Raw genomic sequence first — 144,179 nt, 5'->3', positions numbered from 1 at the left:
CCACCACTACTCCTCTAAGTGAATAGGTGACAGTCTACACCACACACTTGGTGACCCCAAATCAGATTCTACTCAAGAATAGTGAATAGACTCTTAGGCTTATATATCTGGTAACAGCCCAAACCAGCTGGTAATAGAACATAAGTGATTCAAAGGCTATAATAATCAAGACAGCACAATCTAGTAGTCCATCTACATATATTGAAAGAAAACAAAAAAAGATAAGACTCAGTGAGCAAATATAAAATAAAACATTACAATATCTGATAGATGGCTTACGGACACCAGTAGATATCAAGCCACATAAAGAAGCAGAAAATGATTGCTTCTAAAAAATAAAAAACAACCCCCCAATTAAAGAATCAAAATCTTTCCCAAATGAAGATAAAAGAAAAATGAAGATACAGGCCTGGAATTGCCAGATGCAGAATATAAAAAACTAATTTACACAATGCTTCAAGACGTCAGTGATGACCTCAACAATGAAATAAGGCAATCTACAGAAAAAGCCAAGGAACACACTGATAAAGCAGTTGAGGAAATCAAAAAGATTATTTAATATACCCTAGAGAAATAAGAGCCTTCACACTAACAGATATATGCACACCCATGTTTATTGCAGCTCTGTTTACAATAGCAAAAAGCTGGAAGCAACCAAGGTGTCCATCAATGGACGAATGGTTAAATAAATCATGGTATATTCACACAATGGAATACTACGCATCGATAAAGAACAGTGACCAATCTGTGAAACATTTCATAACATGGAGGAACATGCAAGGAATTACACTGAGTGAAATTAGTCAGAAGCAAAAGGACAAATATTGTATTAGACCACTATTATAAGAGCTTGAGAAATAGTACAAACTGAGAAGAACACATACTTTTGTGGTTACGAGGGGGGGAGGGGGAGGGTGGGAGAGGGTTATTTAGTAATTAGTTAGTAGATAAGAACTACCTTAGGTGAAGGGAAGGACAATAGTCAACACAGGGAAGGTCAGCTCAACTGGACAAGATCAAAAGCAAAGAATTTTCTGGGATAAAATGAATGCTTTAAAGGTCAGCGGAGCAAGGGAGGGGTTTGGGGACTATGGCTTAAGGGGACTTCTAAGTCAATCGGCAAAATAATTCTATTATGAAAACATTCCGTATCCCACTTTGAAATGCGGTGTCTGGGGTCTTAAATGCTAACAAGCGGCCATCTGAGATGCATCAATTGGTCTCAACCCACCTGGATCAAAGGAGAATGAAAAAACAAAGGTCACACGATAACTATGAGCCCAAGAGACAGAAAGGGGCACAGGAACCAGAGACTTACATCATCCTGAGACCAGAAGAACCAGATGGTGCCCAGCCACAACCGATGAATGCCCTGACGGGGAGCACAACAGAGAACCCCTGAGGGAACAGAAGATCAGTGGGATTCAGACCCCAAATTCTCATGAAAAGACCAGACTTAATGGTCTGACTGAGACTAGAGGAATCCCGGTGCTCATGGTCCCCAAACCTTCTGTTGGCCCAGGACAGGAACCATTCCCGAAGACAACTCATCAGACATGGAAGTGACTGGATAATGGGTTGGAGAACAATGCTGATGAAGAGTGAGCTACTCGTATCAGGTGGACACATGAGACTGTGTTGGCATCTCCCGTCCAGAGGGGAGATAGAAGGGTAGAGAGGGTTAGAAACTGGCAAAATTGTCATGAAAGGAGAGACTGGAAGGGCTGAATCATTAGGGGGAGAGTAAGTGGGAGTATGGAGTAAGGTGTATATAAGCTTATATGTGACAGACTGACTTGATTTGTAAACGTTCACTTAAAGCTCAATAAAAATTATTAAAACAAAAAAGGACAAAAAAAGATTATTCAAGAAAATAGTAGAAAAATGAAAAAGCTGCAAGATTCCATAGAGAGACAGCATTCAGAAATCCAAAAGATTAACAATAAAATTACAGAATTAGACAACTCAATAGGAAGTCAGAGGAGCAGAATCGAGCAATTGGAATGCAGAGTGGGGGAGCTGGAGGATAAGGGAATTGACACCAATAAAGTTGAAGAAAAATCAGATAAAAGAATTTTTAAAAAATGAAGAAACCCTAAGAATCATGTGGGACTCTATCAAGAAGAATAACTTGCGTGCAATTGGAGTTCCAGAACAGGGAGGGATAACAAAAAATGCATAGAGAATAGTTGAAGATCTGTTGGCAGAAAACTTCCCTGACATCGTGAAAGAAGAAAAGATATCTATCCAAGATGCTCATCGAACCCCGTAAAGACTGATCCAAAAAGAAAATCACCAAGACATATTATCATCAAACTAGCCAAAATCAAAGATAAAGAGAAAACTTTAAAAGCAACCAGGGATAAAAGAAAGTTTTCCTACCAAGGAGAATCAATAAGAGTAAGTTCAGACTACTCAGCAGAAACCATGCAGTCAAGAAGGCAATGGGATGACATATATAGAGCACTGAAGGAGAAAAACTGGCAGCCAAGGATCATATATCCAGCAAAACTCTCTCTCAGATATAAAGGTGAAATTAAAACATTTACAGATAAACACAAGCTTAGAGAATTTGCAAAAACCAAACCAAAGCTACAAGAAATACTAAAGGAAATTGTTGGGTCAGAAAATCAACAATATCAGATACCAACACAACACAAGGTCACAGAACAGAACATCCTGATATCAACTCAAATAGGGAAATCACAAAAACAAATTAAGATTTATTTTAAAAAGAAAAAAATTCTCAAAACAGGGAATCATTGAAGTCATTATGTAAAAGATCACAATAATCAAAAAGGGAGACTAAATACAGAAGGCATAGAACTGCCATATGTAGAGGCAAACAAGGCAATATAGGACCATACAAGTTAGGTTTTTACTTAGAAAAATAGGGGTAAATATTAAGGTAACCACAAAGAGGTCTAACAATTCCATAACTCAAAATAAAAACCAAGAAAAACATAAAGACTCACCAAACATGAAGTCAACTACTATGAAAATGAGGAACACACAACTTACAAAGAAAAACGTCTCAGCACAAAAAAGTATGTGGAAAAATGAAATTGTCAGCAACACACACAAAAAGGCATCAAAATGAGAACACTAAACATATACTTATGTATAATCACTCTGAATGTAAATGGACTACATGCACCAATAAAGAGACAGAGAGTCTCAGACTGGATATTGAAACACGATCCACGTATACGCTGCCTACAAAAGACACATCTTAGACTTAGAGATAGAAAACAAACTAAAACTCAAAGGATGGAAAAAAATATGTCAAGCAAACACCAAGCAAAAAAGAGGAGGAGTAGCAGTATTAATTTCTGGCAAAATAGACTTTAAAATTAAATTCACCACAAAGGAGAAAGAAGGACACTACATAATGATTAAAGGAACAATTGACCAGGAAGATATAACCATGTAAATATTTATGCACCCAATAACAGGGCTGCAAGATACATAAAACAAACTTTAACAGAACTGAAAACTGAGATAGACACCTCCACAATTATAGTAGGAGACTTCAACACACCACTTTTGGAGAAGGATAGGGCTTCCAGGAAGAAGCTCAATAGAGACTTGGAAGACCTGATTGCTACAACCAACCAACTTGACCTCATAGACTTATACTGAACACTCCACCCCATAGCTGCAAAGTATACTTTTTTTCTAGTGCACATGGAAGATTCTGTAGAATAGATCACATATTAGGTCATAAAAACAAACCTTTGCAGAATCCAAAACATCGAAATATTACAAAGCATCTTCTCAGACCACAAGGCCATAAAAGTAGAAATCAATAACAGAAAAATCAGGGAAAAGAAATCAAATACTTGGAAACTGAACAATACCCTGCTGAAAATAGACTGGGTTATAGAAGACATTAAGGAGGGAATAAAGAAATTCATAGGATGCAACAAGAATGAAAACACTTCCTATCAAAACCTCTGGGACACAGCAAAAGCAGTGCTCAGGGGTCAATTTATATCAATAAATGCACACATACAAAAAGAAGAAAGAGCCAAAATCAGAGAACTGTCCCTATAACTTGAACAAATAGAAAGCGAGCAACAAAAGAATCCATCAGGCACCAGAAGAGAACAAATAATAAAAATTAGAGCTGAGCTAAATGAATTAGACAACAGAAAAACAATTGAAAGAATTAACAAAGCCAAAAGCTGGTTCTTTGAAAAAATTAACAAAATTGATAAACCGTTGACTAGACTGACTAAAGAAATACAGGAAATGAAACAACCCAAATAAGAAACAAGATGGGTCATAGCACAACAGAACCAAGTGAAATTAAAAGAATCATATCAGATTATTATGAAAAATTGTACTCTAACAAATTGGAAAACCTAGAAGAAATGGATGAATTCCTGGAAAAACACTACCTACCTAAACTAACACAATCAGAAGTAGAACAACTAAATAGACCCACAACAAAAAACGAGATTGAAAAGGTAATCAAAAAACTCCCAACAAAAAAAAAAAGCCCTGGCCTGAACAGCTTCACTGCAGAGTTCTACCAACTTTCAGAGAAGAGTTAACACCAGTACTACTGAAGGTATTTCAAAGCATAGAAAATGATGGAATACTACCTAACTCATTCTATAAAGCCACCATATCCCTGATACCAAAACCAGGTAAACACATCACAAAAAAAGAAAATTATAGACCTATATCCCTCATGAACATAGATGCAAAAATCTTCAACAAAATTCTAGCCAATAGAATTCAACAACATATCAAAAAAATAATCCACCACGACCAAGTGGGATTTTTTTTTTCTTTATGCAAGGTTGGTTTAATATTAGAAAAACCGTTAATGTAATCCATCGTATAAATAAAACAAAAGACAAAACCCACATGATCTTATCAATTGATGCAGAAAAACCATTTGAGAAAGTCCAACACCCATTCATGGTAAAAACTCTCAGCAAAATAGAACCTGAAGGAAAATTCCTCAACATAATAAAGGACATGTATACAAAGCCAACAACCAACATCATTCTAAATGGAGAGAGCCTGAAAGCATTTCCCTTGAGAACGGGAACCAGACAAGGATGCCCTTTATCACTGCTCTTATTCAACATTGTGCTAGAGGTCCTAGGCAGAGCAATTAGGCTAGACAAAGAAATAAAGGGCATCCAGATTGGCAAGGAAGAAGTAAAATTATCTCTATTTGCAGATGACATGACCATATACACAGAAAACCCTAAGGTATCCTCCAGAATGCTACTGAAACTAATAGAAGAGTTCGGCAGAGTCTCAGGTAACAAGATAAACATACAAAAATCACTTGGATTCCTCTAGATCAACAAAAAGAACATCGAAGAGGAAATCACCAACTCAATACCATTCACAGTAACCCCCAAGAAGATAAAATACTTAGGAATAAATCTTACCAAAGATGTAAAAGACCTATACAAACAAAACTACAAAGTACTAGTGCAAGAAACTAAAAAGGACCTACATAAGTGGAAAAACATACCTTGCTCATGGATAGGAAGACTTAACATAGTAAAAAGGTCTATTCTACCAAAACCCATCTATACATACAATGCACTTCCGATCCAAATTCCAATGACATTTTTTAATGTGATGGAGAAACAAATCACCAACTTCATATGGAAGGGAAAGAAGCCTCGGATAAGTAAAGCATTACTGAAAAAGAAGAAGAATGTGGGAGGCTTACTCTGCCTGATTTTAGAACCTATTATACAAGCGCAGTAGAGAAAACAGCCAGGTACTGGTACAACAACAGGCACATAGACCAATGGAACAGAATTGAGAACCCAGATATAAATCCATCCACATATGAGCAGCTGATATTTGACAAAGGCCCAGTGTCAGTTAATTGGGGGAAAGATAGCATTTTTAACAAATGGTGCTGTCATAACTGGCTATACATTTGCAAAAAAATGAAACAGGACCCATACCTCACACCATGCACAAAAACTAACTCCCAGTGGATCAAAGACCTAAACATCAAGACTAAAACGATAAAGATCATGGAAGAAAAACGAGGGACTACATTAGGAGTCCTAATACCAGGCATAAAGAGAATACAAAACATTGCAAAAAATGACGAAGAGAAACCAGATAACTGGGAGCTCCTAAAAATCTAACACCTATGGTCATCTAAAGACTTCACCAGAAGAGTAAAGAGACCACCTACAGATTGGGAAAAATTTTCAGCTATAACATCTCCGACCAGCGCCTGATCTCTAAAATCTATATAATTCTGTTAAAACTCAACCACAAAAAGACAAACAACCCAATCAAGAAGTGGGCAAAGGATATGAACACGCAATTCACTAAAGAAGATGTTCAAGCAGCTAACAGATACATGAGAAAATGCTCTCGATCATTAGCCATTAGAGAGATGCAAATTAAAACTACAATGAGATTCCATCTCAGTCCAACAAGGCTGGCATTAATCCAAAAAACACAAAATAATAAATGTTGGAGAGGCTGCGGAGAGATTGGAACTCTTATACACTGCTGGTGGGAATGTAAAATGGTACAACCACTTTGGAAATCTATCTGGAGTTTTTTAAAAAAAGTTAGAAATAGAACTACCATATTACTCAGAGATCCCACTCCTCGGAATATACCCTAGAGAAATAAGAGCCTTTACACAAACAGATATATGCACACCCATGTTTATTGCAGCTCTGTTTACAATAGCAAAAAGCTGGAAGCAAGCAAGGTGTCCATCAGCGGATGAATGGTTAAATAAATTGTGCTATATTCACACAATGGAATACTATGCATCGATAAAGAACAGTGTCAAATCTGTGGAATATATCATAACATGAGGCAACCTGGAAGGAATTATGCTGAGTGAAATTAGATGCAAAAGGACAAATATTGTATATGACCACAATTACAAGATCTTGAGAAATAGGATAATCTGCGAAGAACACATTCTTTTGCGGTAATGGGGGGGGAGGGAGGGAGGGTGCGAGAGGGTTATTTCCTGATTAATTAGTAGACAGGAGCTACTTTAGGTGAAGGGAAGGACAATAGTCAATACAGGGAAGGTCACCTCAACTGGTCTGGACCAAAAACAAAGAAGTTTCCGGCATAAACTGAATGCTTCGAAGGTCAGTGGAGCAAGGGAGGGGGTTTGGGGACTATGGCTTAAGGGAACTTCTAAGTCGATTGGCAAAATATATTCTATTATGAAAACATTCTGCATCCCACTTTGAAGTGTGGCGTCTGGGGTCTTAAATGCTAACAAACGGCCATCTAAGATGCATCAATTGGTCTCAACCCACCTGGATGAAAGGAGAATGTAGAACACCAAGGTCACAAGAGAATTATGAGCCCAATAGACAGAAAGGGCCACATGAACTAGAGACTTACATCATCCTGAGACTAGAAGAACCAGATGGTGCCTGGCCAGAACCGATGACTGCCCTGACAGGGAGCACAACAGAGAACCCCTGAGGCAGCTGGAGAACAGTGGGATGCAGATCCCAAATTCTCATAAAAACACCAGACTTAATGGTCTGACTGAGACTAGAAGAATCCGGGCGTTCATGGTCCCCAAACCTTCTGTTGGCCCAGGACAGGAACCATTTCCAAAGGCACCTCATCAGACATGGAAGGGACTGGACAATGGGTTGGAGAGAGATGCTGATGAAGAGTGAGCTCCTTGAATCAGGTGGACACTTGAGACTGTGTTGGCATCTCCTGTCTGGAGGCGAGATGGGAGGGTAGAAAGGGTTAGAAACTGGCAGAACAGTCACGAAAGGAGAGACTGGAGGGAGGCAGTGAGCTGACTCATCAGGGGGAGAGTAAATGGGAGTATGTAGTAAGATGTATAGAGGCTTATGTTGACCGACTGACTTGATTTGTAAACTTTCACTTAAAGCACAATAAAAATTATTAAAAAAAAAAGAAGCACTTTATGGAGGCAGAGCCAAGGTGGTGGAATAGACAGAGGCTTCCAGCGAGCCCTGTTTACAACAAAGACCAAAAAAAAATTAATCAAAATGAGTATATTTATGACAAGCTAGGAGCCCTGAGCATCAAAAGCAAGCTTAGAAGACGAACTGAGAGGCAGGGGGAGGAAGAGATGGCTCAGAAGCAGAGAGGAGTTTCCGGACCTGAATCGCAGGGAACCTTTAGGCACCATTCCTGGGAGCTGCGGTGGTGGGCTGACACTAGCGTTTGGCTGCAGTTTTCTCGGGGTGAAGCCCCCAGCCACACAGCCTACTCACACCTCCAGAACCAGAGAAGAACAGCTCTCTCAGCAAAAGCTAAGTACTTGCATACATTTTACCATACCGCCCCGCTCCAACGCCAGTTTCAGTGACTGAATTCCCTGGGCCTGAGATAGGCCCTGTTGAGTGCCTATAGCCATCCTCCCAGCCTTGGAGAAGGAATAAATTTGCAGCTGGGGGAAAAAGATAATTTGCCAGTTCCGCTAACCAGGGGAGCTCAGGAAAGAAGCGGCTCCTGTCCAGGCATAAACAGTCCCTGGAATTTGAGTACCTTTCCCCTGTGCATGGACTTGTGAGGACCTATTTCAGGAGATTAGTCACTTGTTGGCATACTACAACTGTTTCAGCTTTGCGGTGGAAAAGTGGGTGTTTGAAGTTTGACGTTGCTTTGCCTATTAAACAGGGTCCTCACCTACCCATATTAGGGACCTAAGGACTGGTAGCTCCAGTCAGGTCACCCAGCCACCCACCACAGGGGTCCAAGGATAACTGGCACCTCCCAGTCCTTACAATCAAAAATATTGGGTGCCCATGGACAGCCTACAGGACCCATCCACTGGTATGCTTTAGGGAACAAGGATGTGCTTTCCTCAGAGGCACGTGGGGGATGATTCTCAGCCCTCAGCCTTGTTTGGAGTGTGACCCCCTGATGCAACCAGATACTGGTACCTACACCAATCACCCCTGCCCTTCTAAGACTGTAGGACATCGCCTGTACCACACACTTGACGATCAGCTACCTGGACACCTGAGCTGAATTCAAAAAGAAAAGTGAATGGACTCCTAGACTGATATACCTGATAACAGTTCTAGCCATCTGGGGATAGGACATCAGGCTCCAAAGGCAAAAAAAAATCAAACTAGCTCACTCAAACAATCCATATGTGCATATCGAAACAAAAAAAAGCAAGAAGCTATGACACAGTAAGCAAACATAAATGAAACTAATAGAATAACTTATAGATGGCTCAGAGACTAGTCAATATCAAGTCACATAAAGAAACAGACCACGATCACTTCAACAAGCTTTCAAAACAAAGATTCCATGGATCTTCTGGATGAAAGTGCATTCCTGGAATTACCAGGGGCAGAATACAAAATATTAATATACAGAACTCTTGAATACATCAGGAAGGAAAGGAGTCAATACACAGAAAAAGCCAAAGAACACACAAGTAAAACAATTGAAGGAATTGAAAAGATTATTCAGGAACATAATGAAAAATTTAATAAGCTGGAAAAATTTATAGACAGATGGCAATCAGAAATTTGGAAGATTAACAATAAAATTACAGAGTTAGATAACAGAAACTCAGAGGAGCAGAAATGAGCAAGTGGAAGGCAGAATTTCTAACCTTGAAGATAAAGCACTTGGCACTAATATAGTTGAAGAAAAATCAGATAAAGAACTTAAAAAAATTAAGAAACCTTAAAAATCATGTGGGACTCTATCAAGAGAAATAACCTATGAGTAATTGGAGTACAGAAGACAGAGGGATAACAGAAAATAGAGAGAATTGTTGAAGATTTGTTGGCAGAAAACTTCCCTGATATCGTGAAAGAGAAGACATCTATCCAAGATGCTCACTGAACTCCACATAAGGTATGTGTTAAAAGAATTTCACCAAGACATATTATAATCACACTTGCCAAAATTAAAGATAGAGAATTTTAAGAGCAACTAAGGATAAACAAAAAGTCATTTACAAAGGAGAGCCAATAAGAATAAACTCGGACTACTCTGAAGAAACCATGCAAGCAAGAAGGCAATGGGATGACTTACATAAAAAACTGAATGAAAAAAAATTCCCAGCCATGAATCTCATATCCAGCAAAACTCTCCCTCAAATATGAAGGTGAAATTAGGACATTTCCAGATAAACAGGCATTTAGGGAATTTGTAAAAACCAAACCAAAACTACAAGAAATACTAAAGGGAGTTCTTTTGTTAGAAAATCAATAATATCAGGTATCAACTAAAGGTTTGAACACTGTGCAGAGCAATCAGAAGTCAACCCACACAGGAAATCTCAAAAATAAATCAAGGTTAAAAAAAAAAAAAATACTCAGAACAGGGTAACAGTGATGTTAACATGTAAAAGAAGACAGCATTAAAACAATAAACAGAGACTAAGAAATGTAGTCATAGATCTTCCATATGGAGAGGAAGACAAAGTGATACAAAGAAATAAAAGTTACGTTTAAATTTAGAAAAATAGGGGTAAATAAAAAAGTAACCACAAAGGAGGCAAACTATCCTAAACATCAAAATAAAATACAAGAAAACTTAGAGACTCAACAGAAACAAAATCAACAACAACAAATATGAGGAAAGGACAATATGTAAAGAGAATCAACTCAGCACAAAAAATTAAGTGGGAAAAAGAAACTGTCAACAACACATAAAAAAAGACATCAAAACGGTAGCACTAATTCATACCTATCCATAATTAATGCTGAATGGAAGTGGAATAAATGCACCAGTAAAGAGACAGAGAGTAGCAGAATGGATCTGTCTATAAGTTGCCTACAAGTCACAGGCCTTAGAGACAAAAACAAGTGAAAACTCAAAATATGGAAAAAATATATCAACAAAACAACAATCAAAAAAGAGCACAGGTAGCAATATTTATTTCTGACAAAATAGTCTTTAAATTTAAATCTATCATAAAGGCTAATCAAGGACACTATATACTGATTTAAGGGACAGAAGACTGAATGGCAGTGGTGGGAGTGGGATACCAAGAAGATATAACCATATTAAATATTTATGCACCCAATCACAGGGCTGCAAGATACTAAAACAAACTCAATCAGCATTGAAAAGTGAGATAGACAGCTCCACAATAATAGTAGGAGACTTCAACTCGCCACTTTCGGAGGACAGGACATCTAGAAAGAAGCTCAATAAAGACACAGAAGATCTAAATGCCACAATCAACCAACTTGACCTCATAGACTTATACAGATCACTCCACCCAACAGCAACCAAGTGTACTTTCTTTTCTAGTGCACATGGAACATTCTCTAGAATAGACCACATATTAGGTCCTAAAGCAAGCCTTAGGAGAATACAAAACATCAAAATATTACAAACCATCTTCTCTGACGATAAGGCAATAAAAGTGGAAATCAATAACAGAAAAAAGCAGGGAAAAGAAATCAAACACTTGGAAACTGAACAATATCCTACTCAAAAAAGACTGGATTATAAAAGACATTAAGGATGGAATAATGAAATTCATAGAATCCAAAGAGAATGGAAACACTTCCTATCAGAACCTCTGGGACACAGTGAAAGCTGTGCTCAGAGGTCAATTTATATCAATAAATGCACACATACGAAAAGAAGAAAGGGCCAAAATTAAAGAATTATCCCTACAACTTGAACAAACAGAAAAAGAGCAACAAAAGAAACTCTCAGTCACCAGAAAAAAACAAATAATAAAAACTAGAGCAGACCTGAATAAAATAGAAAACAGAAAAACAATTGAAAGAATTAACAACCAAAGGCCAGGTTTTGAGAAAACCAACAAAAAGATAAACCATAGGCCCAACTGAAAAAAGAAAAACAGGAGAGGAAGGAAATAACCAGATTAAGAAATGAGATGGGCAATATTACAACAGACCCAACTGAAATTAAAAGAATTATATCAGATTACTATGAATATTGTACTCTAACAAATTTGAAAACCTAGAAGAAATGGATGAATTCCTAGAAACACAATACCTACCTAAACTAACACAAACAGAGGTACAACAACTAAATAGACCCATAACAAAAAAAAGAGATTGAAAAGGTAATCAAAAAACTCCCAAGAAAAAAAAGCCCTGGCCCAATGGCTTCACTGCAGAGTTCTACTAAACTTTCAAAGAGTTAATACCACTACTACTAAAAGTATTTCAGAGCATAGAAAAGGACAGAATACTCCCAAACTAGTTTTATGAAGCCACCATATCCCTGATACCAAAACCAGGTTAGACGCCACAAAAAAAAGAAAATTACACACCTGCATCCCTCATGAACTTAGATGCAAAAATCCTCAACAAAATTTTAGCCAATAGAATTCTACAACATATCAAAACAGTAATTCACCATGACCAAGTAGGATTTATACCAAGTATGCACGGATGGTTCAACATTAGAAAAACCATTACTGTAATCCATCATATAAATAAAACAAAAGGCAAGAATCACATGGTTTTATCAGTTTGTGCAGAAAAGGCACTTGAGAAAGTTCAACACCCATTCATGATAAAAACTTTCAGCAAAATAGGAATGGAAGGAAAATTCCTCAGCATAATAAAGGGCATTTATACAAAGCCAATAGCCAACATCATCCTAAATGGAGAGAGTCTGAAAACATTTCCCTTGAGATTGGGAACCAGACAAGGATGCCCTTTATCACCGCTCTTTTTCAACATTCTGCTGGAAGTCCTAGCCAGAGCAATTAGGCTAGATAAAGAAATAAAAGGCACTGAGATTGGCTAGAGAGAAGTAAAAGTATCTCTATTTGCAGATGACCATGATCTTGTACACAGAAAACCCTAAGGAATCCTCCGGAAAACCACTGAAACTAATAGAAGAGTTCAGCAGAGTATCAGGATACAAGACAAACATACAAAATTACTTGGATTCCTCTGCACCAACAAAAAGAACATCAAAGAGGAAATCACCAAATCAATACCATTTACAGTAGCCCTTTTTTACCTTGAAGATAAAACGCTTAGGAATAAATCTTACCAGAAATGTAAAAGACTTATACAAAGAAAACTGCAAAACACTTCTGCAAGAAACTAAAAGAGACCTACATAAGTGGAAAAGCATACCTTGCCCATGAATAAGAAGACTTAACATTATAAAAATGTCTATTCTACGAAAAAAACAAAAGCCATGTATAAATACAATGCAATTCTGATCCAAATTCCAGTGACGTCTTTAATGAGACGGAGAAACAAATCACCAACTTCATATGGAAGAGAAAGAGCCCCCGGATAAGTAAATCATTACTGACAAAGGAGAACGAAGTGGGAGGCCTTACTCTACCTGATTTTGAAACCTATTATACCACCACAGTAGTCAAAACAGCCTGGTACTGGTACAACAACAGATACATAGGCCAATGGAACAGAACTGAGAATCCAGACATAAATCCATCCACATATGAGCAGTTGACATTTGACAAAAGTCCCAAAACAGTTAAAGGGGGAAAAGACAGTCTTTTTTAAGAAATGGTGCTGGTATAACTGGATATACATCAGCAAAAAAATGAAACAAGACCCATAACTCACTCCATGCACAAAAAAGAGCTCAAAATGAATTGAAGACCTAAATATAAAATCTAAACTGATAAATATCATGGAAGAAAAAATAGGGGCAAAGTTAGGAGCCCTCACACATGGCAAAAACAGTATTCAAAACATTATTAACAATGCAGAAGAAACCTAGATAACTGGGAGCTCCTGAAAATCAAACACCTATGCTCATCCAAAGACTTTACCAAAAGAGTAAAAAGATTACTTACAGAGCGGGAAATTGTTTTTAGCTATGACATTTCCCATCAGCGTCTGATCTCTAAAATCTACATGATACTGGAAAAACTCAACTACAAAAAGACGAACAACCCAATTAAAAAATGGGCAAAAGATATGAATAGACACTTCACTAAAAGAGACATTCAGGTAGCTAACAGATACATGACGAAATGTTCATGATCGTTAGCCACTAGAGAAATGCAAATTAAAACTGCGATGAGATTCCATCTCACTCCAACAAGGCTGGCATTTATCCAAAAAACACAAAATAATAAATGTTGGAGAGGCTGCAGAGAGATTGGAACTCTTTTACACTGCTGGTGGGAATGTCAAATGGTACAACCACTTTGGAAATCTATCTGGCATTATCTTAAACAGAAATAGAACTACCATACAACCCAGAAATCCCACTCCTCAGAATATATCCTAGAGAAATAAGACCCTTTACACGAACAGATATATGCACACCCATGTTCACTGCAGCATTGTTTACAATAGCAAAAACATGGAAGCAACCAAGATGCCCATCAAAGGATGAATGGATAAATAAATTATGGTATATTCACACAATAGAATACTACGTACGCATCGATAAGAAACAGTGATGAATCTGTGAAACGTTTCATAACATGGAGGAACCTGGGAGGCATTATACTGAGTGAAATTAAACCCAGAAAAGTGAAATTAGTCAGTTGCAAAAGGACAAATATTGTATAAGACCACTATTATTAGAGCTTGAGAAATAGTTTAAACACAGAAGAAAATATGCTTTGATGGTTACGAGAGCGGGGAGGGAGGGTGGGAGAGGGTGACGGGAAAGACATCACACAATACAGGCGAGGTCAGCACAACTGGAGTAAACCTAAAGCAAAGAAGTTTCCTCAATAAACATTATGCTTTGAAGGCCAGTGTAGCAGGGGTGGGGGTTTGGGGACCTTCGTTTCAGGGAACATCTAAGTTAATCAGGATAATAAAATCTATTAAGAAAACATTCTGCATCTCACTTTGGAGATCTTAAACCCTAGCAAGCGACCTTCCCAGATGCATCATTTGGGCTCAACCCACCTGGATCAAAGGAGAATGAAGAACACCAAGGACACAAAGTAATTACGAGCCCAAGAGGCAGAAAGGGCCACATAAACCAGAGACTACATCAGCCCAAGGCCAGAAGAACTAGATGGTGCCAGCTACAACCGATGACTGCCCTGACAGGGAACACAACAGAGAACCCCTGAGGGAGCAGGAGAGCAGTGGGATAAAAAAAAAAAAAAATTCATTCTCATAAAAAGACCAGACTTAACGGTCTGACTGAGACTAGAAGGACCCCGGCAATCATAGCCCCCAGAACTTCTGTTGGCCTTAGGACAGGAACCATGTGAAAGCCAAGTCTTCAGCAGAGATTGGACTGGACAATGGATTGGAGAGTGATTCTGGTGAGGAGTGAACTTCTTGGATCAGGTGGACACCGGAGACTATGGTGGCATATCCTGCCTGGAGGGAAGAAGAGAGGGTAAAAGGGGTTAGAAGCTGATGAAATGGACATAAAAAGAGAGAGTGGAGGGAGAGAGCAGGCTGTCTTATTAGGGGGAGAGCAATTGGGAGTATGCAGCAAGTTGTGTATAAGTTTTTGTGTGAGAGATTGACTTGATTTGTAAACTTTCACTTAAAGCACAATAAAAATTAAAAAAAAAAAAGAAGCGTGTTATGACTTTTTTTTTTTTTTTTTTATAGACCTGTCTAATCTTTGCCAGAAACATGGGCTTTGGAAATTGTTTTAGTTCTGTGTTAGCAGAGTGTCTGGGGGCCATAGTCTTGGGGTTTGTCATTTATCAAACTAAAGAATTCCCAGGGGTGGGGAGGTTACCCCTGGCTGGGAGGAGGTCATCTCTGAACAGTGATCATGTGGATAGTTGTGGCTGGACACCCAGACAGAGAAAATGGCTATAACTAAAAGGTTTATTTAAGTTACTCTGTATGAGGATAGTTTGTTCTGTTTTTGTTTGTTGAGTTTTTAGTAGAACCATGTCACACTGAGATGTGGATGACTATTGAATGTGTTTGTGGCCACAGTTGAGCAAAGTCTGAGCCCACTTGATGGCAATGTTTTTTATTATTATTATTTATTTATTTATTTTTTGAGAGGATATGATACCTGTATTCCTGAATCCATCTTTGGTTATAGAGAAAGATAATCAAAAAGGCAGCAAACACGGCAGCAACAATAATAAAATTGCTGCTCCCGTGCCTTGGAGTCAGATCCGACTCATAACACTCCCATGTACAACAGAACAAAATGTTGCCCAATGCTGCACCATTCTCACAATCTTTCCATGTTTGAGCCCATTGTTGCAGACTCTGTCAATCCATTTCCCTGAGGGTCTTTTCATTTTCGCTGATTGTCTACTTTACCAAGCATGATGTACTTGTCCCTCCTGATGACATGTACAAAGTCAGTAAGAAGAAATTTTGCTATCCTCTCTTGTTTCAAGACAGATTTATTCATTTTTCTGGCAGTCCATGGTATATTCAATATTCTTTGCCAACACCATTATTCAAAGGCATCAATTTTTTTTTTTTCGGTCTTAGTTATTCATCATTCAGCTTTCAAGTGAAATTGAAGGTATCAAAAATATCGTGCTTGGGTCAGGCACACCCTAGTCCTCAATGTTTTTTCACACTTTAAAGAGGGCTTTTGCAGCAGATTTGCCCGATGCAATAGGTTGTTTGATTTACTGATTGCTGGTTCTATGGGCACTGATTGTGGATACAAGTAAAATGAAATTCTTGACAACTTCAATATTTCTCCATTTATTATGATGTTGCTGATTGGTCCAGTTGTGAGGATTTTCATTTTTTTTTTTTAATGTTGAGATGTAGTCCACACTGAAGGCTGTAGTCTTTGATGTTTATCTGTAAGTACTACAATTTCTCTTCACATTCAACAAGCAATGTTGTGTCATCTGCATATAGACGGTTGTTAGTGAGTCTTCCTCCAATTCTAAATCTGCACTCTTCTTCTTATAGTCCAACTTCTTGGATTATTTGCACACCACATAGATTTGATAAGAATGGTGAATGGATAAAACCCTAACACACACCTTTTCGTATTTTAAACCACACTGTATGCCCTTTTTCTGTTTGAACTCCTGCCTCTTGATCTATGTACAGTTTCCACATGTGCACAATTAGTGTTCTGGAATGTTCATTCTTCAAAATTCTATCCATAACTTGTTATGTTGCACACACTCGCATGCCTTTGTGTAGTCAATAAAACACAAGTAAACATATTTCTGGCATTCTCTGCTTTCAGCCAAGATCCATTTCAAGTCAGCAGTGATAACCCTGTTCTGCATCCTCTATTGAATCCAGTTTGAGTTTCTAGCAGTTTCCTTTTGATGTTCTGCTGCAACAGTTTTTGAAATATCTTTAGCAAAATTATACCTGCATGTGATATTAATGATATTATTCCATAATTTCTGCATTCCATTGCATCATTTTTCTTTGAAATGGGCACGTTATGCACCTTTTCCAGTTGGTTGGTCAGGTAGCTCTCTTCAAAATGTCATGGCAGAGACAAGTGAGCACTTCCAGAGTTGTGTCTGTTTGTTGAAGTACCTTAATAGGTATTCTTCCAATTCCTGGAGTCTTGTTTTTCACCAGTGCCTTTGGTGCAGCTTGGACATCATCCTTCAGTATCATAGGTTGTAAATCACATGCTATCTCCTGAAATAGTTGAATGTCAACCAATTCTTTTTGGTACAGTGATTCTATGTTACCTCCATCTTCTATTGATGCTTCATTCATCATTCAATATTTTGGTCATAGGACCCTTCAGTATTGCAACTCAAGGCCTGAATTTTTCTTTCAGTTCTTTCAGGCTGAGAAATAATGAATGTGTTCTTCCCTTTTGGTTTTCTAACTTCAAATCTTTGCACAAGTAATTATAATTTCCTTTGTCTTCTTGAGCTGCCCTTTGAAATCTTCTGTTCAGCTCTTTTACTTCTTTATTTCTTCCATCTATTTTAGCTATTCTACATTCTAGAGCAAATTTCAGAATCTCTTCTGACATCCATTTTGGATTTTTCTTTCTTTCCTGTCTTTTTAATGATCTCTTGCTTTCTTCATGTATGATGCCCTCATGTCATTTTAGAACTTGTCTGGTCTTCGGTCATAAGTGTGCCATGTATCTAATCTATTCTTGAGATGATCTCTAAATGCAGGTGGGATATGCTCAAGGTTGTGCTTTGGCTCTCACGGACTTGTTTGAATTTTCTTCAGGTTCAACTTGAACTTGCATATAAGCAATTGATGGTCTGTTCCTCTGTCAGCCCCTGGCCTTGCTCTGACTAATATTTTGAGCTTCTCCACCATCTCTTTCCACAGACATAGTTCCTGTATATTCTATCTGGTGGGATCCATGCTTATGTTGTCAATAAAAAAAGGTATTTCAATGAGTAAGTCATCAGTCTTGCAAAATTCTATCATGTGATCCCTGGCATAATTTCTATCACGAAGGCAATATTTTCCAACTACTGATCCTTCCTCTCCATTTCCAACTTTCATATTCTAATCATGACTAATAATCAATGTATCTTAATTGCATGTTTGATCAATTTATGACTGCAGAAGTTGGCAAAAATCTTCAATTTCCTCATCTTTAGTATCAGTGGTTTCTATAAATTTGAATAATAGCCCTATTAACTGGTCTTCCTTGTAGGCGTATGGATATTATCCTATCACTAACAGTGCTGTACTTCAGGATAGATCTTGAAATGTTCTTTTTAACAATGAATGCGACACAATTAACCTTCAATTTGTCATTTCCGGCATAGTAGACTACATGACTCTCTGGTTCAAAAAGGCCAATACCACTCCATTTCAGGTCACTGATGCCTAGGATATAGAAATTTATGCATTCCTTTTCATTTTTTTATTTTAAATAATTTTTATTGTGCTTTAAGTGAAAGTTTACAAATCAAGTCAGTCTGTCACATATAAACTTCTATACACCTTACTACATACTCCCATTTACTCTCTGCCTAATGAGTCAGCCCACTCCCTCCTTCCAGTCTCTTCTTTCATGACCGTTTTGCCAGTTGCTAACCCTCTCTACCCTCCCATCTCCCCTCCAGACAAGATATGCCAACACAGTCTCAAGTGTACACCTGATACAAGTAGATCACTCCTCATCAGCATCTCTCCCCAACCCATTGTCCAGTCCCTTCCATGTCTGATGAGTTGTCTTCTGGAACGGTTCCTATCCTGGGCCAACAGAAGACTTGGGGACCATGACAGCAGGGATTCTTCCAGTCTCAGTAAGACCATTAAATCTGGTCTTTTTATGAGAATTTGGGGTCTGCATCCCACTGTTTTCCAGCTGCCTCAGGGGGTCTCTGTTGTGCTTCCTGTCAGGGCAGTCATCGTTTGTGGCCAGGCACCATCTGGTTCTTCTAGTCTCAGGATGATGTAAGTCTCTAGTTCATGTGGCCCTTTCTGTCTATTGGGCTCATAATTCTCTTGTGACCTTGGTGTTCTTCATTCTTCTTTGATCCAGGTGGGTTGAGACCAATTGATGCATCTTAGACAGCCGCTTGTTAGCATTTAAAACCCCAGTCGCAACAGTTCAAAGTGGGATGCAGAATGTTTTCTTAATGCAATTTATTTTGCCAATTGACTTTGATGTCCCCTGGAGCCATAGTCCCCAAAACCCGCCCTTGCTCCTCTGACCTTTGAAGCATTCAGTTTATCCCGGAAACTTCTTTTGGTCCAGTCCAGTTGAGCTGACCTTCCCTGTATTGAGTATTGTCCTTCCCTTCACCTAAAGTAGTTCTTATCTACTATATAATCAGTAAATAACCCTCTCCCACCCTCCCTCTCTCCCCCTTCTTTTAATCACAAAAGAATGTGTTCTTTTCAGTTTAAACTATTTCTGAAGTTCTTATAATACTGGTCTTAAACAATATTTGTCCTTTTGCATCTGACTAATTTCACTCAGCATAATGCCTTCCAGGTTCCTTAATGTTATGAAATCTTTCACAGATTCATCACTGTTCTTTTTCGATGCCCAGTATTCCATTGTGTGAATATACCATAATTTATTTATCCATTCATCCGTTGATGGACACCTTGGTTGCTTCCAGCTTTTTGCTGTTGTAAACAGTGCTGCAATAAACATGGGTGTGCATATATCTGTTTGTGTAAAGGCTCTTATTTCTCTAGGGTGTATTCCGAGGAGTGGGATTTCTGGGTTGTATGGTAGTTTTATTTCTAACTTTTTAAGGAAACGCCAGATACATTTCCAAAGTGGTTGTACCATTTTACATTCCCACCAGCAGTGTATAAGAATTCCAGTCTCTCCTCAGCTTCTCCAACATTTATTATTTTGTGTTTTTTAGATTAATGCCAGCCTTGTTGGAGTGAGATGGAATCTCGTCGTAGTTTAATTTGCATTTTTCTAATGGCTAATGATCGAGAGCATTTTCTCATGTGTCTGTTAGCTGCCTGAATATCTACTTTAGTGATATGCATGTTGGTATCTTTTGCCCAATTTTAAATTAGGTTGTTTGCCTTTTCTGTGGTTGAGTTTTAGCAGAATCATATGGATTTCAGAGATCAGGCGCCAGTCAGAGATGTCATAGCTGAAATTTTTTTTTTTTTAATTTTTATTGAGCTTCAAGTGAATGTTCACAAATCAAGTCAGTCTGTCACATATAAGCTTATATACACCTTGCTCCATACTCCCACTTGCTCTCCCCCTAATGAGTCAGCCCTTCCAGTCTCTCCTTTCGTGACGATTTTGTCAGCTTCCAACCCTCTCTACCCTCCCATCCCCCCTCCAGACAGGAGATGCCAACACAGTCTCAAGTGTCCACCTGATACAAGTAGCTCACTCTTCATCAGCATCTCTCTCCTATCCACTGTCCAGTCCCTTCCACGTCTGATGAGTTGTCTTCGGGAATGGTTCCTGTCCTGGGCCAACAGAAGGTTTGGGGACCATGAGCACCGGGATTCCTCTAGTCTCAGTCAGACCATTAAGTCTGGTCTTTTTATGAGAATATGGGGTCTACATCCCACTGCTCTCCTGCTCCCTCAGGGGTTCTCTGTTATGCTCCCTGTCAGGGCAGTCATCGATTGTGGCCGGGCACCAACTAGTTCTTCTGGTCTCAGGACGATGTAAGTCTCTGGTTCATGTGGCCCTTTCTGTCTCTCGGGCTCATAGTTTCGTGTGACCTTGGTGTTGTTCTTTCTCCTTTGATCCAGGTGGGTTGAGACCAATTGATGCATCTTAGATGGCCGCTTGTTAGCATTTAAAACCCCAGACGCCACGCTTCAAAGTGGGATGCAGAATGTTTTCATAATAGAATTATTTTACCAATTGCGTTAGAAGTCCCCTTAAACCATAGTCCCCAAACCCCTCCCTTGTTCCACTGACCGTTGAAGCATTCAGTTTATCCCGGAATCTTCTTTCCTTTTGGTCCAGTCCAGCTGAGCTGACCTTCCATGTACTGACTATTGTCCTTCCCTTCACCTAAAGTAGCTCTTATCTACTAACTAATCAGTAAAAAACCCTCTGCCCCCTCCCTCCCTCCCCCCCTCGTAACCACAAAATAATGTGTTCTTCTCAGTTTATACTATTTCTCAACATCTTATAATAGTGGTCTTATACAATATTTGACCTTTTGACTCTGACTCATTTCGCTTAGCATAATGCCTTCCAAGTTCCTCCATAATATGAAATGTTTCACAGATTCGTCATTGTTCTTTATCGATGTGTAGTATTCCATTGTGTGAATATACCACAATTTATTTAACCTTTCCTCCATTGATGGACACCTTGGTTGCTTCCAGCTTTTTGCTATTGTAAACAGAGCTGCAATAAACATGGGTGTGCATATATCTGTTCGTGTGAAGGCTCTTATTTCTCTAGGGTATATTTCGAGGAGTGGGATTTCTGGGTTGTATGGTAGTTCTATTTCTAACTGTTTAAGAAAACGCCAGATAGATTTCCAAAGTGGTTGTACCATTTTACATTCCCACCAGCAGTGTATAAGAGTTTCAATCTCTCTGCAGCCTCTCCAACATTTATTATTTTGTGTTTTTTGGATTAATGCCAGCCTTGTTGGAGTGAGATGGAATCTCATCGTAGTTTTAATTTGCATTTCTCTAATGGCTAATGATCGAGAGAGCATTTTCTCATGTATCTGTTAGCTGCCTGAATATCTTCTTTAGTGAAGTGTGTGTTCATATCCTTTGCCCACTTCTTGATTGGGCTGTTTGTCTTTTTGTGGTTGAGTTTTGACAGAATCATATAGATTTTAGAGATCAGGCGCTGGTCTGAGATGTCATACCTGAAAATTCTTTCACAGTCTGTAGGTGGTCTTTTTACTCTTTTGGTGAAGTCTTTAGGTGAGCATAGGTGTTTGATTTTTAGGAGCTCCCAGTTATCTGGTTTCTCTTCATCATTTTTGGTAATGTTTTGTATTCTGTTTAAGCCTTGTATTAGGGCTCCTAATGTTGTCCCTATTTTTTGTTCCATGATCTTTATCGTTTTATTCTTTATGTTTAGGTCTTTGATCCACTGGGACTTAGTTTTTGTGCATGGTGTGAGGTATGGGTCCTGTTTCATTTTTTTTGCAAATGGATATCCAGTTATGCCAGCACCATTTGTTAAAAAGAGTATCTTTTCCCCAATTAACTGACACTGGGCCTTTGTCAAATATCAGCTGCTCATATATGGATGGATTTATATCTGGGTTCTCAATTCTGTTCCATTGGTCTATGTGCCTGTTGTTGTACCAGTACCAGGCTGTTTTGACTACTGTGACTGTATAATATGTTCTAAAATCAGATAGAATGAGGCCTCCCACTTTCTTCTTCTTTTTCAGTAATCCTTTACTTACCCGGGACTTCTTTCCCTTCCATATGAAGTTGGTGATTTGTTTCTACATCACATTAAGAAATATCATTGGAATTTGGATCGGAATTGCATTGTATATATAGATGGGTTTTGGTAGAATAGACATTTTTACTATGTTAAGTCTTCCTATCCATGAGCAAGGTATGTTCTTCCACTTATGTAGGTCCCTTTTAGTTTCTTGCACTAGTACTTCGTATGTTTCTTTGTATAGGTCTTTTACATCTTTGGTAAGATTTATTCCTAAGTATTTTATCTTCTTGGGGGCTACTGTGAATGGCATTGATTTGGTGATTTTCTCTTTGATATTCTTTTTGTTGATGTAGAGGAATCCAAGAGATTTTTGTTTATCTTGTAACCTAAGACTCTGCTGAACTCTTCTATTAGTTTCAGTAGTTTTCTGCAGGATTCCTTAGGGTTTTCGGTGTATAAGATCATGTGATATGCAAATAGAGATAATTTTACTTCTTCCTTGCCAATCTGGATGCCCTTTATTTCTTTGTCTAGCCTAATTGCTCTGGCTAGGACCTCTAGCACAATGTTGAAAAAGAGCGGTGATAAAGGGCATCCTTGTTTGGTTCCCGTTCTCAAGGGAAATGCTTTCAGGCTCTCTCCATTTAGAATGATGTTGGCTGTTGGCTTTGTATAGATGCCCTTTATTATGTTGAAGAATTTTCCTTCAATTCCTATTTTGGTGAGAGTTTTTATCATGAATGAGTGTTGAACTTTGTCAAATCCCATTTCTGCATGTATCGATAAGATCATGTGTTTTTTGTTTTTGTTTTATTTATATGGTGGATTACATTAATGGTTTTTCTAATTTTGAACCAACCTTGCATACCTGGTATAAATCCCACTTGGTTGTGGTGGATTATTTATTTATTTTTTTTGATGCTTTGTTGAATTCTGTTGGCTAGAATTTTTGTTGAGAATTTTTGCATCTATGTTCATGAGGGATATAGGTCTGTAATTTTCTTTTTTTGTGGTGTCTAACCTGGTTTTGGTATCAGGGATATGTTGGCTTCACAGAATGAGTTAGGTAGTATTCCAACATTTTCTATGCTTTGAAATACCTTTAGTAGTGGTAGTGTTAACTCTTCTCTGAAAGTTTGGTAGAACTCTGCAGTGAAGCCGTCCGGGCCAGGGTTTTTTTCGTTGGGAGTTTTTTGTTTACTTTTTCAATCTCTTTTTTGTTATGGGTCTGTTTAATTGTTCTACTTCTGATTGTGTTAGCTTAGGTAGGTGGTGTTTTTCTAGGAATTCATCCATTTCTTCTAGGATTGCAAATTTTTTAGAGTACAATTTTTCGTAATAATCTGATATGATTGTTTTAATTTCAGTTGGGTCTGTTGTGATATGGCCTATCTCATTTCTTATTCTTGTTATTTGTTTCCTTTCCTGTATTTCTTTTGTCAGTCTGGTCAATGGTTTATCAATTTTGTTAATTTTTTCAAAGAACCAGCTTTTGGCTTTGTTAATTCTTTCAACTGTTTTTCTGTTCTCTAATTCATTTAGTGCAGCTCTAATTTTTATTATTTGTTTACTTCTGCTACCTGATGGATTCTTTTGTTGCTCGCTTTCTATTTGTTCAAGTTGTAGGGACAGTTTTCTGATTTTGGCTCTTTCTTCTTTTTGTATGTGTGCATTTATTGATATAAATTGGCCTCTGAGTACTGCTTTTGCTGTGTCCCAGAGGTTTTGATAGGAAGTGTTTTCATTCTTGTTGCGTTCTATGAATTTCTTTATTCCCTCCTTAATGTCTTCTATAACCCAGTCTTTTTTTTACCAGGGTATTGTTCAGTTTCCAAGTATTTGATTTCTTTTCCCTGATTTTTCCGTTATTGATTTCTGCTTTTATGGCCTTGTGGTCTGAGAAGATGCTTTGTAATATTTCGATGTTTTGGATTCTGCAAAGGTTTGTTTTATGACCTAATATGTGATCTAATCTACAGAATGTTCCATGTGCACTAGAAAAAAAAGTATACTCTGAAGCTGTTGGGTGGAGCGTTCTGTATAAGTCTATGAGGTCAAGTTGGTTGATTGTAGCAATTAGGTCTTCAGTGTCTCTATTGAGCATCATACTGGAAGTCCTATCCTTCTCCGAAAAATGTGTGTTGAAGTCTCCTACCATAACTGTGGAGGTGTCTAACTCACTTTTCAGTTCTGTTAGAGTTAGTTTTATATATCTTGCAGCCCTGTCATTGGGTGCATAAATATTTAATATGGTTATATCTTCCTGGTGAATTTTCCCTCTAATCATTATGTAGTGTTCTTCTTTATCCTTTGTGGTGCATTTAACTTTAGAGTGTATTTTGTCGGAAATTAACATTGCCACTCCTGCTCTTTTTTGATTGTTGTTTGATATATTTTTTTCCATCCTTTGAATTTTAGTTTGTTTGTGTCTCTAAGTCTAAGGTGTGTCTCTTAGGCAGCATATAGATGCATCGTGTTTCTTTATCCAGTCCGAGACTCTCTGTCTCTTTATTGGTGCATTTAGTGCATTTACAATCACCGTAATTATAGATAAGTATGAGTTTAGTGTTGTCGTTTTGATGGCTTTTTGTGTGTGTTGTTGACAATTTCATTTTTCCACTTTTTTGTGCTGAGACATTTTTCTTTGTAAACTGTGTGTTCCTCATTTTCATAGTAATTGACTTTATGTTTGCTGAGTCTTTATGTTTTTCTTGGTTTTTTTTTTTGAATTATGGAATTGTTAGACCTCTTTGTTGGTATCTGATATTATTGATTTCCTGACCCAACAATTTCCTTTAGTAATTCTTGCAGCTTCGGTTTGGTTTTTGCAAATTCTCTAAGCTTGTGCTTATCTGTAAATGTTTTAATTTTGCCTTCATATTTGAGAGAGAGTTTTGCTGGATATATGATCTTTGGCTGGCAGTTTTTCTCCTTCAGTGCACTTTATATGTCATCCCATTGCCTTCTTGACTGCATGGTTTCTGCTGAGTAGTCTGAACTTATTCTTATTGATTCTCCATTGTAGGAGACTTTTCTTTTATCACTGGCTGCTTTTAAAATTTTCTCTTTATCTTTAGTTTTGGCAAGTTTGATGACAATATGTCCTGGTGATTTTATTTTTGGATCAATCTTATATGGGATTCGATGAGCATCTGGATAGATATCCTTTCATCTTTCATGATGCCAGGGAAGTTTTCTGCCAACAGATCTTCAACTATTCTCTCTGTATTTTCTGTTATCCTTCCCTGTTCTGGAACTCCCATCACATGCAAGTTATTCTTCTTGATAGAGTCCCACATGATTCTTAGGGTTTCTTCATTTTTTAAATTCTTTTATCTGATTTTTATTCAACTATATTGGTGTCAATTCCCTTATCCTCCAGCTCCCCCACTCTGCATTCCAATTGCTCAATTCTGCTCCTCTGACTTCCTATTGCGTTGTCTAATTCCGTAATTTTACTGTTAATCTTTTGGATTTCTGAATGCTGTCTCTGTATGGATTCTTGCAGCTTATTAATTTTTCCACTATGTTCTTGAATAATGTTTTTGAGTTCTTCAACTGCTTTATCAGTGTGTTCCTTGGCTTTTTCTGTAGATTGCCTTATTTCATTTCTGAGGTCATCCCTGATGTCTTGAAGCATTCTGTAAATTAATTTTTTTTATATTCTGCACCTGGCAATTCCAGGATTGTATCTTCATTTGGGAAAGATTTTGATTCTTTAGTTTGGGGAGTTGTAGAAGCAATCATGGTCTGCTTCTTTATGTGGTTTGATATCGACTGCTGTCTCCAAGCCATCTATAAGATATTGTAATGATTTATTTAATATTTACTCACTGAGTCTTATCTTGTTTTGTTTTCTTTCAATATATGTAGATGGGCTACTAGATTGTGCTGTCTTGATTACTGTAGCCTTTGAATCACTTATGTTCTATTACCAGCTGGTTTGTGCTGTTACCAGATATATAAGCCTAAGAGTCTATTCACTATTCTTGAGTAGAATCTGATTTGGGGTCACCAAGTGTGTGGTGTAGACTGTCACCTATTAACTTAGAGGAGTAGTGGTGATAGTTGTGTGCACCAGATTCTAGTAGCAGCAGAGGGTCACACTCCAGGGGGGGCAGGATGCTGACAGGCTTCCCCCAAGTGCCAGTGAGGTAGGTGTGTCTCTATTCCTAAGCACTTTGGTGGATGGGCTCTGCAGCTGTACCTTAGGCACTCAATGCATGTACCTCTACAGATTGGTCAGTTTCGGTATCCTCAGACCTCTTTGGCAGGTGGTTAGGTGGTTTGGGTGGAGCTACAGCCCTCAGTTCCCTGTTGTGGGTTAGTGAGAGTTCTTTTTAATAGGTAGAGATATCAGACTTGGGAAACTTGTCTTTCCAGTAATCTGCTAAAACAATTACAGTCAGATCCCTATCAGAATTGCCTTTGCATTATAATAGCAACTTTGTTCCCTGTAGGGATAAAAGCCCAAGACTGTGGATCTCATATGCTTGGCTGGAGCTGGTTCTGTATTTTTAGTCCAATTTGGGGAAGTCAGGGAAGGATTTTTGGTCCCTTGGTTTTTATTAGCTGTTTCTCTCAGGCCAGGAGAATGGGTTAGGAAAAAAAAAACCACAGATCACTTCACTCCCTGGCCCACAAAATTCCAAAGTTAATGAAGCCACGTGGGGCAGGGAGGGGAGGGATCAGATTGATAGGAGAGAGTAACACCCAGCAATATAGGCAAAGTTATTTTTCTTGCCTGGTGATGACTGTTTTATCTGAGATTCCCAAGGGGCGTGTAGACTGTGTGTGCTGGCTACTTTAAGGAATGTATGGAACATCAAATGAAATAAAATGATTTAAAAGACTTAAATATTTTCCACATTGATTACTTCCAAATTTATACCTGTAACAAAATAACATCCAGAAATAGATGACTTTATGACCAATTTCTATCTTCAACTTTCAGGTAATTTTTTTTTCTTTTTCTTTTTTTAACATTTTGCCTTGTGTTTCATACATTAATGATGTTGTATTGTCATTTAAAAAAAGTTTCAGCACTTGATGTTATCTATAAGTTTCAAAAGAATTTCTAATCTGCTTTCATTTAACTGGCATCTACATCTATACAGTTAACAATTTTTAGAAATAAATATTTGCTCCAAAGATGAATTATATAAAGTTCAAAAAGGGATTTATAAGAGGCGGGACCAAGATTGCAGGGTAGTCAGAGGCTTCCTGTGGTCCCTCTTACAACAAACATCCCCCCCAAAATAGAGAATTGATTATATATGACAATCCAGGAGCCCTGAACATTAAAGGCAAAGTTGAGGAATCAGACTGAGCAGCAAGGGGAGGGAGAGATGGTTTAGAAGCAGTGAGGAGTTACCAGAACTGACCCAGCAGGAACTGGCACCCTGCAGGCCAGATCCCCTGTCATGAGAGAGGTGAGAGAAGCAGTGGCATTTCGGGCATGTTTCCCACATTGAAAGAGGCAGAGAAGTGGAAAGTCCACTCACACCTCCAGAATCAGTGAAAAGCTGTGCTCATGGCAAAAGATAAGTACATTCTTCCAATCTACCCCATGGACAAAAACACAGCTTTGGGGGGGGGAAGCTCTATCTTTCCATGCTGCCTTCCCACTCTGCACCAGGTCCCAAGCCAGCTTCAGTGATAGCCACTTTCCCTGGGGTGGAAGTAGGACCTGTAGTGTGTCCTGAGCCACTCTCCCAGCCTCGGAGAAGGAACAAATTAACAAACAAAGAAAAGATCATCTGCCAGCTCCCCTAAGCTGGGAACTCAGGGCAGGCACAGCTCCTTTGCCTAAGCACAGGAATAAGGGGTCCACAGATTTTTGAATGCCTTTCACCCCCACGTAGACCTGTGTGGACTCTTTTCAACAGTGTACACCCTCATTTGCACAGTACAACAGGGTATGTACCTAAAATCTAACTTCATCTGTTTGAGCTCTATGGTGGAGAGGCAGGTTTGTGATGTTTGACACCACTCTACGTGTTAAGCAGGGTCCCCACCTACCCACATCAGGGGCCTGGGGAATGGTGGCTCCACCCATGCCACCTAGCCACCCATGACAAGGGTACAAGGGTAAGTGGCGTCTCCCAGTCCTGACAGCCAACAGCATTGAATGTCCATAGTCTAGTTGCAAAACCCATCCACCTACATGCTGTAGGGAACAGGGACATGATTTCCTCACAGACACTTATCAGCCCCCTGCCTTGCTCAGCATGTAATCCCTACTGCAACAAGATACCTGTGCCTACACCAATCTCCTCTGCTTGTCTAAGACTGTAGGTAAGAGCCTGCACCACATACTTGGTGACTGACTATCTGGACACATGAGCTGAATCCATACAGGAAAAGTAAAGGGACTCCTGGACTCATATACCTAATAACAGCTCCAACCGACTGATAACAGAACATTAGAGCTTCACAATCACTGATAATCAAATTAGATCACTCAAACAGCCTATTTGGGCATATCAAAACAAAACAAGAAGCCAGGACACAGTAAGCAACCATAAAATAAATACAATAACTTATTGCTGGCTCGGCAACAACAGTCGTATCAAATCACATAAAGACAAACAAATGATGGCTTCAACAAGCTCCCAAAACAAAGATCAAGAAATCTTCCAGATGAAGATAATTTCCTGGAATTACCGAGGTAGGACACAAAAAATTAACATACTGGAGGTGGGACCAAGATGGCAGAGTAGTAAGATGTTTCTGGTGTTCCCTTTTACAACAAAGACCTGAAAAAACAAGTGAATCAATTATATATATGACAAGCTAGGAGCCCTGAACATAAAAGGCAAAGTTAAGAAATCAGACTGAGCTACAGGCAAAGGAGCCATGGTTCAGAAGCAGTGAGGAGTTGCTGGACCTGACTCGACAGGCAGTGGTGCCCCTCAGGCCTAATCCCCTTGCATGACCATGGCAGGGCTGGTGGTAGCATTTGGGACACATTTTCCACAGGGAGAGAGAGCAAGTGGCACAGAGTCTACTCATGCCTCCCGAATCAGCAAAGAACAGAGCTCTTGCCAAAAGATAAGTACTTGCAAATAATTTACGATGTGGACCAAAAAGTACCCTTTTGAAAGAACTATCTCCCATATGTTTGATCTCTTCTCCCTCTTCCCCATCCCCTGAGCTGGCTTCAGTGGCAGTCGATTTGCCTGGGCTGAGATATGTCCTCCGGTATGACTTGAGCCATTCTCCTGGCCTTGGAGAAGGAAGAAATTAAGAAATGGGGAAAAAATAATCTGCTAACTCCTCTAAGCTGGGAACTCAGGACAGAAGCAGCTCTTGCTCAGGCACAAGTGGCCCATAGATTTTGAATGCCTTTCACCCCTGCATGGACCTGTGTGGGCCCATTTCAGCACCTTAGGCCCTTGTTGGGACAATGCAATGGTGTATGTGCCTGATGTCTGACTTCAAGTTTTAGCTCTGTGGTGGAGAGTTAGGTTTTTTATATTGGACACAGCTGTGCCTATTAAGCAGGGTCCGAAAGCTACCCAAACTAGGGGTCTGAGGATTGGTGTCTCCACCAATGCAACACAACCGTCCAGGACAAGGGTCCCATGAAAAGTGGTGCCTCCCAGTCCTTACAACCAAAAACACTGGGTGTCTATCATCTGGCTGCAGAGCCCACCCACTTGAGCACTCTAGAGAACAGGGATGCACTTTCCTTAAGACACACGGGGGACGGTTGTCAGCTCCCAGCCTTCCTCAAAGTGTGAACCCCTACTGCAACCAGATACCTTTGCCTACACCAATCACCCCTGCTCCTTTAAGACTGTAGGTGAGAGCCTACACCACACACTTGGTGACTGACTACATGAGCTGAATCCATACAAGACAAGGGAATGGAATCTTAGGCTCATATACCTGGTAACAGCTCTAGCCATCTGGTGACAGGACACTAGAGCTTCGAGGGTGCCAATAATCAAGCTAGTTTACTCGAGCAGCCTATTTAAAGTGTATCAAAACAAAACAAAGCAAGAAACGAGGACACAGTAAGAAAACATAAAATAATACAATAGCGTAGATGGCTCGGAGATGAGTCAATAAAATAAACAAGCAGGCCATGATCACATCGAAACTTCCCAAAACAAAGATTTAAGGAATCTTCCAGATGAAGATGTATTTCTGGAATTATCTGAGGTAGAACACAAAAGATTAATACACAGAACACTTAAAGAAATCAGGAAGGAGATCAGGCAAAATGCAAAACAAGCCAAGGAACACACAGATAAAGCAGTTGAGGAAATTAAGGAAGTTATTCAAGAGGATAATGAAAAATTTAATAGGCTACAAGAATTCATAGAGAGAAAACAATCAGAAAATCCTAAGATTAAATATAAAATTTTAGGATTAGACAACTCAATAGAAAGTCAGAGGAGCTGAACTGAGGAACTGGAAGTAAAAATTAGTGAGATTGAAGTTAAAACACTTGGCACCAATATACTCAAAGAAAAATGAGATAAAAGCATTTAAAAAAAAATGAAGAAACCCTAAGAATCATTTTGGATCCTATCAAGAGAAATAACCTACAAAAGTTTGGCATACTGGAACATGGAGGGTGAACAGAAAATACAGAGAGAATTGTTGAAGATTTTCTGACAGAAAACTTCCCTGATATCATGAAAGATGAGAAGATATCTATCCAAGATGTTCATCAACCCTAATAGGAGGAGACTGCAACACACCACTTTTGGTGAAGGGCAGATCATCCAGAAGGAAGATCAATAAAGATATGGAGGATCAAAGTGCCACAATCAACCAACTTGACCTCATAGACATATACAGGACACTCCACCCAACAGCAACCAAGTATAATTTCTTTTCCAATGCACATGAAACATTCTCCAGAATAGACCACATATTATGTCATAAAACAATCCTTAACAGAATCCAAGACATCAAAATTTTACAAGGCATCTTCTCTGACTATAAAGCAATAAACCTAGAAACTAATAACTGAAAAAACAGGGAAAAGAAATAAAGCACATGGAAACTGAACAACACCTTGCTCAAAAACTACTGAGCTATAGAAGAAATTAAGGATGAAATACAGAGCTTCGTAGAATCCAGAGAGAATGAAAACACTTCTTACCAGAACATTTGAGATACAGCTAAAGCAGTGCTCAGAGGTCAATTTATAGTAATAAATGCACATATCCAAACAGGAAAAAGGACCAAAATCAAAGAATTACCCCTACAACTTGAACAAATAGAATGAGAGCAACAAAAGAAACCCTCAGACACCAGCAAATTACAAAGAAAGCAAATAATAAAAAATTAGAAGAGAATTAAATGAAATTGAGAACAAAAAAGCAACTGAAAAAGTTAACAATACCAAAAGCTGGTTCTTTGAAAAACATAACAAAATAGATAAACCATTGGCAAAACTGACAAAACAGAAGAGTGAGCAAATAACTTGAATAAGAAATGAGATGGGTGATATCACAACAGATCCAACTGATATTAAAAGAATCATATTAAGTTACTCTGAAAAACTGTACTCTAACAAACTTGAAAAACTAGAAGAAATGGACAATTTCTAGGAATACACTACCTACCTAAACTAACACAAGCAGAGGTAGAACCACTAAATAAACCCATAACAAAAGAAGAGATTGAAAAGGTAATTAAAAGTCTCTCAACAAAAAAAGCCCTGGCCTGACGGCTACACTGGAAAATTTTACAGAACTTTCAGAGAAACATTAACACTACTACTACTGAGGATATTTCAGAGCATAGAAAAGGATGGAATAGTTCCAAACTCATTCTATGAAGCCGGTATATCCCTGATACAAAAATGAGGTAAAGACACCACAAAAAAAGAAAATTACAGATCAATATCTCTTATGAACTTAGATGCAAACATCCTCAACAAAAGTCTAGCCAGTAGACGTCAACAACATATTAAAAAATTAATTCACCATGACCAAGTGAGATTTATACCAGGTACGCAGGGATGGTTCAACATTAGAAAAACAATCAATGTAATCCATCATATAAACAAAAGACAAGAACCATATGATCTTATCGATTGATGGAGAAAAAGCATTTGACAAAGTCCAACACCCATTCATGGTAAAAACTCTCAGCAAAATAAGAATAGAAAGAAAATTCCTCAGCATAACAAAGGGCATTTATACAAAATCAACAGCCAACATCATTCTAAATGGAGGGAGTCAGAAAGCATTTTGAGAACAGGAACCAGACAAGGATGCCCTTTATGACCACTCTTATTCAACATTGTGCTGGAGGTCCTAGCCAGAGCAATTAGGCTAGATAAAGATATAAAGTGTATCCAGGTTGGTAAGGAAGAAGTAAAAGTATCTCTATTTGCAGATGACATGATTTTATACACAGAAAACCCTAATGAATTCTCAAAAAAACTACTGAAACTAATAGGAGAGTTCAACAGAGTTTCAGCATACAACATAAACATACAAAATTCAGTTGGGCTCCTCTACACCGACAAAGAGAACGTCAAAAAAGTAATCACCAAATCACTATCATTTACAATAGCCCCCAAGAAGATAAAGTACTTAGGAATAAATCTTACCAGGGATGTAAAAGAGCTATACAAAGAGAACTAAAAGACACTACTGCAAAAAACCAAAAGAGACCTACAAGAGTGGAAAAACATATATTGCTGATGGATAGGAAGATTAACATTGTAAAAATGTCTATTCTATCCAAAGCATTCTATAGATACAATCAATCCTGATCCAAAAACCAATGACATTTTTTTAAAAATTGTACTTTAGATGAAGGTTTACAGAACAAATTACTTTCTCATTAAACAGTACACACATTGTTTTATGACATTGGTTAACAACCACACGACATGTCAACACTCTCCCTTCTCAACTCTGGGTTCCCTATTGCCAGCTTTCATGTTCCCTCCTGTCTTCCAGTCCCTGCCCCCGGGTTGGTGCACCCCTTTAGTCTTGTTTTGTTCCATGGGCCTGTTCAATCTTCGGCTAAAGGGTGAACTTCAGGAGTGGACTCATTACTGAGCTGAAAGAGTGTCCGGGAGCCGTACTCTCAGGGTTTCTCAAGTCTCTGTCAGGCCAGAAATCCTGGTCTTTCTTTTTGAGTTAGAATTTTGTTCTACATTTTTCTCCAGCTCTGTCCAGGACCCTCTACTGTGATCCCTGTCAGAGCAGTCAGTGGTGGTAGCAAGGCACAATCTAGTTTTACTTGACTCAATCTGGTGGAGGCTGTGGTAGAAGTGGTCCATTAGTCCTTTGGCCTAACCTGTCCCTTGTATCTTTAGTTGCCTTCATTCTTCTTTGCTCCAGAAGGGGTAAGACCAGTGGAGTATCTTAGATGGCCACTCAAAGACTTCTAAAACCCCAGATACTACTCACCAAAGTAGAATGTAGAACATGTTCTTTATAAACTATGTTATGCTAATTGAGCTAGATGTTCCCTGAAATCCTTGTCACCATGGTCCTCAGCCCAGCAATTTGGTCCCTCAGGGAGTTTGGATGTGTCTGTGGAGCTACCATAACCTTTCCTTGTACAGGCTATTCTGGCTTCCCCAGTACTGTCCCATGACATTTTTAAATGAGCTGGAGAAACAAATCACCAACTTCATATGGAAGGGAAAGAGGCCCCAAATAAGTAAAGCATTACTGAAAAAGAAGAACAAAGTGGGAGGCCACACACTACCTGATTTTATACCTATTATACTGCCAGAGTAATCAAAATAGCTTGGTATTGGTACAAAAACAGATACATAGACCAAGGAACAGAACTGAGAATTCTGATATAAATCCATCCACATATGAGCAGCTAATATTTGACAAAGCCCCACAGTTCATTAAATGGGGAAAAGACAGTCTCTTTAACAAATGGTACTGGCATAACTGGATATCCATCTGAATAAAAATGAAACAAGACCCATACCTTATACCATGCTCAAAACGAACTCAAAATGGATCAAAGACCTAAATATAAAATCTAAAATGATAAAGATCATGGAAGAAAAACTAGGGACAACACTAGGAGCCCTAATACATGGCATAAACAGTATATAAAACATTACTAACAATGCACAGACACCAGAAGAGAAAATAGATAGCTGGGAGCTCCTAAAAATCAAACACTTTGCTCATCCAAAGACTTCACAAAAAGAGTAAAAAAAATTATGTTTAGACTGGGAAAAATTTTTGGCTATGAAAAATCTGATCAGTGTCTGATCTCTAAAATCTACATGATACTGTAAAAACTCAGGAACACAAAGACAAATAACCCAATTAAAAGATGGGCAAAGGATATGAAGAGACACTTCACCAAAGGAGACTTTCGGGTGGCTAACAGATACATGAGGAAATGCTCACGATCATGAGCCATTAAAAAAAAAACAGCAAATCAAAACTACAATGTGATACCATCTCACCCCAATAAGGCTGTCATTAATCCAAAAAACACAAAATAATAAATATTGGAGTGGTCGTAGAGAGACTAGAACACTTATGTACTGCTGGACTGAATGTAAAGTGGTATAATCACTTTGGAAATCAATTTGGTGCTTACATAAAAAGCTAAAAATAGAGGTACCATAGCAATCCTACTTCTTGGAATATATCCTAGAGGAATAAGAACCTTCACATGGACAGATATGTGCACACCCATGTTTATTGCAGCTCTGTTTACAATAGCAAAAAGATGGAAGCAACCAAGGTGCCTGCCCATCAACAGATGGATGGATAAATAAATTATGGTATATTCATATAATGGAATAATATACAAGGATAAAGAACAATGATGAATCCGTGAAACATCTCATAACATGAAGGAATCTGGGAGGCATTATGCCGAGTGAAATTAGTCTGTTACAAAACAACAAATATTTTATGTGGCCACTAGCATAAGAACTCAAGAAAAAGTTTAAACACAGAAGAAGATATTCTTTGATGCGAAGGAGGGTGGGGAGGGAGGGTGAGAGCTATTTTAGGTGAAGTGAAAGACAACACACAATACAGGGCAACTAAGCACAACTGGACTAAACCAAAAGCAAAGAAGTTTCCTGAATACAAACAAACTCTTCAAAGGCCAGAGTAGCAGGGACAGGGGTCTGGGAACCATGGTTTCAGGCAACATCTAGGTCAATTGGCATAACAAAATGTATTAAGAAAACGTTCTGCATCCCACTTTGTTGAGTGGTCTTAAATCTAGCAAGCGGCCATCTAAGATGCACCGATTGGTCTCAACCTACCTGGAACAAGGAAGAATGAAGAACACCAAAGACACTAGGTAAATATGAGCCCAAGAGATGGAAAGGGCCACTTAAACCAGAGACTATATCACAGCCTGTGACCAGAAGAACTAGATGGTGCCTGGCTACCACCACCGAGTACCCTGACAGTGAACAAAACAGAGACTTCCAGAGGGAGCAGGAGTACAGTGGAATGCAGATCTCAAATTCTTGTAAAAAAAAAAAAAAAAAACCAAGCTTAGAATTGTCTGAATGAGACTAGAGGGACCCCAAAGGTCATGGGCCCCAACCCTCTGTTAGCACAAGACTGGAACCATTCTGGAAGCCAACCTTTCAGTTAGGGATTGGACAGGAGTATAAGACAGAAAATGATACTATTTAGGAGTGAGCTTCCTGGCTCAAGTAGACACACGAGACAATGTGGGCAGCTGCTGTATGGAGGCAAGATGAGAAGGCAGAAGGAGACAGGAGTTGGTTGAATGGGCATGAGGAATACAGGGTGAGAGGAGGAGTACGCTGTCTCGTTAGGAGGAGGGAGCAGCTAGGATTACATAGCAAGGTTCATGTAAGTTTTTGTATGAGAGACTGACTTGATTTGTAAACTTTCACATAAAGCGCAATAAATATAAATAAATAAATAAGGTTAATATACAAAAACTCTTCAACAGACCAGGAAGGAGATCAGGCATAATGCAGAACAAGTCAAGCAGCACATAGTCAAAGCATTAGAGGATCTTAAGAAGATTAGGCAAGAGCATAATGACAAATTTAATAGGCTGCAAGAATCCATACAGAGACAGAAAACAGAAATCCCGTATATTAAAAATAAAATTTCAGAATTAGATGACTCAATAGACAGAGGAGAGGAACTGAGTCAATGAAAGTCAGAATTAGTGAGACTGAATATAAAGCACTTGACACCAACATATTTGAGAAAAAATCAGATAACAGAATTAAAAAAAAAAAAGAATCCCTAAAAATCATATGGGACTCTATCAAGAGGAATAACTGAGCAGGGCCAAGATGGCGGAGTAGTCAGATGCTTCCAGTGATCCCTCTTACAACAAAGATCTGAAAAAACAAGTGAAACAATTATATTTATGACAAACTAAGAGCCCTGAACATCAAAGGCAAAGTTAGAAAACAGACTAAGTGGCAGGCTGAGGGAGAGACAGTTCAGAAGTGGAGAGGAGCTGCTGGACCTGAATCCCCAGGATCCCTCAGGCACCATTCCTGGGAGCGGCTGCATTTGGCTGGATGGTAGCCTTCAGCCACAGTTTTCTCAGGGAGAGACAGCCAGCTACACAGTTTACTCACACCCCCAGAACCAGAGGTGTGAGTGCTCTCAGCAAAAGCTAAGTATTTGCAAATATTTTACCCTGCCCCCAGTCCCCAAGTCAGCTTCAGTGGCTGCTGATATCCCTGGGCCTGAGATAGGTTCTGCGGAGTGTTATGAGCCATTCTCCCAGCCTTGGAGAAGGAATAAATTCACAACAGAGGGAAAAGATAATCTGCCAGTTCCACTAACCTGGGAAGCTTAGGACAGAAGTGGCTCCTGTGTAGATATAAACAGTCTGTGGACTTTGAATACCTTTCCCCCATGCATGGACCTGTGTGGGTCTATTTCAGGAGAACAGACCCTTGTCGGCAGACTGCAACTGTTTCAGCTGTGAGGTAAAGAGGTGGGTGTTTGATGTTTGACATCGCTTTGCATATTAAACAGGGTCCTCAACTACCCACATCAGGGGCCTAAGGACTCGTGGCTCCACTCAGGTCACCCAGGCACCGGAGACAGGGGTCCAGGGATAACTGGTACCTCCCAGTCCTTACAACCAAAAGCATTCGGTGCTCATGGTCTGTCTGCAGAACCCACCCACCGGTACACTCTAGGGAGCAGAGATGCCCTTTCTTCACACTCGGGGGACAGTTGTCAGCCCCCTGCCTTGTTCAGAGTGTGACCCCCTGCTGCAACCAGGTACCGGTACCTACACCAGTAGCCCCTGCCCCCTGAGACTGTAGGACAGAGCCCATACCACACATTTTATGACCAACTACCTGGACGCCTGAACTGAATCCATACAAGAAAAGTGAAAGGACCCCTAGGCTGATATACCTGATAACGGCTCTAGCCACCTGGTGACAGGACGTTAAAGCTTCAAAGGCAAAAATAATCAATCTAGCTTACTCAATCTATCTGGGCATATCAAAACAAAACAAAGCTAGAAGCTAAGATACAGTAAGCAAACATAAAATAAACTAATGCAATAACATAAATGTCGCAGAGACAACAGTCTATATCAAATCACATAAAGAAGCAGATCATGATCACTTCAACAAGCTCTCAAAACAGTGAATCAGGGGATCTTCTGGTTGAAGGTGGCTTTCTGGAATTGCCAGATGTGGAATACAAAATATTAATATACAGAACTCTTCAAGACATCAGGAAAAAATTAGGAAGGAGGTCAGGCAATACACAAAGCAAGCCAAGGAACACACAGATAAAGCAGTTGAAGAAATTAAAAAGGTTATTCAAGAGCATAATGAAAAATTTAATAAGCTGCAGGACTCCATAGGGAGACAGCAATCAGAAATTCAGAAGGTTAACAATAAAATTACAGAAGTAGACAATAGAAAGCCAGAGGAGCAGAATTGAGCCAGTGGAAGGCAGAACTGGTGAGATTGAAGATAAAACACTTGGCACCAATATATTTGAAGAAAAATCAGATAAAAGAATTTTAAAAAATGAAGAAACCCCAAGAATCATGTGGGACTCTATCAAGAGAAATAACCTACAAATGATTGGAGTACCAGAACAGGAAGGGATAAAAGATAATAACAGACAGAATTGTTGAAGATTTGTTGGCAGAAAACTTCCTTGATATTGTGAAAGATGATAAGATATCTACCCAAGATGTTCATCAAACCTCACACAAGGTAGATACCAAAAGAAAATCACCAAGGCAAATTACAATCAAACTTGCCAAAACCAAAGATAAAGAGAGAATTTTAAGAACAGCTATGGATAAACAAAAAGTCACCTACAAAGGAAAGTCAATAAGACTACTCTGCAGAAACCATGCAGGCAAGAAGACAATGGGATGACATATTGAAAGCCTCAAAGGAAAAAAAAAATGCCAGCCAAGAATTATATATAACAATAGTGTCTCTCAAATATGAAGGTGAAATTAGGACATTTCCAGATAAACAGAATTTTAGGGAATTTGCAGAAACCAAACCAAAATTACAAGAAATACCAAAGGGAGGCCTCCTGGTAGAAAATCAATAACATCAGATAACAACCCAAGGCTAGAACACAGGACAGGGCAACCAGATATCAATCCAGATAGGGAAATCTCAAAAATAAATCAAAGTTAAAACGCTCAAAACAGAGAAACAGAGACGCCATTATGTAAAAGATAATACTAAAACAAAAATAGGGACTAAAAAATGTATTCATAGATCTCTCATACAGAGAAGAAGTGAAGGCAATACAAAGAAATAAAAGATTGGTTTACACTTAGAAAAATAGGGGTAAATATTAAGGTACCATAAGGAAACTAGCGATCCTACACATCAAAATAAATAACAAGAAAAGCATAAAGACTCAGCAAATACAATAGCAACAACAATGAAAAAGAGGAAAAGACAATATATAAAGAAAAACGACTCAGCACAGAAAATTATGTGGAAAAAAGAAACTATCAACAACATACATAAACACACACAAAAGCATCAAAATGACAGCACTGTCATTACCTGTCAATAATTACACTGAAAGTAGATGGATTAAAGTCACCAAAAAAGAGACAGTGGCAGAATGGATTAAAAAAACATGATCAATCTATATTCTGCTTTAAGAGACACACCTCAGTCTGAAAGACACAAACGAAAACTCAAAGGATGGACAAAAAAAAAAAAGAAAACCAAGCAAACAACAATCAAAAAAGAGCATAGGTGGCCATATTAATTTCTGAAAAATAGACTTTAAAGTAAAATTCACGACAAAGGACAAGGAAAGACACTATATAATGATTAAATGGTCAATATACCAGGAGGATGTAACCATAATAAATATTTATGCACCCAACAACAGGGCTCCAAAATACATAAAACAAATTCTAACAGCGTTGAACAAAGAGACAGCTCCACAATAATAGAATACTTAATTGTGCTCATGAGGAACTTGTACATAGATCAAGAGGCAGTCATTCGAACAGAACAAAGGGATACTGAGTGTTTAAAAATCAAGAAAGATGTGTATCAGGGTTGTATCCTTTCACCACACTTATTCAATTTCTATGCTGAGCAAATTACCTGAGAAGGTGGATGATATTAAGAAGAATGGAGCATCAGGATTGGGGGAAGACTCATTAACAACCTGCGACATGCAGATGACACAACCTTGTTTGTTGAACTTGAAGAGGACTTGTAGACCTTACTGATGAAGATCAAAGACCACAGCCTTCAGTATGGACTACTTCTCACCATAAAGGAAACAAAAATCCTCACAACTGGACCAATAAACAACAAACTCTAATGGCATCAAAAAGAGAAATAGCTCCACCATAGTGGTAGGAGACTTCAACACACCACTTTCGGTGAAGAATAGAAAGTCCAGAAAGATCAATAAATATACAGAAGATCCAAATGTCACAATCAATCAACCACACAGACATATACAGAACACTCCACCCAACAGCAGCCAAGTATACTTTCTTTTCCAGTGCACATGGAACATTCTCCAGAGTGGACCACATATTAGGTCATAAAGCTAGCCTTAACAGAATGCAAAACATTCTTTGCAATGTTATCCATGATTTGTTATGATCCACACAGTCAAATGCCTTTGCATAGTCAATAAAGCACAGGTACACACGTTTATGATATTCTCTGCTTTCAGCCAGGATCCATCTGACATCAGCCACGATATCACTGGTTCCAAGCCCTCTTCTGAATCTGGCTTGAATTTCTGGCAGTTCCCTGTCAATATACTGCTGCAGCTGCTTTTGAATTATCGTCAGCAAAATATTACATCCATGAGATAATAAGGAAATTGCACAATAATTTTCTCATCCTGCTGGATCACCTTTCTAGCAAATAGGCATAAATATGGATCTCTTCCAGTCATTTGACCAGGTAGCTGTCTTCCATATTTCTTTGCATTGAAGAGTGGTCACTTCCAGCTTTTCATCCATTTGTCCAAACATCTTAATCGGTATTTTATCAATTCCTGAAGTCTTGTTTTTTGCCCATGCCTTCAGTACAGCTTGACCATGTTACTTCTGCACAATGGGTTCCTGATCATATGCTACTTCCTGAAATGGTTGACCATGGACTAATTCTTATTGGTATGGTGACTTTGTATTCCTTCCATCTTCTTTTGATGCTTCCTGCATTGTTTAATATTTTCCCTGTAGAATCCTTCAGTATTGCAACTCGAGGCTTGAATTTTTTCTTCAGTTCTTTCAGCTTGAGACATGCTGAGTGTGTTCTGCCCTTTTGGTTTCTATCACCAGATCTTTGTACATGTCATTTTAATACTTTGTCTTCTTGAGCTGCCCTTTGAAACCTTCTGTTCAGCTCTTTTATTTCATCATTTCTTCTATTGTCTTTAGCTATTCCACTTTCAAAAGCAATTTTCAGAGGCTTTGCTAACATCCATTTTGGTCTTTTCTTTCTTTTTAATGACCTCTTGCTTTCCTCATGTGTAATGTCCTTGATATCCTTCCATAACTCGTCTGGTCTTAGGTCATTAGTGTTTAGTGCATCAAATCTTTTCTTGAGAGGGTCTCTAAATTCAGGTGGGATATACTCAAGGTCTTACTTTGGCTCTCATGGACTTACTCTAATTTTCTTCAATTTCAACTTAAACTTACATAGGAGCAATTGATTATCTGTTCTGCGGTTGGCCCTTGGCCTTGTTCTGACTGATGATACTAAGCCTTTTCGTTGTCTTCTGGTGCCTGAGGGCTCCTTTTGCTGCTCTCTATTTCTTTGAATTGTAGGGATAATTCTTTGATTTTGGCCCTTTCTTCTTTTTGGACATGTGCATTTATTGCTATAAATTGGCCTCTGAGCACTGCTTTTGCTGTGTCTCAAAAGTTCTGACAGGAAGTGTTTTCATTCTCATTTCATTCTATGAATTTCTTTATTCTGTACTTAATTACATCTATAACCCAGTAGTTTTTGAGCAATGTGTTGTTGTTTCCATGTGTTTGATTTTTTTTCCATGCTTTTTCAGTTATTGATTTCTACTTTTATGGCTTTATGGTCAGAAAATATACTATGCAATGAACATAGGCAAGCATATATCTGTTCATGTAAAGGCTCATATCTCTAGAATATATTTCAAGGAGTGGAATTGCCGGATGGTATGGCAGTTCTATTTCTAGCTTTTTAAGGAAGTGCCAAATCGATTTCCCAAGTGGTTGTACCATTTTACATTCCACCAACAGTGTATAATGTTCCAGTCTCTTCACAACCTTTCCAACATTTATTATTTTGTGTTTTTTGGATTAATGCCAGCCTTGTTGGAGTGAGATGGAATGTCACTGTAGTTTCAATTTGCATTTCTCTAATGGCTAACGATCATGAGCATTTCCTTGTGTATCTGTTAGCCACCTGTAAGTATGTATCTGTTAGTAAAGTGTTTATATCCTTTGCCCATTTTTTAGTTGGGTTATTTGTAGTTGAGTTTTTGCAGTATCATGCAGATTTTAGAGATCAGATGCTGATCGGAAAAGTCATAGCTAAAAACTTTTTCACAGTCTGTAGGTAATCTTTCTACTCTTTTGGTAAAGTCTTTGGATGACCATAGGTGTTTGATTTTTAGGAGCTTCCAGTTATCTAGTTTTTCCTCTGCATTGCTAGTAATGCTTTGTATACAGTTTATACCATGTATTAGGCCTCCTAGCATTCTCCCTATTTTTTCTTCCATGATCTTCATCATTTTAGATTTTTTATTTAGGTCTTTGATCCATTTTGAGATAGTTTTTGTGCATGGTGTGAGGTATGGGTCTTGTTTCATTTTCTTGAGGATGGATATCCAGTTATGCCAGCACCATTTGTTAATGAGACTGCCTTTTCCCCCATTTAACCAACTTTGGGCATTTGTCGAATATCAGCTGCTCATATGTGAATGGATTTATGTCTGGATTCTCAATTCTGTTCCACTGGTCTATGTACCTGTTGTTGTACCAGTATCAGGCTGTTTCGACTACTGTGGCAGTATAATAGGTTCTAAAATCAGACAGAGCGAGGCCTCCCACTTTGTTCTTCTTTTTCAGTAATGCTTTGCTTATCCTGGGACTTTTTCCCTTCCGTATGAAGTTGGTGATTTGTTTCTCCATCTCATTAAAGAATGTCATTGGAATTTGGATCAAAATTGCATTAAATCTATAGATCGCTTTTTGCAGAATAGATATTTTTATAATGTGAAGTCTTCCTATCCAAGAGCAACATATGTTTTTCCACTTATGTAGGTCTCTTTTGGTTTCTTGCAGAAGTGTTTTGTAGTTTTCTTTGTACGTCTTTTCACATCTCTGGTAATTTTTATTCCTAAGTATTTTACCTTCTTGGGGGCTACTGTAAATAGTATTGATTTGGTAATTTGCCCTTCGATGTTCTTTTTGTTAGTGTAGAGGATTCCAACTGATTTTGTATGTTTATCTTGTATCCCGATACTCTGCTGAACTCTTCTATTAGTTTCAGTAGTTTTCTTAAGGATTCCGTAGGGTTTTCTGTGTATAAGATTATGTCGTCTGCAAATAGAGATAATTTACTTCTTCCTTGTCAATCTTGTGATGCCCTTTATTTCTTTGTCTTACCTAATTGCTCTGGCTAGGACCTCCAGCACATTGTTGAATAAGAGTGGTGATAAAGGGCATCCTTGTCTGGTTCCCAATCTCAAAGCGAATGTCTCAGGCTATCTCCATTTAGGATGATGTTCTGTATAAATATCCTTTATTATGTTGAGGAATTTTCCTTCTATTCCTATTTTGCTAAGAGTTTTTATCATGAATGGGTGTTGAACTTTGTCAAATGCCTTTTCTGCATCAGTTGATAAAATCATGTGATTCTTGTCTTTTGTTTTATTCATATGATGGATTACGTTAATTGTTTTTCTAATGTTGAACCATTCCTGCATACCTGCTATGAATACCACTTGGTCACGGGTAATTAATTTTTTGATATGTTGTTGAATTCTACTGTCTAGAATTTTGCATCTAAGTTCATGAGGGATATAGGCCTGTAATATTCTTTTTTTGTGGGATCTTTACATGGTTTTCCCTTCAGGGATATGCTGGCTTCATAGAATGAGTTTCGGGGTATTCCATCCTTTTCTATGCTCTGAAATACGTTGAGTGGTAGTGGTGTTAACTCTTCTCTGAAAGTTTAGTAGAACTCTGCAGTGAAGCCATTGGGCTAGGGCTTTTTTTTTCTTGGGAGATTTTTGATTACCTTTTTAATCTCTTCTTTTGTTATGGGTCTACTTAGTTGTCCTACCTCTGTTTTGTTAGTTTAGATAGTGTGTTTCCAGGAATTCATCCATTTCTTCTAGGTTTTCAAATTTGTTAGAGTACAATTTTTCACAGTAATCTGATATGATTCTTTTAATTTTAGTTGGGTCTGTTGCAATATTGCCCATGTCATTTCATATTTGGGTTATTTCCTTCCTCTTCTGTTTTTCTTTTTTCAGTTTGGCCAATGGTTTTTCAATTTTGTTGATTTTTTCAAAGAACCAGCTTTTGTCTGGTTAATTCTTTGAATTGTTTTTTTCTGTTTTCAATTTCATTCGGTTCTGCTCTAATTTTTTTAATTTGTTTTCTTCTGGTGCCTGAGGGTTTCTTTTGTTGCTCTTTCTATTTGTTCAAGTTGTAGGGATAATTCTTTGATTTTGGCCCTTTCTTCTTTTCATATGTGTGCATTTATTGATATAAATTGACCTCTGACCACCACTTTCTCTGTGTCCCAAACTTTCTGATAGGAAGTGTTTTTATTCTCATTGGATTCTATGAATTTCTTTATTTCATCCTTAATGTCTTCTATAATCTAGTCTTTTGGAGCAGGGTATTGTTCAGTTTCCAAGTGTTTGATTTCTTTTCCCTGCTTTTTCTGTTACTGATTTTTACTTTTATGGCCTTATGGTCAGAGAAGATACTTTGTAATATTTCATTGTTTTGGATTCTGCTAAGGCTTGCTTTATGACCTAATGTGTTGTCTATTCTACAGAATGTTCCATGTGTGTTGGAAAAGAAAGTATACTTGGCTGCTGTTCGAAGGAGTGTTCTTTATATGTCTATGAGGTCAGATTGTGCCATTTAGATCTTCCATGTCTTTATTGAGCTTCTTTCTTGATGTTCTGTCCTTCACTGAAAAGTGTGTGTTGAAGTCTCCTACTATTGTTATGGAGCTGCCTATCTCACTTTTCAATGCTGTTAGAGTTTGTTATATGTATCTTGCAACCCTGTCACGGGGTGCATAAATATTTAATATGGTTATATCTTCTTGGTGTATTGTCCCTTTAATTATTATATAGTGTCCCTCCTTATCCTGTATGATGGGTTTAATTTTAAAATCTATTTTGACAGAAATTAATATTGCTACCTCTGCTCTTTTTGGATTGTTTTTTGCTTGATATATTTTTTCTATCCTTTGAGTTTTAGTTTGTTTATGTTGCTAAGTCTAAGGTATGTCTCTTGTAGGCAGTGTATAGACGGATCATGTTTTTTAATCCATTCTGCCACTATCTGCCTCTTTATTGGTACATTTAGTCCATTTACATTCAGAGAATTATAGATAGGTATGAATTTAGTGCTATCATTTTGATGTCTTTTTTCGTGTGTTGTTGACAGTTTCTTTTCCATACTTAATTTTACATGCTGAGTAGATCATCTTTATACATTGTCCTTTCTTCATATTTGTTGTTATTGATTTTGTTTCTACTGAGTCTCTATTTTTTCCCTGTATTTTACTTTGATATGTAGGATAGTTTGTCTCCTTTGTGGTTCCCTTATTATTTACCCCTGTTTTTCTAAATTTAAACCTAAATTTTATTTCTTTGTATCGCCTTGTCTTCATCTACATATGGAGGATCTATAACTACATTTCTTAGTCCCTCTCCTTGGAAACTCTATGGGGCAGTTCTACTCTGTCCTATAGGGTCGCTATGAGTCAGAATCGACTTGAGGGCACTGGGTTGGCTTTATTGTTCTGATATTGTCTTCTTTTACATATTAACATCGCTGTTACACTGTTCTGAGCATTTTTTTTTTTTTAAATCTTGATTTATTTTTTTGATTTCCCTGTCTGGGTTGACTTCTGATTGCTCTGCCCAGTGTTCTAGTCTTGGGTTGATACCTGATGTTATTGATTTTCTAACCAAAGAACTCCCTTTAGTATTTCTTGTAGTTTTAGTTTGGTTTTTTACGTATTGCCTAAATTTCTGTTAATCTGGAAATGTCCTAATTTCACCTTCATATTTGAGAGACAGTTTTGCCAGATATATGATTCTTGGTTGGCAATTTTTTTTCCTTCAATTTTTTATATAAGTCATCCCATTGCCTTCTTGACTGCATGGTTTTGTGCCAAGTAGTCCGAGCTTATTCTTATTGGCTCTCCTTTTTAAGTGACTTTTTGTTTTTCTTTAGCTGCTCTTAAAATTCTTTATCTTTGGTTTTGGCAAGTTTGAGTATAATATTTCTTGGTGACTTTCTTTTAAAATCTACCTTAGAGTTCTGTGAATATCTTGGATAGATATCTTCTCATCTTTCACAATCTGAGGGAAGTTTTCTGTGAACACATCTTCAACAATTCTCACTGTATTTTCTTTTATCCCTCCATATTCTGGTACTCCAATCACTCTTATGTTATTTCTCTTGATAGAGTCCCACGTGATTCTTAAGGTCTTTGTGTTTTAAAATTTTTTAACTGATTTTTCTTCAAATATATTAGTGCCAAGTGCTTTATCTTCAAGTCCAGAAATTCTGGCTTCCACTTGCTCAATTCTGTTCCTCTGACTTTCTATTGAGTTGTCTACTTCTGTAATTTTATTGTTAATCTTCTGAATTTCTGATTGCTCTCTGTCTATGGACTTTTCTAGCTTATTAAATTTTTCATTGTGTTCCTGAATAATCTTTTTTATTTATTCTGTTGTTTTATCTGTGTGTTCCTTGGCTTGTTCTGCATATTGCCTCATTTCCTTCCTGATGTCTTGAAGGTTCTGTGTATTAATCTTTTGTACTCTGCCTCTGGTAATTCCATGAATGCACTTTCGTCTAGAAGATCCCTAGAATATTTGTTTTGAGAGCTTGTGGAGGCGATCATGCTCTCTTTCTTTGCTTCATATTGACTGTTGTCTCTGAGCCATCTATAAGTTATTGTATTAGTTTATTTTATGTTTACTTACTTTGTCATAGCTTCTTGCTTTGTTTTGTTTTGATATGCCCAAACAGGTTGTTTGAGTGAGCAAGCTCGATTATTTTTACCTTTGGAACTCTGACATCCTGTCCCCAGATGGCTAGAGCTGTTATTAGGTATATCAGTCTAGGAGTCCATTCAGTTTTCTAGTTTGAATTCAGCTCACGTGTCCAGGTAGCTGATCATCAATTGTGTGGTTCAGGCTCTATTGTACAGTCTTAGAGGGGCAGGGGTGATTGGTGTATGTACCGGTATCTGGTTGCAGCAGAGAGTCACACTCTGAATAAGGCCAGGGGCTGAGACTCGTCCCCCATGTGCCTCTGAGGAAAGCAGTTTCCTGTTCTCTAGTGTGTACATGTGAGTGGGTTCTGCAGATGGACCATGGAGACCCAAAGTTTTTGGATGTAAGGACTGGGAGGTACCAGTTATCCTCGGACCCCTGTTGTGGGTGGCTGGGTGACCTGAGTGGAGTTACCAGGCCTTAGGCCCCTGATGTGGGTAGGTAACGACCCTGTTTAATAGGCAAAGCAATGGCAAACATCAAATACCCATATCTCCGCAGCACAGCTGAAGCAGTTGGAGTCTGCCAATAAGGGTTTATTCTCCTGAATTAGCCCCACACGGGTTCATGCATAGGGGAATGGTACTCAAAGTCCTTGGACGGTTAATGCCTGGACAGGAGCTGCTTCTGTCCTGAGCTCCCCTGGTTAGTGGAGCTGGCAAATTGTCTTTCCCCCAATTGTAAACCTATTCCTTCTCCAAGGCCGGGAGGAAGGCTCTAGGCACTCAAAAGGGCCTATTTAAGGCCCAGGGAAATCAGCTACTGAAGCCGACTCGGGAGCAGTGGGGAGCAGTGGGGAGCAGTAAAATAAACGCAAGGGCTTAGCTTTTGCTGAGAGCACCATTCTTCTCTGATTCCAGAGGTGCAAGTATGCTATGTGGCTGGCTGCTTCTCCCTGAGGAAACTGCAGCCAAACACTAGTACTAGCCAGCCTCCGCTGCTCCCAGGAATGGTGCCTGAGGTGTCCCTGCAATTCAGGTCTGGTAAACTCCTCTACGCTACTGAACTGTCTCTTCCTCCCCCTGCCCCTCAAGTTCATTTTACAAGCTTGCCTTTGATATCAGGGCTCCTACCTTGTCATAATTATACTTGTTTTACTTGGTGTTTTTGGTCTTTGTTGTAAATAGGGCTCGCCAGAATCGTCTGTCTATTCTACCACCTTGGCTCTGCCTCCTGAATTTTTTTTTTTTTTTTTTGCTATGTTGTTGAATTCTATTGGCTAGAATTTTGTTGAGGATTTTTGCATGTAAGCTCATAAGGGATATAGGTCTGTAATTTTCTTTTTTGTAGAGCCTTTAGCTGGTTTTGGTATCAGGCATATGCTGGCTTCATAAAATGAGTTTGGGAGTATTTTGTCCTTTTCTGTGCTCTGAAATACCTTTAGTAGTAGTGGTATTAATTCTTCTCTGAAAGTTTGGCAGAACTCTGAGGTAAAGCCGTCTGGGCCAGGGCTTATTTTTGTTGGGAGTTTTCCATTACCTTTTCAATCTCTTCTTTTGTTATGGGCTTATTTAGTTGTTCTACCTCTGTTTGTGTTAGTTTAGGTAGGTATTGTGTTTCTAGGAATTCACCCATTTCTAGGTTTTCAAATTTGTTAGGGTACAATTTTTCATAGTAATCTGATATGATTCTTTAATTTCAGTTGGGTCTGTTTTAATAACGCCCATCTCATTTCTTATTCTGGTTATTTTCTTCCTCTCCTGTTTTTCTTTTGTCAGTTTGGCCAGTGGTTTATCAATTTTGTTAATTTTTTCAAAGAACCAACTTTTGGTCTTGTTAACTCTTTGAATTGTTTTTCTGTTTTCTATTATTTCATTAAATTCTGCTCTAATTTTTATTATTTGCTTTCTTCTGGTGCCTGAGGGTTACTTTTGTTGCTCTATTTCTATTTGTTTAAGTTGTAGTGGTAATTCTTTGATTTTGACAATTTGTTCTTTTTGTATGTGTGCATTTATTGGTATAAATTGACTTCTGAGCACTGCTTTCGCCTTGTCCCAAAGGTTCTGATAGGAAGTGTTTTCATTCTCATTGGATTCTATGAATTTCTTTATTTCATCCTTGATGTCTTCTAGAACCCAGTCTTTTTTGAGCAGTGTATTGTTCAGTTTCCAGGTGTGTGATTTGTTTTCTCTGCTTTTTCTGTTTTGATTTCTACTTTTATGGCCTTATGGTTAGAGAAGAAGCTTTGTAATGTTTTGCTATTTTGCATTCTGCTAAGGCTTGCCTTCTGACCTAATATGTGGTCTATTCTAGAGAATGTTCCTTGTGTGCTAGAAAAGAAGGTATACTTGGGTGCTGTTGAGTGGAGTGTTCTGTATATGTCTATAAGGTCAAATTGGTTGATTTTGGCATTTAGATCTTCCATGTCTTTATTGAGCTTCTTTCTAGATGTCCTGTCCTACACTGAAAGTGGTGTGTTGAGTTCTCCTACTATAATTGTGGAGCTGTCTATTTAACTTTTCAATGCTGTTAGAGTTTTTCATGTATCTTGCAGACCTGTAATGGGGTGCATAAATATTTAATATGGTTCTATCCTCTTGGTATATTGTCCCTTTAATCAATAATACAGTGTCCTACCTTATTGTTTGTGGTGGATTTAACTTTAAAGTTTATTTTGTCTGCAATTAATATTGCCACCACTCCCTTTTTTGGTTGTTATTTGCTTGATATATTTTTTTCCGTCCTTTGAGTCTTAGTTGGTTTGTGTCTCTAAGCCTAAAGTGTGTCTCTTGTAGGCAGCATATAGAATGATCGTGTTTTTTTAATCCATTCTGCCACTCCCTGTCTCTTTATTGGTGCATTTATTCCATTAACATTCAGCATAATTATGGATAGGTATGAATTTAGTGCTATCATTTTGATGTCTTCTTTTGTGTGTTGTTGACGGTTTCTTTTTCCCACTTAATTTTTTGTGCTGAGTAGTTTATATGTTGTCTTTTCCACTTATTTGTTGTTATTGAATTTTTTTTTTCCTCCTGAGTCTCTATTTTTATTTTCTTGTATTTTACTTTGATAAGTAGGTTAGTCTCCTTTGTGGTTACCTTAATATTTACCCCTATTTTTCTAAATTTAAACCTAACTTTTATTTCTTTATATCGCCTTGCCTTTCTCTCCATATGAGAGATGTATGATTAAATTTCTTAGGCCCTCTTTATTATTTTAATGTGGTCTTTTTTCCGTAATGAAATCACTGTTTCCCTGTTTTGAGCCTTTTTTTAAATCTTGATTTATTTATGTGATTTTCCTGTCTAGGTTAACATCTGATTGCTCTACCCGGTGTTCTAGTCTTGGGTTGATACCTGATACTATTGATTTTCTAACCAAAGAACCCCCTTTAGCATTTCTTGTAGTTTTAGTTTGGTTTTTATGAAATCCCTAAACTTCTGTTTATCTGGAAATGTCCTAATTTCACCTTCATTTTTGAGGGACACTTTTGATGGATATATGTTTCTTGGCTGGCAGTTTTTTTCCTTCAATTTTATGTATAAGTCATCCCATTTCCTTCTTGCCTGCATGGTTTCTGCCGAGTTGTCTGAGCTTATTCTTATTGACTCTCCTTTGTAGGAGACTTTTCATTTATCCCTAGCTGCTCTTATAATTCTCTCTTTATCTTTGGTTTTGGCAAGTTTGATTATAATATGTTTTGGTGACTTTCTTTTATAATCTACTTTACGTGGAGTTCTGTGAGCATCTTGGATTAATACCTTCTCATCTTTCATGATATCAGGGAAGTTTTCTGCCTACAAATCTTCAACAATTCTCTATCTTTTTTCTGTTATCCCTCTCTGTTCTGGTACTGTGATTACTCACAGGTTATTGATAGAATCGCACATGATTCTTAAGGCTTCTTCATTTAAAAAAAAATTTTTATCTTATTTTTCTTGAAATGTATTGGTGCCAAATGCTTTACCTTCTAGGTCCCCAATTCTGCCTTCCACTTGCTCCCTTCTGCTTCTCCGACTTTCTATTGAGTTGTCTAATTCTGTGATTTTTTTGTTAATCATCTGAGTTGCTGATTGGTGTCTCTCTATGGATTCTGGCTGCTTATTAAATTTTTCATTATGTTCTTGAAGAACCTTTTTAATTTCTTCAACTGTTTTATGTTTGTGCTTCTTGGCTTGTTCTGCGTATTGCCTGATCTCCTTCCTCATGTCTTGAAGAGTTCTGTATACTAATCTTTTTAATTCTGCATCTGGTAATTCCACGAAGGCACCTTCATCCAGAAGATCCTTTGATTCTCTGTTTTGAGAGTTTGTTCTAGCAATCATGGCCTGTTTCTTTATGTGGTTTGATATTGACTGTTGTCTCCGAGCCATCTATAAGTTATTGTATTAGTTTATTTTATGTTTTCTTACTGTATCCTAGTTTCTCACTTTTTTTTTTTTTTTAAATATGCCCAAGAGGGTTGCTTGAGTGAGCTAGGTTGACTATTTTTGCCTTTGGGGCTCTGATGTCCTGTTACCAGATGGCTAGAGCTGTTATCAGGTATATGAGCTTATGAATCCATTTACTTTTCCTGTGTGGCTTCAGCTCAGGTGTCCAGGTAGCTGGTCATCAGGTGTGTGATACAAGCTCTGTACTACAGTCTTAGAGGGGCAAGGGTGTTTGGTGCAGGTACTGGTATCTGATTGCAACAGGAGGCTATGCTCTGAATTAGCAGAGGGCTGAAAACCATCCCCCAAGTGTCTCTGAGGAAAACATGCCCTTGTTGCCTAGAGCGTGCAGGTGGGTGGGTTCTGCAGACGGACCATGGGCACCCAATGGTTTTGCTAGTAATTACTGGGAGGTCCTTGAACCCCTGTCATGAGTGGCTGGGTGACCTGAGAGGAGCCACCGGTCCTTAGGCCCCTGATGTGGGTAGGCAAGAATCCTGTTTAATAGGCAAAGCTATGTCAAACATCAAACACCCACCTCTCCACTGCATGGCAGAAACAGTTGTAGTCTGTCAACAAGGGCCTATTCTCCTGAAGCAGGCCCACATGGGTCCGTGCAGAAGCTGAAAGGTCCACGGACCTTTTATGCCTGGACGGCAGCCACTTCTGTTCTGAACTCCCTGTGTTAGTGGAGCTAGCAAATTATCTTTTCCCCCTGTTGTGAATTATTCCTTCTCCAAATCCAGGAGCATGGCTCAGGGCACTCAAATGGGCCTATCTTAGGCCCAGGGAAATCAACAGCCACTGAAGCCAGCTTGGGGGCAGGGGCCGGGTAAAATATAGGCAAGTACTTAGCTTTTGCCTTGAGCACCGTTCTTCTCTGGTTCCGGAGGTGTGAGTAGGCTGTGCTGCTGACTGTTTCTTCCTGAGGAAACTGAAGCCCAATGCTACCACCAGCCCATCGCAGCCGCTTCCGGGAATGGTGCCTAAGGGATCCCAGTGATTCAGGACTGGCAACTCTTCTCCACTTCTGAAAGTCTCACTCTCCCCCTGCCACTTAGTCAATTTTCTAACTTTGCGTTTGATGTTCACTGCTCCTATCTTGTCATAAATGTAATCATTTCACTTGATTTTTGGGTCTTTGTTGTGAGAGCGATCTCAAGAAGCATCTGGCTATTCCACCTTGGGCCCGCCTCTCTTCTCTTTCATTTTGGATGCATCACCTATTTGTACATTTTCCCTTTTAGTAAACTCTTTTTATCATTATTATAACTGTTTGGTAAATTATTTTTTATTTGTGATATTAAATTTTTTTTCTTAACTTGCTCTAAGAATTTCCTTCAGGTTCCTGTTCAGATTTATAATTTGTTGCATCAGATTTTTTGTTATAAAATTTATAAAATCTAAATGATCCACACGAGATGAAATGAGTATTTCAATAGTTTGAGAATTGTTGTCAATGTTCCCATTTTTTAAAACATTTTTCTTTTATATATATATGTAGTTTCTCATTCAAAAATGTATACACAAATTGTTTTGTGGCATTGGTTGCAATCCAGCATTGTGTCAGCACTCCCCCCTTTCCCTTTTCACCCCACTTTCTCAGGTTCCGTTCTTCAGTTTTCCTGTCTGTCCCTGGCTTCTCCTCTTTGTTTTTGGGCAGGTGAAGCCCATTTGGTGTCATTTACTTGATTGATCTAAGAAGCGCATTCCTTACATGTGTTACTGTTTGTTTTATAGGCCTGTCTAATCTTCGGCTGAAAGGTGAACTTCTGGAGTGGCTTCTTTTCTTAGTTAGAAGTGTGTCCAGGGCCATAGTCTGCAGAGTTCTGCTCTGACTGGGATTGCAACAGAGGGTAGTGATAGAGTGGGAGAAAATGTAGAACAAATGATCAGATTCACAAAAAAAGACCAGACTTCCCTGTATATTTTATTGAAGAAGGCCTCATTGCACAGTGGTTAAATGCCAGGTTGCTAACCCAAAGGTGGGGAGTTGGAACCTATCACGTGCTTCCAGGGAGAAAGATGTGCCAGTCTGCTTCTATAAAGATTAACCCACTGCCATTGAGTAGATTCCAAATCATAGTGTAAATGTAGGACAGAGTAGAACTGCCCCATAGAGTTTTAAGCCTGTAAATCTTTAAGGGAGCAAACTGCCACAACATTCTCCTATGAAGTGCTCTGTAGGTTTGAATCACCAAACTTTCTGGTAGCACCAGAATGCTTAATGACTGCAAACCAGGGCCCCTTTCATACAGATTACAGCATTGGAAGGCCTCTGGGGCAGTTCTCAGGGGATCAGTATGAATCGAAATTAACTTGATAGCAATGGGTAGTGTATATACTTTACTGATGATGTATCATCATATAATAATTTATTATATTATGTAACTTCTATTAACCCACTGCCATGGAGTCAATCACAACCCATAGTGACCCTATAGGACAGGGTAGAACTGCCCAATAGGATTTCCAAGGTTGTGAATCTTTACAGGAGCAGAATGCTACATCTTTCTCCTGCAGAGCTGTTGGTGAGTTTGAGCCACCTCCTACATTTTGGTTAGCAGCCCAACGCTTTAATCTCTATGCTGTCATCAAAGTTCCTTGTAACTTCTACAGCTATCATATTCTTAATGCCTTGTTTCTCTGTGTTGCCCAATTATCACACTATTTTATTACTTTTACGTCTATAAAATCTTATATGTTGTATTTCCTCCTCTTTGTTCTCTTATCAACATATTTTTATTTTTAACTTGATCGTTTTCTTTCAGGATTTTATTTTAAAAAATGCAGCATGATCTGAAATACATAACTTTGAACTTTAGATTGCATTTGCTTGAATCGTTTTACAAAGGAGTTTGTAATGATATTTATTTTGTCCTTTTAGTTACATGCTCTCTTGGTGGTTGTATTTGATATTTTTAAAGCGTAAGCCAGTTTTTAGTATAATCATATTTAAATAATATTTTATTATCATGGAATACTGTTATTAGTAGAGGGTCAGCAAAAAGGAGGATGACCCTCAACAAGATGGACTGACGCGGTGGCTTTAACAATGGGCTTAAACTTAGCAACGGTTGTAAGGATGGAACAGGACCAAGCAGTGTTTTGTTCTGTTGTACATAGGGTTGTTATGAGTCAAAATTGACTCAAAGACTCCTAACAACAACAATATTAGTAGTAGTAAAGTGAAAAATATTAAGAATATTAAAATATTATCCTAATGTATTGGAATGTTACTAAATTTGTAAATTATAATTTATAGAATCAATTTTTTGAATACATTTAGCAAGTTAAATATTTTTCTTTTATCAGAATTTCAAAAGCAATAAAGCTTTCCTATAGATAAACTACTTTTTCTTTTTTGTGTTATTGTTATTTTATTTGTTATATCCTATTTATGGGTGAGAACATTGTAAACAAAATAATAATGATGTTAGAATAAATTTTTTTCTGAATTAAACAAGCATCCATCTTTATTTTATATCGTTGTGTTTGCTGTTTTGTTTTTTGAGTAAGGCCTATAAGGAAGAATGCATGTTCAATAGCATCAAATACTTTTTGGAATATATAAAATATGTATATTATCTTTCTTATATAACTTAGAGATATTGATTATTTACAGTCAAATGTGCCTTAGTTTATACCAACTTGGCTGACTATAGATAGTGTAAAAAATAAAATTTTTCCTAGATTAAACTCACATATGAACTCATAAGCCTTATTTGCAGCACTTAAATAGGAAGTTTCAGACAAGACCTTTCCAGTTAATGGAGAGCAAATACAGCTTAAAATTCATATACAAATTTAATCTTGTAGAAATTTTATTTTTAACAGTTCTGGTGATGGGGATAGGATTAATGGAACAATTTGAACCAGGTTAAGCTCAACAGGCAAGTCCTAATTGGTTAGATCACATTTTGGCTTCTGGGAAGGTCAGGCATTTACAGAAAGTACACTTTGTTAGGTTTTGGTTTGCTGACGTGGGGCTTAGCTTCAGTGACTGCATCTTGCACCGAGGATATTCAGGTTAACAATAAGTGTAAATTTATGATAGATCATTGGATAATATATTCCAGAATTGTGTTAGTATTTACATGCATATAGTAAACAGTTATTACTGTCAGTTAATTTTCTTATTTGTCAGATTTTATATTAAAGTTGGCTACCTGTTATTGAAAATATTTTCAATTCTTCAAATTTGTTTTGCAATATTTTTGTATTAAGAATTATCTAAAATTTTCAAATTTTAAGAAGGCGTTCAGTAGTCTTTTGATCCCATATCTTGATTGAGGAGCAAGTGATAAACTTTTACTAACTGCCATTTTTTCCAAGTACAATTTAAACGTAAATTTCCCCTATTAATATAAAAAGACCAAATCAAATTCAAAATGCCCTTCTTGACTTGCTCCTTAAGTTAAACTTAGATTAATAATTGTTAACATACATTTTAATGATTCTTTCTCCAGCTCTCCGTAAGGTCTGGCATATTTTTTGTTTTTGCCTGGGTTATGTATTCCCATCTACACTTACAGGTATTATAAAAATAACCACCAATTCACTTTAAGAGCTATAATATTCCTGACATACAAATGTTAATATAACTTTTATCATAATTTATATCCAATATAATTTCAAAACCGAAAAATATTGTAAAAATATTGTACCACATTTGACCATCACTGCCATGATAAATTATTTATTCTTTTTTTGCCATGCTAAATTATTTATACGAATGAATTGAGTGAAAGATTCTTTTTTTATAACAATGAACACTTCTCCAGCCTATCATCTCAAAGATGTTTACAAGGGGAGAAATAGCTTACTTTGACAAATCATCTAAATGTTTTATTCCCATATCATATTTTTATTCGGTAATCAGTAAAAAATGAAGAAATAAATAAACCTTTTTTTTTTTATTTCCAAAATGGCCATTGCTCAACAGACACAAATTCTGTGTATAAAAACAGGGAAAGAAATAGCCTCCTAAGGTAACACAAGCAAATTCCACTGTATTTAGTAATCATTTTATTTTCTCTTGAAGGATAGTCACTGTTATTACATGGAATTTTTAGATATTGTCTGCTTTATTTTGATGTAAGCCATGAAGACAGAAAATCAAAATTTAGGAGCAGAGTTTATACTTCTTGGTATTTTCCAATATGGCCAAATGAACACTGTCCTCTTTGTTGCCGTTGCAGGCCTCTTCTCAGTGACTTTGATGGGGAACATCATACTGATCCACCTCATCCGATTGGACACTTGACTCCACACTCCCATGTCCTTCCTCCTCAGCCAGTTCTCCTTCATTGGCTTGATGTACACCTCCACCACGGTACCCAAGATGGCAGCAAATTTTCTGTCAAATAGTAAATCCATTACTTTTTTAGGTTGTGAGATTCAACCCTTTGTAGTTTTGACTCTCAGTGGAACTGAAGCTCTTCTTGGTTTTATGTCTTATGATCGATACATAGCCATCTGTCATCCTCTACATTATCCTGTTCTTATGAGTAAGATGATCTGTTTGTTCATGGTCATGTGTATATAGGCCAGTAGTTTTAGCAATGCTTTAACACATACATTGTATGTATTTCAACTTCCGTCATGTAGATCTTGGCTCATTAACCACTTTTTCTGTGAAGTTCCATCTCTAATATCTTTGGTGCACCGGGACACCTCCCAATATGAGTATACTGTCCTATTTAGCATTCTTATCATTCTACCATTTTTGGCCCTTTTGGCTTCCTATGGGACTGCTTTCTCCACCTATACAAGACAGATTGGTTAGTTCTTCTGGCAGTCCATGGTATACTCAATATTCTTCACCAACACCACAATTCAAAGGCGTCAACTCTTATTCAGTCTTCCTTATTCATTGTCCAGCTTTCACATGCATATGATGCAATTGAAAATACCATGGCTTGGGTCAGGCCCACCTTTAGTCTTCAAAGTGACACCTTTGCTCTTCAACACTTTAAAGAGGTTCTTTGCAGCAGATTTGTCCAATGTAATGTGTCTTTTGATTTCTTGACTGCTGCTTCCATAGGTGTTGATTGTGAATCCAAGTAAAATGAAGCCCTTGACAACTTCAATCTTTTCGCCGTGCAATGCATATACCCACCACTGCCTTCGAGTCGATTCCGACTCATAGCGACCGTATAGCACAGAGTAGAACTGCCCCGTAGAGTTTCCAAGGAGCACCTGGTGGGTTCGAACTGCCGACCTTTTGGTTAGGAGCCATAGCACTTAGCCACTACGCCACCAGGGTTTCCTAAGCCACCAGCGTTTCCGCAATACATATAGGCGTGCGTATATCTATTCATGTGAGGGCTCTTATTTCTCTAGGATATATTCCAAGGAGTGGGATGGCTGTATCATATGATAGGTCAATTTCTAGTTTTTTAAGGAAGCGCCCAATTGATTTCCAAAGTAGTTGTACCATTTTACATTCCCACCAGCGGTGTATAAGTATCTCAGTCTCTCAGAAACCTCTCCAACATTTGTTTTTTTTGTGTGTTTTCTGGATTAATGCTAGCCTTGTTGTGGTGAGATGGTATCTCATTGTAGTTTTGATTTGCATTTCTCTAATAGCTAATGATCGTGATCATTTCCTCATGTATCTGTTAGCCGTCAGAATGTCTTCTTTTGATATCTTGCAGTAGTGTCTTGTAGTTTTCTTTGTATAGGTCTTTTACATCTGTGGTTAGATATATTCCTAAGTATTTTATCTTCTCAGAGACTATTGTAAATGACAACTGATTTGGTGATTTCCTCTTTGAAGTTCTCTTTGTTGGAGTATAGGAATCCAACTGATTTTTGTATGTTTATCTTGTATTGATACTTTGCTGAAATCTTCTATTAGTTCCAGTAGTTTTCTGGTGGATTCTTTGGGGTTTTCTGTGTATAAGAGCACATCATCTGAAATGGAGACGCTTTTATCTCTTTCTTACCAATTTGGATACCCTTTATTTCTTTTTCTAGCCTAATTGCTAGGGCCTCCAGCACAATGTTGAATAAGAGTGGTGATAAAGCGCATCCTGTCTGGGTCCCATTCTCAAGGGGAATGCTTTCAGGTTCTCTCCATTTCAGGTGATGGTGACTGTTGACTTTATATAAATGCCCTTTATTATGGTGAAGAATTTCCCTTCTGTTTCCATATTGCTGAGAGGTCTTATCATGAATGGGTGTTAGACTTTGTCAAATGCCTTTTCTGCATCAATTAATAAGATCATGCCGTTCTTGTCTTTAGTTTTATTTATGTGATAGATTACATTGATTGTTTTTCTAATGTTAAACCATCCCTGCATAACTGGTATGAATCCCACTTGGTCATTATGAATTATTCTTTTTTGATATGTTGTTGAACTCTATTGGCCAGAATTTTGTTGAGGATTTTGTGTCTAAGTTCATGAGAGATATTCGTCTGTAATTTAATTTTTTTGTGATGTCTTTACCTGGTATCATTATCAGGGTTAAGCTGGCTTCATAGAATGAGTTTTGGGATATTTCATTCTGTTGTATGCTCTGAAATATCTTTAGTAGTAGTGGTGTTACTTCTTCTCTGACAGTTCAGTAGAATTCTCTAGTGAAACTGTCAGGGAGAAGGCTTTTTTTTTTTTCTTGGGAGTTTTTAATTACCTTTTCAACCTCTACTTTTATTACAGGTTTATTTAGTTGTTCTACCTCTGTTTCTGTTAGTTTAGTAGGTAGTATGTTTCTAGAAATTTGTCCATTTCCTCTAGGTTTTCAAAATTGTTGAAGTACAATTTTTCATAGTATTCTGTTATGATTCTTTTAATTTCAGTTGGGTCTGTTGTGATATAGCCCATCTCATTTCTTATACTGGTTCCTTGTGAGTTTTTTTGTCAGTTTGGTCATTGGTTTATCAATTTTGTTGATCGTTTCAAAGAACCAGCTTTTAGTTTTGTTAACTCTTTCTATTGTTTTTCTATTCTCTACTCATTTAATTCTGCTCTAATTTTTATCATTTACTTTCTTGTGGTGCCTGAGGGCTTCTTTTACTGCTCTCTTTCTATTTGCTAGAGTTCTTGAGTTAATTCTTTGATTTTGGCCCTTTCTTCTTTTTGGATGTGTGCATTTATTGCTATAAATTGACATCGGAGCACTGCTTTTCTTGTGTCCCAATTGTTCTGGTAAGATGTGTTTTCATTCTCATTTGATTCTGTGCATTTCTTTTTCCACACTTTATTTCTTCTATAAACTGGTATTTTTGAGCAAGGTGTTGTTCAGTTTCCATGTGTTTGATTTTTTTTTCCTTGCTTTTTCTGTTATCGATTTCTACTTTTATGGCTTTATGGTCAGAAAGTTGCTTTGTAATATTTTAATGTTTTGGATTCTGTTACAGCTTTTATGACCTAATATGTGGTCTATTCTGGAGAATGTTCCATGTGCATTGGAGAAGAAAGTGTACTTGGCTGCTGTTGTGTGGAGCATTCTGTATATGTCTATGAGATTAAGTTGGTTGATTGTGGCATTTAAATCTTCCATGTCTTTATTGAGCTTCTGTCTGAATGTTCCGTCCTTCAACAGTGGTGTGTTGAAGTCTCCTACTATTACTGTGGAGCTCTCTATTTCTCTTTTCAATGTGTTAGCGTTTCCTTTATATATTTTGGAGACTTGTCATAGGGTGCATAAATATTTACTGAGGTTATGTTCTCCTGGTGTATTGACCCTTTAATCATTATATAGTGTCCTTTCTTATCATTTGTCGTGATTTTACTTTAAAGTCTATTTTGTCAGAGATTAATATTTCCATTCCTGCTTTTTTTGATTGTTGTTTGCTTGATACATATACGTATATATTTTTTTCTTCCTTTGAGTTTTAGTTTATGTCTTTAAGCCTAAGGTGTGTCTCTTATAGGCAGCATATAGATGGATTGTGTTTTTTTTTTTTTAATCCATTCTACCACTCTCTGTCTCTTTATTGATGCATTTAGTCCATTTATATTCAGCGTAATTTTTGATAGGTGTAAGTTTTTTTTATTGTGCTTTAAGTGAAAGCTTACAGTTCAAGTCAGTTTCTCATACAGAAACTTATACACACATTGTTATGTGACCATAGTTGTTTTATGTATTTTGGAGCCCTGTACTTGGGTGTGTAAATATTTATTATGGTTATGTCCTCCTGGTGTATTGACCTTTTAATCATTATATAGAGTCCTTCTGTAAGCTTTGTTGTGGATTTTACTTTAAAGCCTATTTTGTCAGAAATTAAAAATTGTCGCTTCTGCTCTTTTTTGATTGTTGTTTGCTTGGTATATATATTTTTTCCATCTTTTGATATTTAGTTTGTTTGTTTCTTTAAGTCTAAGGTGTGTCTCTTGTAGACAGCATATAGATGGATTTTGTTTTTTTTATCCATTCTGCCACTCTCTGTCTCTTTATTGGTGCATTTAGTCCATTTACATTAAGCATAATCATTGATAGGTATGAGTTTAGTGCTGTCATGTTGGTGTCTTTTTTTGTGTGCATGTTGTTGACAGTTTCTTTTTTCTACTTAATTTTCTGTGGTGGTGAGTTCTTTTTCTTTATATATTTTCTTTTCCTCTTTTTCATTCTTGTTGATTTGTATTTGCTGAATCTCTTTTACTTGTTTTTTTTTTTTATTCTGATGTTTAGGATTGTTAGTTTCCTTTGTGGTTACCTTAATATTTACCCCTATTTTTCCAAGTTTAAACTAACCTTTTATTTCTTCATATTGCCTGGAATTCTTCTCTGTATGAAAGATCTAGGACTACATTTTTATTCTCTTCTTTTTTTTGGTTTTAATGTTACCTTTTACCTAATGATGTTTCTGTTTCCCTATTTTGAGTGTTTTAGATTTGATTCATTTTTGTGATTTCCTTATCTGCATTGATATCTGGTTGCTGTCCTGTGTTCTAGTCTTGGGTTGTTGCCTGATCTTACTGATTTTCTAACCAGAGGACTCCCTTTAGTATTTCTTGTAATTTTGGTTCAGTTTTTACAAATTCCCTAAACTTCTGTTTATCTCAAAATGTCCTAATTTCAACATCATATATGAGAAACAGTTTTGCTGTATACATAATTCTTGGTTGGCATTTTTTTTTCCCTCAAGGCTCTATATATGTCATCCCATTGTCTTCTTGCCTGCATGGTTTCTGCCAAGTAGTTCGAGCTGAGTCTTATTGACTCTCCTTTGTAGGTGACTTTTTGTTTATCCCTAGCTGCTCTTAAAATTCTCTCTTTATCTTTGGCTTTGGCAAGTTTGATTATAATATTCTTGGTGACTTTCTTTTGGGATCTACCTTGTGTGGGGTTGGATGAGCATCTTGGAGAGATATCTTCTCATCTTTCACGATATCAGAGAAGTTTTCTGGCAACAAGTCTTCAACAATTCTCTCTGTATTTCCTGTTATCCCTCCCCTCCCGCCATTCTGGTACACCAGTTATTGGTAGGTTATTCCTTTTGTTAGAGTCCCACACAGTTCTTAGGGTTTCTTCTTCTTTTTTTAATTTTTTTGTCTGATTTTTCTCAAGTAAGTTGGTGTCAAGTGCTTTATCTTCAGTCTCACTAATTCTGACTTCCATTGCCTCAGTTCTGCTTCTATGACTTTCTAGTGAGTTGTCTAATTCTGAAATTTTATTTTCAATCTTCTGGATTTCTGTTTGCTCTCTCTGTATGGATTCTTGCAGCCTATTAAATTTGTCATTATGCTCTTCTCTAATCTTCTTAACTTACTGTATTGTTTGTCTTGTGCTTCGTGGCTTGTTTTACATTTTGCCTGATCTCCTCCCTGATGTCTTGAAGAGTTCTGCATATTAACCTTTTGTATGCTACCTCTGGTAATTACAAAGAGTTATCTTGATCAGGAAGGTTTCTTGATTCTTTGATTTGGGAGCTTGCTGAGGCCATCATGATCTGCCTCTTTATGTGATTTGATATTGACTGTTGTCTCTGAGTCATCGATAACTTATTGTATGTATTTATTTTATGCTTGCTTACTTTGTCCTAGCTTCTTGTTTTGTTTTGTTATGGCCAGATAGGCTCCTCATGTAAGGTAGCTTGATTATTGGTCCTTTTGAAGCTCTAACATCCTGTCACCAGGTGGTTAGAGCTCTTATAAAGTATGCGAGCCCAGGAATCCATTTACTTTTCTTGTATGGTTACAGGTCAGGTGTTCAGGTGGTCAGTCACCAAGTATTGGTGCAGGTTCTCACCTACAGTACTAGATGGGAAAGGGTGATTCATGTAGGCACAGGTATCTGGATTTAGTAGAGGGTCACACGCTGAGCAAGGCAGGGGGTCATAGCTGCCTCTGTTTGTGATGAATGCATGCCCCTGTTCTGCAGAGCACATACTTGGTTGGGTTTTGCAGCTTTACTATCAGTACCTAATGCTGTTGTCTGTAAGGACTGGGAGTCACCACTTATTCTTGAACCCCTGTCATGGGTGGCTTGGTGGAGTGGGTGGAGAAACCAGTCCCTGGGCCCTTGAAGTTGGTAGATGAGGACCCAGCTTAATGGGAAGAGCGGTGACAAATGTCATGAACCTGCCTCTTCACCCTATAGCTAAAACAGTTGAAGTTAGACTTCAGGTATACTGTGTTATACTGTGCTAAAGAGGGCCTATGTTGTAGAAATGGGCCCACACAGGTCTATGGAGGGGTGAAAGGTAGTCAAAGTCTGTGGAACCTTATGCCTGTGCCTAGGCAAAGTAGCTGTTTCTACCCTGATTTTCCGTGTTAGGGGAGCCAGAAAATTATTTTTTCCCTGTTTGTTAAATTGTTTTCTCTCCAATGCCTGGAAATGGATCAGGGTGTGTGATGCGTCCTACTTCCAGCCCAGGGGATGTGGCAATCTCTGAAGCTGGCTTGGACCCAGTGCAGAGTGGGAAGGGGCAGGTAAGTGGGAGAAAATTTTTTCCCAAAGGGGTTTTTTTTTTTTTTATCTGCACAGTAGGCTAGATGCATCTACTTATCTTTTGCTGATTGAGCACCGCTTTTCACTGATTCTGGAGGTATGAGTGAACTCTTCACCACTTGGTTTGATGCGTAAAGCATGTCCCAAATGCCACTGCCTTCTTCACTGAGCTGGCATCGGGGGATCCTGCCCGTGGGCTGCCAGTTCCTGCCAATTCATGTCTGGCAACTCCTCACTGGCTTTTAACCATCTCTCCTTCCCCCTCCCACCTAGTCCAATTTCTCAACTTTGCATTTGATGTTCATGGCTCCTAGATTGTCATATATAATCGATTCGCTTTTTTTTTTTCGGGTCTTTGTTGTAAGAGGAAGCACAGGAAGCCTCTAACCATTCTGCTGTCTTGGCCCTGCCCTTTTTTTATTTTGATATGATTTTTTTAATTTTGATATGTAGGATTGTTAGATTCCTTTGTGGTTACCTTAATATTTACTCCTATTTTTCTAATTTTAAACCAATCTTTTATTTCTTTATATCACCTTGACTTCCTCTCCATACAAAAGATCTATGACTACATTATTTAGTCCCTCATTTTGTTTTAATTTTGTCATCTTTTACATAATGATGTCTCTGTTTTCCTATATTCAGCTTTGATTTATTTGTGATTTCCCTATATGTGTTGCTATGTGGTTGTTCTTTCCTATATTCTAGTCTTCAGTTATTTGATGTTATTGATTTTCTAACAGGAGGACTCCCCACTGTATTTCTTTTAATTTTGGTTTGATTTTTACAAATTCCCTAAACTTCTGTTTATCTATAAATGCCCTAATTTTACCATCATGTTTGAGAAACAGTTTTTCTGGATATACAATTCTTGGCTGGATTTTTTTTTTCCCCCTTCAAGGCTTTATATATGTCATCCCATTGCTTTCTTGCCTGCATGGTTTCTGCTGAGTAGTCTGAGCTTAGTCTTATTGACTCTCCTTTGCCAGTGACTTTTTGTTTATCCCTAGACCCTCTTAAAATTCTCAGTTTATCTTTGTTTTTGGCAAGTTTGATTATAATATGTCTTGGTGACTTTCTTTTGGGCTCTACCTTGTGTGGGGTTACATGAGCTCTTTGGATAAATATTTTCTCATCTTTCACGATAACAGGGAAGTTTTATGTCAACAAATATTTAACAATTCTCCCTGTATTTTTTGTTCCCTCTCTTCTTCTGGTACTGCAGTCATTCCTCTTGATAGAGTCCCACGTAGTTCTTAGGGTTTCTTCATTTTTTGTAATTCTTTTATCTGATTTTTCCTCAAGTATGTTGGTATCAAGTGCTTTATCTTTAATCTCACTAATCTGACTTCCGTTTCCTCAGTTCCACTCCTATGACTTTCTGTTGAGTTGTCTTGTTCTGAAATTTTATTGTTAATCTTTTGAATTTCTGTTTGCTGTCTCTCTATGGCTTCTTGCAGCCTGTTAAATTAGTAATTATGCTGTTGAATAACCTCCTTAAGTTCCTCTATTGCTTTATCTGTGTGTTCCTTGGCTTATTCTGCATTTTGCCTGATCTTCTCCCTGATCTGTTGAAGAACTCTGTGTATTAATCCTTTGAATTCTATGTCTGGTAATTCTAAGAAATTATCCTCCTCCAGATTTCTTGATTGTTTTGTGCACTTGCTGAAGCCATCATGGACTGCTGCTTTATGTGATTTGATATTGACTGTTGTCTCCAAGCCATCAAGTTATTATATTTATTTATGTTTGCTTACCGTGTTCCAGCTCCTTGTTTTCTTTTTTGTTTTGATATGCACAAATAGGATTCTTGTGTTTGCTGGTTTGATTATTGGTGCCTTTGAAGCTCTCATGTCCTGTCACCAGGCAGTTGGAGCTGTTACTGGGTATGTGAGCCCAGGAGTCCATTTACTTTTCTTGTATGGATGAAGCTCAGAAGTCCAGGTAATTAATCACCAAGTGTGTGGGGTAGGCTCTCACCTACAGCCCTAGACAGGCAGGGTGATTGGAGTAGGCACAGGTATCTGGCTGCAGTAGAAGGTCATGTGCTGAGCAAGGTAGGGGGCTGATGGCTGCCCTTAAGTATCTGAGAGGAAAGTTCCGTAGAGGGATAGATGGGTGGATTTTGCAGCTGTACTATGGTACCAAATGTTGTTTACTGTAAGGACTGGAAGGCACCACTTATTCTTGGGCCCCTATTGCTTGTGGAGTGGGTGCAGCAACCAGTCCTCAGGCCTCTGATATGGGTAGGTGAGGACCCTACTTAATGGACAGAGCAGTGTAAAATGTCATGAACCCGCCACTCCACCTTATAGCTGGTACTGTTGAAATTAGGCTTCAGGTATATACCCTATTGGTGGCATAGTGGTTAAGTGCTACGGCTGCTAACCAAGAGGTCGGCAGTTCAAATCCACCAGGAGCTCCTTGGAAACTCTACGGGTCAGTTCTACTCTGTCCTATAGGGTTGCTATGAGTCAAAATCGACTCGACAGCACTGGGTTTGGTTTTAGTTTGGTTTTAGTTTGGTTTACTGTGTTAATGAGGGCTTACACTGCTGAAATGGGCCCACACAGGTTTATTCAGGGGTGAAAGGCATTCAAAACCTGTAGACGCCTTATGCCTGTGCCTAGGCAAAGAAGCTGTGAATGCCCTGTGTTCCTGGCTTAGGGGAGCTTGCAGATTATTTTTTCTTCTTTGTTAATTTGTTCCCACTTCAAAGCTAGGAGAATGGTTCAGGGCACATGATGGTTTCTACTTCTGGCCCAGGGGACATGATGGGTTCTACTTCTGGCCCAGGGGACATGGCAATTGTGAAAGCCAGCCTGGACCAGGTGTATAGCAAGAAGGGGAAAATAAATGGGAGGTACATTCTTCCCATAGGTTTTTTGTTTTTTTTAATCTGTGTGGCAGGTTTGCCAATTGAGTGCCTCTTCTCTCTGGTTTTGAAGGGTTGAGTGGACCCTCTGTCACTTGGTCTCTCCAAGTGTGGAAAATGTGCCCTGAGCACCATTGCTTGCCTCACCATGCATACCAGCCTACCCAGCCTGCAGATGCCAGTTCTCACCAGGTCATGTCTGGCAGCTCCTAGATTGTCATATATAATTGATTAACTTATTTTTTTGGTTCTTTATTTTAGGAGGAACCACAGGAAGTGTCTGATTACTCTGCCATTTTGGCCCTGGCTTTAAATGAGATTAATGTGAGGCTGGTGGCCTTTAACTTAAAACAATGGGATACTCCCAAAATCATTCTATGAAGCCAGAAAAACCCTGGTACAAAAACCAGTAAAGACACCACAAAAAGAAAATTACAGGTCAATATCCTTCATGAACATAGATGCAAAAATCTTTAAGAAAATTCTGGCCAATGGAATTCAAAAACACAACAAAAAAATTACCATGACCAGGTGGGATTGATATCAGGTATGCAGGGATGGTTTAACATTAGAAAAACAATCAATGAAATCCATCACATAAATAGAGCAAAAGACAAGAACCACACGATATTATCAATTGATGCCAAAAAGGTATTTGACAAAGTTCGACATGCATTCAAGATAAAAACTCTCAGTAAAATAGCAATGGAAGGGAAACTCCTCAACATAATAAAGGGCATTTATATAAAGTCAACAGCGAACATCATCCTAAATGGAGAGAGTCTGAAGCATTCCCCTTGAGAACGGGAACCAGACAAGGATGCCCTTTATCACCACTCATACTCAACACCATGCTGAAGGTCCTAGCCAGAGCCATTAGGCTAGAAAAAGAAATAAAGGGAGTCAAAACTGGTAAGGAAGAAGTAAAATCTCTCTAGTAGAGACGATATGAACTTATACACAGAAAAACCCAACTAATCCACAAGAAAACTACTGGAACTGATAGAACATTTCAGCAAAGTATCAGAATACAAGGTAAACATACAAAAATTAGTTGGCTTCCTCTACACCAACAGAGAGAGCTTCCAGAATGAAGTAACCAAATCAATACCATTTACGATAGCCCACAAGAAGATAAAATACTTAGCAATAAATCTAAGCAGACTTAAAAGACCTATACAAAGAAATCTACAAGACACTACCGCAAGAAACCAAAAGAGACATACATAAGTGGAAAAACATACCTTTCTCATGGATAAGAAGACTCAACTTTGTAAAAATATCAATTCTATCCAAAGCTATCTACAAGTACAATGCAACCTCAATCCAAATTCCAGTGGCATTTTTTCATGATATGAACAAGGAAATCACCAACTTCATATGGAAAGAGAAAAGACACTGTATAAGTAAAGCATTACTGAAGGAAAGAACAAAGTGGGAGGCTTCACAACACCTGATTTTAGAACTTATGATACTTCCACGGTAGTCAAAACAGCTTGATACTGGTACAACAAGAAATACAATGACCAAGGGAACAGAATTGAGAATCCAGACATAAATTCGTCCACCTAGGAGCAGCTGATATTTGACAAAGGCCCAAAGTCCATTAATTGGGGAAAAGACAGTCTCTTTAACAAATTGTGCTGGCTAACTGGATATCCATCTGCAAAAAAATTGAAACAAGGCCCATAACTCGTGCTATGTGCAAAAATGAACTCAAAATAGATCAAAGACCTAAATATAAAATCTAAAACGATAAAGATCATGGAAGAAAAAGTAGGGACAACTATAGAGGAACTAATATATGGCGTAAACTGAATAAAAAACATTACTAACAATGCACAAAAACCAGAAGAGAAACTAGTTAATTGGAGCTCCTAAAAATCAAACATTTATGCTTATCAAAAGTCTTCATCAAAAGAATAAAAAGACAACCTAGAGACTGTGAAAAAAGTTTTGGCTATGACAAATCCTATCAGTGTCTAACCTCTAGAATCTACAAGATATTGAAAAACCTCAACAACTAAAAGACAAATAACCCAATTAAAAAATGGGCAAAGGATATGAACAGGCACTTCACCAAAGAAGACATTCAGACGGCTAACAGATAAACAGAAAATGCTCACTATCTTTAGCCATTGGAGACATGCAAATCAAAACTACAATGAGACAGCATTTCACCCCAAGAAGGCTAGCATTAATTCAAAAAACACAATATAATAAATGTTGGAGAGGTTGTGGAGAGACTGGAACACTTACACACTGCTGGTGGGAATGTAAAATGGTACAACTACTTTGGAAATCGATTTGGCACTTCCTTAAAAAGCTAGATATAGAACTATCATATGATCCAGCAACCCCATTCCTTGGAATATATCCTAGAGAAATAAGAGCCCTCACTTGAATAGATACATGCACACCCATGTTCATTGCAGCACTGATCACAATAGCAAAAAGATGGAAACAACCTAGGTGCCCATCAACAGATGAATAGATAAACAAATTATGGTAAATTCACACAATGGAATACTACACAATGATAAAGAACAATGATGAATCTGTGAAACATCTCATAACATGGATGAATCTGGAAGGCATTATGCTGAGTGAAATTAGTCAGTCGCAAAAGGACAAATATCGTATGCGACCATCACTATAAGAACTCAAGACAAGGTTTAAACACAGAATAAAACATTCTTTGATGGTTATGAAGGTGGAGAAGAAGAGAGGGGGTATGCACTAACTAGGTATTAGATAAGAATTATCTTAGGTGAAGGGAAGAACAACATACGATACAGGTGCTGTCAGGACATCTGGACTAAACAAAACCTAAGGAGTTTCCTGAATACAACCAAACACTTTGAGGGACAGAGTAGCAGGGGCGGTGGTCTGGGGACCATGGTTTCAGGAGAAATCTAGGTCAACTGGCATAACAAAGTGTATTAAGAACATATTCTACATCCCACTTTGGTGACTGGCGTCTGGGGTCTTAAGAGTTATCAAGCGGCCATCTAAGATACACGAATTTGTCCCAACCCACCTGGAGCAAAGGCGAAGGAAGAACACCAAAGACACAAGGAAAATATTAGCCCAAGAGACAGAAAAGACCACATAAACTAGAGACTCCATCAGCCTGAGATCAGGAGAACAAGATGGTGCCTAGCTACCACCAATGACTACCCTAAAGGGGAACACAAGAGTCCATGAGAGTGCAGGAGAAAATTGGGGCTCAGAACTCAAATTCTAGTAAAAAGACCAGTCTTAATGGTCTGACTGAGACTGGAGGGACCCTAGAAGGCACGGCCCAATAATCTCTGTTAGCCCAGAACTGAACCCCTTCCTGAAGCCAACTCTTCAGACAAAGGTTAGACTGGAGTATAAGACATAAAATGATACTAGTGAAGAAAGTACTTCTTAGCTCAAGTAGATACATGAGACTAAATGGGCAGCTTTTGTCCAGAGGTGAGGTGAGAAGGCAAAAAGGGACAGGATCTGGTTGAATGGACATGGGAAACCTGGGGTGGAAAGGAGGAGTGTGCTGTCACATTATAGGGAGAGCAACTAGGGTCACATAATAATGTGTGTATAATTTTTTTTTTATGAAAAACTAACTTGAACTGTAAACTTTCACTTAGAGACAATTAAAAAAAAAGATTCCACAGACAATTTCTGATCAAAAGGTGAAAATGCAAAACAGAATTTCAGTTTTTCATGGACTCTTGACTTTCCAGAAACATGGAGTGTGGCTGAACACCTGAAACTATTACTCTGAGATAATCTTTAAATCTTAAACCAAAATAGCCCATGAAGTCTTCTTAAAACTGAAAAATAGTTTAGCTTACATAGTATAAAAGATCTGCCTTGAGCATATCCTATTTTAAGAATGTTCTATATGGAATCGAACTGACAAAAGCATCTCGAAAGATTAGATAGGAACCTTATGGGGCAGTGAGATTACATTAATGAGGGAGCAATAGCTCAAAAAGGAGGATGAGAATGGATTTAGCAAACTAAAGAATCTAATCAGTGTCACTAAATTGTATATGTAGAAACTGTTGAATTCATTTATGATTTTTTGTGTATATTCTCAACAAAAACAAAATAAATAGATTTTTTTTTTTTAAGTTCATTCATTGGGGTGTAAGAAATACTTGGATGTAAGTGGAAACGAAAAATAGAAAATAAAATATTTTTATTTGTCCCAAAGTTTTGCACATACAAAATTAAAAAAAGTACTTAAAATTTCTGTAATTCACAAACCAAGAGGTGCATTCACCATAGTGGGAGATCAGGTCTACATGTGGTACACATCACTGAGCAGTCAATTACAGCAGAGTGTTGCTGGATATGCTGTTTATATTTGTATGGCAAATCATCACAGAACAAAACCTAGCATTCTCGGTTGATGACTTCCTTCTGCCCTAAGTGGAGGAAGCAAGGAACTAATTAGGGAAAACTTTGTGTAGCACTTTGTATTGATTTAGAGAGCAGTCCATATAATCACAGGGCCACAACATCTAGTGTAATGGAATGAATTGTGACTATTTTCCAACTATAAGCCCTCATTCCTACTTTTAACATAAGAATATTGCACATATGATCTGGAAAAACTATATTCGTGAAAATAATATAGTGACACAGACAGAAATGCTGGAAAAAAATTTGTTTTGTTTTGTGTTTTTTTAACTTTATCTTAGGTTGTACCTGCCTGTTTTACCACCAAACTGTTCATACATATGTGTGCTTCTTTTTGTAAAATATTGTGAAATAAAAAGAAATTCAAGAAGAGTAGATTGCTCATGATAAATAAAAATTTTTATTTCAATTTGTGGAAAAGTCTATAGTTGCCTTCAGTCTGAAAATAGATAAAATAAAGAAGTAGAAAATCAATGGTTCCTAACTATGCAGACGTGGACATTAATGTGATGGAAAATTTACATTGATTTACATTATGGTTAAGAACTCTTAAAATTTTTACATATTGTTTTTATTTCTCATTGTAAAAAATATTTAAAATATTTATTTTATTCAGAAATGAATTAAGTAGAAGTAAAAATTCCCTACTTTTGTATTAATGAAATAAAAAAGTTTTGAAAATACAAACTGAAAATTAATGCACTCTTGCCTAGCTATATTTGATAGATATTTTTCTAGGTTAGAAATACAAGTTTTCCTCACTTTTTCAAACTAGACATGTTCTAATGCCTGACTGATGGGTATTTACAGTCATTGGAATTCTTTCCATTTTTTTTTCTTTTGCTTCAAAGAGTGCTCTTTTAAAATGTAACAAAGACAAGTATGTAAAATCATTTATTCCCATTTTACAAATTCCTAACTTGGATTGTACCTAGCACAAATATAAATATTGAAAACAACTCCAAAATATATCACCACAAAGCCTCACAATCCATATTTCCAATGAAAGAACAGTTTCTTTCCCTTGGACCGTTACCATCACTAAGTATTTTCAAATCTTCTGATATCTGCTAAACCATTTGGAAAAATGATGAATTCCGACTGCCATTTTAATTTAAATTTTAGCTAAATTAGATAACTTTCCATGAATGTATTAGTGCCTTCTTATCTTCTACTGGACATATATTTTGCTCATTTTTATACTGTTATGTTGATTTGAGGAGTTCTATATGTGTTATGGAAACCCTGGTGGTGTAGTGGTTAAGTGCTACAGCTGCTAACCAAAGGGTCGGCAGTTTGAATCAGCCAGGTGCTCCTTGAAAACTCGATAGGGGCAGTTCTACTCTGTCCTACAGGGTCACTATGAGTCGGAATCGACTCGACGGCACTGGGTTTGGTTTTTTGTTTCGTTGTATGTATTATAGGAAACCTGGTTGTGTAAAGGTTAAAAGCTATGGCTGCTAACCAAAATGTCAGCAGTTTGAATCCACCAGGTGCTCCTCGGAAACCCTATGGGGCAGTTCTACTCTGTCTTATAGGATCACTATGAGTCAGAATCAACTTGATGGTAATGGGTTTTGGTTTATACGTATCATATAGTCAGGAAAGAAAGAAGAGACCAAAACGATGTAAAAAAGAGACTTTGAAACTTGCTCTTGAACTTCCAGTATCTAAAGCCAATGGAAGAAATTAAGAAATAAAATAACTGAACAGAGGATTTCAAAGGGCAGTTTGAAAAGACAAAGTAAAATATTATAATGAAATGTGCAAAGACCTGGAGTTAGAAAGCCAAAATGGAAGAACACGCTCAGTATTTTTCAAGCTGAAAGAACTGAAGAAAACATTCAAGCTGTGAGTTGCAATATTGAAGGATTCTGTGGACAACGTATAGAGCAACTCAGGAAACATCAAAAGAAGATTGAAGGAATACACAGAGTAATTACATCAAAAATAATTGGCTGATGATCAGCATTTCAGGAGGTAGCATATGATCAAGAATCAATGGTAGTGAAGGAAGAAGTCCATGTTATGCTGAAGGGAATGGCAAAAAACAAGGTGTCAGGAATTTGACAGAGTATCAATTGAGATGTTTTTGCAAACAGATGCAACTCTGGAAGTGCTCACTTCTATGCCAAGAAATTTCAAAGACAGCTACCTGGCTAACAGACTGGAAGAAATCCCTATTTATGCCCATTCCTAAGAAAGTTGATCTAACCAAATGTGGAAATTATTGAACAATATCACAGGAAAGCAAAATTTTGCTGAAGATTATTCAAAAGTGGCTGCAGCAGTGTATCAACACAGAACTGTTAGAATTTCAAGCAGGATTCAGAAAAGGACATGGAATGAGGGATATTATTTCTGATATAAGATGGAATCTGACTGAAAGCACTGAATGCCAGAAAGATGTTTACGTGTGTTTTATTGACTATGCAAAGGCATTGGACTGTGTGGATCATAACCAATGATGGATAGCATAGCAAAGAATGGGAATTTAGAACACTTAATTGTGCTCGTGAGAAACCTGGACATAGATCAAGAGATAGTTGTTTCAAAAGAAAAGTGGATACTGCATGGTTTAAAGTAAGGAAAGGTGTGCATCTGGTTTGTATCCTTTCACCATACTGATTCAATCTGTTTACTGACCAAGTAATCTGAAAGCCAGACTATATGAAAAAAACTTGGCATCAGGATTAGAGGAAGACTTATTAGCAACCTGTGATATGCAGATGATAAGACCTTGCTTTCTGAAAGTGAAGAGAACTTGAAGCACTTAGTGATAAACATCAAAGGCCACAGCCTTCATTATGGATTACACCTCAACATAAAGAAAACAGAAATCCTCACACTGGACCAATAAGCAACATCATGATATATGGAGGAAATATTATAGTTGTCCAGGATTTCATTTTAATTGGAGCCACAATCAAAGTCCATGGAAGCAGCATTCAAGAAATCAAATGACGTATTACTTTAAGCAAATCTGCTGCAAAAGACCTCCTTAAAGTGTTAAAAAGCAAAGACGCCACTTTTAGGACTAAGGTGTGCCTAATCCATATGCATACTAAAGCTGGACAATGAATAAGGAAGTCCAAAAAACAATTGATGCCTTTGAATTATGGTTTTGGTGAAGAATATTTAATATACCATGGACTGCCAGAAGGAGAAACAAATCTGTCTTGGAAGAAGTACAGTAAGAATTCCCTACTGAGAGGATGTGGGGCCAAGATGATGGAATAGACAGAAGCTTCTGGTGAGCCCTCTTACAACAAAGATATAAAAAAAAAAAAACAGTAAAATGATTATATTTATGACAAGCTAGGAGCTCTGAACATCAAAGGCAAGTTTAGAAAATGAACTAAGGAGCAGGGGGAGGAAGAGGTGGTTCAGGAGCGGAGCTGAGTTACCAGACCTGAAGCACCGGGAGCACTCAAACACCATTCCTGGGAGCGGCTGCAGCAGGCTGATACTAGCGTTTGACCTCAGTTTTCTCAGGGAGAAGCAGCCAGCCACACAGACTACTCACCTCCGGAACCAGAGAAGAATGTCGCTTTCAGCAAAAGCTAAGTACTTACATATATTTTACTGCCCCCCCCCGCCCCGAAGTTCACTTCAGCGGCTGCTGACTACCCTGGCCCTGAGATAGGCCCTATTGAGCTCCTAGACCCATCCTCCATGCCCTGGAGAAGGAATAAATTCACAGTTGGGGGAAAGGATAATTTGCCAGCTTTACTAACTGGGGAGATCAGGACAGAAGCGGCTCCTGTCCAAGCATAGATGGTCCATGGACTTTGAGTACCTTTCCCCTCTACATGGACCTGTGTGGGCCTATTTCAGGAGAATAGGCCCTTGTTGGCAGACTACAACTGTTTCAGCTGTGCAGTGGAGGGGGGTGTTTGATGTTTGACACCGATTCGCCTATTAAACAGGGTCTTCACCTACCCACATCAGGGACCTAAGGACTGGTAGCTCCACTCAGGTCACGCAGCCACCTGTGACAGGGGTCCAAGGATAACTGCTACCTCCCTGTCCTTACAAACAAAAGCATTGGGTGCCCATGGCCTGTCTGCAGAATCCACCCACCTGTATGCTCTAGGGAACAGGAACAGGCTTTCCTCAGAGACACTAGGGGAATGATTCTCAGCCCCCTGTTTGTTCAGACACTAACCCCTTGCTGCAACCAGGTACCGGTACCTGCACCAGTCATCCCTGCCCAGCTGAGACTATAGAACAGAGCCTTACCACACACTTGAATTTCAGCTACCTGGACACCTGAGCTGAATTCCTATAAGAAAAGTGAATGGACTCCTAGACTGATATACCTGATAAGAGCTCTAGCCATCTAGGGACAGGACGTCAGATCTCCAAAGGTGAAAATAATCAAGCTAGCTCACTCAAGCAACCCACCTGGGCATATCAAAAGAAAACTAAGCAAGAAGCTACGATACGGTAAGCAAACATAAAATAAATTCATACAATAACTTACAGATGGTTCAGAGACAACAGTCAATATGAAGTCACATAAAGAAACAGACCTCAGTCACCTCAACAAGCTCTCAAAACAAAGAATCAAGGGATCTTCTAGATGAACATGCCTTTCTGGAATTACTGGAGGCAGAATTCAAAAGATTAATATACAAAACCCTTCAAGAAATCAGGTAATATGCAGAACAAGCCAAGGAACACACAGATAAAGCAGTTGAAGAAATTAAAAAGGTTATTCAGGAACATAAGGAAAATTTAATAAGCTGGAAAAATCCATAGACAGACAGCAATCAGAAATTCAGAAGATTAACAACAATAAAATTACAGAATTAGACAACACAATAGAAAGTCAGAGGAGAAGAATTGAGCAAGCAGAAGACAGAATTTGTGAACTTGAAGACAAAGAACTTGGCACCAATATATCTGAAGAAAAATCAGATAGAAGAATTTTTTTTTAAATGAAGAAACTTTAAGAATCATGTGAGACTCTATCAAGAGAAATAACCTACAAGTGATTGGAGTTCCGGAACAGGGAACGATTACAGAAAATGCAGAAAGAATTGTGGAAGGATTTTTGGCAGAAAACTTCCCTGATATCGTGAAAGATGAGAAGATATCTATCCCAGATGCTCATCAACCTCCAAGGAAGGTAGATATTAAAAGAAAGTCACCAAGACATATTGTAATCAAACTTGCCAAAATCAAACATAAAAAGAGAATTTTAAGAGCAGCTAGGGATAAATGAAAAGGAGAGTCAATAAGAATAAGCTTGGACCACTTGGCAGAAACCATGTGGGCAAGAAGGCAATAAGATGACTTATATAAAAAAAATTGAAGGAAAAAAACTGCCAGCCAAGAATCATATATCCAGCAAAAAAATGTCACTCAAATATGAGGGTGAAATTGTGAATTTCCACATAAAAAGAAGTTTAGGGAATTCATAAAAAACAAACCAAAACTACAAGAAATAATAAAGGGAGTCCTCTGGTTAGAAATGCAATAATATCAGATATCAACCCAAGACTAGAACAATGGGCAGAGCAATCAGATGTTAACCAAGACAGGGAAATCACAAAAATAAATCAAGATTAAAAAAATGCTCAAAACAGGAAAACAGCTATGTCGTTATGTAAAAGAAGACAACATTAAAACAATAAAGAGGGACCAAGAAATGTAGTCATAGATCTTTCATATGGAGAGGAAGACAAGGCTATACAAAGAACAGTTAGGTTTAAATTTAGAAAATAGGGGTAAATAATAAGGTAACCACAAAGGAAACAAACTATCCCACTCATCAAAATAAAAAAAAAAATACTCAGCAGAAACAAAATCATCAATGAATATGAGGAAAAGACAATATGTCTACTCAGCACAAAAAATTAAGTGGGAAAAAGAAACTGTCAACAACACACAAAAAAAGACATAAAATAATAGCACTAAATTGATACCTATCCATAATTACCCTGAATGTAAATGGACTGAATGCACCAATGAAGAGACAGAGAGTGGCAGAATGGATTAAAAAATATGATCCGTCTATATGCTGCCTACAAGAAACACACCTTAGACTTAGAGACAAACAAACAAAAACTCAAAGGATGGAAAAAATATATCAAGCAAAGAACAATGAAAAAAGAGCAGGAGTACCAATGTTAATTTCTGACAAAAAAGGCTTTAAAGTTAAATCCACCACAAAAGATAAGGAAGGACACTTTCACTATATAATGATTAAAGGGACAATATACCGGGAGGATATAACCATAATAAATATTTATGCACCCAATGACAGGGCTGCAAGATACATAAAACAAACTCTATCAGCACTGAAAAGTGAGATAGGCAGCTCCTCAATAATAGTAGAAGACTTCTACGCACTCACTTCTTTCGGTGATGGACAGGACATCCAGAAAGAAGCTCAGTAAAGACACGGAAGATCTAAATGCCACAATCAACCAACTTGACCTCATAGACATATACAGAACACTCCTCCCAACAGCAGGAGAGTGTTTTTTCTTTTCTAGTGCACATGGAACATTCTCTAGAATAGACCACGTATTAGGTCATAAAGCAAGCCTCAGCAGAATCCAAAACACTGAAATAATACAAAGCATCTTCTCTGACAATAAGACCATAAAAGTAGAAATCAATAACAAAAAAAAACTGGGCAAAGGAATCAAACACTTGGAAACTGAAAAATTACCTGCTCAAAAAAGACTGGACTATAGAATACATTAAGGATGAAGTAAACAAATTCATAGAATCCAATGAGAATGAAAACACTTCCTATCAGAACATTTGGGACACAGAGAAAGCCTGCTCAGAGGTCCGTTTATATCAATAAATGCACATATACAAAAAGAAGAAAGGGCCAAAATTAAAGAATTATCCCTACAACTTGAACAAATCGAAAGAGAGCAACAAAAGAAACCCTCAGGAACCAGAAGAAAAGAAATAATAATAATTACAGCAGAACTAAATGAAATAGAAAAAATAATTGAAAGAATTACCAAGAGTAAAAGCTGGATCTTTGAAAAAATCAACAAAATTGATAAACCATTGGTCAAACTGACAAAAGAAAAACAGGAGAGGCAGCAAATCACCCAAAGAAGAAATGAGATGGGCAATATTACAACAGACCCGAAAGAAATTAAAAGAATCATATCAGCCTACTATGAAAAATTGTACTCTAACAAAATTGAAAACCTAGAAGAAATGAAAGAATTCCTAGAAACACAAAATCTACCTAAACTAACACGAGAGGCATAACAACTAAATAGATCCACACTGAAAGAAGATATTGAAAAGGTAATCAAAAAACACAACCATAAAAAGCCCCGGACAGGGCAGCCTCTCTGCAGTGTTCTATGAAACTCTCAGAGAAGAGTTAACAGCGCTACTACTAAAGGTATTTCAGAGGATAGAAAAAGGCGGAATACTACCAAACTCATTCTATGAAGCCACCATATCCCTGATACCAAAACCAGGTAAAGACACCACAAAAAAAGAAAATTAAAGACCTGTATCCCTCATGAACTTGGACGCAAAAATCCTCGACAAAATTCTAGACAATAGAATTCAAAAACACATCAAAAAATAATATCCCATGCCCAAATGGGATTCATACCAGGTATGCAGGGATGGTTCAATATTAGAAAAACAATTAATGTAATGCATCATATAACTAAAAAAAAAGACAAGACTCACATGATTTTATGAATTGATACAGAAAAGATATTTGACAAAGTTCAACACTCCTTCCTGATAAAAACTCTTAGCAAAATAGGAATAGAAGGAAAATTTCTCAACATAATAAAGGGCATTTATACAAAGCCAATAGCCAACATCATCCTAAATGGAGAGAGCCTGAAAGCATTCCCCTTGAGATCAGGAACCAGACGAGGATGCCCTTTATCACCAATATTATTCAACATTGTGCTGGAAGTCCTCGCCAGAGCAATTAGTCTAGATAAAGAAATAAAGGGAATCCAGATTGACAAGGAAAACGTAAAGGTATCTGTATTTGCAGATGATGTGACCTTATACACAAAAAACCCTAAGGAATCCTCGAGAAAACTACTGTAACTAATAGAAGAGTTCAGCAGAGTATCAGGACAAAAGATAAACATATAAAAATCAGCTGGATTCCTCTACACCAAGAAAAAAAAACCTAGAGGAGGAAATCACCAAATCAATACCATTTACAGTAGGCTCCAAGAAGATAAAATACTTAGGAATAAATCTTACCAGACTTATACGAACAAAACTATACAAACGGCGGAGCCGAGATGGCGGACTAGGCAGACGCTACCTCGGATCCCTCTTACAACAAAGACACGGAAAAACAAGTGAATCGATCACATACATAGCAATCTACGAACCCTGAACAACAAACACAGATTTAGAGACGGAGAACGAACTAATACGGGGAAGCAGCGATTGTTTCCAGAGCCTGGAGCCAGCGTACCAGTCAGGTACGGCACAAGCACAGAGAGCTACTCCACCCCCCTGAACTAACCCCGGGAGGGGGACCAGCCGGTTCCACGGGCGGAGTGGGACGCAGCCGGTAGGAGAAGTCCCTGGGAGGCAGTGACTGGTCTTGGAGCAGAAAGAGCAGCGTCCGAGCCGGGGAACCGTCCCGCAGGGATTTGGACTGGATGCAGGTACGGCATAAACACGGAGAGCTGCTCCACCCCCCTGAACTAACCCCGGGAAGGGGACCAGCCAGGTCGCGTGGGCGGTGTGGGACGCAGCCGGTAGGAAAAGTCCCTGGGAGGCAGCCACTGGTATTGGAGCGGGGAGAACAGCGTCCCAGCTGGGACACTCGGTCACGGCACAAGCACGGGGAGCTGCTCCACCCATCTGAACTAACCCCGGGAGGAGGCCCAACTGGCTCTCGGGTGTGGCACGGCCACGTGGCTGGAGGGACGAGAAGTCCCCGGTAGGCAGCGACTGATTTTGGAGTCGAGAGTGCACCGTCCCAGTAGGGGAGCCTTGACGCTGGGCGTGGGGCTGGAAGCGGAGGATCTGACCATGACTCCAGCGGGCCAGACCCCCCGGGGGCAATCTCCACACAGCCAGCACAAGTAGGTGACATGCCCCGCGGGAATCTCAGATATAATAGTCATTCCAAGCAAGACAAGCAACTCTGGCTATATTCTGAGGTGCTACTCTCCTATCTCTCTGTTCCCTCCCCCACCCTCCCCAGGCGGCTTCATTAACATCCGAATAGCCTGAGCCAGAGGGAGAACTCTGATAGGGATCTGACTGCAGTTTTTTTTTAGCGGATTTTCTGGAAAAACTGGTTTCCCAGTGATGGCTCCTAGACAACAATCCATATCAAACCACTTAAAGAAGCAGACCATGACAGCTTCTCCAACCCCCCAAACAAAAGAATCAAAATCTTTCCCAAATGAAGATACAATCTTGGAATTATCAGATGCGGAATATAAAAAACTAATTTACAGAATGCTTAATGATATCACAAATAAAATAAGGATAACTGCAGAAAAAGCCAAGGAACACACTGATAAAACTGTTGAAGAACTCAAAAAGATTATTCAAGAACATAGTGGAAAAATTAATAAGTTGCAAGAATCCATAAAGAGACAACATGTAGAAATCCAAAAGATTAACAATAAAATTACAGAATTAGACAACGCAATAGGAAGTCAGAGGAGCAGACTCGAGCAATTAGAATGCAGACTGGGACATCTGGAGGACCAGGGAATCAACACCAACATAGCTGAAAAAAAATCAGATAAAAGAATTAAAAAAAATGAAGAAACCCTAAGAATTATGTGGGACTCTATCAAGAAGGATAACCTGCGGGTGATTGGAGTCCCAGAACAGGGAGGGGGGACAGAAAACACAGAGAAAATAGTTGAAGAACTCCTGACACAAAACTTCCCTGACATCATGAAAGACGAAAGAATATCTATCCAAGATGCTCATCGAACCCCATTTAAGATTGATACAAAAAGAAAAACACCAAGACACATTATCATCAAACTCACCAAAACCAAAGATAAACAGAAAATTTTAAAAGCAGCCAGGGAGAAAAGAAAGGTTTCCTTCAAGGGAGAATCAGTAAGAATATGTTCTGACTACTCAGCAGAAACCATGCAGGCAAGAAGGGAATGGGACGACATATACAGAACACTGAAGGAGAAAAACTGCCAGCCAAGGATCATATGTCCAGCAAAACTCTCTCTGAAATATGAAGGCGAAATTAAGATATTTACAGACAAACACAAGTTTAGAGAATTTGCAAAAACCAAACCAAAGCTACAAGAAATACTAAAGGATATTGTTTGGTCAGAGAACCAATAATATCAGACATCAGCACAACCCAAGGTCACAAAACAGAACGTCCTGATATCAACTCAAATAGGGAAATCACAAAAACAAATTCAGATTAATTTAAAAAAAAAAATACACATAACAGGGAATCATGGAAGTCAATAGGTAAAAGATCACAATAATCAAAAAGAGGAACTAAATACAGGAGGCATTGAACTGCTATATGGAGAGTGATACAAGGCGATATAGAACAATACAAGTTAGGTTTTTACTTAGAAAAATAGGGGTAAATAATAAGGCAACCACAAAGAGGTATAACAACTCTATAGCTCAAGATAAAAGCCAAGAAAAACGTAACGACTCAACTAACATAAAGTCAAACACTAAGAAAATGAGGATCTCACAACTTACTAAGAAAAACGCCTCAGCACAAAAAAGTATGTGGAAAAATGAAATTGTCAACAACACACATAAAAAGGCATCAAAATGACAGCACTAAAAACTTATTTATCTATAATTACCCTGAATGTAAATGGACTAAATGCACCAGTAAAGAGACAGAGAGTCACAGACTGGATAAAGAAACACGATCCATCTATATGCTGCCTACAAGAGACACACCTTAGACTTAGAGACACAAACAAACTAAAACTCAAAGGATGGAAAAAATATATCAAGCAAACAATAAGCAAAAAAGAAGAGTAGCAATATTAATTTCTGTCAAAATAGACTTTAGACTTAAATCCACCACAAAGGATAAAGAAGGACACTATATAATGATAAAAGGGACAATTGATCAGGAAGACATAACCATATTAAATATTTATGCACCCAATGACAGGGCTGCAAGATACATAAATCAAATTTTAACAGAATTGAAAAGTGAGATAGATACCTCCACAATTATAGTAGGAGACTTCAACACACCACTTTCGGAGAAGGACAGGACATCCAGTAAGAAGCTCAACAGAGACACGGAAGATCTAATTACAACAATCAACCAACTTGACCTCATTGACTTATACAGAACTCTCCACCCAACTGATGCAAAATATACTTTTTTTTTTTTGCGCACATGGAACATTCTCTAGAATAGACCACATATTAGGTCATAAAACAAACCTTTGCAGAGTCCAAAACATCGAAATATTACAAAGCATCTTCTCAGACCACAAGGCAATAAAACTAGAGATCAATAACAGAAAAACTAGGGAAAAGAAATCAAATACTTGGAAAATGAACAATACCCTCCTGAAAAACGACTGGGTTATAGAAGACATCAAGGAGGGAATAAGGAAATTCATAGAAAGCAACGAGAATGAAAATACTTCCTGTCAAAACCTCTGGGACACAGCAAAAGCACTGCTCAGAGGCCAATTTATATCAATAAATGCACACATACAAAAAGAAGAAAGAGCCAAAATCAGAGAACTGTCCCTACAACTTGAACAAATAGAAAGTGAGCAACAAAAGAATCCATCAGGCACCAGAAGAAAACAAATAATAAAAATTAGAGCTGAACTAAATGAATTAGAGAACAGAAAAACAATTGAAAGAATTAACAAAGCCAAAAGCTGCTTCTTTGAAAAAATTAACAAAATTGATAAACCATTGGCTAGACTGACTAAAGAAATACAGGAAAGGAAACAAATAACCCGAATAAGAAATGAGAAGGACCACATCACAACAGACCCAACAGAAATTAAAAGAATCATTTCAGATTATTACGAAAAATTGTACTCTAACAAATTTGCAAACCTAGAAGAAATGGATGAATTCCTGGAAAAACACTACCTACGTAAACTAACACATTCAGAAGTAGAACAACTAAATAGACCCATAACAAAAAAAGAGATTGAAACGGTAATCAAAAAACTCCCAACAAAAAAAAGCCCTGGCCCGGACGGCTTCACTGCAGAGTTCTACCAAACTTTCAGAGAAGAGTTAACACCACTACTACTAAAGGTATTCCAAAGCATAGAAAATGACGGAATACTACCCAACTCATTCTATGAAGCCACCATCTCCCTGATACCAAAACCAGGTAAAGACATTACAAGAAAAGAAAATTATAGACCTATATCCCTCATGAACATTGATGCAAAAATCCGCAACAAAATTCTAGCCAATAGAATCCAACAACACATCAAAAAAATAATTCACCCTGATCAAGTGGGATTTATACCAGGTATGCAAGGCTGGTTTAATATTAGAAAAACCATTAATGTAATCCACCACATAAATAAAACAAAAGACAAAAACCACACGATCTTATCAATTGATGCAGAAAAGGCATTTGACAAAGTCCAACACCCATTCATGATAAAAACTCTTACCAAAATAGGAATTGAAGGAAAATTCCTCAACATAATAAAGGGCATCTATGCAAAGCCAACAGCCAATATCACTGTAAATGGAGAGAACCTGAAAGCATTTCCCTTGAGAACGGGAACCAGACAAGGATGCCCTTTATCACCGCTCTTATTCAACATCGTGTTGGAAGTCTTAGCCAGGGCAATTAGGCTAGACAAAGAAATAAAAGGTATCCGGATTGGCAAGGAAGAGGTAAAGTTATCACTATTTGCAGATGACATGATTATATACACAGAAAACCCTAAGGAATCCTCCAGAAAACTACTGAAACTAATAGAAGAGTTTGGCAGAGTCTCAGGTTATAAAATAAACATACAAAAATCACTTGGATTCCTCTACATCAACAAAAAGAACACCGAAGAGGAAATAACCAAATCAATACCATTCACAGTAGCCCCGAAGAAGATAAGATACTTAGGAATAAATCTTACCAAGGATGTAAAAGACCTATACAAAGAAAACTACAAAGCTCTACTACAAGAAATTCAAAAGGATATACTTAAGGGAAAAACATACCCTGCTCATGGATAGGAAGACTTAACATAGTAAAAATGTCTATTCTACTAAAAGCCATCTATACATTTAACGCACTTCCGATCCAAATTCCAATGTCATATTTTAAGGGGATAGAGAAACAAATCACCAATTTCATATGGAAGGGAAAGAAGCCCCGGATAAGCAAAGCACTACTGAAAAAGAAGAAGAAAGTGGGAGGCCTCACCTTACCTGACTTCAAAACCTATTATACAGCCACAGTAGTGAAAACAGCCTGGTATTGGTACAACAACAGACACATAGACCAATGGAACAGAATTGAGAACCCAGACATAGATCCATCCACGTATGAGCAGCTGATATTTGACAAAGGACCAGTGTCAATTAACTGGGGAAAAGATAGCCTTTTTAACAAATGGTGCTGGCATAACTGGATATCCATTTGCAAAAAAATGAAGCAGGACCCATACCTCACACCATGCACAAAAACTAACTCCAAGTGGATCAAAGACCTAAACATAAAGACTAAAACGATAAAGATCATGGAAGAAAAAATTGGGACAACCCTAGGAGCCCTAATACAAGGTATAAACAGAATACAAAACATTACCAAAAATGATGAAGAGAAACCCGATAACTGGGAGCTCCTAAAAATCAAACATCTATGCTCATCTAGAGACTTCTCCAAAAGAGTAAAAAGACCACCTACAGATTGGGAAAGAATTTTCAGCTATGACATCTCAGACCAGCGCCTGATCTCTAAAATCTACATGATTCTGTCAAAACTCAACCACAAAAAGACAAACAACCCAATCAAGAAGTGGGCAAAGGATATGAACACACATTTCACTAAAGAAGATATTCAGGCAGCCAACAGATACATGAGAAAATGCTCTCGATCATTAGCCATTAGAGAAATGCAAATTAAAACTACGATGAGATTCCATCTCACACCAGCAAGGCTCGCATTAATCCAAAAAACACAAAATAAGAAATGTTGGAGAGGCTGCGGAGAGATTGGAACTCTCATACACTGCTGGTGGGAATGTAAAATGGTACAACCACTTTGGAAATCTATCTGGCGTTATCTTAAACAGTTAGAAATAGAACTACCATACAACCCAGAAATCCCACTCCTAGGAATATACCCTAGAGATACAAGAGCCTTCATACAAACAGATATATGCACACCCATGTGTATTGCAGCTCTGTTTACAATAGCAAAAAGTTGGAAGCAACCAAGGTGTCCATCAACGGATGAATGGGTAAATAAATTGTGGTATATTCACACAATGGAATACTACGCATCGATAAAGAACAGTGATGAATCTGTGAAACATTTCATAACATGGAGGAACCTGGAAGGCATTATGCTGAGCGAAATGAGTAAGAGGCAAAAGGACAAATATTGTATAAGACCACTATTATAAGATCTTGAGAAATAGTAAACCTGAGAAGAACACATACTTTTGTGGTTATGAGGGGGGGAGGGAGGGAGGGTGGGAGAGGGTTTTTTATTGATTAATCAGTAGATAAGAACAGCTTTAGGTGAAGGGAAAGACAACACTCAATACATGGAAGGTCAGCTCAATGGGACTGGACCAAAAGCAAAGAAGTTTCCGGGATAAAATGAATGCTTCAAAGGTCAGGGGAGCAAGTGCGGGGGTCTGGGGAACATGGTTTGCGGGGACTTCTAAGTCAACTGGCAAAATAATTCTATTATGAAATCATTCTGCAGCCCACTTTGAAATGTGGCGTCTGGGGTCTTAAATGCTAACAAGCGGCCATCTAAGATGCAGCAATTGGTCTCAACCCACCTGGAGCAAAGGAAAATGACGACAACTAAGAGCCCAAGAGACAGAAAGGGCCACATGAACCAGAGACCTACATCATCCTGAGACCAGAAGAACTAGTTGGTGCCCGGCTACAATCGATGACTGCCCTGACAGGGAGCACAGCAGAGGACCCCTGAGGGAACAGGAGATCAGTGGGATGCAGACCCCAAATTCTCATAAAAAGACCAAACTTAATGGTCTGACTGAGACTGGAGGAATCCCGGCGGCCATGCTCCCCAGACCTTCAGTTGACACAGGACAGGAACCATCCCCGAAGACAACTCATCAGAAATGAAAGGGACTGGTCAGCGGGTGGGAGAGAGACGCTGACGAAAAGTGAGCTAATTATATTAGGTGGACACTTGAGATTGTGTTGGCAACTGTTGTCTGGAGGGGGGATGGGAGGATAGAGAGAGAGGGAAGCTGGCAAAATTGTCAAGAAAGGAGAGACTGAAAGGGCTGACTCAAGAGGGGGAGAGCAAGTGGGAGTAGGGAGTGAGATGTATGTAAACTTATATGTGACAGACTGATTGGATTTGTAAACGTTCACTTGAAGCTTAATAAAAGTTATTAAAAAAAAAAAAACTATACAAACCACTTCTGCAAGAAACCAAAAGAGACCTACGTAAGTGGAAAAACATACCTTGCTTATGGATAGGAAGACTCAACATTGTAAAAATGTCTATTCTACCAAAAGCTATTTACACATTTAATGCAATTTTAATCCAAATTCCAATGACATTTTTTAATGAGGTGGAGAAACAAATCACCAATTTCATATGGAAGGGAAAGAAGCCCCAGATAAGTAAAAAAAAAAAAAAAAAATTTTTTTTTTTTTTTAAAGCATTACTGAAAAAGAAGAAGAAAGTGGAAGGCCTCACTCTACCTGATTTTAGAAGCTATTATACCTCCACAGCAGTCAAAACAGCCTGGTACTGGTACAACAGCAGATACGTGGACTAAAGGAACAGACTTGATACTCCAGACATAAATCCATCCACATATTGAGACGCAATCCTTTTGAAATCCTAACTTACTCTTACATTAATAACAAAATATTAACATCTGTATTTATAAATTTATCACTTCAACATGACAGGTAATGTATGGATTCAATAGATGAATGAATAAGTAGCAAATTTATATTTTCTTACTATTTTAAATAGCTTTCCCATGCCATATGAGGCAGGCAGGGCAGGAATTATCTATATTTCAAATTCAGAAAGGTTAATTTGCATACTTAGACGCATATCCCTAATAGCATACTAACATGGGGATTCAACCTAGCATTTGTGAAGTCACAATGAAATTGACCTGGGAATAAAAGGAGATAGCATATAAAGAAAGAAGGAAGAAAGGAAGGAAGGAAACAATACTTAGCAAACTGTCTAGACATTTGGCGTGATTAAAGAAGGGGAGTAGGTGAAATATCAATATTTGTTAGCATTGACTTTGTTTCATCCATTGTCATAAGTAAGTTTCATATGTATGTACACACACACACACGTATATATATATATATATATATATATATATATATATATATATTCTTTCCATTCTTTCCAGATGAGGGTCATCATCCCAAGCAAGTAAGACTAAGGAAAGTAAAGAAGCATACCTAAAGTCATCAGCCAAAAGAGGCAGGGTGAACTTACAAACACAAGCCTCTCTAATCAACAAGCCAACATTGTGTCGATGATATTTCCCTTAATGATATAATGGCTCCCACTTTATTGGTACAATGTAAGCATTTCTGGACATTATATAATATCTCCTGGATTCCTGAGTTTCCTATACAAAAAATAATGATGAAAGTGGTGAGAAATTTAAAGTATTGAAGACTACAAACACTCTGGGCTCTATTGTGTGTAATATGACATGAATAATTGACTTCATTCTTCAAAAGTAAAAGATAAAAAAAATTAGACAGTAAAGATAATTTATGTCTATTAGCCAGCAAAACATGTGAAAATAGTAGCCTGTTCATTCCTGACCATCTACTGTGTTAGCATCATAATGGCTATTCAGAGACTGATGCTGAGTTTCTGGCATTGACAATGGGTAAAAACAGGAGCAGCAACTGGTCTCAAAGGCCTTTAAACCCCTAGTTAGATCTTGAGCTAATCATTTATCTTACGTATCACAAGAAATATTTGGAATTTATTTTAATTTTTGATCAATTTACATTCTAAAATTTTAAACATTAGATAATGCTCTTTGACATATTTCATGTACTAAATACATAGATGGAATATAACTTTATCAATTAATCTGACTTATTACAAGAAATGACCCCTGGTGGCATAGTGGATTACAGCTTGGTGCTAACCAAAAGGCCTGCAGTTCAAATCCACCAGCTGCTCCTTGAAAACCCTCTGGGGCTGCTCTACTCTGTCCTGTAGGGTTGCTATGAGTTGGGATCAACTCGATGAAAACGGGTTTGGTTTGATTTTTTTTATTACAAGAAAAATCTAAAGTTAATATCATTTATATTTTGAAATTAAAAAAAGTATATTTCTAAAAAAAATAGATTGTGACCTGTTTTACAAACAATGCAACTACGTTTTATAGTAAGTATTACCAATATACAGCTAGTCAATGAAGAAAGTAAAACCCAGGTAACTGAAACCTGATTCTAAATCCCAGTCTGTCTCCACAAAAGTGTAATTATCGATATGTTTAATGGTATCTGAACTCTGTGAGTGAACAAGAAGAAATATAATAAAAGAAAACAACAATGACAAACAGAACACTGTTTTAAGTGTTAAGTTAGAGAAATAAAAAAGACATTTAAAAACAAATAGCAAGGCTTCAACAACAGGTAAAGGGCATAATAAGGCAGTAAACATGTTAAGGGTCAACGATTGTGACCACATTGCTATAGGACATAAAAAAAAAAAATGACTTCACGAGGACACAGAGTAATCAGTGTGGCATAAAACAGTGGTGGGACTAGAACTTGAGTTTACAGCTTTGGGAAGATTTTCAAAGCTATTTAGGAAGTGGTAAAGGGAAAATTAGTGGGTTCAGAATGGGAACAGTTGTGAGCAAAGCTATGTTTATGTAATGATTTAGGCATTTTGTCTATAGCATTAGACTTGTAAATGATTTATTAAGTAAAAATTATACTTGATTGACATAGACTACTAGTTTAATTCAGTAAATCAGAAATTGCAATACCTGCTAAAGGGAAAAGCTGTTGGATGCACATTTTGAAGCATCTAGCTATTTTATTTCAGTGTCAAGATGCTCAGCTCTTTTACGTAATGCTGGTAACCCCTGCTGCAGTTATTTTGCATTCTTTGTTCTCTGTATCTGTCATGATAATAGATATCTATTGACTTATTCTGTTGTTTAATGTGTTTTTATTTGTTTTTGTCTTTTTTAACCATCCAAATTATTACCTTAAACATTTACCTACAGGTACACCTATAGTTATAAAACACATTTGCTGTTGAAACTTTCATCTCAAAATATTTTTTGATTCAGTATTCTCTAGCCACAATAGTCCCTCCAACTCTTTAAACCATTGGAACATCATTTTATAATTTGAAATGTAATAATGTACACATTATTACACAACTGATTGTTGCCTTAAGCAGCAAAGTGGTAAAAAATTTATATTGTCATTGTTGTTAGGTGCCATCGAGTAGGTTCCAACTCATAGCGACCCTGTGCACAACAGAATGAAACACTGCCCTGTCCTGAGCCATCCTTACAAACATTGTTATGCTTCAGCTCATTGTTGCAGCCACTGTGTTAATTCACCTCGTTGAGGGTCTTCCTCTTTTCCACTGACCCTGTACTCTGCCAAGCAAGATATCCTTCTCCAGGGACTGATCTCTCCTGACAACATGTCCAAAGTATGTAAGATGCAGTCTCGCCATCCTTGCTTCTAAGGAGCATTCTGGTTGTACTTCTGCCAAGACAGATTTGCTCGTTCTTCTGGCAGTCCATGGCATATTCAATATTCTTCGCCAACGCCACAATTCAAAGGCGTCAACTCTTCTTCTGTCTTCCTTATCCATTGTCCAGCTTTCACATGCATATGATGTCATTGAAAATACCATGGCCTGGGTCAGGGGCACCTTAGTCTTCAAGGTGACATCTTTGCTCTTCAACACTTTGAAGAGGTCCTTTGCAGCAGATTTGCCCAGTGCAATGCGTCTTTTGATTTCTTGACTGCTGCTTCCATGGCTGTTGATTGTGGATCCAAGTAAAATGAAATCCTTGACAACTTCAATCTTTTCTCTGTTTATCATGATGTTGCTCATTGTTCCAGTTGTGAGGATTTTTGTTTTCTTTATGTTGAGGTGCAATCCATACTGAAGGCTGTGGTCTTTGATTTTCATTAGTGCTTCAAGTTCTCTTCACTTTCAGCAAGCAAGGTTGTGTCATCTGCATAACGCAGGTTGTTAATGAGTCTTCCTCCAATCCCGATGCCTGTTCTTCATATAGTCCAGCTTCTTGTATATAAATACATATATATATAATTTATATAGAGACAATAATTTGACTAAACAGTGGGTTTGCCTAATAATAAAAGTTTAACATTTTTATAGGATTTTTCAGTTCACTGTACTTTTCAAGGAAAGATTTGGAGCCAATTCTTGAATAATGTCCTTGGCAGGTTGAAGAATTTTTACCTTAGTAGAAGGTGAGGAGTAGTTGCAAATATTGAGACAAAGCTGTCTTTCTTTCTGTGCTGACGTGAAGGTACATGTTGCTATGTGGAACTGTATCAGATAGAGAATTTCTAAAGTGAACCAAGGACCCGCTATGTAACTTCTTCATCATTAGAGTTAAATAACCGTAAGAATATTTCCTTTACTTCAATTTATTCTTGAATGTTGAGTGAATGGTCCAAAAAAAAAGAAATGAATGATGCTGGATAATATTTGTGAGAAAACTACATGTGGAATATTCATTTTACGTATACAAAACTCTGGGTATATGGAGCAAGAAAAAGATTTACAAAAATATAAATTAATTAAGAGAATTAGATTCTGGTAACCAACACAGAACCAATATGCACTTATGTCTATAGTGATGTTCAATGTCCAATGCCTTTATTTTGAATTGACTTGCTTACAGAGCTGTGTTTTGTTCTAGGGATCAGTGCTATGAAGGCAAGGGGGACTTATTGAGGCACCACAAAGGAAGTCAGTGTGATTGTGTGTACTCAACTGGGGATCCATCCTCAAAACTGTTGGTAAACTGCTGGTAAATAAGCACTTTTATTCAACCTATTTCTGACTAAAAGAGCCAGTGTCCAAAATATACTAAAAGGTGGATGTCACGGACTGTATTATGCCCCTCCCAAAATGTGTGTATCAACTTGGTTAGGCCATGATTCCCAGTGTTCTGTAATTGTCTTCCATTTTGTGATTGTAATTTTATGTTAAAGGGGTTTAGGGTGGGATTGTAACGCCCTTACCAGGTCACATCCCTGATCCGATGTAAAGGGAGTTTCCCTTGGCTGTGTCCTCTACCACCTTTTATCTCTCAAGCGATAAAAGGAAAGGGAAGCTAGCAGAGAGGTGGAACCTGACACCACCAAGACAGCAGCACCAGGAGCAGAGCACAACATTTGGACCTTAGGTTCCTGTGCCAAGATGCTCACAGGCCAAGGGAAAACTGATGCATCACAATGGCCTGCCTCCAGAGCCCACAGAGAAAGAGTGCCTTCCCCTAGAGCTGATGCCCTGAATTTGGACTTGTAGCCTACTCGACTATGAGAGAATAAACTTCTTTTTTTTTTTTCCAGAAAGTTTTTTTTTTAATTTTTATTGTGCTTTAAGTGAAAGTTTACAAATCAAGTCGGTCTCTCACACAAAAACTTATATTCACTTTGCTACATACTCCCAGTTGCTCTCCCCCTAATGAGACAAACTGCTCCCTCCCTCCACTCTCTTTTGTGTCCATTTCGCCAGCTTCTAACCTCCTCTACCCTCTCATCACCCTCCAGGAAGGAGATGACAACATAGTCTCAAGTGTCCACCTGATCCAAGAAGCTCACTCCTCACCAGCATCCCTCTCCAACCCATTGTCCAGTCCAATCCCTGTCTGAAGGGTTGGCTTTGGGAATGGTTCCTGTCCTGGGCCAACAGAAGATCTGGGGGCCATGACCATCAGGGTCCTTCTAGTCTTAGTCAGACCATTAAGTCTGGTCTTTTTACAAGAATTTGGGGTCTGCATCCCACTGCTCTCCTGCTACCTCAGGAGTTCTCTGTTTTGTTCCCTGACAGGGCAGTCATCAGTTGTAGCCAGGCACAGTCTAGCTCTTCTGGTCCCAGGCTGATGTAGTCTGTGGTTTATGTGGCCCATTCTGTATCTGGGGCTCATAATTACCTCATGTCCTTGGTGTTCTTCATTCTCCTTTGATCCAGGTGGGTTGAGACCAATTGATGCATCTTAGATGGCCGCTTGCTAGCATTTTAGACCCCAGACTCCTCTCTCCAAGGTGGGATGCAGAAGGTTTTCTTAATAGATTTTATTATGCCAATTGACTTAGATGTCAGCTGAACCCATGGTCCCCAAAACCCTGTCCCTGCTTCACTGGCCTTCGAAGCGTTCAATTTATTCCAGAAACTTCTTTGTTTTACGATTAGTCCAGTTTTGCTGATCTCGACTGTATTGTGTATTGTCTTCCTTGTCAGCTAAAGTAGTTCTTATACACTCTCTAATTAGTGAATACCCGTCTCGTACCCTCCCTCCCTCCCCATTCTCATAACCATCAAAGAATATTTTCTAATCTGTTTAAACTATTTCTTGAGTTCTTATAATAGTGGTCTTATACAATATTTATCCTTTTTCAGCTGACTAATTTCACTCAGCATAATTCCTTCCAGATTCCTCCATGTTTTGAAATGTTTCACAGATTCATCACTGTTCTTTATCGATGCATAGTATACCATTGTGTGAATATACCATAATTTATTTATCCATTCATCCTTTGATGGGCACCTTGGTTGCTTCCATCTTTTTGCTATCGTAAACAGTGCTGCAGTGAACATGGGTGTGCATATATCTGTTCGTGTAAAGGCTCTTATTTCTCTAGGATATATTTCAAGGAGTAGTATTGCTGGATGATATGGTGATTCTATTTCTAGCTCTTTAAGGAATTTCCAAATCGATTTCCAAAGTGGTTGTAGCATTTTACATTCAAACCAGGAGTGTATAAGTGTTCCAATCTCTCCACAGCCTCTCCAACATTTACTGTTTTGTATTTTTTGGATTATTGCCAAACTTGTTGGAGTGAGATGGAGTCTCACTGTAGTTTTGATTTCATTTCTCTAATGGCTAAAGATTATGAGCATTTCCTCAAGTATCTGTTAGCTGTCTGAATGTCTTCTTTAGTGAAGTGTCTGTTCATATATTTTGCCCATTTTTTAATTGAGTTATTTGTCTTTCTGCAGTTGAGTTTTTGCAGTATCATGTAGATTTTAGAGATCAGGCGCTGATCGGAAATGTCATAGCTAAAAACTTTTCCCAGTCTGTAGGTAATCTTTTTACTCTTTTGGTGAAGTCTTTGGATGAGCATAAGTGTTTGATTTTTATGAGCTCCCAGTGATCTAGTTTTTCTTCTGTATTGTTAGTAATGTTTTGTATACTGCTTATGCCATGTATTAGGGCTCCTAATGTTGTCCCTATTTTATCTTCCAGGACCTTTATCGTTTTATATTTTATATTTAGGTCTTTGATCCATTTTGAGCTCGTTTTTGTGCCTGGACTGAGGTATTGGTATTGTTTCATTTTTTTGCAGACGGAAGTCCAGTTATGCCAGCACCATTTGTTAAAACGACTGTTTTTTCCCCCATTTAACTGTTTTGGGGCCTTTGTCAAATATCAACTGCTCATATGGATTTATGTCTGGATTCTCAATTCTGTTCTATTGGTCTATGTATCTGTTGTTGTACCAGTACCAGGTTGTTTTGACTACTGTGGTGGGTATAATAGGTTCTAAAATCAGGTAGAGAAAGGCCTCCCACTTTGTTCTTCTTCTTCATTAATGCTTTACTTATCTGGGGCCTCTTTCCCTTCCATATGAAGTTGGTGATTTGTTTCCTCATCTCATTAAAGAATGTTGTTGGAATCTGGATTGGAATTGGATTAAATGTATAGATCGCTTTTGGTAGAATAGACATTTTTATAACGTTGTCTTCCTATCCATGAGGAAGGTATGTTTTTCCACTTATGTAGGTCTTTTTGGTTTCTTGCAGAAGCATATTGTAGTTTTCTTTGTATAAGACTTTTACTTCTCCGGTAAGATTTATTTCTAAGTGTTTTTATCTTCTTGGGAGCTACTGTAAATAGTATTGATTTGGCAATTTCCTCTTCGATGTTCTTCTTGTTGGTGTAGAGGAATCCAACTAATTTTTGTATGTTTATCTTGTATCCCGATACTCTGCTGAACTCTTCTATTATTTTCAGTAGTTTTCTTGAAGATTCCTTAGGGTTTTCTGTGTAGAAAATCATGTCGTCTTCAAATAGAGATACTTTTACTTATTCCTTGCCAATCTGGATGCCTTTTATTTCTTTGTCTAGCCTAATTTCTCTGGCTAGGACTTCCAGAACGATGTTGAATAAGAGTGGTGATAAAGGGCATCCTTGTCTGGTTCCCATTCTCAAGGGGAATGCTTTCAGGCTGTCTCCATTTAGGACGATGTTCTGTATAAATATCCTTTATTATGTTGAGGAATTTTCCTTCCATTCCTATTTTGCTGAGAGTTTTTATCACGATGGGTATGGAAATTTGTCAAATGCCTCTTCTGCATTGATTGATAAAATCATGTGATTATTGTCTTTTGTTTTATTTATGTGATGGATTACATTAATTGTTTTTCTAATGTTGAACCTTCTCTGTGTACCTGGTATGAATCCCACTTGGTCGTGGTGAATTATTTTTTTGATATGCCATTGAATTCTATGAGCTACAATTTTGTTGAGGATTTTTCCATCTAAGGTCATGAGCCCTGTGGGGTCAAGTCGATTCTGACTCATAGTGCCCCTATAGGACAGAGTAGAACTGCCCCATAGAATTTTCAAGGAGCGCCTGGTGGATTCAAACTGCTGACCTTTTGGTTAGCAGCCGTAGCACTTAACCACTACGCCACCAGGGTTTAATCTGTATGCTGAACAAATAATACGAGAAGCTGGACTATATGAAGAAGAACAGGGCATCAAGATTGGAGGAAGACTCATTAACAACCTGTGTTATGCAGATGACACAACCTTGCTTCCTGAAAGTGAAGAGGACTTGAAGCACTTACTAATGAAGATCAAAGACCACAGGCTTCAGGATGGATTACACCTCAGCATAAAGAAAACAAAAATCCTCACAACTGGTCCAATGAGCAACATCATGATAAATAGAGAAAAGATTGAAGTTGTCAAAGATTTCATTTTACTTGGATCCACAATCAACAGCCATGGAAGCAGCAGTCAAGAAATCAAAAGGCACATTGCATTGGGCAAATCTCCTGCAAAAGACCTCTTCAAAGTGTTGAAGAGCAAAGATGTCACCCTGAAGACTAAGGTGCCCCGACCCAAGGCATGGTATTTTCAATGACATCATATGCATGTGAAAGTTGGACAATGAATAAGGAAGACAGAAGAAGAGTTGATGCCTTTGAATTGTGGTGTTGTAGAAGAATATTGAATATACCATGGACTGCCAAAAGAATGAACAAATCTGTCTTAGAAGAAGTACAACCAGAATGCTCCTTAGAAGCAAGGATGGCGAGACTGCATCTTACATACTTTGGACATGTTGTCAGGAGGGATCAGTCCCTGGAGAAGGACATCATGCTTGGCAGAGTACAGGGTCAGCGGAAATGAGGAAGACCCTCAGGGAGGTGGATTGACACAGTGGCTGCAACAATGAGATCAAGCATAGCAGTGATTGTAAGGATGGCTCAGGACAGGGCAGTGTTTCATTCTGTTGTGCATAGGGTCGCTATGAGTCGGAACTAACTGGACGGCACCTAACAACAACAACAAGTTCAAGAGGGATATAAGTGTGTAATTTTCTTTTTTTGTGGTGTTTTACCTCGTTTTGCTATCAACGATATGGTGGCTTCATAGAATGAATTTTGTAGTCTTCCGTCCTTTTCTATGCTCTGAAATACCTTTAAGAGTTGCGGCATTAACTGTTCTTTGAAAGTTTGGTAGAACTCTGCAGTGAAGCCGTCTGGATCAGGGCTTTTTTTTTTTGTTGGGAGTTTTTTGATTACCGTTTCAATCTCCTTTTTTTTGTTATGGGTGTATTTAGTTGTTCTACCTCGTTGTGTTAGTTTAGGTAGGTAGCGTTTTCTAGGAAATCATCCATTTCTTCTAGGTTTTCAGATTTGTTAGAGTACAATTTTTCATAGTTGTCTGATATGATTCTTTTAATTTCATTTGGGTCTGTTGCAATACCACCCATCTCATTTCTTATTCAGGTTATTTGCTTCCTTTCCCCTATTTTGTCAGTTTGACCAAAAGTTTATCAACTTTGTTTATTTTTTCAAAGAACCAGCTTTTGGCCTTGTTAATTCTTTCAATTATTTTTCTGTGTTGTATTTCATTTTGTTCTGCTCTAATTTTTATTATTTGTTTTCTTCTGGTGCCTGAGGGTTTTTTATTATTTGTTTTCTTCTGGTGCCTGAGGGTTTTTTATTATTTGTTTTCTTCTGGTGCCTGAGGGTTTTTTTTGTTGCTCTCTTTCTATTTAAATTGTAGGGATAATTCTTTGGTTTTCACCATTTCTTCTTTTTGGATGTGTGCATTTACTAATATACATTGACCTCTGAGCACTGCTTTCTCTGTGTCCCAAACGTTCTAATAGGAAGTGTTTTCATTCTCATAGGATTCTATGAATTTTTTATTCTATCCCTAATATCTTCTATAATCCAGTCCTTTTTGAGCAGGCTATTGTTCAGTTTCCAAGTGTTTGATTTCTTTGCCCTGCTTTTTCTGTTATCGATTTCCACTTTTACGGCCTTATGGTGGGAGAAGATGCTTTGTAATATTTCAGTGTTTTATATTCTGCTAAGAGTCGCTTTGTGACCTAATATGTGGTCTATTCTAGAGAATGTTTCATGTGCACTGGAGAAAAAATTATACTTGGTTGCTGTTGGGTGGAGTGTTCTGTATATGTCTATGAGGTCAAGTTGGTTGATTGTGGCATTTAGATCTTCCATGTCTTTATTGTGCTTCTTTCTGGATGTCCTGTCCTTCGCCAAAAGTGGAGTGTTGAAGTCTCCTACTATTATTGTGGAGCTATCTCACTTTTCAATGCTAATAGAGTTTGTTTTTATGTATCTTGCAGCTCTGTCATTGGGTGCATATGTATTTAATATGGTTATATCTTCTTGATATTTTGTCCCTTTAATCATTATATAGTGTCCTTCCTTATCCTTTATGATGGATTTAACTTTCAAGTCTATTTTATCAGAAATTAATATTGCCACTCCTGCTTTTTTTTATTATTGTTTGCATGATATATATTTTTCCATCCTTTGAGTTTTAGTTTTTGTGTCTCTAAGTCTGTGGTGTGTCTCTTGCAGGCAGCATATAGACAGATTGTGTTTTTTAATCCATTCTGCCACTCTCTGTCTCTTTATTGGTTCGTTTCGTCCATTTACATTGAGCGTAATTATGGATAGGTATGAATTTAGTGCTATCACTTTGATGTCTTTTTTTTATGTTGTTGAGAGTTTCTTTTTCCCAGTTAATTTTATGTACTGAGTAGATTGTCTTTATATATTGTCCTTTCCTCGTATTCAGTGTTGTTGATTTTGTTTCTGCTGAGTCTACTTTTTTCTTGTACTTTATTTTGATGAGTGGGATAGTTTGTCTCCTTTGTGGTTACCTTATTATTTACCTCTATTTTTCTAAATTTAAAACTAACTTTTATTTCTTTGTGTTGCTGTATCATCCTGTCCATATGGAATGTCTATAATTACATTTCTTAGTCCCTCTTTATTGTTTTAATGTTGCCTTCTTTTATGTAATAACATCGCTGTTACCTTGTTTTGAGCTTTTTTTTTTTTAATCTTGCTTTGTTTTTTTGATTACCCTGTCTGGCTCGAGTTCCGATTGCCCTGCCCAGTGTTCTAGTCTTGGGTTGATACCTGATATTATTGATTTTCTCACTGAAGAACTCCCTTTATTATTTCATATAGTTTTGGTTTGGTTTTTATGAATTCCCTAAACTTCTGTTTATCTGGAAATATTCTAATTTCACCTTCATATGTAAGAGACAGCTTTGCTGGATATATGATTCCTGGCTGGCAATTTTTTTCCTTCAATTTTTTTTAATAAGTTATCCCATTGCCTTCTTGCCTGCATGGTTTCTGCCGAGTAGTCCAAGCTTATTCTTATTGGCTCTCCTTTGTAGACGACTTTTCATTTATCCCTAAAAAAAATAAAAAATCCCTAGCTGCTGTTAAAATTCTCTCTTTATGTTTGGTTTTGGCAAGTTTGATTATAATATGACTTTCTTTTAACATCTACCTTCTGAGGAGTTCTATGAGCATTGTGGCTAGATATCTTCTCATCTTTCACTATATTAGGGAAGTTTTCTGCCAACAAATCTTCAACAATTCTGTCTGTATTTTCTGTTATCCCTCCCTGTTCTGGTACTCCAATTGCTCGTAGGTTTTTTCTCTTGATGGAGTCCCAGATGATTCTTAAGGTTTCTTCATTTTTTTTTTAATTCTTTTGTTTGATTTTTCTTCAAATATATTAGGGCCAAGTGATTTATTTTCAAGTTCAGGAATTCTGGCTTCTGTTTGCTCAGTTCTTCTCCTCTGACTTTCTATTGAGTTGTCTACTTCTGTAATTTTATTGTTAATCTTCTGAATTTCTGATTACTGTCTGTCTATGGATTTTTCCAGTTTATTCAATATTTCATTATGTTTCTGAGTAATCCTTCTGATTTCTTCAATTGCTTTATCTGTGTGTTCCTTGGCTTGTTTTGCATATTGCCTCATTTCTTTCCTGATGTCTTGAAGGGTTCTGTGTATTAAACTTTTGTGTTCTGCCTCTGGTTATCCCAGGAATGGACTTTCTTCTTGAAGATCCCTGGATTCTTTGTTTTGAGAGCTTGTTGAGGTGATCATGGTCTGTTTCTTTATGTAACTTGGTATTGACTGTTTTCTCCGAGCCATCTATAAGCTATTGTATAATTTATGTTTGCTTACTGTGTCTTAGCTTCTTCCTTTTTTGTTGTTTATATATGCCCAAATGGGTTGCTTGAGTGAACTAGCTTGATTATTTTCGCCTTTGGAGCTCTGACGTCCTGTCCCCGCATGGCTAGAGCTGTTATCAGGTATATCAGTCTAGGAGTGCATTCACTTTTTCTGTATGAATTCAGCGCACGTGTCCAGGTAGCTGATCATCAAGTATGTGGTACAGGCTCTTTCCTACAGCCTTAGAGGGGCAGGGGTGATTGGTGTAGGTACTAGTATCTGGTTGCAGCAGGGGGTCACACTCTGAACAAGGCAGGGGGCTGAGAAATGACCCCCTAGTGTCTCTGAGGAAACATGCCCCTGTTCCCTAGATCATGCAGGTGGGTGGGTTCTGCAGATGGACCATGGGCACACAATGTTTTTGGTTGTAAGGACTGGGTGATACCAGTTATCCTTGGACCCCTGTCATGGGTGGCTGGGTGACCTGAGTAGAGCTGCCAGTCCTTAGACCCCTGATGTGGGTAGGTGAGGACTCTGTTTAATAGGCAAAGCAAAGTAGAACTTCCAACACCCACCTCTCCACCACACAGCTGAAACAGTTGGAGTCTGCCAACAAGGGCCTATTCTCCTGAAATAGGCCCACACATGTCCATGAAGAGGGGAAAGGTGCTGAAACTCCACAGACCATTTATGTCTGGACAAGGGCCACTTCTCTCCTGAGCTCCCCCTGTTAGTGGAGCTTGCAAATTATCTTTTCCCAAAATGCAAATTTTTTCCTTTTCCAAGGCCAGGAAGATTGCTCTAGGCTCTCAACAGTGCCTATCTCAGGCCCAGGGAATTCAGCCATTGAAGCCAGCTTGGGGTGGGTGGGCACGTTAAAATATATGCAAGTACTTAGCTTTTGTTGAGAGCACATTTCTTCTCTGGTTCTGGAGATGTGAATAGGCTGTGTTGCTGAGTGCTTCTCCCTTAGGAAACTCTGGCCGAAAGCTAGCTCCACCCACTGCCTCTACTTTGGGAATGGTGTCTGAGGGCTCCCCGTAATTCAGGTCCAGTAACTCCTCTCGGCTTCTGAACCCTCTCTTCCTCCCCTGCCCCTCGGTTCATTTTCTAAACTTGCCTTTGATGCTCAGGGCTCCTAGCTTGTCATAAATATACTCGTTTCACTTGTTTTTTGGGGGCTTTGTTGTAAAGAGAGCTCTCCAGAAGCGTTGTCTATTCCGCCATGTTGGCTCCACTTCCTGAACTTTTTTTTGTTAAAGCCATCCACTTGTGGTATTTCTGTTATAGCAGCACTAGATGACTAAGACAGTGGGCAAAGTCGGTCTAAAAGTACTTTGCATCATGTGGCACTAAAACACACAGGACAAATATCATTTGGTCAATTTATTTCTACTGGTTCCACCTTTTTTCCCCCCCAGAATTCTTTACATAATATATTTAAAAAAAAATTTTTTTTGGTGGCTTTTTTTTTAGACCAAAGTTAATTGTAAAAACTGTATACATCCTTATGTGCATTTGCTTTTACCACTGGGGAGATACCATGAATGATGCATTTGGAGAACCACACAGTTACTGAATTTACTCTTTCAGGTCTGCTTCAATACATCCCAACTCACTTCTGTCTCTTTGCCCTTATCACCATGATGTTCCTTGTTACCCTGACTGGAAACGATCTCCTGATTCTGGTATTCCTGTTAGACCCCCACCTTCACACCCTTATGTATTTTTTTTCTGTGGCAGCTCTCTCTCATAGACATCTTGTTCACATCTGCCATTGTCCCCAAGATAATGACTGACTGCCTTCTGCACAGGACAGTCATCTCTGTTTTTGGATGTGGGATACAGATGTTCCTGGGATTATTCCTGGGTGGGGCTGAGTGTATCCTCTTAGGCCTCATGTCCTATGACCTCTATGTTGCCATTTGCAAGCCTCTACACTATCCTCTCCTCATGAACTGACCCCTCTGCAGGCAGATAGCTGTAAGCTCACGAGCTAGTGGCTCTCTCAATGCCTTGATACACACAGTCTATACCATGAGGTTCTTCTTTTGTGGAAACAGAGAAATGAATCATTTCTATTGTAAACTTCCTGGAGCCGTGAGACTCTCCTGTAAGGACACCATGTCCTGTGAGACTAGGATGTCAATCAGCATCACTATTCTGCTTCTTATTCTGTTCTCAGTCATCCTTGCCTCCTACAGGCTCATTCTGATAGCTATTATTCAAATGGCTTCCATTGAAGGATGGAAGAAAGCATTCTCCACCTGCTCATCTGATTTGACTGTGGTCAGTCTATATTATGGCACCATCTATTTTACGTACATGAGGCTGATCTCTTTCCACACTCCAGGCCAAGATAAAACAGTGTCGTTCTTCTACACCATTCTCACTCCCATGTTCAACCCCATGATCTATAGTGTTTGGAATAACGATGTTATGAAGGCCCTGGTAAAAGTCCTATAAGGGTGTTCATTATATTCTAAAATACTAATGTAAAGTTTCAGTGAATATTATGTGTTACTGCATAGAAGTCTAGAAACCATACTAAGTCATCAGGCAGTAGACAAAAACATAAATGCCAGATGCTTGTATGAACAGCTAGAAAGCAAAGTAGAGAGACCAAAAGTTCTTTCCTGCTGTGTTTAGCCTCACATTTTCATCAGTTTCAGAAGTACATTTTTCTATAAAAACCTGCTCTTGTGGGATTCTACATATGAGTCAGGATGTTTCTCAGCTTTTCCTTCTGCTGGCTTAGAAATTGGCCTTTTAGAGTCAGCTAACAGTAACATAATGCCTGAGCCTTGTCAGTGAGTCTTCTCCCTGTGTAATTCTTTAATTCTCTTATTAATGGCATCATTGGTTCTCATTTTTGTTCTTCTTGCTAAATTAATGGTGTGAATTGAAAAAAGACCACCAGTTGACTTCATAACTCTTTGATTGATAAATTTGTGTAAACCCAACATTCACTAGGTTTGTACTTATTGTTTAATACAATTTTAGGACCTTAATGCCCTGTTGCCACAATGGTTAAGTGATCAGCTGCTAACCAAAATGTTGGTGGTTTGAACCCACCTAACTTCTCCATAGGAGAAAGATCTGGTGATCAGCTCCCATAAAGATTAATAAAGATTACAGTCTAGAAAACCCTATGGCGCAGTTCTACTCTGTCATATGGAATCACAGTGAGTTGAAATTGAGTCAATAGCACCTAACAGCAACAAAGAGAACAGAGTAGATAATGGGATCTGGAAAAGTCATGGTATTAAAGGTAAACAAGAAATAAATATGGAATACCAGAGCCATTCCCTGAAGTATATACTGGGCATGCAAGGTTAAAATATTCAGTAACTGGACTCGAGAATTTTTCAGATTGAAGAGCAGCTAGTAACTCAAGTGCAAAGGCTAAACAGCCATGCCTATAAGCCTGCGTCCTTTTATCTGATATTTTCAAATTTATGACACAAAGCCTTTACCATACGAGGTCTAACAGAACTTAGGACAGAAAGGTGAATATCATTAAATCCCTGGTGTCCCTGATTTTCTATTCTGATGGAGGTTCTAACAAAATATATCATCTCATAGCAAGTTGAAGGAGTAATTAAGTCTGAAGTGTGAAACCCACTGACTGGAAGATACTGGTATCAAACATCAGAACTTTACAATCAATAAAGCTAGATAAATGTACTGATCTATCTAGAAGAGCTTAATGGTTAAATATGCTAGGGTTCAATTTGTCTTTTCATCAATATCTCCTGCAGCTAGATTGGATGATTTATTTGACCACAGTGTGTCAGTTTCCTCACTTTCAAATTGTTATAAGACATACCTTATTGTGAGGTGACATGAGAGTTTCTACTGATAATGCTTTTGTGTGATCTTTCTCACTCTCTGTCTTGACTGTGTCTATGCACCCATACTCATCTTTTCATTCACATTTATAGAAGTATTTTAACTGTCACTTGGAAACGGCTCATTCTGCACCTGTGTGGAGGAATACAATTGAATAAAATAAATATCTGACTTTATTAAGACTCTTTTTTAAAGCTAGATACACAATGTTTTCTTAAAATGTAACTATTTACATTGTCTGATTATTTTATGTTATATGATATACTTGTGAAATACATGTACCAAAAAGAGTGGTCAACAACTCTGTGTGAGGTTTTCCATATTCCCCAGCTTTCGCTGAATATGAGTCATAGCCATGTGTTTCGCTCCATGCAACAGACAATAACTCTGAGTGAAGTGTTGCACTTCCAGCCACATCTCTGTCTTCTCCTGCCAGGGAGACCCTGGGAGGTCATGTGATTCAGTATGGCACAGCTACAAAAGAAAGAGGACAGTCTAACCCATGTCAGGATGTGACATTAAAGGCAAATAAATTTTGCTATGTGGAGACACTGAACTTGCCTAATATTATAGCTAGCATTGATTTTCCTGATTAATATAGCATAACATACCATCAGAATTTCCCCTAAAAATTATTTAACATGTGAGATGAATGATTCACCATAATATGAATTTTATGATGTGAATAAGGGAAGCCTGTGCTGATGCTAATGGTTGCACTTTCTTTCCTTGTAAAAGTTTTATGTGCATCATACTATGTGCAGATTTATAAAAATGAAAAAATGGATTACTTCAAGTTCTTTCTAAAATATACATAACTTCCTAAGCCTTTGTGAATTATCTCTATAGTTAAATAATTTGTAATTATTAATGTACATTTTCCTACAAAAATATAAACTGGAATTGCATTGAAGAATACATAAGAATAGCTGAAATTACCTGGGCATGAAGCCATACACTATTGTCTATATTGGGGATTGGGGGGATACCTTCTGGAAATAACATAGATAATCATAGCTTTAATAGATATGTTGTGATTATTCAGTTTTCATTTGCATTTTACTATGACTTCATTGCATTTTGCTCTCTTGTATACTGAAATGTTAGTTTATATCTCTATTAATGAACTCACCTAATTTCATCAGACCTTATTTTCATTCACAGAAGAAAAAATAAAAATAATAAACTTGTTCTTGCAAGGTGACTGAATCATTTGTGGGTTTGCAATTGGTCAGCCCAAGGTTTTAAAAAAAAAAAAAAAAACATCGTCATTGATTCTGACCCATAGCGGCTCTATAGGACAGAGTGCCCTAAAGGGTTTCCACTGGTGGATTCAACTGCCAACTTTTTGGATACTAGCTTTAGCACTTAACTGCTGCACCACCAGGGCTCCAGTCCAAGGGTTAAAAAAAAAAAACAAAAACCCAAACCAGTTACCCTCGAGTCTGTTCCGACTCATAGCAACCAGTCCAAGGTTTAGACTCTGCTAAGTCAAGATTCATCTGCTTTCTCTACTTCCTCTTTCTCACTGGAACTAAGTTAGGAGACAGGATGACAAAAGCATGACTTCATGAATACAACCATAACTATAAATATAGGGCAACTGTTTTTTGTTTTGAAACCTTCCCTTGGTCTTACAAGCCTTCCCATAGGCATGTCTCTCATAACTGTAGGCATGAGTCTGACTTTGATGCATCCCTGGCTTGCCCTCATGTAACTTCTAGTCTTCTCTCCAAGCAGAGATTATGCCCTGAGCGCATTATGGGGGAGAGTCTTGGCATTCTGTCCTCATATGTTTGCTTGGCCTCTACCTTGGCTTCCACTGAAAACAAAGTCCCTCCAATCCAAGCCCATCCTCAGTCCACTCACTGTTGTAGGTGGCATCTCATGCCCTCCATACCCCATTTCTCATTTCCTTGACATCCCCATGTCCATGCCATCCTTGGTGCTGTGACGTCTCCTGGGAATGAGGCAGAGGCCCCACAGTGTTGCATTAAAAATCCTGTTTCCTTTGCTGCTTGCCCCCCATCCGGCTTTGCTTTGGAATCCTGTTTTTTTTTTTTTTTTTTTCTTGGAGGTTATATGTAAACCCCATTGCACCTGCCTAATACAGTTAAGAATGTTGCTGACATAATTTTGCTGTGGGTAAAAAAAATCACAAATTTTCGTAAAGCAAAAAGAAAGTTTTATTCAGCATATATTCAAAAATGCAAAAGTGGGAAATCCGAGTCATGTCTGCCCAAATCCAAGGAATGTTACAGAATAGGCAAGAATGGGAAAGTGGACAAGCACGCTGCCACAACCATGTCAGTCTAAATTCAAGGAGGTATTATAGAACAGACAAACGTAGGAAAATGGACAAGCATGCTGCTACAGCCATGTCTGCCCAAGTCCAAGGAAGGTTATAGACTCATCAGTATATATTAACATTACAAAAGAGCAAAACTACTGAAAACTTTGCCTTTTCACTGATTGGACAGAAACTGTGATCCTACATTTTGAATAGCCTTTCTTAACAATCATTTGTACAGGTTTCAGTAATGAGATTCAGGAGGGTCTTCACTGGTGCAACAAATTTTCTATTCACTAAATATTAATAGAAAAAGATAAGAGTGGATAGTCGTTTCTGTTCTGTTTGATTGGCTTTTGGGAAAGGTTCCGTAAAAGACATTTTCCAAGATTGTCTTAGCTACTGTCTTTATATCTCAGGGCCCAGTTGATGTGTCCTTGTGAGTCCTTGTGAGTCTAGCTCCAGCTGGGTCATGTTCTTTGTGCTCAAGGACAGGGGATAATGACTCCAATATTATTTTCTAAACCATTCCTTCATTTTGATCGGTGATTAGAGATAGTACATTGATGATCAATACTTGGACTTAGTTGAGCTCCTAAATGGTGACCATCGCAGGCTCTTTAAACTCATGCTGCCGGTTTTCCACTGGATACAATCTGGTTCTTCACCAGAATCTTAAGTAAGTGTGACATTCTTGTCAATCGCATTGCAGAGAGTGAGCGGATTCAATGGGCACAAGCATTTTAGCAGGGGGCCTTCTTTTGCCTTTTAAGTATGTCAGACAATAGAGGATAAACTTTATTATGCCTAATACTATCAGGATGTAGACTAAGAATATCACTATTCCTTGCAGTAATGATCTAGCCCATGTACTTATTTCTGATGGTAACCAACCAAATAAATCTAGTGTTTGTAAGGGTGTTACAGTGTGTAACCCAGTACCTTGTTGTCTAATGCAACTGCACAGACTACTTTCTTGGACAATAAAAAACCTAAGGCTATTCTGTTATATCACATCACCTTGCCTTAATGAGGTCAGAGATTACTGTTGTGCTTCCAAACCTAGCCAGACGAATAAAATTTTCTTTTGCTTTACTAAACTTTGTGATGTTTTTTCCATACAAAAGTCAATGGTGTAGTCGTCAAGGGTTTCTGAAGCTATGAGTCCAGTTAACCTCAAGGAGACCTGTACTGAGGAATAGAACCTGGCAAGAGAGGCCCTATCTTCTGGACCCAAGTGTTCCCACTAAACTTCCCTTCAACACCGATGGGTTAAGTGTTTTCAGAAAACAAACCTTTCCTTACTATTTTTTGTTCTCTTTCTTATGTTTTCTAAAGTTTTGTTTGGCATATGTATTTGAAAAACTGATATCGGAGAATCTTTCTTATATTTTTGCTTGATCAGGTAGTTAAGAGTGATATCCAGTAACTCTTTTGGTGAACTATACTTTCCAATTGGAGGAACTAGTATATTTAAGGTCTAAAATAAGAGACACGGTCTTTAGTCATCAGAATGAATTAAGTTCAAAAATAAGAAAATCAGAAGCTTGAACCTTAGAGCTTAACATCTTTGATAAATGAACCTGATTTCCCCCCTGCTACCAAGACACTTGTTTGGGGTTCATATTTAAAAACACTATAAACCGAAGATACTGGAAGTAATTTGGAAGATCAGTGACCATTTTGGGAAAATGAATTTTCATTCGTGTTGTCTTTTCCTCTTTGAGAAACTTATGCTTGATGCTCAGGCTTTGTCAAAAGGTCTAATATTCCTCCATCTGAGTCCCTGGTAAGTTAATAAGTTTTGTCTAGAACCGTTTTTTTCTGCTGGATTGAGTCGATCTTACCAAAAAATTCTGTATACTCTTTAAGAAACTATAATCCCCCACATCCTTGTTTTGTGTGGTGTTGTTCGGTGAGTTTGTGTGGTCTTTCTGTCTCCTTTTGTTCTGAGAGCTTGCTTTTGGTCTAGAGCATTGTATCTAAGTTTCTGTCTTGTATCAGATTGGAGACTATAGCTGAAAATTAGTGTTTTTTGTAAGGCTGTCTTAGAACCTCGATTCTTTACTCATCCAAGAAAACCTGTGTCTTGTGTCCGTTTTATGACTTAGACTTTTAGTAGCTACTTGGAGAAACTTTTATATAAGTTGGTCTATTTGAAAAGTACACTAAGGTCTTTATGTTCTATACTATGTTAATCTTAAAAGTGAAAACTTTCTATTTAAGCTACATATTATATGAAACGTGTTTTATTTAAGGAAAAAGAAAAATTTTGTCTTAAAGTAAGTGTCAGTTCCAGAACAGTAAAAGGGAAAGAAATTAGTTATCTTTTGTGCTTCAAAATTCCTCAGTCAACTTAAACATATGTAAATGTCTTTCATGAGTCAAGAGAGTGAGGGCAGCAGAGGATCAGGCCTCCCTGGTACCCAGTCTCCAAGGTCCTGTAGCTACAGGGGAGCTTTTGAAAGACGCTTTTGACTAGATGGAGATCCTTTTAAGACAAAAAGAAGACAGGAAAGAACTGCTGCTTTCCCATAGTTATCAGAAATTGGGTGAATCCCAGTCATAAAAGAGCTGTAAACAAGTTCTGTCTATAGTCGGGGAACTTTAAGAAGCCAAAAAATAGAAATCACAATGAGACATATCTGAAATGGCCTGGAAAAAATGTTTCCAAGAGTAGCCAGAGACTTAAGGTTATATAAAAAATACATATATACATATCAGTAAATTGGTCAGTCGAACAGAGACTTTGTGATTTCCAAAGCCAGTTGATAAAATCTTTGAAGCCTAAAATTAGATTGAAAAAATATGAGAAATTGTGAAAGTTGAATGAAAACTTTAGAATGTTTGAACATACTTTGTTTCAGCAACAGTTATGTTTTACAGTATACAGGCTTAAATTAATTTTTAAGACCTTTTAGGTAGCTTAGTGATGTTAAAATGAGTTAGTAGATATTTGTCATAATTTGAGTTAACATATTGTTGCTTTTTATACTACAAGAGAAAAAATATATATAGTTAAGTCTGTTAATGAACATGTTCGTTTTTGCCATTTTAAGGAATGTACTATGAGAGATATGCAACAAAGACAATGTTTAATAGGTTTATTGAAAAATAAATTTATTTGGTAATAGTCAAAAGTTTTATCTGCCTGACTAAAGTGTAATGGTTGAATTTATGAGATTTTTAGGAGCTTTAATGTTAAATGACATCTAAAACAAATAATTGGGTTTCTTGCTGTTAAGATAACAAAATTTTCTTTGATATCTGAGTTGAAGGGTTAATTTATTCTTCATGTAATCTGCCTTTAAGACAAAAGTAGAAAAATGGACAAGCTTGCTGCTACAGCTATCTCTGCCTGAGTCCGAAAAGGTTACAGAGTCATCAGTATATATTAACATTACAAATGGGCAAAACTATTGAAAGCTTCATGTTTTCACCGATTGGCTAGAAATTGCGATCCTACATTTTGAATTGCCTTTCTTAACAATCATTGCTACAGGTTTCAGTAATGACAGTCAGGAGAGTCTTCATTGGTCCAACAAATTTTCTAGTCACTAAATGTTAATAGAAAAAAGATAAGAGTAGAAAGTCTTTTGTGTTCTTATTTGATTGGTTTATGTGAAATGTTCCCTAAAAGGAATATTTCAAGATTATTTTAGCTATTGTCTTTATATCTCAGGGCCCAGTTGATGTGTCCTTGTGAGTCCTTGTGAGTCTAGCTCCAGCTCAAGGACAGGGAACAATGACTCCAATATTATTTTCTAAATCAACTTGTATGAACTCCTTACTTGTAAACCCTTTTAAAGTAACTTGTCTCCTTGTCCTTGGTGAGCAGTCTTGGCAGCAGCAGCTCTGACTGACTCGTTTCCCTTGTACAGTGAAATAAAGGTGTCTTTCCTGCTCTCCCATCTCTGTCTCTCATTTCCTGTTCAATATGAGTCATGCTGAGCTCTGGGGTTTCTACCTGGTAACAGGGACACAGAGTCACCCTGCTCTGTCTACCCTTCTGTGACTGTCCCATGCACTAGTCAACCCAAGGATGATTCAGCACTGAATTCCAATCACAGGCTTCCTAGATTTCTAATTCCCAGATTCACTGGGGGTTTCTAACTAACATTCTTTACAACCAACTGAGTTTGTGAGGCTGAATTTGAAATTGCTTATTTCCCTGTAGAAATTTTTTCTAACTTCGTTTCTCATGCCAAATAAGTTCCCTTGCTTCTTCTGGCACTACAACCTTTTATTGTAAAAAAAAAAAAAAAAAAAATTTTTTTTTTTTTTTTAAGGAAGGTAATATAAATGCTGTTTTTCTTTGTCAGGAATTTTTGAACATTTTCTTTTTAAAACTCTTCACACTGGATCTATGTTACAATTAATTACATTATTGGAGACATGTACACTAAGGACAATTAGGTATTAAGTGGAATAAAAACTGCATTAGCACATATTTTCAAAATATCACAAACTATAGTGAATAATACTTCATCTGTAGTAACGACACATTATTTTATTTTACCTGGTATTTTTCATAAAATGAAAAAAAAAAGCCAAAAAAAATTTAAAATGTGTATTGCCTTGTAACCTTGTACTTAAACATTTTAAAATATACATATTGTGTGAAGGCATGAAAATGACATCCAAAGTAATTAGGTATATAATATAACATGTTTAATAACTAAACTAATTTAATAAAAGTCAGATATATATGTGTGCTTATATCTGTATATTATATAAATAATTGTATTAACTTTTTCATTGCATTTGCACTTATATTTACTCTGTATGTCGTAGTGGTTAAGAGCTATGGCTGCTAACCAAACTGACAGCAGTTCAAATCCACCAGGTGCACCTTGGAAACCCTATGGGACAGTGCTAATCTGTTCTTTCGAGTCTCTATGAGCCTGCATTGACTCAATGGAAACAGATTTTGTTTTATATGCCAATACATCTAATAAATTATATTTACATTTACTTCACATTGACACTCATATTTACTGTGTAGTTATACATATATGTATTTCTTTTTAATTAAATTAATATCATCTTATTTTAATTTATTAGATGTATTTGCAAATTTTTAAAAAAATTCTTTAGGGGGTTTGTGTGTTGTCTTACAAACTGCATGTAAAATGGAGTGTGTTGAACACTCGATATATAGATAAGAATTGTAAAATTTTGTTAGAAGTTTTCTGAATATGAAACTCTGCAAATGTATCTCTGAATAAGTGTGCTTACAACTCTCTCATTGCAGGGAAATGTTTACACTGTGTTTAAGGGTACTTGTTATGAACATGAAGCTTTACACAGTAAACTTTGTAAAACACTCTGAAAGCGTGTATTCTCTTTCTTGAAAATGTTTTATTGATGTAAAATATGTACTTAATGAGTATTAATATATGGTACATACATGTATAGAAAACTTCAGTGAAATAATGTTTTAGCAATCCATATAGATAGCATTTAGCTCATTCTTCACTGAGTTAAGGTAATCAAGCCTGTGAAAGTATCTGGAAAATGTGTCATACACTCCCCCCTACACACAATCCTGGCCAAAGGTCATCCCATATAATTAGTGAATCACTCTCCAGTGACCTAGTCTCAAGGGAGCATTGCCAAGAGAACACAAACGGAACAACAAATATTAGGATGAGCATCCTAGTAAAGAAGCCCCGAATCATGGTTGCAGATGTGTCTCCGCAGACGTCCCGATATGTGAGAGGTGACTGTGTACTTTCCCATAGAAAGTATTCATGGACGTTTGCTCTGGTGATGCACGCAGGACTACCACAAAGGGGGAAAGACGATGAAAGGTACTGATTCTAACGTTTGTTTTATCGAGAATCATATAAATATTTTAGAATAACTTGATTACAAATCATAAAGGATCACTCTTTGTTATGTGCTAGTATAAGTGATTGACAAATTCCACATCTCAATAATCAGGGGACTTTAAAAATTTCTTTTTATTTAGCTTTAAGGGGTATAAAATTACCATATATAGTTATTTAAAAAATCAAAATCAAAAGACATTAGATGACCACTTGTGCAGGCTTTCTCTTTTTATTATGGAAAATATATATGTAACAAAACACTTGGCATTTCAACAATCTCCGCATGTACAGTTCAGTGGCATTAGTTATGTTCATCATGTTTTTCAACCATCTTCCTTGTCTGTTCCCAAATTATACCATCACTCTTAACAGATGCTCCGTTGTTGTTGTTTTTAGTTGTCATTGAGTCAATTCTAAGTCATGATAGACCCATGCGTGCAGAGTAGAAGTGCTCTAGAAAGCTTTCAAGACTGTGACCTTTCAGAAACAGATCACCAGGCCTGTCTTTCAAGGTTCCTCTGGGTGGGTTCAAACTGATAACCTTTTGACTATTAGTTGAGCGCTAACCATTTGTGCCAGACAGGGACTCCACAGAAGCCAAGATTATGTTTCAAATGTCTAAATTTCACAAATGTGGCAGTTGCGAGGGTGGGTCTCTGTCTTATTCTCTATAATTCAGTTGAGAAGTTCATACATAGCATCAACCAGCGAGGTATCTTTAACTTCACCACATTTCACCTTTATTCCAGAATAGATTATGTATGAATCACAAAAGTTATCACAAAAATAGAAGAGAATTTATGTTTTAGGCACAAAAAGACATAGTGTTCTCTTTGTGCCTAAAATATAAGTTCTTTTCACTTCCGGGAATAACATTTGTGATAACATACATCTATTTTTGGATAAAAGTGAAAAGTGGTGAAATTAAAGATACTTCAGTGGTTGAGTTCTGTGTGAACTTCTTAACTGAATTCTGGAGCATAAGACAGGGCCTCACCCCGAAGACTACCACATTCATAAAAGAGAGACTTCTGAAACAAAACAGATGATACAGGGTGGTAACTGCCAAAATAAAAGTATGTGTGAACTAAAACTAAACCATGAACAGACAATAATTTATTTAGACTGAGTTTGAAGTGGGCAGACTGTTATTGACCATCCCATAATAGCTGTTTTTCAGAAAAGTCTACTCTTGTTACATATTTGTTATACCTTTTACAACACCTCTCCATGATTGGTTGATTCCCCAGGTTTCCTTTCTTCTCCTAGCAGGATGCCCAGGCTCAGGCACACCAACTCCAAATTTACCCCCCCCCCCTTTTTTTTTTTTTTCTGGATGACCTTCCTGTGGTGGCAGTAGCAGCCATTGCCATTTTTTTAGGGCTGTGCACAGTATTTTTAGAACTGTGCACAAAAGCCCATTTGCAAAAATTATGCGGACTACGCACGAAACACAGGACTGAAGCTCCTCCTCTCACTGTTCATGAATATGTATGTCACTCCCTATATAAGGAGCAAATCTGCCTTAGTTCAGGAAGCTGTCCGCCTTAGATCCGAAGACTCTGCCTGCCTCCCGGTTAGCAAACTGTGAATGAATCTTTCTGTTTTTCCAACCCCGAGTCCGGCTGACTTCAGTGCGCTAGTCTGCTGCTGGGCAAGAACCTATTAGTTTTCAGCTTCAAGTTGATCAAAAAAATTACATAGCAGGAGTGTAGTTTAGAGGAGGATTAAAAGATAATAGGATTTGGCACATTGTACAATGTTGGGAAGTAAATACCAGGAGTAGGGAGAAGGGGCTGTTTAGAAGAGTAGATAGGAGTACGCTGTGGCTAGAACCTGCTGCCTAATCTCGGAAACAGAGCTGAAGGTGGTAACAAAGTGGAGACTGTTGGTAATGTGGCATTATTTATATGGAGTTATACTTTATGTACTGGAGATATTTAGATACAGATGCTTTATATAATTATATATCTTTTATTCTATTTTCAATTGCCCTTTTACAAGGTAGTTAGCTATCTGGGAAGGAATGATGCTATAGCTGAGGTGATTAATTAGAAAAGAAGTAGAGATCAGAATTAGATTACAAGTGGGCTAACGGACAGAGCTGCTCTTGACACTGAAATGTACAGCAGTATTTCTGGAATAGAAGTGCAAACAACAGTTTGGTGCTGTGTTTTGTTTATTTTTTGAGCTAATTTGAAAACATGTCTGAATTGGGAGAGAGAGGAGAGTCAGGCTGAGAATAATTGGAACTGTATAATGCAGAATCTGCCCATGTGAGAGCTGAAGACACCTGGGATGTGCAGCAGACACTGGGAGTAAAGATAACACACAGGTTCAAGTTTTCAATAGAGATCATGGGAGCTGTTGTTTCCTGTGCATTCTTTTGCCAATAAGGAGGTAAGTGGTTACATGATACCCAAGACTTTATCTTATTGCTGCTTCTGTTGTTGTTTTGCCTTGTATTCTCACTAATATTTATGTTAAATCAGCATAATAATATTTTTATTGATGACTTAGCAGCATTTTTGTGAGGTTCAAATGGTAGAAGTGTACAGAAAAAAATTGGAAAGACTTTATCACTGAATAGTCTTAGTAAATGACAAGTGTGGTAATCAAGAAGACCAGAGGAGTTGTGGAATGACATTGAGGACACCATACATGAAGACAGCAAGAGGTCATTGGAAGGACTGAAAGACCAAATGAATGTCAGAAGAGACTCTGAAACTTGCTCGTGAAAGTCCAGTAACTAAAGCAAGTGGAAGAAATGATGAAGTAAAAGATCTGAACAGAAGATTTCAAAGGGCTGCTAAAGATGACAAAGTAAGGTATTATAATTAAATGTGCAGAGACCTGGAATTAGAAAACCAAAATGGAAGAACACGCTCAGCGTTTCTCAAGCCAAAAGAACTGAAGAAAAAATTCAAGACTTTAGTTGCAATACTGAAGAATTCTATGAGCAAAACATTGACCAACTCAGGAAGCATCAAAAGAAGATGAGAGGAATTCACAGTCACTGTACCAAAAATAATTGGTTGACATTCCACCATTCCAGGAGGTAGCGTATGATTAGGAACCCGTGGTTCTGAAGAAAGAAGTCCAACCTACAGTGACGATATTGGCCAAAAACAAGACTCCAGGAATTGAAGGAATAACAATTGAGATATTTGAAGAAAAGGTTGCAGTTGGAAGTGCCCACTCATCTATGTCAGGAAATTTGGAAGACAGCTACCTGGCCGACTGACTGGAAGAGATCCATATTTATGCCTATTCCAAAGACAGGTAATCCAAAAGAATGTGGAAATTTATTGAATGATACCATATAATATCAAACATAATTGAAATTTTGCTGAAGATCAGTAAAAAGTGGTTGCAGCAGTACATCTTTAGGGAATTGCCATAAATTCAAGGCAAATTCAAAAGAAAACATGGAAAATGGGATATCATTGCTGACTTCAGATGGATCCTGGCTGAAAGCAGAGAATACCAGAAATAGGTTTACCTGTTTTTTATTAACTATGCAAAAGCATTTGACTGTGTGGATCATAACAAATTATGCATAACATTGCAAATAATGGGAATTCAGAACACTTAATTGTGGTCATGAGGAATCTGTGCATAGACGCAGAGGAAGCCATTCAAACAGAATAAGGGATGCTTCATGGTTTAAGGTCATGAAAGGTGTGTGTCAGGGTTATATCCTTTCACCACACTTATTCAACCTGTATGGTGAGCAAATAATCCAAGAAGCTGGACTATATGAAAAAGAACATAGCATCAAGATTGAAGGAAGTCTCATTAACAACCTGCATTATGCAGATGACAAAACCTTCGTTTCTGAAAGCGAAGAGGACTTGAAGCACTTACATGAAAGACTACAGCCTTAGGTATGAATAACACCTCACCGTAAAGAAAGCAAAAATCCTCACAACTGGACTAATAAGCAACATCACGATAAACAGAGAAAAGATTGAAGTTGTCACGGATTTCATTTTACTTGGATTCACAACCAACTCCATGGAAGCAGCAGCCAGGTAATCAAACAACATATTACGCTGGACACATCTGCCGCAAAAGACCTCTTTAAAGTGTTCAAAAGCAAATATGTTACTTTAAGGACTAAGATGCACCTGACCCAAGCTAAGGTGTTTCCAGTCGCCTCATATGCATGTGAAAGCTGGACAATAAGGAAGACTGAAGAAAAATTGATGCCTTTGTATTATGGTATTGGTGAAGAATATTGAATATACTATGGACTGGCAGAAGACCTACCAAATGTGCCTTGGAAGAAGTACAGCCAGAGTGTCCCTTAGAAGCATGGATGCTGAAACTTCATCTCACATACTTTGGAAGTGTTATCAGGAGAGACCAGTCTCTGGAGAAGGACATCGTGCTTGATAAAGGGTCACTATGAGTTGGAATAGACTTGAGGGCACCTAACAACAACAACAAATTAAGAAGATGATATATGCAAAAAAAGAAGCTCAAAAGCACCATTAATCCAGGGCTTCTCCACCTCAACAAAATTGACATTTTAGGCCTGGTAATTCTTGCTCTGTGAGGGACTGTTTGGTGCATTGTGGAATATTTGACAGCGTTCTTGGTCTCTATCCACTAGGTACCAGTAACAGCCTGCCCAGCTGTGACAACAAAAAGTGTCCCTGGACATGGCCAAATAGACCTTGAGCAGGAGAATCACCTCCAACTTGAGAACCACAGCATTAGCTAAATCATTCTACCTGTTTAATGTATTAGATACAAGTTTAAAGTGTTAAACTCAGTAGACCAAGGTCACATTCCTAAAAAGTAGCAGTTCTATAATTCAATCTAAGTTTTAATACTGAATTCTGCACAGTGTATTTGTGAAACAGGCCAACCCATCCCCCATCTTCATACACAATTTAATGGATGCTCTACTAATCTCTCTCTCTTTCCTTCTCTCTTTGTCTCTCTGAATGTGTAAATATATATGCATATGCATATATATATGTGTGTGTTAAACGTGTGTATATTTATGTAACATATATATCGTTATTGTAATTTGTGGATTTTTTTGGAAATTCATTGACTCATTTACAAATTCTCACATTGTATTCTAGTAACTGAAAATGTCATTTTCTTGAGTATAAAATAAAATAATTAAATGTTTAAATCTCTCAACTAAAACACAATGTAAGGCTCTCTTTTGCCTCTTCTGTCTTGGAATTGGTTGAGGAAAGCTTTGGGGAAATAAGGAATCCCCTACAGGATTACAAACTTGGATGCATAAGGATGACACAGCAAGAAAGGTAGGATGTTCGGCACGTCTGTCTAATCCTTGTTTGGTTAGAAATGCGAGAACATGTAAAGGATTGCCATACTAAATTTATTTCTGCCTCAGCTTCATATTTCCTGGTAAGGATTATCACTAGTCTGAAAGGTCACTGAAGAAAAGAAGGGAATCAGAGTTTTGGAACAGTTTTTCTGGAGGACAAAACACTGAATTGGGAATCAAAAAACATGAATTCAGCCCAGCTCTGTCAGCCGGCCACTGCGTGGTCTTGGATGAATGACTTTAACTGTATGAATTTTGATTTTTTCCTCTGTGTAATAACGGGAATGTACTTTAAGTATCGGAATCAAAAATCAATTCATGAATTCTAATAATATTCTAATCAACTTATCTCAGTATTTCAATTCCAAATGTCTAAAGAGGAGGACAGGGAAGATGTGCCTATGCAAGGAAAGTAGTTACAGAAATGGTAACATGGCAGTCACTTCCAAACTGGAGCACCAAGTGGAGGGCTTTCCTGTTTATGACAGAGTGTAGGTGTCTGCAAGCTGACTTAAAGAAACAATATGGGTGTTTTTTGTAAGCACATCTTTCTAGATAGGAATAGGTTTTGACAGAAAGCAGCAAGTGATCTGGACTGCATTCAGATGTGTGAGTGGTGATGTGAGGATCTCTTTCCCGCTTGTGAGAGGCTGGATTGGGAAATAGTGAGTCGTCAAAGGAAAACAGAGAAAAATCATTAAAGCTTGGAGACATGAGGAAACATGTCTTCAAGGAGACGATGTTGAAATGTGTAAGCTTTAAAATTAAAATCATTTAATATGGGCATAACATAACTTTTCAAATACATTTTCCACCACCTACTACCTACCATCAATAGAGACGTCATGTTTAAATAACTTAATGGAAGTTTTGGATGTCTAAAAAGTGATCCACCCTTACTCCTGACTCATTACCTCTCATAAAGTGAGTAATGAGGCTATCTTTTTAGCTAGCAATATAGAGATCACCACATAAACTCTGCCAAATGTGGATGTCCTCTGAAGCTTGTTCTTGGTGTGCCACAGTTCCTGACACATTTCCTGGATGCTGGGTAGAGATGGCCATTGAAATTTTGTGCCTGTATCTTTACCTTCCATGTACAGAAAGGGACCAGGGGCAAGGCTAATACTTTCCCCATCCACTGTGTAACTTTGGACAGATACATTGCTGCTATCGAGTTTTTCCTTTATATAGTGAATTTAATACTGATGTAAAATTCTCAAAGTTTTTGTTTTTGTTGTTGGGTGCCCTTGAGTCGGTTCTGACTCATGGTGACCCTGTGTACTACAGAATGAAACACTGTCTAGTCCTGTGTCATCCTCACAATATTTGTTATGTTTGATTTCATTATTGTAGCCACTGTATCAATCCATCTTGTTGAAGGTCTTCCTCTTCTTTTTCACTGACCCTCTGCTTTACAAAACATGATATCCTTCTCCAGGGACTAGTCCCTCCTGATAACATGTCCAGAATACCTCAGATGAAGTCTCACCATCCTTGTTTCTGGGGAACATTCTGTCTGTACTTCTTTCAAGACAGATTTGTTCATTTTTACCACAGTCCATGGTATATTTAATATACTTCCACAATACCGTAATTCAAACGCATTAACTTTTCTTCAGTCTTCCTTATTTATTGTCCAGCTTTCACATGTATATGAGGCAATTGAAAATACCATGGTTTGGGTCAGGTGCACTTTACTCCTCAAAGTGACATCTTTGCTTTTGAAAGTTGCTATGAATCAGAATGAGCTCGATGGCAACGAGTTTGGTTTCATTTTTTAAAAGTTTTTACAGAGATTGAAAATAATCAATACAGGAAAAATGTTTTGTAAATGTACTATAAATAGGTAAGTTTTGTTATGTCAGTGGCAACATGCAGACTAAAAGGGACACATAAAATAATGGGAGTTTGTTTACACACTTTAAAACTTTTTTTCCTCTTCAAACATTGTAACAGCATTTTGTGAATACTGTAGAATCCTAGTTAGGAAAATCTTTGACTTTAGTAAAGTCATATCCATTAAGAACACAAGAAAAGTATAATTTGTATAACTCAGGAGTTGCTTCACTGGGATCAAGTACCAGGTCCAATGTGCCATCTAATATTTCTATGACCTTCTGCCAATCTCTTCTTGAGAGGTGGATGAAATAGTCGCTTTCCATTGAAATTCGAACATCAAAAATGTGCTGAAATCTTTCATTTGGCATTTCTGTCCTTTCTGCTTTTTTTTTTCTTCTCTTGAGATAACAGCTAACAACATTTTTATTCCATTGCCATGACTTTGTGTTTTAAGAAAGAGAAGGTATATATATATATATATATATGTGTGTGTGTGTGTGTGTGTGTGTGTGTGTGTGATCACACTGTCACTTTTACCTTTGATTGGCACAAGCTTTAAACGTAAGGTTTCTTTTTTTTTCCCCATATTTTTATTTCTACTACTTAGGATGTGTTGTAAATCTGAATCTTTGAATTTGTCTGTTTTTTTTTAATTTATTGTGTTTTAAGTGAGAGTTTACAATCCAAGTCGGTTTCTCACACAAAAACTTATACATGCCTTGCTATGTACTCCTAGCTGCTCTCACCCTAATGAGACAGCACACTGCTTCTCTCCACCCTGTATACCTCGTGTCCATTCAACCAGCTTCTGTCCCCCTCTGCCTTCTCATCTCACCTCCAGACAGGAGATGCCCACATAGCCTCATGTGTCTACCTGAGCTAAGAAGCTCACTCCTCACCTGTATCATCTTCTGTCTTATAGCCCAGTCCAATCCCTGTCTAAAAAGTTGGCTTTGTCTTGGGGTAACAAAGGTTCTGGAAACTATGACCTCAGGGGTCCCTCCTGTCTCAGTCAGACCATTAAGTCTGATCTTTTTATGAGACTTTGAGATCTGTGTCCAGAAAGTTCTCCTTCTCCATCAGGGATTCTCTGTTGTGTTCCCTGTCAGGGCAATCATTGGTGGTAACCAGGCAGCATCTAGTTCTTCAGGCGTCAGGCTGATGTAGTCTCTGATTTACGTGGCCCTTTCTGTCTCTTGGGCTCATCTTTACCTCGTGTCTTTGGTGTTCTTCCTTCACCTTTGCTCCCAGTTGTTTGAAACCAATCGGTGCATCTTAGATGACCACTTTCGTGGATTGAATTATGTCTCCCCAAAAATGTGTGTATCAATTTGGCTGGGCCATGATTCCTGGTATTGTGTGATTTTCCTATATATTGTAAATTCTGCCTCTATGATGTTAATGAGGGAGGGCGGGTGGCAGTTGTGTTAGTGAGGCACAACTGAATCTACAAGATTGGATTGTGTCTTGAGGCAATCTCTTGAGATATAAAAGAAAGAATCAAGGAGAAAGATAGGGGGACCTCATACCACCAAAAACGCAGCATCTGAGCAGAGCGCGTCCTTTTGACTTGGGGTCCCTGTGCAGAGAAGCTCCTAGTCTGGGGGAAGATTGATGAGAAGGCCTACAGAGAGAGAATGACTTCCCCTGGAGCTGACACCCTGAATTTGGACTTTTAGCTTACCTTACTGTGAGAAAATAAACTTCTCTTTGTTAAAGCCGTCCACTTGTGGTATTTCTGTTATAGCAGCACTAGATAACTAAGACATTAGCCTTTAAGACCTCAGATGCCATTCACCAAAGTGGGTTGCAGAATGTTTTCTTAGTACCCTCTGTTATGCCAGTTGATCTAAATGTCCCCTGAAACCATGGTCCCCAGACCCCTGTCCCTGCTACTCTGGCCTTCGAAGCATTCAGTTGTATTCAGGAAACTTCTCCGCTTTTGATTTAGTCCAGTCATGCTGACCTCTCCTGTATTGTGTGCTGTCTTTCCCTTCACCTAAAATAGTTCTTGTCCACTATCTAATTAGTGAATACCCCCTCCCTCCCTCTATTCCCACCTTCATAACCATCAAAGAATATTTTCTTCTGTGTTTAAATCTTTTCTTGAGTTCTTATAATAGTGATCTCATACAATATTTGCAACTGACTAATTTCACTCAGCACAGTACCTTCCAGATTCCTCCACACTATGAGACGTTTCACTGATTCATCATTGTTCGTAATTGTTGCTTAGTATTCCATTATGTGAATACACCATAATTTATCTATCCATTGACCTAGATGGTTGCCTCCATCTTTTTTCTATTGCAAACAGCGCTGCAAAGAACACGGGTGTGCATATATCTATTCATGTGAAGGCTCTTATTTCTCTAGAATACATTCCAAGAAGTAGAATTGCTGGATTGAAAAAAAAATTTTTTTTTTCTTTTATGGTAGTTATATTTCTAGCTTTTTAAGGAAGCACCAAATTGATTTCCAAAGTTGTATCATTTCACATTCCCGTCAGTCTCTTCACAACCTCTCCAACATTTATTATTTAGTGTTTTTTGGATTAGTGCCAGCCTTCTTGGGATGAGGTTGTATCTCGTTGTAGTTTTGATTTGCATTTCTCTAATGGTGGTGTAGTGGTTAAGTGCTACAGCTGCTAACCAAAAGGTTGGCAGTTCATATCCACCAGGTGCTCCTTGGAAACTCTATGGGGCAGTTCTACTCTGACCTATAGGGTGGCTATGAGTCGGAATCGACTCGACGGCAGTGGCTTTAATGGCTAATGATAGTGAGCATTTCCTCATGTATCTGTTAGCTGCCTGAATGTCTTCTATGGTGAAGTGCCTGTTCATATCGTATGCCCATTTTTTTAATTGGGTTATTTGTCTTTTTGTTGTTGAGTTTTTGCAGTATCATGTAGATTTTAGAGATCACATCCTGATTGGAATTATGGTAGCCAAAAACTTTTTCCAACTCTGTAGGTAATCTTGTTACTCTTTTGGTGAAGTCTTAGGATGAGCATAGGTCTTTGATTATTAGGAGCTCCTAGTTTTGTTTTGTTTTTTTTTTTCCTAGTTATCTAGCTTCTCTTCTGGTGTTTGTGCATTTTTACTAATGTTTTGCATGATCTTTATGATTTTAGATTTTATATTTAGGTCTTTGATGCAATTTGAGTTAGTTCTTGTACATGGTGTGAGGTATGGGTCTTGTTTTGTTTTTTTTTTGGGGGGAGATAGATATCAAGTTATCCCAGCACCATTTGTTAAAGAGGCTGTCTTTTCCCCCATTTAACAGACTTTGGGCCTTGGTCAAATATCAACTGCTCATATGTGGATGGATTTATCTCTGGATTCTCAATCTGTTCCATTGTTCTATATATCTGTTATACCAGTACCAGGCTGTTTTGACTACTGTGGTGGTATTATATGTTCTAAAATCAGGTAGTGTGAGGCCTCCCACTTTGTTATTCTTTTTCAGTAATGTTTTACTTATCTGGAGCCTCTTTCCGTTCCATAGGAAGTTGGTGATTTCTTTCTCTATATCATTAAAAAAAGTCATTGTTTTTTGGATCAGGATTCCATTGTATTTATAGATCATTTTTGGTGGAATAGATATTTTTACGATGTTGAGTCTTCCTATGCAAGAGCAATGTATGTTTTTCTACTTATATAGGTCTATTTTGGTTTCTTGCAGTAGTGTCTAATTCTGAAATTTTTCTGTTAATCTTCTGAATTTTTGATTCCTGTCTCTCTATGGATTCTTGCAGCCTATTAAAATTTTCATTATGCTCTTGTATAACCTTCTTAATTTCCTCAACTGTTTTACTGTGTGTTCTTTGGCTTGTTCTGTGGTTTACCTTATCTCCTTTCTGATCTCTTGAAGAGTTCTGTGTATAAATTTTTTGTATTCTACCCCTGGTAATTCCAGGAATACATCTTCATCCAGAAGATTCCTTGAATCTTTGTTTTGGGAGCTTGTTGAAGCAATCATGATCTGCTTCTTTGTGTGATTTGATATTGACTGGTGTCTCTGAGCCATCTGTAAGTTATTGTATTAAATATTTTAGGTTTGCTAACTGTGTCCTAGTTTCTTGCTTTGTTTTGTTTTGATATGCCCAAATAGAGTGCTCAAGTGAGCTAGCTTGATTATTTGCACCTTTGAAGCTCTAACATCCTGTCACCATATGGCTAGAGCTGTTATCAGGAGTCCATCCACTTTTCTTGTATGGATTTGGCTCAGGTGTGTCCAAGTAGTCAGTCACCAAGTGTTTGCTCATCTATGGTCTTAGAGCAGCAGTGGTGATTGGTGCATGCATAGTCCCACCCAAATGTCTGCGAGGAAGGTGCATCCCTGTTCTCTAGAGCTCACAGGTGGGTGGACTCTGCAGTAGGACCATAGGCTACCAATGCTGTTAACTGTAAGGACTGGGAGGCATCACTTATCCTTGGACCCCTGTCGTGGGTGTCTAGATGGCATGGGTGGAGCCACCAGTCCTCAGGTCCCTGATGTGGGTAGATGAGGACCCTGCTTAATAAGCGGAGCTGTGTCAAATGTCAAAAACCCTCCTCTCCACCACACAACTGCAACAGGTTAAGTCAGACCTCAGGCACATACACCCTTGCACTGTGACAACAAGCGCTTAGCTGCTGAAATGGGGCCACATGGTTCCATGCAGTGGTAAAAGGCATTCAAAGTCCAGGGACTGATTGTGCCTGAACAGGAGCTGCTTCTGCTCTGAGTTCCCAGCTTAAGGGAACCAGCAGGTTATTTTTTCCTATTTGTTATTTTGTTCCTTCTCCAAGTCTGGGGGAATGGCTTAGCATACTCAGCAGCACCTATCTCAGGCCCAGGGATATCGACTGTCACTGAAGCCGGCTTGGGGCCTGGGGCAGAGAGAGGAGAGATCAGATAAATGGGAGAGACTCCTTTCGAAATGGGAGCTGTTTGATCTGTGTGGTAAATTACATGCAAGCACTTATTTTTGCCAAGAGTGCTGTTCTTTGCTGATTCTGGAGGCATGAGCAGACTCTGTGCTGCTGGCTCTCTGTGGCTAAGTAGTCAAGGTCCCAAATGCTACCGCCACTCCTGCCATGGCTGCGCCAGGGGATCAGGCCTGTGTCACTTGCTCTCTTTCACTGAGGTAACCATGCCCTGTACGCTACTGCCAGTCCTGCTGCAGTTGCACCAGGAGGCCATGTCTGAGGGGCGTCAATTCCTGCTAAGTCAGGTCTGGCAACTACTTGCTGCTTATGAACTGCCTCTCCCTCCCCCTGAGCTCAGTCTGATATCTTAACTTTGCCTTTGATGTTCAGGGCTCCTAGCCTGTCTTTGTATAATGGATTCACTTGTTTTTTTCGGGTCTTTCTCATAAGAAAAAAAAAGAGGGACCACCATAATCTTCTGACTACTCTGCCACCTTGGGCCTCCTCTCTAAATGTTAAGATTTTTTTTTTTAACAAAATCAGAGAGAGAAGGAAAAGCAGGAAAAGGGCCTTACAACATTTAAATATTTTACTTTCATATTTGGGGATGTCTAAACAGAGTAATGGAGCCCTACTCGCACAGTGGTTAAGTGCTGAGGCTGGTAACCAAAAGACCTGTCAGCAGTTTGAATCCACCAGCCACTTCTTGGAAACCCCATGGGGCAGTTCTACTCTGTCCTATAGGGTTGCTATAAGTCAGAATTGACTTGATGGCAACAGTTTTTTTTTTTTTTAAACAGAGTCATAGATAATAGAAAGTCCAGTGAAGAATCTATCCTGTTGAGTCAAGGGATTGAAAAGAACCTTTCTTAGAGGAGTTTAAAAATCAAGATTATAACTTTTTACTTGATAATATTATAAAATACAAACTTATGTATTTCTGAGCCAAAGCCGAATACTGATAAGTAACATTTAGAAAGTCATGTCGGGGATAGTGACTTAAAGCAGAAAGTCCAGCTTCTCAAACAAAGAAAAGAAATAGTTGCGGTTATTAATGTATGTCTTGGGGATAAGCAAAGATTATAAACCTCAAAATGGAAAATAATCTTTATGTCACTACATTCATTTGTATAGCAATTCAATCACTTATTCATTTCAACGTATTTTTAATTTTTTAATACCCTGCTTATATTTAAGTATAATGTATTTTCTTACTGAGAAGTGAATTTGCTAAGAACTGTTATCCTTATGGAAATCCTGGTGGGGTAGTGGCTAAGAGTTTGGCTACTAACTAAAAAGTAAGCAGTTCGAATCCACCAGGCGCTCCTTGGAGACCCCATGGGGCCATTCTACTCTGTCCTATGGTGTTGCTATAAGTCAGAATTGACTTAACAGCAATGGGTTTGGTTTTTTCTTTGTTTTTTTTTCTTAATCATTCTTATCCTATTAAAATAAGTATAGCATATTTTTATTTATTTTTTCATGGATTTTCCACAACAGATTTTGGATGTAAATGCATGATGCCTTACATTTTATCTTTGTGTAATGGAATGGTGTTTCTTGTTTAAAAAAAGGTAAAATTGCCCATTCATTTAAGCAAGTGCATGATCTCCTGAAAAATTCATAGTTAGATCAATCACAGATATTATGAAAAAATAAATAAGAAGTTCACTGTTCTTTACTTACCTTCCACACTCTTGTCTCTTACTTTAGGGAAAACCAATGAATATTCAATGGAGAATTATAGTGAAACATCAACCGATTTCATTTTATTAGGACTGTTCCCATCATCAAGAATTGGCCTTTTCCTCTTCATTCTCATCATTCTCATTGTCCTAATGGCTTTAATTGGTAACATATCCATGATTATCCTCATCCTACTGGACACCCATCTCCACACACCCATGTATTTCCTGCTTAGTCAGCTCTCTCTCTCATGGACCTGAATTACATCTCCACTATTGTCCCCAAGATGGCTTACAATTTCTTGCTTGGAAACAAGTCAATCTCCTTCATTGGATGTGGAGTTCAGAGTTTCTTCTTTTTGACTTTGGCAGGTGCAGAAGCACTTCTTTTGGTATCTATGGCCTATGACCATTAAGTGGCCATTTGCTTTCCTCTTCACTATCCTATTCGTATGACCAAAACTGTGTGTGCGCTAATGACTACAGGATCTTGGATAATGAGCTCTATCAATGCGTGTGCCCACACCGCATATGCACTCCATATGCCGTATTGCCAGTCCAAGACCATAGATCATTTTTTCTGTGATTTCACAGCCATATTGGCTCTGACACACATGGACACCTGGGTCTATGACTACATAGTGTTTGTGTGCAGCACCTTATTCCTTGTGTTTCCTTTCATTGGCATTACCTATTCCTATGGACGGGTTCTCCTTGCCACCTACTGCATGCCCTCAACAGAAGGGAAGAAGAAGGCCTATTCAACCTGCAGTAGTACCCACCTCACTGTGGTGACTTTGTACTATGCACCCTTTGTTTACAATTATCTACACCCAGGATCCTTCCAATCTCCAACAGTAGACAAGGTTCTGGCTGTTTTCTACACCATCCTCACCCCCATGTTCAACCCTGTCATCTACAGCCTGAGGAACAAGGAGGTAATGAGGGCCCTGAGAAGAGTTACTCAGAGAATGTTCTCTGTGAGAATGTAGACAAGATTTCTGCATCAATCTTCAAGTTGCAAGTGACTGTCTATTCTGCAGTGAATAGTCATGAAGAAAAACATTATTAAAAGCATGAGGACAAGGTCTAAGGTTATATTAGAAGATTTTAAAAATTAGAAGTTTGACAAAATAATTTTACATTACTAAGGCATGTTTGTTTTTTCCTGAGGTGATTTTTTTTCCATCAATATAAAAGGCATATACAGTCAACTCAATTTGAGAAATAAGAAGCTTTTATTAATATGTACAAAAGAAAATTAAAACTTTCTAAAATGATATCATTCATATAATAGTTCTACTATACTTAATTTATCTCTCAATATGACAACAGAACAATAAATTATTTAAAAGTAACATTTTCTCCATTAATTCACTCTTAATAGGTGTGTACTGTCCCAGTTTTTTCCCCCACTTTCAGGGGAAATGACAGATACAGGGATTAGAAAGTCTTATACAACTATAGAGGAAATATGACAAGTTTATGTTTTCCAGAAGAGGGGCCCTGAGTTTATCTGGATGAATCCTAGGAAAGCGATTTATAAACAAGGTCAGTAATCAAGGCTGGAGAGATGCTAACTGAGAGAAGAAGGAGAGCATACTTTATAAGAGGATTAATGGAAGTTACAGTCTAATGAGTACAGGTTATGCTATCTCAGCCATTCCCAAATGAGTCCCCAGCACAGACTCAAATTTTGCATCCCAGGTAGCCACGTTACCCTTATATAAGACAATTGACGTTATACATTTTCTTATTCTTCAGTCAATAGACTCATAATTCTATTGATATGTTTTTGGGGGGTAGGAGTGGGGAGTCAGCTTCTCTGCACCAGTATTTTAAATTGATATACAAGCTCAGCCTGTGCCTGAATGGGTCCCACCATTATTTCCAGGAAAAAAAAAAAGTATTAGCTTAGGTGTATATTCTAGGTGAAGAGGCATTGCAGTCCAGGAGAGAATACTGCTGATACTGAAATCTGTCCACTTTTTTTTTTCTTTTGAATTGTAACTAGATGAAGGTTTACAAAATTGATTATAATTGATTACCACAATGCGGCAATGGGAAGCATAATGGCAATCTGCCTCTGTAAAGATTACAGCCTTGGAAACCCTATAGCACAGTTCTACTCTGTCCTAAAGGGTGGTATGAGAGACAATCGACTCAGCAGCACATAACAATAAAAACAGCAGTGTGAATCGAAGGTAAAACGTAGTGAAATAGAATATACACTAAAAGGTTGGTATTACCTGTGAAACTTGTTCCTAAATTTATGATGAATACTCAGGAATTCCCTCAAAAACACACATTAATGAAAATATGGTCACTTCCAAAATAATAATGTTTCTGTGTGACAAAATAGATAATAAATGTCCACATCACCTAAAATGGAACCACAAATGTAAGAATATTTGTAGCTGTTCAAATAAATTTATAAAACAAACTAAAGAGAGGCTTGAAGGAGGAACTGAATTTGTTAATGAGGGGAAGATGCATCTTGGTAGTGCCTGTGATGGAACCTTTTGGATACGGGTAAAGAGCGAAGCCAAGTTTAGAATTCTTTCATATGGAGCTAGTAACATGAACTATATTTTCTGTAAGTACAGGTATTTTCATGCTAGTAAGTGATGAGATCACATAGGTGTCAATTCCATTATATTCTTTTGGCAGTGTGGATTAATGTCTAAACTAAAATCATTCTGGATTTACACTGACAGGTTTAGGAATTGAGTGACATAATTTATGTAAGAGTTCGTCAAGTTCAGAATTAGAAGATTCAAAGTAGAGTTGGAGGTAGGGTAGTCTCTGCATTTTTTATAACACTGTTCACCAAAAATCCTACAGCATGAAATACAGACAACAAAAATTGTTTTGGATCCTATTTGTAAATACGTTATCTGTATTAGATAGGAGATGAGAGTCACTGGAAATGAGAGTACTAATTCATACTAGAGTAAACTTTTGATGGGCCCAAGTGAAATAAGACTAATAAAGCTAGCTCTTAAGAGCCCAAACTCTCCATGACAATTGTGAATGCAGCATTTCCTATTTCCTACATTTCTTTCTTTCTATTTGCCCATGAGTGAAGAGTGGTTAGTGCTGTGTCTTACTTGCTGTTCTGCCTTATATGACCCATTCCTTATAATTAAATATCTGGAAATTACTTGTCTAGATTTTATATGAAAATATAAAATGGAAATTATAATAAAGATAAAATAAGAATGTCTAAAATTACTTACCTATTGGAAAATAGGAAATCCTGGTGGCATAGTGGTTAAGTGCTATGGCTGCTACCAAAAGGTTGGCAGTTTGAATCCACCAGGCACTCCTTGGAAACTCTATGGGGCAGTTCTACTCTGTCCTATAGGGTCACTATGAGTCGGAATTGACTCGACAGCAATGGGTTTGGTTTTTTGGTATTGGAAAATAAAATATTTTCTACATCTCACGGACAACATCTGGAAATAATTCAGGGATCATGAGATTAGTAGGTGTGCTATGGTTATTCAGGTTTGTTTTTAAATACAAATTATGCCTAATTGTAATGCCTTATGATTTTAACTGCATTTTATTTATTTATATTTTACCTCCTTTATAAATTATTAACTTCCACTGAGGTAATAATTCCACCTTCATTAACAATTTGACAGAGCTTTTGTGAGAAACAGAGTAGTGAATGTAAACAATTTGAAAACTATAACACTATACAAATGTTGATGGTGATGACGATGGTGATGATGAAGAGAATAAAGGTTGCCGTTACTGTTCAATGATTTCTTATACTCAGGCTCACACTAGTAATCACTATGTATTATCTTATATACAGTTTGCAATAATCTACATTTTGTTCTTTTTTTTTTTTTTAATATCTGCTCCATATATAAACTACTGGCTTAAAAAGTTAAATTCACTACCCCATATTTCCATAATTATTAAGTAGCAGAACGAGAATTGGATTCAGTTTTGACTCAAACTGTGTGTAATTTTGCAGTGAAGCAGATAAACTCACCCCTGTTTCAAACTAATATTTGAAGGCTACACACGCGTAATCCATTCCTATCTATCAGAAGTATCCGTTTACTTACTTCATCTATGATTAATGCCTATGATTGACCATTGTGGAATTTCATGAAGGTATGTGGTTTAGAAACACACAAATACTGGGTATTTATGATCTTTTATACTTTAACAAATTTATGATTCTTAAACTCTATTCCCTTCTAAATAAATACGTATAATTTATTTAAACATTACATAAGATTATTACTTCCTAAGATACCTAACTAATATAAATGGTTATATACTCTGTCCTATAGGGTCGCTATGAGTAGGAATCGATTTGAAGGCAATGGGTTTTTTTTTTTTATATATATGTGTATATATACTCTCTGTCTCTTTAGTTCAATTTTTGGGCTGGGTAAGATACCTAACTCATATAAACTGTTAAATACTCTGTGTCTGTTTAGTGCAATTAGTTCTGGAAACCTTTATACAATGAGGAATCATATGTAGAATTACATACAGGGATACTATGTATTGTCTAGATGTCAGAAGACACTCCTCTGGGCCATCTGATTCTGACTCTATAAAAGCCAATTTACAACAGTTCTAGATATGAGATAGTAATTAAAAATATTTCTTATACAGATATGCAGAATTAGGCATGATTTGTCACTTGCAGGTGAGTAAGGAAGGCCACTAGCTAGAGACAGTTAATACAGGTTTACACCAGATGTGGTCCATGTTTAAGTCTTGTTTCTCCTTCCCTAAGAAACCATCATCATGTTTTCTGCTTGTTCTTTCCTCTTATATATAATGCCATTACTGTTGATGCTCAAATCACAAGGTTTTAAAGGAATTTTAAATAGCAAGACAGGTGGAAACATTTTGTAAATGGGTTATATTTATATCACTTTTTGTTACTTTAGTGGATAAAAACATAGAAAAAGAACAAAAAATAACTTACGTGGGTTTATTTTTACATGAGGAAGAACCATTTCCGCTGTGTGGTACAGAGCTGGGTATTGATATTTGACACCACTTTGTCTATTAAGTAGGGTCCTCATCTACCCATATCAGTGGCCTAAGGACTGGTGGCTCCATTCAGGTCACCCAGCCACCCATGACAGGGGTCCAAGGATAACTGATACCTCCCAGCCCTTACAACCAAAACCTTTGGGTGCCCATAGTCTGCCTGCAGAGCCCATCCACCTGTATGCTCTAGGGAACGGGGACATGCTTTCCTCAGAGACACTAGGGGAAAGGTTCTCAGCTCCCTGCCTTGTTCAGAGCATGAACCCTGCTGGAATCAGATAGTGGTACATACACCAAACACCCCTGGACCTCTAAGACTGTACGACAGAGACTGCATCACCCACTTGATGATCAGCTACCTGGACACTTGATCTGAATCCACACAAGAAAAGTGAATGGACTCATGAGCTCATATACCTGATAACAGCTCTAGCCATCTGGTGACAGGACGCCAGAGCTCCAAGCTAAAACTCACTCAAGCAACCCATTTGGGCAAATCAGAACAAAACAAAGCAAGAAACCAGGATACAGTAACCAAAGAAAATAATGTAATAACTTATAGATGGCTCAGAGACAGCAGTCAATATCAAACCACATAAGGAAACAGACCACGATCACTTCAAAAGCTCTCAACACAGAGAATCAAAGGATCTTCTGGATGAAGGTACTCTCCTGGAATTACTGGATGCAGGATACAAAAGATTAAAATACAGAACACTTCAAGACATCAGAAAGGAGATCAGGCAATATGCAGAACAAGCCAAGGGACACACAGATAAAACAGTTAAAGAAATTAAAAAGATTATTCAAGAACATATGGAAAAATTTAATAAGATGCAAGAATCCGTACAGAGACAGCAATCAAAAATTCAGAAGATTAACAATAAAATTACAGAATTAGACAACTCAATAGAAAGTCAGAGGAGCAGAATCAAGCAGGTGGAAGGCAGAATTAGTGACTTGAAGATGAAGCATTTGACACCAATATATATGAAGAAAAATCAGATAAAAGAATTTTAAAAAAATGAAGAAAACTTAAGAATCATGTGGGTTTATATCAAGAGAAATAACTTACAAGTGATTGGAGTACCAGAGCAGGGAGGGATAACAGAAATTACAGAGAGAATTGTCAAAGATTTGCTGGCAAAAAGCTTCCTTTTTGGCAAAAAGCAACCATCATGAAAGATGAGAAGATATCTATCAAGATGCTCATCGAGCTTCACATAAGGTAGATATTAAAAGAAAGTCACCAAGACATATTATAATCATACTTGCCAATATGAAAGATAAAGAGAGAATTTTAAGAGCGGCTAGGGATAAACGAAAAGTCACATACAAAGGAGAGTCAATAAGAATAAGCTCGACTACTCAGCGGGCACCATGCAGGCAAGAAGGCAATGGAATAACTTATATAAAGTATTGAAGGAAAAAAAATGCCCGCCAAGAATCATATATCCAGCAAAACTGTCTCTCAAATGTGAAGGTGAAATTAGGAGATTTCCAGATAAACAGAAGTTTAGGGAATTTGTAAAAACCAAACCAAAATTACAGGAAATACTGAAAGGAGTTCTTTGGCTAAACAAACAATATCAGGTATCAACCCAAGACCAAAATACTAGACAGAAAAATCAGACGTTAACACAGACAGGGAAACCAGAAAAATATCAAGATAGAAAAACGCTCAAAACAGGGAAACGGTGACATTATTACATAAATAAGACAACATTAAAATAATAAAGAAGGACAAATAAATGTAATCAAAGATCTTCCTTGTGGAGAGGAAGACAAGCCGATATAAATAAGTAAAAATTAGGTTTAAACTTAGAAATATAGAGTAACCTCAAAGGAGACTAACTATCCTACTCATCAAAATAAAATACAAGAAAAAATAGAGACTCAGTAGAAACAAAATCAACAACAATGAATAAGAGGAAAAGACAATATAAAAAAAATAAACTAAGTAAAAAAATAAACTACTCAGCACAAATGATTAACTGTGAAAAGGAAACTTTCAGCAACACAAATAAAGACATCGAAATGACAGCACTAAACTCATGCCTATCCATAATTATGCTGAATGTAAATGGACTAAATGCACCAATAAAGAGACAGAGAGTGGCAGAATGGATTAAAAAACACCATCCATCTATATGCTTCCTGCTAGAGACACACCTTAGACTTAGAGACACAAACTAAAACTCAAAGGATGGAAAAAAATACATCAAGCAAACAACAATCAAAAAAAAGCAGAAGTGGCAATATTAATTTCTGACAAAATAGACTTTAAGGTTAAATCCACCACAAAGGATAAGAAAGGACACTATATAATAATTAAAGGGACAATATACCAGGAGGATATAACCATATTAAATATTTATGCACCCAATGATAGGGCTGCAAACAAACTCCTAACAGCATTGAAAAGTAAGATAGACAGCTGTACAAGTGTAGTAGGAGACTTCAACACACCACTTTAGGTGAAGGAACGGACATCCAGAAAGAAGCTCAGTAAAGACACGGAAGATCTAAATGCCACAATCAACCAACTTGCCTTATAAACATAAGGCAATCCACCCAACAGAACAACCCACCCAATAGCAGCCAAGTATACTTTCTTTTCTAGTGCACATGGAACATTCTCCAGAAGAGACCTCATATTAGTTCATAAAGCAAGCCTTAGCAGAATCCAAAACAACAGAATATTACAAAGCATCTTCTCTGATCATAAGGCCATAAAAGTAGAAATCATTAACAAAAAGAAGCAGGGCAAAGAAATCAAACACTTGGAAACTAAACAATACCCTGCTCAAAAATGACTGGGTTATAGAAGACATTAAGAATGGAATAAAGAAATTCATAGAATCCTATGAGATTGAAAACACTTCCTATCAGAACCTTTGGGACACAGTGATAGCAGTTCTCAGAGGTCAGTTTATATCAATCAATGCACACATACAAAAAGAAAAGGCCAAAATCAAAGAATTATCCCTACAACTTGAACAAATGGAAAGAGAGCAACAAAAGAAACCCTCAGACACTAGAAGAAAGGAAATAATGAAAATTAGATCAGAACAAAATGAAATAGAAAACAGAAAAACAATTGAAAGAGTTAACAAGGCCAAAAGCTGCCTCTTTGAAAAAATTAACAAATTGATAAACCATTGGCCAAACTCACAAAAGAAAAACAGGAAAGGAAGCAAATAACCCAAATAAGAAATGAGATGGGTGATATTACAACAGACCTAACTGAAATTAAAAGAATCATATCAGATTACTATGAAAAACTGTACTCTAACAAATTTGAAAACCTAGAAGAAATGATTTCCTAGAAACACACTACCTACCTCAAGTAATACAAACGGGTAGAACAACTAAAGAGACCCATAACAAAAGAGGAGATTGAAAAGATAATTAAAAAAAAAAACTCCCAACGAAAAAAAGCTCTGGCCCAGAAGGCTTCACTGCAGAGTTCTACCAGGCTTTCAGAGAAGATTTAACACCACAATCAACACCATGGAAACATCAGTCAAGAAATCAAGCCATGCATTGCATTGGGCAAATCTGCTGCAAAAGAAATTTTTAAAGTGTTAAAAAGCAAAGATGTCACTTTGAAGACTAAGGTGTGCCTGATCCAAGCCATGGTGTTTTCAGTCCCCTCATATGCATGTGAAAGCTGGACAATGAATGAGGAAGACTGAAGAACCAGACCTGGCAGTGTTTCATTCTATTGTACATCGTGCCCCTATGAGTTGGAATCGACTTGAGGAAACTAGCAACAACAATGTAAGGCAATACATGTCATGATGATATGGAATTTATTTTAAACTTGAAAACCGTAAGAGGATCTTCCTTTACATAATATCTATGCCCTGACTTCCTTAGGAGACAATATGTGTGTTTCTTTGTAAGCAAAATCTCCTAAGAACAGATACTTTTGATTTCGGAGCAATACATTAATTGCAGTTCATTCAGAGGCTCTAAGAAACCATTTTTCTGTGATGGTGTATGTGTGTCTTCTTCTATCATTCATTAGAATTGAGTTGTTTTAGGATAACTCACTGTTGAATACAAATATGTTAGAGCCAGGATATGTGAGGAAATAGAAACACAAGAATTTGTTAAAATGAATAAAATTTAAACACTAAAACAATTTCATTTGGGAATAAAAATTCATTTTATGTATATTGTTGATCTTCTACCATGTACAGAGAATTTCTATTTTAATAATTTTGGTCCCTTCCTCCCTTTGTTTCTTCCTTTGTTCATTCTTTCTTTCTCCCTCTTTCCCTTCCTTCTTTACTTCTTTCCTTTCTCTCTCTCTTTCTGTTCTATGTCATTTAAAAGTGAGCCATCCTTTAGATTCATCAGTTCCAAATATTTGAGAGATAATATAGGGTCAGTGTCAGTTGGAATCAGCTCACTGGCAATGGGTTTGGTTTACAGGGTATGAATTTTAAAAGGTTATATATATATATATATATGTGTGTGTGTGTGTGTGTGTAAAACTTTGCCGGACATTTAGGGAAATCTACGTAAAATCTCATGTCAATTTTATCATCTGTAAAATGTCAATGGTGATATCAACCTTAAGAGCTTGTGTAAAGTATAAAATACAATTTAATCCTGACACAAATCCTGAAATACTTCAAGTGTCACCCAGTGAAGGTGGTGAATAAAAGTTTTACCTCTGTCTTCCCTCCCATGTATTGTCATGGTCCAGATTCAAGGCTTGTTTCTCCTACTTTTGTTTCTTCTCTGAAACTATCATCAGATTTTTTTTCTCCTTGCTCTTTCTTTTTGTGTATAATGTTGTAAATGCTAATGCCCAAATCACAGAATTTGGGGGGGAGGGGAATTAAAAACAAAAATAAAGACAGGTGAAGTTATAAATAGGCTACAAATAAATATTTATTGCTATTTCAATAGATAAAAGCAAAATAAAAGGGACAAAAAATACCTATTCGGATTTATTTTTACATAAGAAAAAGAAAATACTGAAAGCTGCTTCCCTGTCGGGTGCATAGCTCTTGCAATGAGTTCACAGGACAGGATACTAGCGCATAAACAGGGGGACATGGATAAGCAACAATATGTTTCCTTGGCAGTCATAAGACATGGCATCAAATAACCGATCTGATGTGACATTTGTTATTTCTGTATTGTTCTGTTTTCCCCTTTAATTTAGGAAGATACTATTTCATGGACAAAATCACTAAAAAAGTTTATTGTAAATATGATGTACATATATTCACAAAAATGTGGAGAAATTCTATCCCTTCAAAAATATAGGAAAAAACGTTCAGGGAACTAGTAACTAAAAATAATGAAACATATGAATTCTTAGAATAGGGAAGGCAAAGATATCCCAAGAAGGCAAAGTAAAAATAAATCTGAATCAAGATATAATGTAGTGAAACTTCAGTACATGAATACAAGATAAAAATCTTAGAAACCACCAGAGAGTAAAGAAAGACATGGCCTACATAAAATAAGGCTAATAGTTTATTTCTTTAAAAACATGATGGAGTTTTTTAGATGAAGCAGATCATTAAACAGTTGTAAATTCAAACCTCCATTTAATAGGAGAAACAAGAAAATAATATCTGCTATCAACATTTCTATTCATATTTATATTTCAGATTTTAACTGGCCCCCCCAAAAAAAAGAAAGAGAAAAAAAATTATAAAGATTGTGAATTTTTGTTGAAGATTATACAATAGTCTAAACAGAAAACGTAATAGAAATTAAATGCAATTGATGAATTTTAACAGAAAGCTTAGCAGTGTTTTTAGATGAACTTTCAAAACCATTAAACAAAAGCTTTACAAAATTTATTTTAAAAGATACATGTTAGATTAGAACAAAACCACACACACAAATTTTATTTCAGAAGAAAAGTTGTTCAATAGAATGATGAGTTATTAAAATTTTTAGGAGAAATTAAGGAAAATATCTCGGGGTCAAAGGGAAGAGAATGAATCTTTAAACCCAAGAAGTCCAAACAGTGCAGATTAAGAAATTTAAATGCATTTGTATTAAGAACTATTGTCAAAGTCTTTCCAAAGAGAATGACATAACAGGCATAAATTAGAGGAAGAAAGTATCTGTTTACAGAGTACGTAAAGAACATTTACAAATAGTCACGAATACAAATATAAAAAAGTGGGTAAATGGCATTAGTAAATGTTTTCAGAGAAAAGGAAACATAAATCACTACTGAACAGGTGAAATAATATTCAAAGTCATCAGAAATGAGGGAGCTTCAAATTATATCTAAAATATAATTCTATTCCAAAGTCAACAGATTGGAAAAACTCAAAAGTTTGTCAATATCAAACACCGTTTAGAATGCAAAATAACTTACCTATTTAATTTTTAGGTGCATAAACTAAATATTAGCAATTTCTAATCAAAGAAATCTAGACTGGGATAGTGATACTACTTATTTGTTTGCATATTTGTTTATTCATTTATTTAACTTCTATTTGTTTATTATTGTCTTGAGCTTCAGATTTCTTCAATACCAAACTTCAAATTGACCTGGATTTTAAGGGAAAAAGACATCAGTGACTTCTAAATTTTGCGTACCTGATTTACCTGGTTAGTTTTCTTCATGATGAATTTGCTTTAAATTACTGATCATTAAATTACTGATCATTAAACTTGATTTAAAAAAAAAAAAGAACTTTATTTTATTTTCTTGTTTGTATAAATTTAAAGAGCTTAAATCTGGATGAAAAAAGACTTCATGGCTCTCTCTTGGTTGCTACTTGGGCCCAAGCACCTGTGTGTGTATACTCAGAGTGCTTCTCAGGAGGTGGAAGAACATGCATTTGCCCTATGTTGGCTAGTGGATGGGAAGGCTGCCCCTGGCTGAAAGGCAGTCAGCTTAAAACAGTAACCATGTGGTTGGGATGGTCTTTGAACCTGAGCAGAGAGAGTGACTATATTTATAACATTTATTTTAAGTAATTCTCTGTGTAGTTTGTCCTATTTTTTGTTTGTTGAGTCTTTAGTAGAATCACATCAAATGAGGATATGGAAAGCTTTTAAAAGAATTTGTGTCCGTATTTGAGCAAAGCAGTGGAGGTGATGCTTCCATCCTTGAATCTATCTTAGTTTATATAAAATAATAATCCAAAAGGCAGTAAAAACAGCAGCATCAATATTAAACATCATAAGGCTAGTATTTGTTGAGCGCTTGCTGCATGCTGGACAATATTCTGAGTTGTTTACATGTATTAACTAATTTAATTTTTAATAAAAAAATTAGTGGTAGATTTTATTACCACTTTCAAGTAATTCTTGGAAGTTAATAGCTAATCTCTTGATCAAGAGAGCAAATAATAACTTCCTGCTTCTGCAATTCAGACAGAGTAAGTCATCCCATCCTACCTCCCACCATCATGCTCCACTTATCCTCAGTGTATGGACTCCTGAAGAGATATTTCTCTTTTTATGCCACAGGAAGAGTTTTAGGTCTTAATGTTCCCATAACTGTCCGAAGTAGCTTACAATTTCAATGTATAATACACTTAAAATATTTTTCTCACACAATATCAAGTGATAATAAAACAATAACACCACCACTAAAAGGCATCAAACCTAAATTCAGAGGTAGCTTTTCACTGAAGCTAAAGAAATGAGCTGCAGGACTTCTCACCTGTGCAGGCCCCTTCCAGGGTCATATCAATTTTATATGTGCAAGTTTGCTTTCTTGTTCTTAAATCAAGTGCCAAAAATGTACAAGTTTCACACTATTCAAAACTTAACAAATGTCACCTTGATTTTCAGGATCTACTTCCACCAGTGACTGAAACTGAGTCAAGTGTTGACCATACATAGTAGTCAGTTCTTCAGTTAAACTCGGAGACTTTGTTTCCAAAACACCTCTGTTTTGTCCTGTGACTGACTTAATGATTGTTTGTAGGGGCTGAAACATTTGTACTGGATATGTGGACTTGCAGAAATCCAAGTCTCTTACTTGCATGACCAAGCCAAATTTCTTATTTTGGGAATAAAATTATTACAATATTTAATACATATTATCTCCAAAATTCTATAATTCCTCAGTGTTTTATGCATATTTTATATGGAAAAATATCAAACTATTTTCTAGCTGATTACTAATTATGTGGAATCTAAATCTGTATTCATATTTTAAGGCAAAACAGAGTTAAGTGATAGCTGCTTGTTTCTTTTTTTTGAAACAGTCAGCTAAGATCAGCTATTTTTTTTTTTTTTTTCACTTTAACAAATATATTTTGAGCCTTGACCATTTGTTCACTTATTTTTCCGGGAGTACAGCCACAAGGCCTAATAAAATATCACCTACAATTTGTTCAATGTGCTTTATTATGGACTAGAGACCCTGTGTTCCCAGAAGGCCTCTGAGAAACAAAATATGAATTCCATCACGATTAGGCAGTCAGCCCTTTTCCATCAAAAAGTTGAAGGTCTCATAGAAGGATGAGAAAATGAGTTTGAACATTTCTTTTTTCCACTAAAATTTTTCATGGTAATTAGATTAAGGCGTATTGTCTGAGGAAAAAAAAAAATTTTTTTAAAGCTATCTTATAAACTCATAGAGTGGTAACATTTTCTAAAATGTGTTTCAAATTAGAGATTTCAACAATTTTAAATTTCTTTTGGATTTATATTTCTGCCACCTTGTAGAAGTGCCAAGTTAAATAAATCGATTATTCATAACATATGTTGATCTATCTGTGTGACCCTTTGATATATGTGACCAAAAAATAATATAATTTAACTTAAAATTTTGTGAAAGACGGACTTGTTGTGAGTCTATACTTCCCCAAGTGGGATGACAGGGAAATCTTCTATTTAATTTTGCAGTCCCCTTCCCCAGCTGCTTGTTCAATGTTTTATTTCAAATAAAATTTCCTAGGAGAATGAAAACATATCTGTAAGTGAGAGACTATATATCTCAATTGAAATAATTATTAAAAACTTATTTTATATATAGAAAATTATATGTCTAGGTATCTAATGAAGAAGAATATGATTTTCTATATAGTAGCTTATTCTGCAGCTTTAAAACATGGCCTGCTGGAGGTACAGCAGCCTCGTTCACAATAACAACGACTCAGGTTTCAAATAGCTGTTTCAGGCCACTAATTACTCTGAATGACACCCTAAAATATTATAATACCTTGAAGACTTTACCATAATTCGTGTCAAAGAGGTCAATGTACAACAAATCTCAGGGATACTATTTACAGAAATGTGTTTTAGTTGATAAATTATGTAGAGTGAATTACATTGTTTTTCTTGCATGCTAATCTCCTTAATTAGGTGATTTCTGGGCTGGCTAGATTTTCCAGATTACGTTTGAATGATTTCTGCAAAACTGAATGTCAGTGCGGGTTATGTGATTTGACCATATATTGAATTGAAATTTTCCTGGGGCAGCAATCACAAAGAAGCAAGATGAGGGTAAAGTATCTTGATAAAATGAGATAAGGGCAGGGTTTGATGGTCCAGTGCAACTCCTACCGGGGCAGCTTGGTCCTGGAGGAATCACTTGTATTCTGAATTGGGGTAGAATAAATGTCTGCTTCTTTCTTATTTTTGCCTAACCACTTTGTATTGTGCTTAGGACATAGCCATATTCAACAATATTATTGGAATGGTGAAAAGTTGTAAAATATTTCCTGCAATACAAATATGTGGCGGTAAGAATCTTACTCTGTTGTATTAAAATATTTTGTAAATTGTTTTATTTTAATGGAATATATGCACACATATAAGTGTGAATATGTGTGTATATAATTTGTAACTGTCTAGTTTTCGTAACTACTCTTTGAATGCATGCACATTATCTCATCAAATTGATATTTTTTAGTTCACTTCTCCATTTTTACCATGTAGTTATCATTTCAAATTGTTCGTGCGAAGTATGTTTAGTGTATTTCTGTAAATGATGCATTTTATATTTAGAATTATTTATACAAAAGAAATTCCTAATATGAATCTGTTTAAGAGGTATGGAAATGATCAAAGGTCAAGACAAATGATAAGCAATTTTTAAAAAGATCTACCATGTTTAATCAAAACGATGTTAGTGCACATCTGATAACATTGTTCACAACATTTTCCCCTAATAATTTAATAAAGTTGTTTTGTTTAAATAATTTGAATATTTTTAGATTATTTCTTTATTTTAAGCCTTCTAGTTCATTTTCAATGTATCATTTCTTCCATTTAGTCAGCTCTTTTTATTATGATTATTATTACTAGTTGGTAAATTATTTTTTATTTGTGATATTAAATTTTCTTATTTGAGCTAAGAATTTTCTTCAGGTTCTTGTTTAGATTTATAATTCTTTGCATGAAATTTTTTGGTGTAAAAACTACAAAATCTAAATAATGATCCACACAAGATGAAATGAGCATTCCAATAGATCAGAAATAGTTGCCAGTGTTCCCATTTTTATTCTATAAAAATTTTTTTCTCAATATTTTATTGAAGGGGCCCTGGTGGCACAGTTGTCATGCACTGGGTTGCTAACCCAAACATAGGGGGTTGGACCTACCAGGTATTTGGCAGGAGAAAGATGTGGCAATCTAGCTGTCTAAAGATTAAACCACTGCCATCGAGTAGATTCCAAATCATAGTGACCTACAAGACAGAGTAGAACTGCCCCATAGGGATTCCAATGTTGTAAATCTTCACAGGAGCTGACTGCCGTATCTTTCTCCCACAAAACACCTGGTGGGTTCCAACTGCCAACCGTTCTGTTATCAGCTGAGCACTTAATCACTTTGCCACCAGGGTTCCTTCCTTCCAGCCTTGGAAATCATAAGGGGCAGTTCTACTCTGTCCTACAGGTCATTATGAGTTAGAATAGGCTCCACGGCAATGGAAGTGTATATATTTTGTTGATGATATATTCTCATATGCTAATTTATTATATTATATAAATTCTGTAAACCCATTGCTGTGGAGTCAAATCCAATTCACAGTGACCCTATAAGACAGAGTAGAACTGCCCCATAGGGTTTCCAAGGCTGTAAATCTTTACAGGTGCAGACTTTCACACCATTCTTCTGCAGAGCAGCTGGTAGATTCCAAACACCACCTAACTTTCAGTTAGCAGCCCAGCACTTTAATCACTACAAGCATCAGGGCTCCTTATAACTTTTATAGCTATCATATTCTTAATTTCCTGTTTTTCTATCCTGCCAATTATCACTCTGTTTTATGACTTTTATTTCTATAAAATCTTGTATGCTGTATTTCCTCTTCTTTTGTTCTCTTATCAACATTTTTCTTAATTTTTATTTTTAACTCGATCCTTTCAGGTTTTTATTTTTAAAAATTGCATCATGGTCTTAAATGTATAACCTTGAAATTTAGATTTTATTTGCCTGCATTAGTTTACAAAGAACTAGTTTGTGATGATATTTATTTTATCCTTTCAGTTACGTGCTATCTTTGTGGTTATATGTGCTATTTTTAGTATAATTATATTTAAATATTTTATTATCATTGAGTAATATTGTTAGTAATATGAAAATATTAAGAATATTAAAATGTACTCATTGGAATGTTAATTTTGTAAATTATAATTTATAAATCAATTTATTGAAAACTTTAAGCAAGTTAAGTATTTTTCACTTATCAGATTTTCAAAATCAATAAAGCTTTTCAAATGAAGAACTAATTTTTTGTTATTGTTATTTTTATTTAGAGAGCAGGAATGCACCCCGCAAGCTGATTCCAGCACTGCCATAAGGCAGTGAGGCAGGAAGGGGCATTTGGCATGTGTTTTCCACATCAGGGGAGGCTGAATGGTGAAGAGTCTGCTTGACCCTCCAGAATGAGCAAAAAGTAGCCCATAATTGGCGGCAAACAATAAATATTTACGTTTAACCTACCACAATACAAAAATACCCCTTTGGGAAAAATCTCTCACCCACTTACCCACTCCCTTCCTGCTTTTCACTGGGTCCCAGATGGCTGCATCCCCTGGGCCAGTAGAAGGGACCCTGCACTTGCCCTGTGGCATTCTCTCAGCCTTGGAGAGGGAACAAATTAACAAATAGGAAAAAAAAAATGCTGGCTCCCCTAAGCCAGAAAATCAGGGCAGAAACAGCTCTTTTTTGTAGGAACACGCATAAGGGGTCCAAGGATTTTGAATGCCTTTCACCCATGCATAGACTTGTGTGGGTTCATTTCAACAGCGTAAGCCTCATTAGCACAGTACAACAGGGTGTAAGTCTAAAGTCTAACTTCATTTGTCTTAGCTAAATGATGGAGAGGCAAGTTTGTGTCATTTGATACTGCTCTGCCTAATAAGCAGGGCCCTTACCTACCCACTTCAGGGGCCTGAGGACTGATGGCTTCACCCAGGACACCTAGCCACCCATGACAGAGGTCCATGAATAAGTGGTGCCTCCCAGTCCTTATAGCCAACAGCATTGGGTGCCTATAGTCTGGATTCAAAACCCACTCACTACACACTGTAGAGAACAGGGAAATGCTTTCCTCAGATACACTCAGGGGTAGGTGTCAGCCCCTTGCCTTCCTCAGCACCTGACTCCCTACTCCACCCAGATACCTGTGCCTACAGCAATCACCTCTGCTTGTCTAGGACTGTAGGCGAGAACCTGCACCACACACTTGGTGACACCTGAGCTGAATCCATCCAAGAAATTTGAAAGCGCTCCTGGGCTCTCATAGCTAGTATCAGCTCCAATCACCTGGTGACAGGATTTTAGAGCTTCAAAGGCACCAATAAGCTATGAGTCAGAATCGACTCGACAGCACTGGGTTTTAATCAAGCTAGCTCACTTGAGCAGCTTATTTGGGCATATCAAAACAAAACAAGACTAGGACACAGTAAGCAAACAAAAAATAAATACAATAACATACTGATGGCTCAGAGAAAACAATCAGTATCAAGTCGCATAAAAAGGCAGACCACGATGGCTTCAGCAAGCTTCCAAAGCAAAGAATCAAGAAATCTTCTAGATGAAGATAACTTCCTGGAATTACCGGAAGTAGAATATAAAAAAATTATATACAGAATTCTTCAGGAGATCAGGCAAATACAGAATAAACCAAGGAGTGCACAAAGAATTAAAGGAACGGCAAAAGCATAGTGAAAAATTGAATAGGCTGCAAGAATCCACAGTGAAAAGAAATTCAGAAGATTAACAATAAAATTTCAGAGTTAGACAACTCAATAGAAACTCATAAGAGCAGAATTGAGGCAATGGAAATCAGAATTAGTGAGATTGAAAATAAAGTACTTGGCACAATATATTTGAGGAAAAAACAGATAAAAGAATTTTAAAAAAATGAAGAAACCCTAAGAATTATGTGAGACTCTATCCAGAGGAATAACCTATTGGAGCACCAGAACAGGGAAAGAAAACAGAAAATACAGAGAGAATTGTTAAAGATTTGTTGGCAGAAAACTTCCCTGGTGTTGTGAAAGATGAGAAGATATCTATCCAAGATGCTTATCAAACCCAAAAGAAGGTGGATCCCAAAAGAAAGTCACCAAGACATGTTATAATCAAACTTGCCAAAAATAAAAATTAAGAGAATTTTAAGAGTGCTAGGTATAAATAAAAACTCACCTACAAAGAAGAATCAATAAGACTCAGCTTGGACTATTCAGCAGAAACCGTGCACGCAAGAAGGCAATGGAATGACATACATAAAGCCTTAAAGGGGAAAAAAAAATTGCCAGCCATGAATTATATATCCAGCAAAAGTGTCTCTCAAATATGATGGCAAAATTAGGACATTTCCAGACAAACAGAAGTTTGAGGAATTTGCAAAAACCAAACCAAAATTATAAGAAATACTAAAGGGAGCCTTCTGATTAGAAAGTCAGTAACATCAGATAACAACACGAGACTAGAACACAGGACAGAGCAACCACAAACCAACCCACATAGGGAAATCATAAAAATAAATCAAAGCTAAAATGCTCAAAACAGGAAAACAGACTTCATTATGTAAAAAATGGTAACATCAATACAAAAAAGACGGACTAAAAAATGTAGTTGTAGACCTTTCATATGTAGAGGAAGTCAAGGTGATATAAAGAAATAGAAGATTGATTTAAAGTTATAAAAATAGGGGTAAATATTAAGGTAACCACAAAGGAAGCCAACAATCCTAAACATCGAAATAAAAAAAAAGCAGGAAAAGCATAAAACCAAGCAAATACAAAATCAACAACAATGAAAAAGAGGAAAAGTAAATATATAAAGAAAAATAACTCAGCACAGAAAATTAAGTGGATCAAAGGAACT

The 144,179-nt window shown here is 37.5% G+C and overlaps 2 pseudogenes; both read left to right on the top strand.

The window, feature by feature from the left end:
* Nucleotides 1-56,828: 56,828 nt before the first annotated feature.
* On the top strand, nucleotides 56,829-101,600 carry LOC135227878 (olfactory receptor 2AK2-like; annotated as a pseudogene).
* Nucleotides 101,601-124,688: 23,088 nt separating this feature from the next.
* LOC100655129 (olfactory receptor 2L3-like) lies at nucleotides 124,689-125,919 on the top strand (annotated as a pseudogene).
* The last annotated feature ends 18,260 nt before the right edge of the window (nucleotides 125,920-144,179 follow it).

This window comes from Loxodonta africana, chromosome 16, assembly GCF_030014295.1.
Source record: "Loxodonta africana isolate mLoxAfr1 chromosome 16, mLoxAfr1.hap2, whole genome shotgun sequence".
Classification (NCBI taxonomy): Eukaryota; Metazoa; Chordata; class Mammalia; order Proboscidea; family Elephantidae; genus Loxodonta; species Loxodonta africana.
Note: the sequence above shows the minus strand (reverse complement) of the source record. Positions and strands in the feature narration are given on the sequence as shown.